Source organism: Spea bombifrons, chromosome 1 (assembly GCF_027358695.1).
Source record: "Spea bombifrons isolate aSpeBom1 chromosome 1, aSpeBom1.2.pri, whole genome shotgun sequence".
Lineage (NCBI taxonomy): Eukaryota > Metazoa > Chordata > Amphibia > Anura > Pelobatidae > Spea > Spea bombifrons.
Window position 1 is genome coordinate 15,915,705 of NC_071087.1, and position 122,601 is coordinate 16,038,305.

At 39.9% G+C, this 122,601-nt stretch overlaps 7 protein-coding genes across 8 annotated transcripts in view; 5 read left to right on the forward strand and 2 right to left on the reverse strand.

Annotated features, from left to right (window-relative positions):
* LDB2 (LIM domain binding 2) overlaps window positions 1–9,865 on the reverse strand; it is a 119,200-nt gene extending 109,335 nt beyond the window's left edge. For both annotated transcript variants that reach the window (XM_053458302.1, XM_053458301.1), the window contains exon 1: window positions 9,513–9,865. In XM_053458302.1, the coding sequence (XP_053314277.1) occupies window positions 9,513–9,644 (132 nt within the window). In that variant the 5' untranslated portion in view covers window positions 9,645–9,865. The remainder of the gene's footprint in view (window positions 1–9,512) is intronic.
* Window positions 9,866–69,061: 59,196 nt separating this feature from the next.
* Window positions 69,062–77,908, reverse strand: QDPR (quinoid dihydropteridine reductase). The gene is made up of 7 exons (XM_053458306.1): window positions 77,748–77,908; window positions 77,168–77,260; window positions 76,183–76,279; window positions 72,271–72,411; window positions 70,953–71,061; window positions 70,497–70,580; window positions 69,062–69,457 (listed from the first exon to the last, which is right to left on the reverse strand). Exons 1-7 carry the CDS (start codon window positions 77,835–77,837, stop codon window positions 69,352–69,354), a joined length of 720 nt encoding a protein of 239 aa, XP_053314281.1. The 5' UTR covers window positions 77,838–77,908; the 3' UTR covers window positions 69,062–69,351.
* A 10,906-nt stretch (window positions 77,909–88,814) lies between these two features.
* On the forward strand, window positions 88,815–92,060 carry CLRN2 (clarin 2). The gene is made up of 3 exons (XM_053458309.1): window positions 88,815–89,067; window positions 90,896–91,075; window positions 91,781–92,060. Exons 1-3 carry the CDS (start codon window positions 88,815–88,817, stop codon window positions 92,044–92,046), a joined length of 699 nt encoding a protein of 232 aa, XP_053314284.1. The 3' UTR covers window positions 92,047–92,060.
* A 7,136-nt stretch (window positions 92,061–99,196) lies between these two features.
* On the forward strand, window positions 99,197–110,754 carry LAP3 (leucine aminopeptidase 3). Its single transcript, XM_053458312.1, has 13 exons — window positions 99,197–99,355; window positions 100,314–100,429; window positions 100,757–100,811; window positions 101,124–101,229; window positions 102,411–102,570; window positions 102,737–102,901; window positions 105,705–105,863; window positions 106,627–106,751; window positions 107,569–107,657; window positions 108,687–108,789; window positions 109,031–109,110; window positions 109,485–109,597; window positions 110,467–110,754. Exons 1-13 carry the CDS (start codon window positions 99,260–99,262, stop codon window positions 110,660–110,662), a joined length of 1,563 nt encoding a protein of 520 aa, XP_053314287.1. The 5' UTR covers window positions 99,197–99,259; the 3' UTR covers window positions 110,663–110,754.
* Window positions 110,755–111,652: 898 nt separating this feature from the next.
* Window positions 111,653–114,184, forward strand: MED28 (mediator complex subunit 28). Its single transcript, XM_053468435.1, has 4 exons — window positions 111,653–111,873; window positions 112,579–112,645; window positions 113,086–113,198; window positions 113,848–114,184. The coding sequence occupies exons 1-4, from the start codon at window positions 111,721–111,723 to the stop codon at window positions 114,043–114,045; spliced, it is 531 nt and encodes a 176-aa protein (XP_053324410.1). The 5' UTR covers window positions 111,653–111,720; the 3' UTR covers window positions 114,046–114,184.
* A 2,129-nt stretch (window positions 114,185–116,313) lies between these two features.
* LOC128477093 (mediator of RNA polymerase II transcription subunit 28-like) lies at window positions 116,314–118,221 on the forward strand. The gene is made up of 4 exons (XM_053458053.1): window positions 116,314–116,428; window positions 117,129–117,170; window positions 117,600–117,712; window positions 117,885–118,221. The coding sequence occupies exons 1-4, from the start codon at window positions 116,314–116,316 to the stop codon at window positions 118,080–118,082; spliced, it is 468 nt and encodes a 155-aa protein (XP_053314028.1). The 3' UTR covers window positions 118,083–118,221.
* A 1,336-nt stretch (window positions 118,222–119,557) lies between these two features.
* Window positions 119,558–121,461, forward strand: LOC128477248 (mediator of RNA polymerase II transcription subunit 28-like). Its single transcript, XM_053458064.1, has 4 exons — window positions 119,558–119,672; window positions 120,371–120,412; window positions 120,840–120,952; window positions 121,125–121,461. Exons 1-4 carry the CDS (start codon window positions 119,558–119,560, stop codon window positions 121,320–121,322), a joined length of 468 nt encoding a protein of 155 aa, XP_053314039.1. The 3' UTR covers window positions 121,323–121,461.
* Window positions 121,462–122,601: the final 1,140 nt, after the last annotated feature.

Sequence of the window (122,601 nt, forward strand, 5' to 3'; positions counted from 1 at the left end):
TATATATATATATATATATATATATATATACACATATATAATGTGTGTGTGTGTGCAAAGCCATGAGTAATCAGTACATTTAATTGCTATGTTTAAGGTTGTGGACCCATGGATTGATCACAAGATCAAGATTCAGTGCAGATGTGACTCGAGTGGAGCACATATGCTCGCTACTGGGAAATTTCTGTAAGACTACTAACAGATGACATAAAAGCAACTTGTGCAGTCTGTCTGGTCTGACAAGGAATAAAGCTACTGTGTAAGAAAGTGTCTAGATTTTTTTGTTGTCTAAAACCAGATAAATTTGCATCAGATGCCAGTAATGAGGCTTATGTTATAGAAACAGAACAAAAATATCCATTAATATTGCATACAATTAAAAAACAAATTATGTTTTGCGGAACACATTTTCAAGAACACAGAACCCCCAATATTTTATACCCTAGATAAGCATAAATTATGTCAGAAGAAAAATACATGTAATTTAATTCAATGAATTCCAAGCAGAGTTTATGTTCATGAAATAACAATTTTTCTTCTTTAAAAAAATCACTCATTACCATTATTTACTTTGTGCTTTAATAATTTACACCAAGGAACTTAGACTCTGTATTTCTATTGTTATTTTCAAAACTAAAAATTAATTTAAAATTAAATTTTCTTTACAAGAATTGTTAGTGCTTCAACTATTTAAAAAAAGGAAATGTATCATATCTATAGCTAAAGTCACTTGAAAGACAACAGGAGCAGTTTTACATTAAAAAAATTGACTTATGTCTGTCGAAGAATATCTATACTTTTTTCTTCTTTTTCTTTTTTTTGTCTTTTCTAAAATAAATATAAACACACAAAAAAAAATTAATATATATTTAACCCTTTGCAAATTCTTGAAGTACAGGTAATCGTTTCCTTAATTCATACTTTTGGGTTTTACATTAATAATAACAATGTATCCGGTTATAAAGAGAGACCATATTCATTCCATTGAAGGTATAGCCAACATCATATAATGCAATGCAGCAATACATTTTCTATATGTATCAATTGTGTATAAGTGTTTATTAATGTATAATTAACTCTCTATACACTGTTGATCTGCCTCCCCGCCGTCCGCCGGCTGCATTTGCCTGAAAAAGTAAAGTATGGCCTGTAAGACGGCCACAAGCTTTAATGTGCCGGGGCCACCTCATCATCCCTAATCTGGCCCTAAATAAACTTCTGCTATGTTTATAGCTCAGGAAAATACAGGTATTCCCCTTCCTAACTATGGCCTTGGCATTAGTACATGACACGGGTAAGGATATAATATGCATTTAATAGCGTCTTTTGATAAAGTGCAGATTAAATGCGGATTAATAAACTGGTATTGTACATACTGCATTTTAAGTGTCAACGTGAAATATTTTATTTCTTCCTCTTCACATAACAGTTATTTAGTCAATAAAATTAATAACATAACATTGCCAAGTACAGCAAGCACTCTGCATTGCAGTTAAATGGCAAAAATATCTTATTTTATTATATGCTTCCCCCTCCCCAGAAAGAATATATAGATTATTAAAACACTGCCTAATGGTGGGTGTTTTGAACATGTGGTTTATCATAAGGTAAAATTACTGAAAAGGTCACTGATTAAGCTCAAATTTCATTTTATTTTAGTTCGGAGAGTATGTTTCATTTACAAGTGCCCAAATGAAACACCCTAACGCAAAATCATAAAATAAAACTCCCAATAAAAGCCTATGGCTATACTTTGCTGGCCCATAGACTGACCAGCCGAAACACACACTAACTATACCTTCCTGCCCGACCCTTCTTCCAACCATGTCTTTATGGAATAGGGTTGGAATATAGCTGACTGATATTGAACCTTAATACACCCATAATAGCTTGTAGTTTGATTTCTGGTCATGCTACCATAAAACAGAATCACAAAATCCAGAAAGAATACTGATTATTTCAGTACTACCGTTTAGTTTATTTACATTATTTTTACTACAGAAGTGTGGGTGAATTACATGACAGGATAATTAAATGAGCCATTTTTTTCTTGAGACTGAGCAGGTGGCAGCACCCTCCTCCTCTTGCGTGAAATAGTAGATAAGACTTAACAAGGAAGGGGCTGCGTGGAGTTCAATGAAGCCGTACCCTTCTGCAGACATGCCGCATCCTGTGTTTGTTACGGTGTCATGCGATATTAAAAAAAAGAACAGTTGGAATACATAAGTTAAATAAAGTAAAAGGAGATGAATGAAAATCTGGGCTGAGTCAGATGAATAAGCTCACAAATACATGTACAAATCTAGATTGGTACTAGCTCCATTCACACCATTGGTGATGCAGACAGGTAGAGGGACCAACCTCAGGCTTGGCTATTAAAAATAGAAGTACAATGGGATTCAGAGGCCTTATAGCATTGGGCTTTGCTTTTTATGATATCATCGGTCAACATAGAACTACAGTTAGGAAGCTTAACGAGAGCATACTTACTGGCATAATGCGATTTGTGTTTAAATAAAGCTATATGGGTAATGTAGATATGAAAAACTGTATTGTTAAAGTAACCTAAACATTGTGTAATTTCCTAATTAATTCCCTCTAGACACATCTAGATACGGGTCATTTCATATGGATTGTAATGAGTATGGAGGACTTCCAATAAAATAACTTTACCTGCCGCTACTGCAAAAATGTCATTTGACCCTTCATCCACACACTTTCTATTGATTTCTCATTAAACTGCAAATCTTTTTTTCTAAATAGGTTTGTTGACAATCAGGGCTCACATCACCTAAAAGAGCTCCTGAACTTCTACATTCCACCGGATTTCCATCGGTCAACTACTTTTAACAGTGCAAGAAGTGCACCCGATGTGAGGTTCCTATATTCAGGAGTTTTCTGCCCCTTCAGTCAGAAGACCTAAAAATACTCCCTGTGACTCATAATTGTATTTATCAAGCATTTGTTTAATTATTTTCACAATGTAGGTCGCAAAAGGGGCAGCTGCTCCAGGCCCAGGCTTACCATGAGGGTCTATTGCACATACTTGGAGACTCTCCAGGTCACTAAGTGGAAACTCTGTGTCGCGGAAATGTGGCGTTGCGGCATGTGACACTCCACTAACACGTCTCCATTAAAAGTAGCGTGTCCCGCAACATCAGCGGGACCACTCACCAACATCAGCAAAACCTCCTACCCGCAACCTGCAAGGGGGGCTCCAGGGAGCCAGAAAGTTCCCAGGTGTGCTATGGCATATTGGAGAGCATCGGGATATAATATCATTTTCTGGTGCCTAGCAGTAGGTGACATGGAGGCCACAAAGGAAATGTTACTGGAGAGGTTTGTGGCTGCACAAAACTCCACTCACATACCTGGACTAAGGGGGCCACTATAGGAGTTTGCCCAAGGCCCCTTTATGTTTAAAGACAGCACTGCTGGGATATCTATCTTTACGCTTTATGAAGTGTTGACATTTGTTATTATTTAAAGCTAATAGTACTCCAGCTCTATGAGGACCCACTTAAGTCCTGACATCTAGATGACATGAAATCCTTCTATAGATAAGTCCTTTAGGTCTACCTCCTGTTAGAACGCAGTAATTACAAGAATTAAAACTTCACTAAATACAACACTGAGTCACAAAATCATGAAGAATGTATGTGGGATATTATAAAATATAACAATGTTTAGAGAAATACCATCCGTCATTCTATGATTTGTCCTTAAATAACCCCTACAGTAGGGGCTTTTCGTCTCTCTTGAGCGGAGAGTAAATTAATCACCATCTTGAAGTTTTTTGACAGATCAAGCTATGCTAAAGAAAGAATCACCTGTGTTCATTTACAGATGTGTGATGGAAAATTGACAAGGATAAATGCAGTTTAATTAGTTACTTAATCTGCTTTGTTAAAAAAAAAACTCCATACAGTAAATACAGTATTATTGTGACCATAGCTGCAAAATGTCCATATTTTCCATACTGCATGCAGCTACACATGCATCATACTTAAACTGGGCTCTGTATACTAGAGACACTGTGTTCAAAAGACAATGCGTACCATGAAGAATGCATGCTTTCATGTATGATCCCTGTAGGAATGCCCAACCAAACATCCCAATATTATTGTGCTCAAAGGCACCTTTGGTAGACAACACACTCAATGCACTATATCTAACCCTGTCCAATAGAACCAATATAAACTGCATAGAACCTCTAAACCAGGGGTTCTCAAACTGCGGCCCTCCAGCTGCTGCAGGACTACATCTCCCATACTCCTCAGCCAGCCCCTTAGCTGAAGGAGCATTATGGGAGATGTAGTCCTGCAGCAGCTGGAGGGCCGCAGTTTGAGAACCCCTGCTCTAAACGGAGATAAAATAGGATCCAGTCAATGTATTAATGATGCTTACATTTACTTTAGTCATCCTAGTGACATTTAGAATCATACAAGCGATGTGGGAAAACTAGCATTGTCTCATATCCTGCCCCAAAGTTCTCTCGTTTCTCCTTGTCAGTCCCTACAACGGCTTCCTGAACCAATCAGCAACTTAAAACTAAAGATACCTTAATGGGGAAGAATAATTATGCAGATGCAGGGAACAGGACATACCTATAGGGTATTTTTAAGAACTTAGAACAAACGAGATATTTTGTACAAGCCGAACGTAAAATGAATCACACTTGCATTATTTGACTGGCTCATATACCAATCTAATATTTTTAACTGGAGTACACCAAGCATATTGGTGGAAAAGCTCAAATAAGTTCAATGACAAACAAGAATAATGAATATACCGTACCTATGACACATTGAGAAAATTATATTTGGGTTTGCAATTTTTTTTGCTTCCTGAAAATGTAAACATAGTCAATAGGCACCAAAAATGTAAACGTTTTAATTTGTAATAAATGTTTCTCTTTTTTCTTCCAATTATTGAGACTTGAAAACACTAGTGAATATAATAGCAAGATTCTTAAGGAGGAAAATAACATTTTGGATTATCAGTCTTGAATTTTCCTCCTAAATACATTTTTTTAAAACAATGATATATATTTTTTTCTCTTCTGTACTTAATAACTGCCATCTTGCTCTCACGTGACTTGTGGAGCCGGGGCATCAGATATTTTTAATAATAATAGTAACTGTGAAGATAATTTTTCATGCTGTTTGCATAGCATGCTAAATCAACACATATAGAGCACAGGAAGTGTGTTAGCGTGCGCTGCTAGTGCTGACGGCACTGTTCCATTTCGATATTCACTGATGGATCATGGGAAATACGGGGATATTTGCATAAAATGCCATGGCTATGGCTTGAGCGGAGAAGTATGAGCTGAAAAATCACAGAAAACACAACACAAAAATAATAACACAAGTGAGATATTTTTCCATGCTGGATTCAATCGCTGGTTTATCTTAGAAGTGTCAGTTCCTTCTTTAAAATTAGTCTAGGAAATAGTTTTTTTTTTGTCTTCCTTGAAAACCTTATCCGAGATAAGACACACTATTGAGGCATTAAAACCTGGCCTCATTTCTCTGTATAAGTGTTAAATTTGTTCTTGCTAGCTTTTTTTTTTTTTTTGCTTGCCCACTCTGTTCTCCTGTTAGTCGTTGCCAAGGTAATGGAGAAAGAGTGAGTAGCGGTTTAGTTATGATGATCCATGGAGGTGAGAGGGACATCTCTCTCCAGTACAGGGGGTGAGATTTTTATTATGTTTTCCTGGATTTATAAATCTATGTTGAATATAGAAGCCAGAAAAAACAGGGAACATATTTTATTTTGGGAGCCAGGAACTGCTGCTTCTTTAGGAGTCATTCAGAGATGGAACAACAATTTGAGCTTCAGAGGTTATGTTTTAGTAGCTTTTTTACCTGGTTTCCAAAGTGTGTTCAACCCTAATTATCAAGAACTGGGAAGATAACAAGTGAATTAATTAAATGGACCTCAAGTGCAGCTGTGATTGAAAAATGACAAGGTGTCACTTTGTAGGGGGTAGCATTTCACCTATACATTGTGCTAGCCGATTAGGAAGGACAAAGAAAAGGCAGTATATTAATACAAGATTTCCTGGCTGCACAAACTCAAATATGTATTTTGGATTTTCTAGGATATTAGAACTGCCTCTTACTTTTCTCTTCTTCTTCTTGGTGAATTTATGAAGTCAAAGAATAGTTTAGGAATGACATTTGTGTAAAATCTGGGCTTTCAGGTTACAGATTAAATTTACTGAAAAATATTTACTAAAATGAACCCTATTGGTAAATATTAAAATTAATTATTTACATTTTGGCTTTACTTATCTTGGTAAGTATTAATATTACTGTTAAAGTAATAAAATATATAATCCAGACTATATATTATTTAACCTGCATGAAAAAAGACCTCTGTTTTAAGTTAAAATGTAGATTTCCAGTACATTAATTTCTAAAAACAAGTAAACATAACAATGAAAAGATGGAGAGAGTCTAATACAATTGTAATTAACTAATTGGTGATGACCTTCAGCATTTATGGGTAAAAGTGCCTTCTCACTGTGGACAAGGTCGAGAAATGGAGAACCGTAATTTGACTCTTGTATATTTAATTTGTGCAGTGACCCACAGACTAAGAAGATTGTTTATGCCACATGATCCTCTGGTGATCCACGTGGAGAGCCAACGCCAACCCTTACAAATGATAGATTTTAAATCTATGGTGGATTCAGTGAGGTCAATGGCATAGGGTGCTCGGGTCAACAAATTATAGCTCCCAACACTTTATATTTAGAAGAAAACACTTTATAGTTAGAAGAACATTATATAAATGATAATGTCAGGCAGATACATACGCTGGATGCATCAGTCGAAATATCAGTTTTATAAAGTCCTTGTTGCTAACTTGTTTCCGGAAAAAATGTAAACATGGTCTTATACATTTAGCTAAAATGTTCTTTATGTACTAGACTTCTTAAGATATAGACTACAGAGGATGATTTTTCTGACACATGATTTCAGCAATCTAGTTCTAATCTTAAAAATTCCGTGACAGTCATCTTGTACATGAAAAGAACGCCTATGTTTAGTCCTGATGGTTAGACTGCATGGAGCACTATTTGCAGTCCCAAGGAATAGTTGATGAATATGTAGGAAGCTACCGGGTAAAATATCTCTGCCATAATGCATGCGGTTTATAGGGGAATATTTTTTATTTTTTGGTAGGGGGAAAACATACACATAAACTTTGCCGTAAATTGGAACCACAAATCCCTCGACTGTTGCTAATTATTGGATAGATAATATCACAACATCTCTATGATCTCAAATGATATCCCAACTATGTCTAATCTAGTTCTTTTTACTCTGACTTTGCAACTTATATATAATATAGATATAACTTCAGAATATTAATTATTATTATTCAACAACGTGAAAGTAGCCAATCATGACACCTGCCCCTCACATATTAGTATCATATGGCAGAAGCATTCCCTTTCAGTAGGTTAAATTAACGTTATGATAATTATATATATAGCTCTTGAACAAATAATATAGTGTTCTAAAATAGAACAAAACTTTGTTTCCCTCTTAACACATTTTTGTTGATTATACTATTTGAAACATCATATTTTGTGTATATAAGTATAATACTTTTGTTGCCAACAGTAATTTTTTTCCAATTTCATGTTTCAAATAAACTATTTGATGTGAAATATAATATTTAAGTTAGCAGATGATTTCCCTTTTCTGTCGAAATAATCAAAATGTTTATAATAGTAAAATATTAACAGAAATGGCTCCTAAAAGCTGAGTTGTACCTCTCAAATCTATCTTGTATTTTATTTTATTTCTAAAATATGTTTTTTGTTAAAATATTGCAAACAAGCTTACTATTACATTACACTTATTGCCAGCAAATTCATTGGTGCTATTAAAATAGGGGCACAATATACAAAATGAATAATACTGATATATGTTGACAGAAGGAGACGAGGGCCCTGATCTTGTTAGCTTACTGCCCGTTATTAATCATGTATTATCAATGGCATAATTGTTTCTTTTCCATTAACTTGGAGATATTGAAATTGCAGATTTTTGGAAGGGTTGCCACTAAGTCCAAATAAGTTATGCTGCTTTCAAAACATCTTAAGATGTATTTTTCCATAAGTGCTGGGTATTAAAGTAACTATTAAACTAAAAAAAAAAAATTACAATGAAAGTATCAATTTCTAGTGTACAAAACAATCCGGTGATGACTATGACAGTGAACCATAGTGTGTTTGTGCCTACTAAATATCTAAACTTTTTATACCATCTGTCACGTAATTTCACATTTGTTTTCACATTTTTTCACACTTGTGATTCCACAACAGTATCACAAGTTGGCTTAGGCCAACAATATCTTATCACCATGTTCTCTATAGACAGGTTTGGCTATTATTAATGATAGCTAACCAGTCAACAGCATTCGATTGTTTCATTGGCTGGATTGAGAATCTAAAAAAAACCCTTAAATACTTCTTGTAACAATTCCAAAAAAAAAAAAAAAACTCGGAAGTCAAATTCAAGCAACTGCAAGCTTATAAAAAAATCTCGGACTGTTGATCATATGTAGGTGCAGCTTCAGTGTATCTTTCCATCTATTATAGTAGGAGGTTTTTTATAAATATTCATTAATGCCAATTTAAAATATCACTACCCCCCAGATCTCAGTATCTTTACCTTTAAACTTATAATAAAAACCCGTTGTTTAATGAACAATATGGGGGACGTTCACTTTGACACTGGTGGAAGGAGATTCCACACATGGGAACTGTTGCCATTATACAGTTGTGTACATTACATGAACCAAAATTGTGGAGATACAGGTGCTTGTGAGATCTTCTTTGAACCAGTTTGCATACTTTTTATGACTCTAAAGTAAGTTTTATCAGCACTCCCAACGCCGTCCGTACCTTTTAGAGTTTCTCATGGCATCAGAAACCTATTGTCTTCTGAAACGGATTTTACTTTTTGTCACGAATGCAAAAGTAACGTTAAAGTCCGCCTTGGTAACTTTGTCAATGGGCTTGTTAAAGACATGTTTACAAGGATTAATAATTACCCATCGCTTTGATTGCACAGGAAAAGATTTACGTTACACACATGAATCTTTAATGATTGCTATGAAAACAAAAAACACGTTTCCGCTCAAATACATAAATTGTTTAAAAAAAAATTCACAACATCCAAAAATAACAAAGTGTATTGAATATACGGTAAGTTATGGTTCACAGAGTAAAACATAGTACATACTATTGCTATAATAACCGACCCTCTACTATTAGCTTAACCCCTTCAGTGATATCGTGATGTGCAGCCTATTGCAAAGCTATGTGCTGCCCACTTCTCCTGTACTCAAGGGGTTAATCTAAGAGGATACAGACTGAGCTCTATTAGTTAAAGAACATACATCGCTTCATATTCGTTATATTGCCCCGGCAAAGCTAAAGGCTATCCCAGTGTCCGTTTAGTAGGTTAAGGCTCCAAAGGACTTACCTCTGAACGCGACTGCAGCCTCTTGTTCATCTCATATATTCGATACTCTGGTTGTATCATGTATGGAGTATGTCTCCTATAAAAAGGGCCAAAAGGAGAGGAATAAAAAGGGTCATGGGGTGTGCTGGACATCTTTGCGCCCGCTTCCAGAGGATCAAGCTGTACTGGGTGAAATCAACATCCATACAGAGCACATGGGCTGTGCGTTCTTCCCAGCATTAACTAGCAGCATGCAAACACGGATCACACTGCCTGGGAACTGCTATTGGAGCCCTCTATAGCAAGACACTGAGAAAGAGAGAGAGCGAGAGAGAGAGAGCGAGAGAGAGAGCACCAGAGCGAGAGAGGCTGAATAGCTTCAGGCAACACTGCTTGTTTTTAAAGAAGCAGTATGCGAAGGGGTCATTTCCTGTCCACACAGTGGGCTGCTTTCACAACGTTTCTCCTGGAGTGACAGACCTCAGGCTTTAGTTTTAATTTTAACAACCCAGAATTGCATATGAAACATTGTATTCAACGCATCTTTTTGATACGTTTCATTCTATATTTAATACGTAGAAATAGATGAATTCCATCTGCTTCAATACTAGATTGAATTGAGAATTTTGAAATCATCTATTTACATTACTTCGGAAATAATAATAAAAAAAGAATTGTGCTTCTGCGTGTTGTTTTTTTAAGTTTACGATGATTGTTTCGGTTAGGCGTGACAAATGGATGCATTTGTATGTGTTTTTGTTTGTGTGCTGGTAGAGTTCAGAATGAGCGCTTGTTTTGAATAAAGATGTATAATTAGGGAATAAAATACTAAGAGATCATTCATAAATTTATAAAGAAGTATTATTTTATGGCACGCGCGCCGAGTAGCTGCGGAATGTTAGGGGCAAACGAGTTTGAAAATGTCTGGGTTCGGAATAGGTAAAAGGAGCATAGGCAAAATAGATGTACCTTATGTGTTGTCAGCGTGTGTTACTTCATGAGTACACATGATAAGTATATAATATGTTTGTACATTGATTGTACGTGTTATAATCGAAGTATACTCTGGTTCTGTACACAGCAGGGGTCTTCAACAGGCAGCTCACCAACTACCTTGGGCTACTACCACCCTGGTGCATTCCTTGTCTGGTGGAAGGGTGGGTTGTATATATCTATTTTAACACAAGTAAATCCCAGAAATAAATAAATGAATACAACAATTCAAATAAAATAATAATAATCGCAACATAATATTATTTTCAATAAAAGTTTCATTTTAGCTCTCTTTTTTGTGTTAAAGGACCAGAGAGCCCTGTTATAGACACCGGTCACTGGCCTTCTGTCCGTCTTCTTCTTTTAAATGATTAAGCGTTTTTCCACTCTAAAGATTATTTATGAGAACTCTGGGATTGGGATGAAAGTAAGTAGAAGCCCATACCTCCCAGCATTTTAAATGTGCACAAGGTTAAGTTATAGGCGTTCTGACCATGGACAGGGCATAATCGAGGCAATTTTTAATGAGAAATATCGTTGATTTAGATCATATACCTATTGCTGTGACTTTTATGCCTATAGAAGACTGTGGCATACTCCTATTCCTCTATCATACCGAGCTTCGATAAAATAGGGACATCAGGAGAAGAAATAGATAGAGTGACTTGGGCCTCAAGCAATGCCACTAAGGATTCTTACATGGAATCGGGTTTTAGATGGGAGGAATAATGTGTATTGTGAACTCTCAAGCAGACACATCTGATTGAAGAGGGAAGAGGGGAAGACTGCACTGAAAATAGGGTATTAATTATTGAGTTATCTCACTTGTTTATTTGTTGGTTGTTAGGCCTTTTAACTCTGGTTGATGAGAAGAGTGATAACGTAAGCATTGTAAATTGATTAGATCATGACTCTTGGTACTTTAAAACTAAATACCCCCAAAAGTATTACATTATGTGACATAAAACCCACAAGCTATTGGTAGTTTTAATAAAAGAAATGACTTAAGCTAAGAACAGTGACTCCAACAGTTCCTCTTCAGGAGCTCACTACTTCTGGTACTTCAACTTTGGGACCTTGTTCAATAAAACAGCCATTATTTAAAGTGTCTGAAAGTGGTCTGCAAACCAGACATTCTTTGGTATACAATGCCTGGAGAGTATCCAAGAGAAGTGTGAAAGAAAATAACTATAATTAATGGACAGAAACTGATTTTGTGAGCACTTGATCACAGTTTATCTATAAGTTTGAAGCAAAACGCCTACCTGCTATAATGAATGGGAACAAAAACTCTTTTTTATTACTCTCAGAGAAAAGTAGTTTATCCTTGGAAGTCTTATATTAATATGATGGGTTAAACTAAATAACAATTCTAAATGTATGAGAAATATATACAAAAAGTGAACACAAAAAATGGTACAAATAGTTTTATTAAGTTGTATACTAGTACAGGATAATTGTAACAGCAATTTACATTTCTAAAAATGTATTCCCGCATGTTGCGTAATTTACATTTCATAGGAACGTGCTTAGGACTCAAGGTGATAGTGGGGTGCGAGTCTAGCTGGTTTTCCTCTCCCAGATAAAATAACACAAAATGAAAACTTATAGACTGCACTACAATGTAATATGACAAGTTCAATCAAGTATTATAAAGCTCATTCAAAAAGTGTATTCAAAACAAGTATTGTATATTTTATCCAAAAAGTGTAATCAAAAGATAATTCATCAGAAAATAATATGAATTATTTTGTATCACTCAAAACCATTGCAATAATATGGTTTAGGTGATATAAATGAATTGATATTGCATATTTTAAAGCAGATCTGTTACTTTTCACAAATTCTTTCATTTATTCCTTAATAATATTAATGTAATATTTTATGAGTGAAGTCTATAGGTTGGTATAGATAGTTATAGTACTTTAAGTTCTGGATATGCGTTTTAATTTTTTCTCACCAGATGTTAAGTTGCTGATTGTTGTTGATTGGTTCAGGTAGCCTTTGTTAGGATGGGAGAGAGAAAAGAGTTCACTAATTGTTCTGCTGATTCCACTTTTTATTATAAATCACAGGTTACCTTAATTAAAATAGTATTTGAAATGTTTAACTAAATATTTCTAATATGTCTGCTTCTTTAACACGGTCTGTTATTCGTGACGCTCAATGTGGCCCCCTAACAATATATTTATTAAATTATTTTGTATACTATTATGAAAAAAACAGTCATTTGGGGGGAAATATTAATACAAGCATTACAAAAATTTCAAATTAAAGACTAGATTAAAATAAAATTGCCTTAGAGAAGCTGATATTGCAGCTCTTAATTGCTTATGCGACTACACATAACACTCTGAATGTTGGATAAAAGATAAAATATATTACAAATGTCTTTAGACCGAGAATAGATTGGGAGAGATACCTGACAGTCTCACATTTGCAACCCTTTACCGTGTTACTGTCCCTTTAGGTGTTCTAATATAGCCTGAAAACACGTGGCCCCCGGTATCACTGGGGCAGACTGTAATAGTACTCTCTGCGTTTTTTCACATTGGCGGGGGGAAATCTTCCTGGCAATGAGCCGGAGGTCAGATTGCTGACAGCCTGGACTCGGTTCTGACAGCAGGAGTCGGCATTACTGGCACCAAGCTGAGAGCCAATGTATCTACTACTTGTTGCAAGCCCTGTTTAACCGGCAGAATGCTCAGAACAGAAGTATGGGAATTCCTTTCCTGGGATGCTAGCTGTGACACAGAGGCAAGGTCACTCACTAATCTCCCTTTCAATGATCGCATTTGATCAAAATAATAATAATAATAAAAAAAATCATTTTTAGAGGACCCTACTGCTGTCACTGTGACATCATAAGGGTATTAGTTAGAAAGAGATCAATGGGTCCACAAAGATCCCAAGGGATCCCAAGGTATATATTAATATGTATTTTTCTATATATTAATATGTATATTGTACTGCAATCCAAAAAAAAAGAAAAAAAATATCAAAAAGTCCCCACCAAAACAAAGATTATTAAACAAAAATAGTGTGTGTGTGTAGGGTGGTCTTTCCTCTCTTCAGAATATAAAAAACTGTACATGTGGGGTATTCCTGTAGTTTGGGAATGCTACTTCACATACTTTTTATACAGTGGCACCTATCCCATGGAGGAAATCCTAAGTATAATTGTGAAAAATGTTGGACTTTTTCAACTTTTGGACTGTTTTGGTGATAGTAAATAGTTACTAACTACATTGTACTTATGATTAAGGTTTCAAACAAAAGCCCTTCTTGATCCCAAAACAAAAAAAGCAAGACAATGTATAATTTGGAGGGTACGTTTAACACAAATGAGTAGAATCATGTTTGAACCAACAATAAAAATAAAAATGACAGAAAAGCAGGATACTCACTAAGGAGCTAAAAGGATTCTGCAATAATTATGTGTATGGTTGAATGCCGCCTAGAGACGTGTTATAAACACTTCTTTTGTTTGTATCGCGCCTATGAGTTGTACCTGACTGTTAGACAAACACGATATAATGTGGACCCTTTTACCAAAAAAATATACTGTTTCATTTCTGTTTATGGCTCTGTTTATCGATGTGTTATACAAGGGGTCTGATAATATGCGAAATATCTCTATAGATAGAGATACTTTTGGCTAAATCTCAATGTACATCAATGTACAGAGAAGGTTTAACCCCTTAATGACAAATCCTGTACATGTACGGGCTCAAAATGCATTGTTTTCAATGGGTTTAGGGACCGTCCATTGTCCTTAAGGGGTTAAATAAATTGCCTTAGCATTGTGCAAGATGTAAAGATATTTAGAGTGGGAATTCATAAAGAAAAAACTAAAAGTTATAAGTTTATGACAATCCATGTTACCAAAAATTATTATACATAGTATATATATATAGTATATAGTATATATAAAATGTAAATAGGACATAATCCTTTTAATATAAAGCTTATACTATATATGGCTTTATAATAAGCATAGGGGACCCTTGTGTGCATAAATCCAACTACAAATGTATTAAAAATATATACCCATCTTGGTATTAATCAAAGTAATTAATATCTGCAAAACATGGATATCTGTTACTGAAATGTATTTAGGAATTTATTTACAGGGTTCTTACTTTTGGTCAGCAGTTATGATATTTTGTTGTTTTGAAGAACAACAGAAGAAATAATGAGAGAAATGGAAAGAGAGGGACGGGAAGAAAGGTCTGACACCATTCCCCTTTATTTAAATTGGACCTGTCACTTAAAAAATGCTCATGGGAGGCTTCACTTTACATTGTATATCCAATTTTATCTATATATTGTGCTAACAAACAGTATGTAGGAAAGAGTTAATTTTCTCTTATTAATGCAACTTGGCACATACTGTGCGATGCCTTCGTTGGTCAACATTTGATGAATTTCTTCTACTGAAGCTCTACTGTGTCATGCTTTGCAAAATGAGTCCTTTTATTTTTTAATAACCTGTACATATTGTTGTAACATTTCAAAACTATAAAACAGGATCGCGCTCAAATTCATGTCATGATTAAGTCATCTTTCAACTCTTGTTACATCCAACAAGCTGTGATAAATTTAGACACTGCACACAACCACTTTTTATGATTTTTAAAATAATATTTGATTGGGTGATCTATGAAATACATTTGCATTGCCATTCCTCTAATGTATATTGATGTCTTGTATATTGCAGTGAAAGTTAACAATAGCATTAGAAAGGCTGCAATTTACAAAATGAACAACATTAAAATGGACAATATATAATTTAATGTTAAGGCATACTGGTTCAGAAGGTGAAGAGGTCCCTGTTCTTCCAAGTTTGTAATCTATTAGGACCATTGGAATAAAATTTACTTTTAGGTCGACTGGATAACAATCTAAATACACTGGCTAATAATGGAGATAAGTTACTTGCCAATCCTATTGACACAATTACTTTCTAGCTGATCAGCTAATATAATTGCACCAATTACATTGTTGTTGTTTCTCTTATTCTGATTACAATTCCTATATTCTTTATTCATAATTTAATAAAAGTTGCGTGTTTTTTTTGTCTTTATCACATTATTTTTTCTCTTTGGCTGCACCACCGAGTACATCTTTATTATTAATTATTTGAGAGATACCCTCAATTTAAATTTGCTCAGATATTGGTCTTCTACAGGTGCGTTAATTTAATCATTGAACTGAAATGTTACCTAAAGTAACTTTTAATAAAGAAATCTCCTAAAATGTTCAACATGTAACATGTTTTTTCGTCCACTTGCTGGAACGTACTCCTGATTTATCATTTTGTGTTCCTTGGCCGTCACACTCACTTTTGAGGACACATGAAAATTTGTTGTCACTACTGGTCATGTAAAAGGTTAAGGGCTGCCTACAAGGGGCTTTTGCATTCACGTTGTTGGTTGCTTTGATCTGCTTTTTCCTGCATTCTGCCAGCACATGACTTCTACAGCTTCTCCAACTCCATCAGCCAACAAATTCACAGCAGATGTCAGCTGTGGTAGGTTAACACTCATAACCCTCGTTTGATTACTAATGAGCTTAAACTCATTTATCTGCTCCTGATTTTGCTGTTTACTTTTAAGATGTCTTTTCCATATTTAGTTAATGTTAACCCTGCGTTACATTTATTTTTTTTAACTCTTTTGTCTTAGAAGACCTTTTTTGCCAACAATATACAATATAGTGCTTATATCATCTGTAGATTTCAATTCTATCCAAATATTTATTTTGTTTATGTATCAGGAGAATCCTTTTAAATTCCCTTGTATTCGTGGTATGATCTGTCTCGACATAGCAAGGTAAAAATCCCCACAGTAGGTATGGATTCTCACATGAAATGCATTCTGCAGAGCTGAGGTAGTCCTGCGGCACACCTGTGCTGCAAATGTGAACATTGAAACAAACATGGTACACATTTGTGCATAAGAAAATTGACAGTATAACAGACTGCTGATTCACTAGCTGACCAGATGCCCCTCTTAATTAGAGTAACATGTGGAAAAGAGACGGGCCAAGGTCAAGTGGCACCTCGGGCAAGAATATCCTCTAGCGCCCGCTCCTATTTTTACATAGATGGCAATATTCTAAGGCCTAGCAGGAATAAGCAGTGAAGAAGCTATACAGTAGGGTGCAGAACGATAATTCCTTATGCAGGGGCAGCTAAGTCAGGTAGACAGTGGTACATCACACCCAGGCACAGAATATAATTGCTCTGCACCCTACCCTGTACAATTTAAATTAAGTGCTCTGCTCCCTGCATGTCATTCTACGCACTACCTTCCTGGATCATGCATCCTAACACTATATACAAACACCCACTCAGTCTAACACCGTCGGATACCGCATATTCTAACTCTATACATTGACACTCAGATACTCAAATTCACTCTACCACTGTACATGGACACTCCACCCAGTCTAACAATGCATACTGACACCCTCACATACACTCACTCCAACACCGTACACCAACACCTAACACAGTCTAACATTGTACACTGACACCGTCATACACACTCTCTCTAATAATAATGCATATACTGCTACCCCAAAACTGTACACTGACACTAACATACATACACTCATTGTAGCACTGTACACCGACAACTGTTGTAACACTCCCCTTATGCACACACACCTGACACTTACACATTTGTTTTAACCCTGTACACTGACATCCACATACTCATTTTAACCAGGCATAGGCGCGGACATGGTCCATGGTGGACATTTCCACAGCTGCAGGATGCTGTAATTTTATAACATTTAAAACAATACTAAATAGTGCCTCTCGGTTAAACAAGTGTCAGAGTGAATAATTCTACTCCCTAGGCTCAAAATAGCAACAGTAATGGATAGACTGTCAAGATATACACATATTCACTGCATTTACAAATAACTGCCCATACACACACATACCCATACACAAATACATACAGACTCACTCTCTATTAAGGATGAAATGGGTGAATCATATATAGCCAACTCCCTAATTTACCATAGACCTTGGCTTGAAAGCCTGGTGATTTAGTCTTAGTTTTGTAACACTGTATTTGGGTCAGGACCTTTTAATGTTCACATGACATGGCAGGTGAGCTTATTTGCTTTGCCAGTACTAAAGCCTTATGTTTGTTTAAGGTATACATTTTCAGGGGTTAGGTGCTGCTAATTTGTCCTAACATGGAACATGCATCATCCGGATTGTAATAACTGAAGGGCACTTTACATGTTGAAGCTACTACACACACAAAAAAATGCTGGACTCAATCAATACATTAGGAAAAGTCACACACCTCTCTAGTGAAACCAGGTTAACAAAGGTAAAATGTGTTGCAGGTAATGGTGGTTAGGAAAAGAATTGTTATTTAAGAAAGACCTTACTTATCCTTTACAGACATATTTGTTTATTTCATTTTTATCTTTTACTTCTTAAGCATATTTGGAATGGTTTGGGTAGCAGATTAACCATGTAACTAATAAATACATTGCTTTATTTCTGCATATATAATTTGCTTATACAAATAAAAGAAATCTTTTATAGGTTGTATGAGAAAGCAAATGTCCATACAACGAAATGACCAAGGATATGCATTTAATAAACACACATATATTATAATATATATATATATATATATATATATATATATATATTTAATTTGATAACCACATTTCATACATGTATAAAGAACTGTAAGATTTAGAATTTGAGTGGGGTGTCCATTTAGGTTTCTTTGAGCTTCAAGAATGCTGTAATGAAAAAAATAATTTCAATTGAAACATTCCTAAATATATTTACTTTGTGGTGCAATGTTACATGAAGAAAATTATATTTGTTATAAATACTAATTCTCACTTTATTTTGGGACTTCTGACATGCCTCTTTTGACCATGGAAATGTTATCGTAGGCCTGGCTGACAGAACACACAAGAAACAGGCTGTTGCATAAATTGCAATTCTGGAAGAGAGGCATCAGTCTCATAAATAATGCATATCCCCTCATCCCTAGTTACCTGGATAAACCATTTGTGAATTTGCAACACTGAAAAATATCTGCAGTTTATGAATACATTCTGTGTTAAAAAAATCTAGTTTGGTAGAAGGCTAAAAAAATCACCCTGAATGTACTGCTGAAATATTAATTTTAATGTTATTTACATCAATGTCCATGAATTTTGATATGGGTGAGCTCACATCTTGACTTACCATTGGGTATCTCTCTCTCCACTGCAGAAAGCAGTAAAATGTATATGTTTTTATTCATGTCCCCTTAAACAGTACGTCTAACTGGCGTTAGAAAACAATATGTTAAGAATGATAAAACCATGTAAGTTAAGCAATCATAGCTAAAATTAACTGACCTCTAGAAAACATCATTAACAGCTTCTTACAAGTTTTATTTTGTAACAGACCACATGTTTTATGTTTCTGGCTGTCAAACCATTTCAACCATTCAAAAAGAGCAGTCTTGGTCTTCAGATATTCTCAATAATCAGTATCTCTATTTTAGAGCTGGAACTTTTGTTCCTGTCAGGAGAAACCGAAGAGAAGCAATAATGATGGTACTTGAGGACCAGCCCTGGGAAAATCCTTTACAAAGACATTGGGGTCTATTCACTAAGCTGCACAAGAGTTGATGAAGAAATGTGAGTTTGCCACAGCAAGCCCATCCAATCAGGAGAAAAATCCAACATGTGAATTCACTAAAGCCGGCTTGCATTTCTGCCTGTAAGAAATTACTCGCAGACATATACTTGATTGGAGAGGAGTTTAGTTGTTGAAATAGACAGTAATAAACAGTAGCAAATAAATCCTTTGGAGAAGCACATCCTGTGGCTCTATGGTATGGAGAGAGTAGTGATTGTAAACATATACAGTAAATAAACTCAAAAGCCCTACCATCCTACCTCTAAGTCTCGTTTGGTGGATGAGGTGTATTGAACCCTGATGTAGTGCAGGCAAAGGGGCACCCAGGGGGATGCATCCTGAGGAAAAAGCATTTCACCCCCTTTGGTTAATAGGGGATTTTTTTTTTTTAATTCATTTACTTTTTAAATGATCTTTTAATGTATGTGGTTTTGAGCTTTTCAAACGAGGACATGCAAGTTTTTATTGAACAATTTACAATATACAAAACATAGTTGCAGATGCTCTCATGCGCTTGCAAAGAGGGGGTGGCAATTTGCTGCTCGAAGACATGTTCTTTTGGCATAGATAAGTGGAGACAGAGAAGCGTTTCTGCATCTTTCTTTCTCCATGAAACTGCATTCTTCTGTCTTCTTCTGCTTCCTGTGTGAACCTTGCCTCCCGGCACAATTACCCAAAAGGGAGAAGACACCAGGACAGCCTCTTCTCTGTTCCACCAATTCGGGGAAAAAGGTGTGCTTGGAAGCTCCTCTCCTTTGCAAAAGTGCACCAGGAGGCAAGGTTCTCAGAGAAACAGAAGAAAACAGAAGACATGGAGAGAATCGGACAAAGAAAGAAGAACAAGAAGAGGCAATAGAAGAAGCAGAGCAGTGGAAAGGAGACAGGGTCACGTACACAGTCAACGAAGAAGGTAGGAAGACATTAAGAGAGCGTGCATGAGAATGAGAGAGCACTAAGGGAGAAATTGAGAGCGTGAGTGAGAGTGTGATGGCACAGACAATCTAAGGGCACTGACAAGCTGAGGACAAATATGGCATAGACACACTGTTTGGGGGATAACAATGGCACAGACAGGCTCTTTTGGGACAAAGGTGGCACTGACAAGCTGTTTGGAGACAAAGATGTCACTGACAAGCTGTTTGGGGTCTAAGATGGCACTGGAATCCCATTACAAACTGCAATCATGTTATTTTTTTCAGAATGCACTTTCAATAACCTCTTATTTGCTCTTAAGTCACATCTGAAAATCATGTCTATTCCCATGAAACCGTTGCAGGAAACTAGCTCCTCCTCCTCCAGCCCCCTGTAATTGGTTGTTCTGAATTATTGGGATCACAATCTTGGCAGACAACACAACAGCTTGGCCCCTTACAACTGTAATAGTTATGCTTTAATCATGATATAGCATAATGGGTGTGGAAGTGGTTTGGTGGGTGTGGTTTTGGTGGGGGGCAGCATTTTATCCTTGGACCCAAGCAGCACAATGTCTTGGGCTGGCCCTGCGTGAGCATGTATAAGTGAAACAGTATGTTTGTGGATGTGAGGTCAGCGTGTGCTTGTGTGCATACACTTCAGAAACTGCTGCCATTCTATAAACAAAATATAATTATAATATAAGAATATGCATATGTTAGGTAGAATAGCATGAGTGCCTACATATCCGGTGCTGTGAAACAAAAAGAGTGCAAAGCAAGACTATGGGAAACTGTTTGCTGAAGCCACACCATTCTGGAATTTTAAATATAAACTGTGGTTTTAAATAAGAGAGAGATAAATAGATATATATATTAGATGATTTATATTAGGCAAATGTGAGAATAAATATTGTTATTAATCTTAAGAAAATCATTACATGGGCAGTCTCCATGTTCAGAAGTACTTAGTTAAACATACATATTCTTGGAAGTGCAAGATGTAAAATTTTCAAAAATTGCCTTAGGTGAATTGCACAGCGGAGCTGCCGCAACTTAACATATGCTTTACCCTCCCTCCTTCTCCTGATCTCATGGGTCTCGTTGACTAGCTTTAATTCCCCTCCTTTTCTCCACAGCTGTCGAGCTCTGTAGTTAGTGATCTTGTGGTGGTGATATTATTATGGCTTCCCAGTCTCCCTATTCCCATTTGTTCCCAGAATACCTGATTTTATTTGAGTTTGCTCCATCCCAATAGCATTTTTTTTTATTTTCTGATTTTACATCTCGGCGTTTACAAAATAGAGGTTTCAGCCAGCACAAGAATTAGGGATTGACATAAAACACACATATATATATATTACTTTGTTACATGGGCGCAATATTTTTCAGGGCTCTTTTATTAAAACACATTAGTGCATTTGTAATACATATATTTATTTTAAAAGACACACTATATTAAGATGGCACTGACAAACTGTTTGAGGACAAAAATGGCACTGGCAAGCTATTTGGGGGCTAAGATGGCACTGAGGTCTAATTACAATTTGTAGTTGTTTTTCCCCAGGAGGCTCCTCCAGTCCCCCTCTAACGTGGTGGCATAGTGGTCCTTTAAGGAAAATGGAGGGAGACTTTGCCTCCCTGTGTGGGCCCCCTAGGAGAATTGGGCCCCTTACAACTGTAACAGTTGGGGCAGCAACCTTGGATCCAAGCAGCACACTGTCTTGAGCCCTCATCTATTGTTTCTGTACGTCCAAATTGCTGTGTGATGCCCTACTTGGAATGTCCTATTTTACCATTGTACAGCGCTGCAGAGGATGATGTCACTGTATAAATCAATTATTAATTATATGTTCTGACGTTGGAGATAAAGTCTGCTGCAGAAGGCTAAGGGAAGGAGTTTGGGGTCAGGTAGTGGAGAATATGGGCTGGGGCAATTCAGGAAAAGGCTGTGATGTAGGATATGTGGCTGTGCCATAAACCCACGTCTAAGCTCCTAACTGCAGAGCATCTCTGCTATCGCTGGTGCCCATAAGAAAATATCAGAGACATAAGGGCTTGTCTCTGCAAATACCCCTGCTGCAGCATTTGCCCCATTGTTAATCTGCCTCGCTCATTTATAGTGTCCTGAAATTTCAGAATTAAAAACTGACAGCAGAAATATTGAATCCATTTAATTGGATGGCAATCTCATATTTTTTGTAATGTAAGTTTGTAAACATATTCTAACATGTTAATTTTCATGGTAAAAAGGGCATTATGGGGTATAACGTTTGATATTTCTTAATATTCCTTTTTAAATAATTAAAAACAAAATGTCTTTCACACCTAATTTTTTTACAATTTAAAAATGTCAGTCATTTTGTAGTTTAATATTGTTGCTCGTTTTATTTTTGCTTGAAAACTGACAAATATCTAAGCCATGACTCCCTACATGGCACACTACGCCATTATTATTCCCCTCAACAGGCAAGGCAAGAGGCATGGAGAGGCAGGGTCAAACCTGGCAGTGGTTGAGGTGGGAGGCTTTGCACTTCCTGCTTACCTGCATTGCCCCTCACAATGGTAGTGTCGCAAGGAGGCAAATTGGGAGCTGGTTTTACCGGTCAGATGAGATCTCCTGATCTCCCCAACCCTCTCATGCCCCCCAAAAGCGGGACTGTGGGCAGCTATTTGGGGCAGCAGGAGAGTACCCGAAAAACCTGTGATAAACGAGACACTTGGGAGGTATGCTGTACCCAGGCACCATGTTTTTAATTGTAACCACTTGATTTTGACTGTTCTCAGCCTGGTTCCTGCCCATTTTGCCTATGCCGTACATATCCCTGTGTCTTTCCTGCCACGTAACGAGAGGGGTGCCTGTGGTATTATGATTTGGAATGTATATCTGACCCAAACATTACATACATTCCATCTAGTTTTTTTTCCCCTGTGGTGCATGTTTCCCAACCTGTTTATTGTGTAGTATACAAAATAAAAATCATAACACATATTCACAATAAATGCCAAACAAACTTAATAAAGTAAAATTGTGGCATTTTTATACTTAGAGGGGACAGAAAATTTCACAACAAAGTAGGCTTTTTAAATCTTAAAATGAAAGAAACAGATCCCTTGGCTATTACCTACATCATGGTTTACATTGAATTGGTAAACAGTAATAATTCTGGATAATTCTCTCTCTCTCGCTCTCAGATATTTATATATATATATATATATAGAGAGAGAGAGAGAGAGAGAGAGAGGGTGCCTGGCGGATCAGGGGAATTTCATTTTAGTTATGAGAGACTAATAATATTAAGTGATATTAAGAAATCATACGTAAAAACAATATGTAAAATAAATAAATTCATTATAAATTATTATTATGAATTATTAATAAATTAATTTAATTAAATGAATGAATTAGTAAAATCAATAAATGAAGATTGCAAAGCTTATTAAAATGAATTAAACGTAATAAAATAAAAACGTAATTCCTATGTCTTGATCATGTTGCGATGTCTGGATTTGCTTTATATACATACAATGCAAAGGTACAGTAGCATTATGAGTCATTGTGTTGTATTCTAACATGTTTTTCTTTCTTTTTTTTCATTTATATTAACAGGAACAATTTTCAACCTTTATAGTTGCTTTTCAACTTCCAGACAGCTAATGTATCAGTAAAAATGTACAAAAGATCCTTTTTTAAGACATTTCTATAAGATTTATTCTTGTGTCTTGCGTGCTGCAGATCGTGATCTTAAATTCTATGATTAATGCTATTGGACCAACAAAGACATATTTATTTGTTTTTTTGATGGTTATGTTTAGGATATACGTTCACAATTTGGAGTACAATAACAGCTTATTTTTATTTAAAAACAAAATTGCAAAAAAAACTAAAAGAACAAAAAGTATCCCAAATTCTAGAATTGAACACCAGTGCAAAAACCGTTACTCAAATACATTTGAATGTGTGTTATAAAGACTTATCGAGGCAGTTTGTCTTCATTTTATCTTAGATTGTAGGGTCACGAGCGGGACCCTCAAAAGCCCACCATTGCTGCCAGTAACTTTGTATAAAGGATTCTCAACTCCTGTACGCGTTACTGTATATTTATAATATGTGTTAACTGCCTTATTTAAATTTTGCTGCATAATTTGTTGGCGTTTAATAAATAAAAGGTTATAATAATAATTTTAAGCAAATTAATTAATCATAACTTTTATCATTTTCCAACTAAACTGAAATATGAATATCTTGCTAAAAGACTATAGTACTTGGCTAAAAATAAAGTTTCTCACTCAAATGTTAACATTATATTCAAACACGAAAACATATTCTATGTTGAGTGCTGCCTTAAATAATAATGTTATTTAAGGGTTTAACCCAAAATGATGAAGGACGTTTTGTTGTTGATTTACTGGTAATTGGCGGAACATCTGGTTTCTGAGGCTCCAGATGTCGTCACTGTTGTGGAGGATCACCCTCTGGAAATCCTGGTAAGTTTTATACATTTCAAGACTCCCCAATCGCATTCGAACAGGTTGAATGGGGGTCTGTAGTGATCTCCACTTATTATCGAAAAAGACTGTTTCCATAGTAACCTCATAGAAAATTGTTTGGTTCTGATTTGCTTCTTATTACATCGTTTAGGCTAGTAAATAATTTTATGGGTGGAAAAATTATAAATAGTATATGTAAATATAGTTGATGCACATAGCATTAGAAATAAAGTAAAAATAATAAGATAATGTCACGTATATAGCGCAAAATGCATTTTTCGCGAAGTCCAGCATGTATTTTAAAACCGTCACAACCTCGTTGCCCGTTCAGTGATCTCCTTTACTTTATTTCTGTATTTCAGACCCTAACTTAACTCTTGCATACAATTTGGCCGTTGGAGCTAGGCTTACGCTATGCTTCTGTCTTCTCTTTTGGAACCTCACATTAGTTCTCGAGTCCCAGCAGTCACAGAGTACTTAGAACTTCAACGTCTGGGGAAGGGGCTGTTGTTGTAGTCCTGGTGGCCACTGAGGGTCTCAGCCAAGAGGGAAATGGGCCTGTTGCTGATGAAGGTTAATTTTCCGTGTCCCAACAGTAGGTGAGGAAATGGGAGTGAACTAAAGGACAATGCTGGCCCTGCCACAGGCTGCTGTCTGCTTCCATGAGGTTAATTTACAAAAATAACTATTACGCTGATTGACGCTCAAGAGCCACAAGGTATAGGTAGTTTTAATAAATTCATTTATTTATATACAGTATATTCCTGTCTCAAGGAACGTCGAAATGTAAATATATTCCTAACAATTATTTCATGATATGCTATTTGTTTAAATTGTAAATTCTGAATCTTGCCGGAGCATATAATTTTATAAACAATATAAAAAAATCAATCTGGTAGGCTTGTACTTTTGGAAATCGAGTTAACATAAAATAATTTAGCATCCTGTGAAACTTTCTGTTTCTTAACAAGTGCTCTGCAGACAGAGCTCTCAAGCACAATCCATAGTAATCTACCCCTCACCACCTTCACGCATCTAATTAGGCTTTCTTGGCACGTTCAGTGCTAAGCACAATAACTCAACAAGAGAGCATTTAGGCTTAAAGGATTCAAGGATTGAAATCCTCAGCTGGGTGCCACTATGGCGCAATATGTCACAGCTTGTACAAGAACCAGTTACCCTGTTACCAAAATAAAATATATGCTATCTAGCTCTGAGAGGAAATTTTATTAACTATAGTGTTACCTATCCTGAGTCGTTTCTTTTTTTCACTATCATTTATTTTTATGTGTGTAAACTATTTCTGTAAATTTTTACGTGTGCAATAGTTTGACTCTTTTTTGTAGCTTTTATATGACATGTTGCATTAAAAACGTGTGTTAGATATAGGCCATTAGTGTTGAATTGGCCAAGGCAGTCCTGACAAACAGACGTAAGTCAAATTATCGGGACTGCCGGCAGATTGCATGCCTGGTCGCTGAATGAGGTATGATATTATGTGCCGATGCACATGTATGTGTAAACTGGGGCTTATTCATACTTATTTATATGATTGTTCGTTAATCTTTTTTTCCCCATGGCCTAGCGCAATAATATCACATACCTAGGAAGGCTGGCAACTTTGGCTCATGGGGCGAGTAATATACTGGCACCTAAACACATTTGGCAGACAACATGCGCAGTGTGCGCACCGCTCAGTACTAACCCTAGTGGTTCCACTGGGGACAGGGCTAGCCCCTAGAGTGGCTTTTGAGAGGTAATGTCAGTGAGTATCAGGGTCAAGCAGGCAATGTTAGGAAGAACAGACATCAACATAACACGTTACCTCATATTGATAATTTGACCACTGTGGCTTTCTAGATCCAATAGACCTCATATTGATCTAATAATTTTACAATGTATCCACCGCGAGGTGGGAAAAACACTTTGTCTATTCCATGAAAAGAGAAAAAGCGCACATCACTTGTTTTCCCACTAGGGAGGTTTCAACTATTTATAAAACATCAGTCCCTTAAAGCGTGGTTTGAGTTCCCTGGTAGTACGGCCTACGTATTGTACTGCACGTTAGTTGTGATGACATAAATAACATTGTAGGTGGCACAATTCATATACATTTTCATCGGAAAGGTATTTCCATCAGAGGTAGATGACATTTACAGATCTTGTGGCCACAGGGATACATGCCAACTGTATGGAGCCAGGTGCGCCTATTGGTCTCATCATCAACAAAGAAAAGGGGGGGTAACAGATTAATCAGCATCATATTGCCTCCTACATAAGGCTAAAGGTCAGACCTTTGACACAGTGTCTATATGTTAGTTTCTAACATAAGTCTTAACAATAAAAATAAAACTTGCTAGCTTTTAAAATAAGATGTTAAAAATATCAGATCAATGCTGGTCACATTACAACTGTATGATTAAATGTGTGAGCACATAATCAATTTCTTAAAAAAAAATAATATTTAGAAAGCATGGTAGGCAGAAAAGATGACACCCCAAAATACCAAGAATCCCCCTCCCACACGTGATGTGTCATTCATTCAAGAAAAGGATTCAGTATTAAATTGTTGGGTTTTGCAGGGCATTTTGACTTAACACTGAGTGACAGAAGAGTAATTCTTAACACTGCTACAATATACACAGTATACCCATGGCATATAAAATGTTGCAAAACCTTGTGGCTCACAAATAGTACATTTGGTATTTTTTTAAATAAAATGATAATACTCACAGTTCACACAGACATTAAGGATGTTATAGATACATTTTGCATGCCAGTATTCTCATGTAGGTCCGTTGAATAACCTTTACATTTTAGGTAAAACTTGGACTAGCTCAAGGGTTAAAGCTGAACTGAACCCTGTGGTCATCATCCCATAGCTTGGAATACTTTTAAGGACACAAAAATACACACAAATACAGTCAGGGCTGGACTGAGGATGGCTATGAGGCCCTAGTACTTTATGGCTAGTGACCTTCAAATGGCATAAGTGCGAAGTCCAGTTGGAAAGGCCTAAAATAGGTATATCTGGTACTCCTCAAAACAATTTAACAAAACAGCAGTACTCACCCGCCTGCCCTCTGCCTCTCCCGAAAAATATAACTGCCGCTGGAGAGAATTGCCAACTGCACCTTCTCTCTGGAGTCTTCTCAGCCGCTGGGGAGATGACAGGGTGGCGGGGGGCCCTTCAATCAAGGGTTGGGGATCCGAGCCAGCTGCCCAGCAATTCTGAGGACCACAGGTGGCAACCACAGTCTCATCCACCTGTATGGGATACGTGTCCCCAAGTGCTGGTTTCGTACCATCCTCTAGTGGAGGGACGTCTGATGTGGGAGGGCAGAGGCCAGCTGCACTCTGACCTGGAGAAATCTCTTTTATAGGGTTTGCGGGCACCTCCAGTGCTGGTAGAGAGGGGCCGTCCTGCCTCTCTGCTGTTGCCAGTATTTCGGCTGGGGTGGTCTGAGCGAGCACTGCGGGAGCGTCATGGTCAGACTCAGGAACAAGGGGGAGGGGTGGGCAGAGAACAGCAGCACTCTGCCCTGTTGCCAGCGCTTCTGCTGGGGAGCGGGGATCTGGGCCAACTGCCAAACATTCCGGGGACCCAGGTGTGGAAACCGCAGCCCCATCAACTACCACAGTCTCTGGGGCTGCCTGACTGGACCCTACAAGGTTGCTGTGGTCAGGCTCGGGAAACAGGGAAAGGAGCAGGCAGATGCCAGCGGCACTCTGCCCCGATGGCAGCTCTTCTGCTGGGTGGGTGCTTGTGGAGACCGCAGTGCCAGCTACTACACCCACAAAACCTTCTTCCTTTTGCTGGGAAGGGAAGCCAATTGCAAGCCCTCCCGGACCAACATCCTCAGATGTAAAATCAATTAAATCCACAGTCTCTGGATCTGGTTGTGGTGTACAATCACATAGTTCCGCTATCGGATCTGAGTTAGCTGTCCAGTAACCCTGTGACTCAGTCCCATCCACCCCTTCTGGGTCAACATCCTCAGGTGACCACGCAGTAAAATCAATGAAATCCATGGTCACTGGGGCATACTGTTGCACATGGTCAAATAACTCTTGATATGCCTGTTCCAGTTCCCATTCTTGTGTGACCAAATAATCCAGGTCAGCCCACAGTTTAGGCACGTATGGGATATCCTCCTCCCTTCGCTCCTGGATGTCTTCCTCCCGACACTCCGATGCACTACCGAAGTCGGGATCCTTTTCTATAATTTCCAATAATAATCCTGGGCCGCCGAAGCCATAGCCCTCTGTGGGACCTTTATCCTCCAGCCCCAGGCACATCTGTGCTGCGTACCACCGCAGAGCCCGATATCCATCGTCCAACCTCAGCTCTGTCTGGACCAGCACCTCCAGCTCAGCCACCCATTCCTCTTTGGGCTGCTTCCCCAAGAACGGCATCCGCAACTTCCGCTGGAGCCAAAACCTTTCCTCAAAGGTTGGGAGGCTTTTCCCCTTGTACTTAATTTCCAAGTGGAGAACCTCTCTCCAGAGCTTCAGGCGTTTACAATTCCTCTTGATCAGCTCTGCGTAGCTGACTTCCATTCTCTTTCCTGGAGATAGATCCCGGTGCAAAGGACGTGTCCCTCAGACTAGGAGGCAATCCCGCCGCTTGCCACCAATGTAACGGGTTCACCAAGAGAGCTGTAGTAACTCCCAGAGATCACCCACATGTATCCTCCTGTTGTCCCCGGAATCACTTCCAGCACCAGCCAGCATGCGCACCTTGGAACCCTGCTATGTGTACCCAATAAGTAGACACACAACTACCTTGAAGTGAGTACAGCAGGAATGAACAGTTTATTGTAGTAAAGCATAGACTGATATAGCCACAGAACTTCATTAACATAAATTAACAGATACATGTATTCAACCCAACCTTTAATCCCCAATCAGCAATCCTATTGATGGGATTAATTAAACAATGGAGTTCCTGCCTGTTTGGCAGCCAGGCTGGAGCCATCTCTGAGTACCTTGGGCCCCTGTATGACAGGTCATTCTGTCACAAGGTACTCATTAGATTTGTGCATTTGGATTCATATGAAAATGGGGGAGCTTCTGGGGACATCTTCTCCCCAATCCCCCATTCAGAGGGAGAGGACATCATGGGAAGCTCCACCATTTTGGCAGAACTTTACACAGGGTTATCTTAGTGCAAAATGGTGAAGATTCCGGTGACGCCCTCTACCCCGACCCCGGGAGGTTTTGTCCACAGAGATGTGGATGAAGAAAGAAGAGAGAAAAGAGAAGAACAAGAAGATGTGAGACACTGAAGCGGAAATAGCCTGCAGAGAAGGTAGGAGGACATTCAGAGAGTGAGAGCAGGAGTGAAAGAGCCCACAAATTTCGGATCAAAATTAGCTTTTTGCTTTGTTTTCGTCCATTTTGTGGGCGTCTGGGAGATTTGTACGAATTTAGGAAAACAGCAAATATTTGTTAAATTTGTCCAAATGCACAAGTCTAAACAGTATCTATTCTAGGCTTACCCAACAAAGGATCCAAATTTTTTCAGCACTCACATCTGCTCTAACTAAATGGTTATGAATAGCTTTACCTTGCTTACAAGTCATATCTGATTGCAAAAAGAATACCTGTTTATCAAGTTTAACATCTCTTTAAATATGCCCATATTTACTGAAAATCCATTTTATGTAGGGACTCTGTGCCATACTCTAAGACAAAAGTATGTCTTCTTTTTTTTCTTTTCTTTTTTTTATTATTCTTTAACAGAGATCAAACTACCCTGATCAATTGTTTCCACTTTGTTTAATTCAGTCTGAAACATAGTTGTGGGATATCGTCTCTGTTTAAACTGTCATAACACCCAGCCTCTGTTTACAAAGTGCAGGATTAGAAACAATCCTCTTTACGCTCATATATTGACTCCTAGGTAAAGCTCTGAAAAGAGTTGGTGGATGTGCACTAGAATAATGTAAGAGATTATTCTTCTCTGTTGTTTTTTTTACGTACACATCCATGAGTAATGTATTCCCCTCCTGATAGACAGTAGTATCCAAAATAATCAATCCTCAAACCAAATCCACAAACAATACCATTTTTTTGGAAATAACGCTACTAATGATAGACAGTGGCAGACAAAAACATCAATTTATACAAATTGGCATATTATCCGTTAATATAAAATATGTTTGCTACACAATCAAAGTAAGTGAAATAATCAAAAATCTTTCAATGGTTCCCCAATACGTTTTTTAAAGTAACGATAATTTCGGATTCCCTCTAAATGTCTAATAGACATATACAAACTGGCAACATCTAATGTGCACTTTAGATCATCTGTATTTAAAAGGAATTATTAAACAAGGAACAAAAAAAACGTTATCAATTATAGACTGCTGTACAGCTTCAAGTAATGTATCCACAATCAAACTCTTAAACTCACATGTATGATCTTTAACTAGTACAATTTATATATACCTTGGTTTTATCTAATTGGCTATATATTTCCCTCGATAATCCAACCTATTCATTCCAACCTCTGTTCCTCTTTTGTCTGAAGGTTTACACACAATTTTATTGTTATTCCTCAATGTATCCAGTATAACCCTCTTAACAAAGCAAGAATTCAGTGCATACTAAGTGAATGTCATTAAAAAAAACCCACCTATCTACGACATAAATATTGGGGATTCCGTCACACAATATGGCCATATATTGCTTAGCCCGCCACTACATCAAAGTACGCCAAGTTTGGAGAGCCCTATGCAAATTTTCATGCTTTCGTTGCTTACCAAGGTACTGAATCAGTGGGACTTCATTGCATTTTCACCCAAATAGACTCTTCCTTGTCTACCAAATGTTTCTAAAGGATGATCTTGCCTTTATTTGTTAATGCATATTATAGATTCATAGATAGAATTGATATTACAGGACTCTGCGCCGGCCGCAGCTTAAACCTCTTCAAGTGTAAGTGTGCCATGTACGAGGGTCATTCCTCCTAATGGCCCACTAAGCTGCAGCCAAATAGGAAGTCTGATAGCCGTCTCTATCAGGGATGCCGACCCCCAAACCTTAGCCTAGAGCAAAATATGTCACTAGCAGGTGGTAAAGATTCCTGAACAAGGAATTAGTCTGTGTGGAACTAGAAACGGTACAGAAGGCATAGCTGGACCAAGTGACATTTCAAATTAATTTTGAGCTACCAAGTAAATATGTTCCTTCCAACATGTATTTTTATCATTAGACCTGACAGTTCAGAGCATGTGATGCATTGGCACTTTTGACGATGGACTTCTAGCACACCAATGTCAGACACAGGCTCCCCAGTGACACCACCCACAGATTCAGCCCACCAGGTTGATGACCTGAGCTAGTAGCCCAAATCCATCCATCCCATCTTCATTCGGATGGTTCCCCGGTAACGGCAGTAGCACACATACCAAAGTCACTCTTGCCACCTGCAACAAAAAAAGAGAAAGGGACGAGAAATCAGCGACACGTGTGCTAGAAAAAGAGGAGGGGACACAGGAGAGGAATCACTAATAAAACCTCCTAACTCAGCTACCAACCATCCCCCTCCTGATCTCCCTCCACCACAACATCCTTGCCAAAATGAATCGTGACTCACCAAAAAGAACACCCTGCCAAGCCTTTGTACCCATTAGGTACCAGCCTGACCTGACCGAACAGTAAAAGTAACTAAAACCAAATCATTTTCATTAAAGCCTCCACCTACCCTTACTAAACATACATTGCATACGCAGCCCGTGTAAGTAACAGTACACAAGGTATTGCAGTGTAGGCATACATAAGGGCTTAAATATCAAAAACAAAGAAATAAACCCTAGGTAGTTTATACACATGCTCACAAGTATTATTCCCTGTTTGGACTGCTACATAGGGTTGTCACCTTTTCCCAAGCCATTTCCTTGACGATCTTTGAAAGGTTGCTCCCAGGGGCATGGTCAGGGATCTGGTCACGGTGTGGCTTCATAATTAAGAGCAAAGATTATTTCATATTGTTTTCATCAGAGAGAAATGAGACAGAATCAAAGAAATGAACGATGCGTGAAAGGTAAGAGGGAGAAAATAGAAAAAATGAGTTAAAAAGAAAAGGAAATGAAAGAGAAACAACTAAAGAGAAAGAAAGGGGAGAAGAACAAGAGAAAAGCAGGAGATGAGAAGAAGAAGGAATTAGAGGAGATGGAAGAGAGACAAGAAAGAAAAAGAGAGACAGAATAGAAAAAAATAGGGAGACAGACCTGCACACCAACACTCATTCTAACACAAATACTCATACCCAGATGCTGCACCTCAGACATGCACCCAGACACTGACAGTCACACATGCACCCATATGCTCTGAGTGTATGTATCCCTTATGTAGCAAGGGTTAAACCAGAAAAGGGCCACCTAAACAAGTAACTAGTGAGGGATACAAACACTAAATACAAGCTTAAAGCAATTTAGGAAATAAATCGACGTGTAAATCTAAACAAGTGCCCCCCTCCTCTTTTTTTCACCTGGAGCCATCTGTGATCAGTTTTGTGTCAAAGTGTATCTCCCCCAGCCAGAGGAGTAGAATTGAAGCAAAGTGTTGACATTTGCACTCACAGCATGCTTGCATGAACGGCTGTCACTGTCTCTCTGCTGTGATCAAAGTGCAGGCAGGGTCTACAGAATGGGAAGCCGTGCATTACAGGGCGAGAATTCTCATTCTGTTGACCCACGAGACTTAAAACTTGCTCTGCTCTTGTATTCTGATCAGAGCTCTGACAGAGCGAGTCGTGAACCCAGACTTAAATTTCTTGTCCCATAATCACAGTAGGGAATTCAATGAGGCATACTGACAAGCACCTTGTAAGAGTAAATATTAACACCTTGCTTCTCAGCTTTCTCTGCCAGACACAACACAAATAGCTACTTAAGCTGACTCCTCTGTATACAGCTGTGCTTACATCAAGCAAAAAGAAAATAACCAAATGCAGTGCTTCTCGACAGCCTCTGATACAGACCTGATTTTATAATTATATCTATATAATTTGTTGATGCAGTTACCCACATATGAGACAGCCACGCCTGATGGATGACTTATTGACGACCGAAAGTACTCAGGTGGGTCTGAATTCCTTTAGTGGAGAAGACCACATCTTAATTCATTTTTCCCTATGAGACAATTAAAATGCACCACTCATCCTTTCTTAAAATAAAAAAAAAACATACATGTGGGAAGACATTTTTCTAGCATATGAAGCATATGACGCAGTAGGTGAATTGATTCAGAAATATAAGAAATCGAACATAAAGAAGGACAATTTATTGTGTAGTATGTTTAAAGTAGCGTTGGAGAGACTAACCAGGGTCTCTGATGGCCTTCCACATGCTATGGTCAGGAAGACAGGGAAGCAGATCCCTGTTTTTGATTATAATATAATATAATATTATTATTATATAATATAATATATTTAATATATAATATATAAGTGAGATCAGATTGAAAAATATAGGAAAGAGAATGACCCTCTATTCAAAAGATAAATAAAATTATTTTAAAATAAAAACGTAAATATAAATATACCCAGTCATATTTAATGACACCCTTTAATTACAAGATCTAATGATGGTGCTCTGCTAATAGTGCAAAATAGTGTAAAAATACAAAAAAGTACTAAACAGACAATGTACTCCACCCAGTAGAAATATTTTTTTATAAAGTCTCTCGAGTATGAGGAGTGCTATGCAATGTATATGGGAGCATTTCAGCTTTAATCTCCGCCAAAACAGTACAGGACCTATGCAAGTGGGGTATTATTTTACTTGAGGGATGTCGATGAATATAAATTAGGTACTTTGTCAGCAGCTGCATGAAATATCCTAAGAAATTGCAAAGGGTGTGCATAATTACCGCATAATTTACGAAAAGTGTTAAAATGGTAAAAGTGGTAAAATGGCTTCATGAAAAGGGATAGAATTACACTTTTTGGGTGGTTTTGCCATTTGTGAGCCTTCCACATGAGGCATTGTATTGGAATGCTGAAAATAAATGCTTATATCCTCTAGTGTCAAATAGCCTCTGTGTCCTTAAACGGGACATATTTTGGATAAACAAAAAGATCAAACTGTAAGTAGTTTTGATCAATTCATTTAGTGATGCGTGACGTGAATTAGTAAATAAGATAGTATGGTAAAAGTCCAGTGTGGTGAAAGATTAAGCTTGTGGATGCAATAATGGTGCTTATTCCATGAACAATGGTGAATTTAATGGTGAAAACAGATCAGCAGAATCTGTTCAAACGCCAAAGGCTCCATCATCCCTCCCTAGCAGTAACTATATGCAAATCTGGTAAAGACTGGCAAACCAAAGAGTGATAGATTGCAAGCTCTAGAGATCATTTAGGTCTCTTCTTTGAGCTTGTTAAATATTATAAATATTATACGTATTATATGGTATAATGTGCCTGGAAACTAGAGCTAGATCGTTTCTAAAGCTTGCAATCTATTACACTTCAGTTTGCCAATACAGGTATCATCTTTACCAAGTTCGTTTTTTTTCCGTCAACAGCTAACACGGTACAACTCTATATTTTTTTACATGATCACTAAATAATAGACAAATATGCAAGTTGCCTACATTGACCTGTTTTTTGTGCAGGTGATGATGAAGATGTGCAGGGAAACCTCCATCCTTCTCCCATCCATTGTGAATATAGAGAGATAACAATGTAGTGTGTAGGGTACGTGTTTGTCTTCGCACAACATTTTGTCATTCAGCACATAGGCTTTGCCCAGTTAATAGCAAACTGGTAACTAAACCTGCTATTACGATTTTAGGAACGAAGCTTTATGGGAAATAAACCATCACATAGCTCCAGGTAGTAAACCTCAAACTTTTCTTTAATTTAGATCTGTCCTCTGTTTTTTGTATTTATAATTAGCCCCTGCATTACAAGAGTTTTCCCACCCTAATGACAGGACCTGTTTTTTTTTAATATTAACAACTTGTTTGTGTAACCATCATTTCGTTTATGTTTTTAAGAGGCCAAAACGCTTCCTTATATATTACCCTATTTTGGAGTAGTTTTTTATTTAATATTTTTAGCGGGGGGGGGACAAGGTGTTTGAGCCATTTATTATTATTATTATTCTTTTATTTTGCTCAATAGAGATCCTTTTGATGTTTTTATAGACCTTAGGGATCTCTCTTTTATCTAGACTAGACCCCTAATGGTAACATCACTGAGCTCCATACATTTTTTTTCAGTTTTTTTATTATTATTATTTTTTTAAATATATTATTATTATAGGATTGTTGTCTTTGGGAGAGAGGTGGTTTGATAATGTGTAGGGTTGCACATTAGCCTTTGAGTGTTTAACGTAGCATGAGGCAATTTGATGTGTAAGGAAAGATGGGTAATTGTTAGAGGGAAGAGGGAGAGTATTTAAAGATGGCTGGCACATAATTGTAATGACAAGCAGATAGACCTAAGCCAGACTTAATATCATGTTGTGTTTTGTAAGCCATAGACCTTTTTTTTATTACATATACATAATTATTTTTCAAGTTACCCTGGACAAGTTATATTTCACAGTCAAAATATATCATGTACCTTTAATACAGAACTACCAAATCTAATTATTTTCACTTATGTCCGACACACAGCGTGTGTATTTTAACTATGATTATGTGCTGCTTACACACAAAACAGGCTGGGAAAGAAGGTTATATGTCCCCCGTGACAACCCGTTTTTTTTTCTGTAATATGAATTTTTTAAATAATTTCCCATAAAGTTTATGATTTTAAATGATCCACTCCTCTTATAACTTTTGCGATTCATAGTGGTGTTGCGATTACTGTGATTTTTCACACAGTCACACAGGAAGTTAGTGGCACTGTTCAAATTACCCTCTGTTTATCATTTAAAATTATACATTTTGTATAGTAATTATAACTAATTAATTTGTAATTTCAGAACCACGGCCAACTGGTTTTAAGCACAAATCACATATACTAATTATACTAATTAAATCATTTTATATTTTGTTTCCATGTAAGAAAGTTAAATAACGTGTCAGTAAATAAAGTTAGTTCTAAAAACAATATGTAAAATTTGGTTTTTTTTAAGAAAAACAAAAGTTTTTTGTTGCTTGCCGCTAAGAATGCAGAATATGTAATAATATAGTCATGTTAAAAAGAGTAAAAATAGAGGATTAACATTAAACTATTTTACTGGTATGCATATAATATGCAAACTATATATTACTATTATGCATCAGAAAATGAATTGTGTTATATATATTAATAAATTCACACATACTGATTAATAAAACAAAAACATTTTACGTAGTTTAAATTAATATGATATTTTAGCATTTTTTAAAATGATTTATTCGTTCTAAAGTTTGGTAACCAATTTTTTTTTCAGTTTGGATAAATTTGACTTATCACATTTTTTGTGTCATCGAGTCTGTCGATGTGAAGAATTGGAACCAATTAAGAGTAAAATCAATTAAAAAACAGAGGCGCATGCTCCATGACAAGCATATAAAGATAAAAGGAATCACTGACCACTTTCTATGTTTTGTTGTAGGATGTATTAAGTGAGATGGTGGCAATCTTGATGCAAATACATTTACAAACCCTGACTAGTTCATGGGAGGCAGCCATCGGTTACTGTTTCTCAGGGAAGCATTGTGAGAAAGGAAGGACAGTGGAAGCCAACATAGTTTGCTCAACTGATCACTGAAACAAGTGTGGTCTTGACGTACCCTTTAATAACACTATCAAGAGAAGCTGCTCTCTGCGTGGGAATTATATCTAAATCATATGGTCAGATTATTTCACTTTGTTTCAATATAGAATTTCCATTGATGCCCTAATCATCATGATCCTTAATGTCTTCGTTCTGTTCTTATGGCTCACTAGGGAAGCTTTCAGAGTTTTGGGATACGCTCTATTTAAAAACATATAGCTGCACTTTGCTTTTGGGTTTTAAAATTCTTTTATGTATAAAAAAAGTCAGTGTATTCCATGAAAGGCATACTTCATAACTACCGTTTGCGCACAGTATAATAATGCATATTTGAACAAAATGTAAAGGAAGTAAACATTATACATTTGGAAGGAAAAAAATAGATTAAGTATAAAACCTGTAAAAAACTACAGCCTAAAATTAAACCCCATAAGAGTTATGTGATTTTCTGCTTGGAGGCCATTAGGGTATATCCGCACATCTACAATTTGGTCGTATTATATGTGGTTTTACAGTAGAAAGCAAATTGCAGCATGTTCCATTGACCTTTCTGTCAATATAGTGGGGGGTTATTATATTTGCTAGCCTGGAACAAATCACCATGTAACATCAGCAGTTTCTCATTAATTTCAGCTATGTGATCAAGATTTAAGAAAATTGCTGGTTCTAGGGTTTCTAGAGCCCAAGGCGAACTACGTCTCCAGCATCCACTCCTTGCTTGCGCTTGCAACTTAAGAGGTGACATCGCGACGGCATCCCCACAAACTCGGTTGTGCCTACATCAGTAGCGTACCTAGCGGGGGGCGGGGGGGGCGGTCCGCACCGGGTGCCGCTCATCAGGGGGGTGCCAACTTGCCGGCACCCGGCACCCCTCCAGAGACGGACAGTAATGTCCGCCGCTGAAGGAGCAGGCTCGCAAGAGAGCGGTATCGGAGGTCTTTAACAGACCTCCGGCTCCCTTGAGTGATTTTAAGCCGGTTCCCTTGAACCGGCTTAAAATCACTCAAAGGAGCCGGAGGTCTGTTAAAGACCTCCGATACTGCTCCCTTGCGATCCACGCGGCAACTGCTGCTCTGCAGAGGGCACTGTGGGCGCGGCTTCAGTGCCGCCGGGATCTGACAACAAACCCCGGCGGCACTGAAGCCGCGCCCACAGTGCCCTATGACCCGGAAGAAGACAGAAGAAGAGGAGCGAAGAGGAAGACTGCTGTAAAAAGAAAAGACTGCTGTAAGAAGAAAAGAAGTAGAAAAGAAGGTAGGAAATCATTCATTAAGACTGAGTGAGAGTGGATTGGTATGTGTGGAATCTGGATTGGTATATGTGTGGATTGGTATATGTGTGGATTGGTATATGTGTGGATTGGTATATGTGTGGATTAGTATGTGTGGAATCTGTGGATTGGTATGTGTGGAATCCGTGGATTGGTATATGTGTGGATTGGTATATGTGTGGATTGGTATGTGTGGAATCTGTGGATTGGTATGTGTGGAATCTGTGGATTGGTATATGTGTGGATTGGTATATGTGTGGATTGGTATGTGTGGAATCTGTGGATTGGTATGTGTGGAATCTGTGGATTGGTATATGTGTGGATTAGTATGTGTGGAATCTGTGGATTGGTATGTGTGGAATCTGTGGATTGGTATGTGTGGATTGGTATGTGTGGAATCTGTGAATTGGTATGTGTGGTATGTGTGGAATCTGTGGATTGGTATGTGTGGAATCTGTGGATTGGTATGTGTGGAATCTGTGGATTGGTAAGTGTTGATTGGTAAATGTGTGAGAGTGATGGGTGTTATGCTGTACCATTTCCAATGTCTTTTTCATTATAATTATGCTCTAAAGTACATCATAACTCCCATCACTCTATACTGTTCCGTACAGTGGCAGAGATGGGAGACAGAGGCCTTGCACCCCCACCGCAGGGTGCTGGTCAGGTTCTATGTGGGCAATGTGGACGCTGGCTTTGGGGTGTGCAATCTGTGATCTATGCCTGTAATTTAGGGTGTTTTATCTATAACTTTAATGCTGAGTTTTTATGTGAATTCCAATTGATCTGTACCTGCAAAGCTGGGTTTGTGTGTTAATGTGTTGGTCTATATCTGCTATGCTATGTTTCTATACATTATTTATGTTTACCAGCAAATACAGGATTTGTATGTCTTATTCAGTTGATCAATACCTGGGGTGCTGTTTCCATGTGTTGTTTATTTGATCTATACCTTCAGTGCTGAGTGATTTCCAGTTGATCTATACCTGCAATGCTGGGTTTGTGTGTTCTGTTGATTTATACCTGCAATGCTATGTTTCCATACATTATTTATGTATACCTGTAAATACAGGATATTTAACACGTGCTGTTTCCATGTGTTGTTTATTTGATCTATACCTGAACTACAGGGAGTAATTAAAAGAGAGTTGTGGTTTAGTGACGTAGGGGACAAATGGACTTTGGGGATGATTACGGGGAGAGGACCTCCCAATGTCACGGTGCAGTCAGAAGAAGGGAAGGCTGTACTGACTCTCACAGTCTTCCCCTGATCTGCAGTTGAGGGCAGTACAGCATAATCCATATCACTATACATCGATCTAGACATTTACAATAATGCAGCATAACCCCTACCACTATATACTAAGCCAGACACTGAAGTGGTAGGCCTACACCACATCAATGGCTTTGTATATAGTGATATGGGTTATGCTGCATTATTGTAAATGTCAGGCTCAATGTATAGTGATATGGATTACGCTGCCCCACCGTCAATGTGTGCTCACTATAAAGTGATAGGTGTTATCCTGTATCACCGGCAATGTGGGCCTCAGTATAAAATAACAGTTATGTTGTACCACCGTCAGCGCGTGCCTCAGTATATAATGGAAACAGTTATGTTGTACTACTGTCAGCGCGTGTCTCAGTATATAATGATAGCAGTTGTGCTGCACAACTGTCAATGTCTGCCTCAGTGTATAATGATAGTTATGTTGTACTACTATAAGTGTCTAGCTCAGTATATAAAGATAGCGGTTATGCTGTACCACCATCAATATCTGGCTCAGTTATAGTGATAGGTGTTATGCTGTTCCACTGTAGTATCTGGCTCAGTGTATAGTGATAGGAGTTATGCTGTTTCACTGTAATGTTTGCCTCAATATATAATGAAATTACTTAAGCTGCACCACCGTGAATGTCTGTCTCAGTATAGAGTGACAGGCATTATGCTGTACCACCGTCACTGCCTGGCTCAGTATATAGTGATAGGTGTCATGCTATACCACAGTCAATGTCTGGTTCATATGGTATATATAATCATGAGTCGACATGGCAACACCACTATATATGCAAATGCTTAAATGAAAAGAGAACAATGTTATGGTGACTCCTGATTATAATATCAGAATTTTTTTTAGTTTATAGTGTCTTTAGCTGCTTAGCCAGTACTTAATTTGTAATGTTTGTCACTCATTTGCTAGGTCTTCTTAGAAACTTGTTGTGTTTGTTGTTTTTTTGGGGGGGGGGGTTATTAAAGAAAGCACTATTATATGTTCAGTAAATGTTATTTAAACATATTTATTTTACTTATAAGTTATTAATTTATTTTTTCAGATTTCTTGTTGTTTACAGTTGACATACAGTTTACAAATTAGTGCAATAAATATTCTTGCCAACATAATTTTGTAGATGTCTTTACATTTGGGGGGGGGGTGCCACTTACAGGATCCGCCCCGGGTGCCAAATACTCTAGGTACGCCCCTGGCCTACATGATATGTGTCAATAACGCGCTCAGCATAGTAACATTGTTACATATAGTTACATAGTATGTAAGGTTGGAAAAAGTCCATCAAGTTCAACCCTTCTACCTAACCTCCCTACTCTTGATCCAAAAGAAGGCAAAAAAAACCCTAATTAAACCACTTCAAAGGGGAAAAAATCCTTCTTGACCCCAAAAGATCAAGAACATCTAAAATATTAATTCTATCTATAGCCCTTTATATTTCAATATCTTTGAAAGTTAAGCAATTTTTATGTGTGTTTAGCACAATGCTAAACGCAAAGACCTGTTCAATGTGTAGATGAAATTTTGTATTAAAAATACCTTAAAAACTGTAGATTTTTTTTATTTTATTATTACTGGTTGTTGAGGCTTTTGTTGAAAGGGTCTGGTTCTTTGCAAAAAAAAAAACAAGAATAAGCTATAACGCTGTATGTTTGCATTCCAGAATGTGTTGCTGATGCCAAAGTTCTGCTTTACTTATAGTCATTCACACTTAATACCTCGTCGTCGTCAGGTAGTAGGTTGGGAGAGACTTATCCTGGTGCTCCACAGAGAGGACGGCGGCTGGGGGAGCTGTGCTGAGTCAGGCCTAGGGCAGCGCCCAGGGTAAAAAATTAGATCCCAACATATTATAAAAAATAGTAGTAAAAACTGAACCTGTGCTCCAACTCCAGCTTTATCAATGGACGAGACCACAGTGATAGGGACTGCAATCAAGCTAAACTTAATTTTGAGTGGCTGGACAGGCAATATGTTGTATACATTTTCTGCTAACCCTTACTTATATTTCTGTTCTGTTTAAACATTGCACATAAGGACAGCCAAGCAAAGTGGATGCGTCATTCAGCTATAGAAACAGAGAATTAGACGGCAGATAAGAACCTTTCGGTCCATCTTGTCTGCCCATTTCTCCTTACGTAGAGGCCTTCTGGGTCATCTCTTTTCAGGAGAGCCTTATGCCAATCCACAGCATGCTTAACTTCCCTCACCGTATTAACATCTACCACTTCAGCTTGAAGGCTGTTCCATTCATCAACCACCTTCTAGGTAAATCCCAGGTAATCTTGGCTTTGTTTTTCACTGATATAATCATAGTACACCATCACACACTTGTATTTTTTTTTTTGCGTAGAAATCTCATATCTAAAGTAAGTAAATTGAGTGACGCGGTTTAGGATCCATAATAACACTAATAACTAAGCAGCTGATAATGTACTGTATATGTAATGACTTGTATGCTGTCTATATAAAAGTAATTATATATGAATAAAAGGTGTGTTGACCTCACAGCCTCGCAAAGGGGAGACAGCAGGAGGGACGAATAGGCATTGAATCGCTCTACACAATTTTGGACACCTACAGTCCCATTAATGATGGCCACATTAGCTAGTTATGCTAATAACTTAATAAACTTCAGATATCTATACTTGAGTGTTGCAAAGTCCAATTAAACATACCTACATAAGAATGCATTAAAGATATTTTACAATTACAATTCAAAAATATAACTTACAAAGCAGAATTTAGCATGTTTTATGAAAAAAAAATATCTGTATGTAAAATTTTACTTGGCAGAATCATACAATTACTGATAAAAACTTGGGTACGTTCCAGAAACGGGGAGTTGGTGTTGGGTCCATTAAATGTAATTGCATTCCGCATTGAGAATGGTGGGAACGTTCGACCATTTAATTCCAGAAACAAAATACTTCGAATTGGCAAAAAAAGAAAAGGGAGAAATTTGACCTGGAGACAGATTTGTTTTATAACAATTCACCCAACAAACAACACAATGTAGCCTTAAATGACTAAAGCTTTTTCCTTTAACATCATTATAATATGTCTGATGGGTAACGTTTCTCATGTTTAATACGAGAGTCCATATGGATATCTTAAATTGGAAATGGTCCTGTTTGGAGCCATGTAGTCCGTCCAAATGAAGTTTAAAACAGGATATGCCCGTTCATGTTTAATGTTAGAGGGGAACCTAGCTTGGCAATGTGGAATAAATTCCATAAAACGCCTTTTTTCACTCTTTGTAGTAGTCCACATGAGGAACATGTGCTTACAATTATGATTACTGCAGGGAATTCAAGACTTTTTTTTTTAGTGATGAATCGAAAAGGGGCCTGAATAGGGGAACCTCAAAAAAAAATACATAAAATAAGAAAAAAAAATGTTGGAATGGGAAAACCATTTAGGGATAATGGAAAAAACTTGGTTGTAAAAGTAGGAACTGGTTATGTTCTCTCTGGCTACACCAATTTCATCATTCTTAGTCGAGCAAGAAATATTGTACGAGAAATCCGCCCTAAAAATACTAAACTCTAGCTCTGTGCAGTGTTTGCCATCAGCTCTGAAAATGTAAATTAGTTTAATGTGTAATATTTGTCTAGAGGGTACTTTTTTGCATGAGAAAATGTACATAAACCTTCAGAAGAATTCCTATTGGCATAATAACGAACCTAGCTCTCTGTAAAAAGCCTGATTCGGTTTTATAGGTAATTAATTGACACATTCGAGAGCGTACTAATTGTTTTCTATGTAAAAAGGTATCTGATGAAGGTTTAAGGTTATGCGCAGGAATGTAAATCTGTGCTTTTTAACTGAGAAATATTTAATGTGTTTTACGTATGGATTTAAATTATAGATCTGCTCAGGGGTCAAAAAGCTGTCTGGAAGGATTAAAAAGAATCCTGCTCTCCAGACTATTCCCTTTTGCCCAGCCACCCCCTCGCCAGATCTTTTTCCCCTCAATCCCTTCCTCTTGACTTCACACCTAACCCTACCCCCTCTTTTTTTATTAACCATTTCTGTACCTTAACTTTGTTTCCGTTTTCCCATTAAACCTTTCAATCTATTCATCTTTACTTTACCTAGTTTCTGCCTTTCTTCAAATAATCTTTATCTTTGTCCAGCACTTCTTTCCAGCCCTCTTTACCCTTGCCCTATTTTATACATATATAACATTTGTAGCCCAATTCCTGTCTTGCCTTTCTTTAGGAAGATCTTCTCAGATCCATCTGGGGTGGCTTAGATCTGCACAACAACCCTCTGTCAGGGTCTTCCCGAATTGTCCTGAGAAGACTATTGTTGCTAATGATGATGTAATGGGTATGAAGAAAACTGGAAACCTGAAGTGGAGACTGGACCAGAAGCAGGACCACAGAACAGGAACCAGCAGAAGCGGAGTCCAAGGCTAAGCTGGGTCAACCTGATGCTCCCACTTACCAACCCATTGTATCCTAACTGGGACTAGTGTCGCCCCTTCCCACAGCTATACATCTTCCCTGATTCCTATACGGAGCAGGAGAGGGAGAGCTCTGGACAGCTAGCCCTGGGAGGTTTGGGTGCTTAGGATAGCCAACTCTGAGATTGATTAAAATAACTAATCTACATTAACTTGAACAGATCTCCAGTGTTCCTCTGGTTCATCTAATGGGTAATAGGGAACTGGTATACTATAGTTATAATTCCAAAAGAAAATTACCTCATTAAAATTAAGCTAGGTAAATGATTTTAGCGCTCTATGTGCATATACTAAAGAGCATACTAAATATATTCATGCACTTCATGCATATTTATTTACGTTCATGGACATATATTCTTTAGTACAGATACCACATTGCAAAAATGTGTAATTCCATAGGACTCGATATGACCATATTTTTAATGTCACCCTGGTGTAGAGAAAACTACACAAGTAGATACATAATCGGGCAAAATGTAAACTGATGTATGCGTAAACGAGTTATACCCGAGCGAGGAGTCATTAGAGGAAAAGGTACTTTAGTGTTTTAGCACAGAGGGGGTAATGGAATCCAAGAGAGTCTATTGGTTTACTAAGAGAGGAGTTGCAGGCAGAGAAGAGAAATGGACCCAGATCCCAGAGTCTTGAGCTACCCCAACAGAGATTGTCAGGGAAGATGAACGAGTACCAGAGCAAAAGGTTGCTTGCAGCAAGCAAATTCAGTTTATAGTTACACATCTCAAGTAGTCAGAGTACATAAAAGCCATTTAATAATTACCAGTAACATAGATTCAGGGCACAAAATTAACCCCTTAAAAGGAGTCATAAGATAATACTAAAGAGGTTCAAATATGCATCAGTGCCACAGGAGGGACTCATCTGAGTGGGAAACATGGCAGGGATTAATATATTATAGAAGATACCGACTTGCCAATTCTCGTGTGTAACTTCCATAGCAAATCTGAGGAAACATGAACGGCATGGAAGTCTAGATATTTCATCTACTCACTTGTAAAGAGTTCACTATGGTAGACTAAACATTTGCTATATTACCTATTAACAGTTATATTTACTCTAACTCTAATAACACATTCCAATTATGATGTCCTATTAACCCTTAGTTGACCGCTAGTTAACAAAACAGGCAAAATAACTTTGCGTTTATTCCAAAACTGTGTTTATCTCTAAGAATAGTTCTGTAAAAACTGCAATGCAATCAGATAAATTAGGATGACAATATGCATTTACATGTGACACTTTGGAAATAAATACAGTATTAAACATCTCTAAACAGAGAACTTATATTTAAATCTTGCAGCAAACATATAACTGTGCAATTCAAGTGTACAATGCATTGGAAAATAGACTTACAGGCAAATGTGCATACCTGGGAACTTGTGAGCTACTCGGAGCGGCCAGGACGTCAATGGGAGGTTCCGTTTACATCAGTGGGCGGTCCCACTGACATTGGGGGCGTTCCCGATTATGTCAGTGGGCATTCCCATCACCGTCACTGGACATTCACCAACATCAGTGGGTGTCCTTGCTGACATTGAGGGAATCACCCCCATTTAAAGGGGAAATGGGCAGGGAGTAGGGCATGTCAGGACCACGCTCCTGTGACCCATAGGATTCTGGGGTTGACCCAGAGAACAATGCTAAGTGAAGTAAAGCTTTATGTTGTTCAATAAAAAAAACTATTAACAAAGGCAGGACTCGTGTCATTCCTATGAGGAACCAAACTGCAATTGCACCAAACAACCACCAGGTGTGCTAGCACAACAATCATATACCGTATTTGCTCGATTATAAGACGAGGTTTTTTCCAGAGCAAATGCTCTGAAAAATACCCCTCGTCTTATAATCGGGGTCGTCTTCTAATCAGACCCCAAAAAAATGGCTGGGGCCATGCTGCTTACCGGTCGCGAGCAGCGTCTCTTCCGTTAGAAGCAGGAGGACAGGAAGCTTGTAGCTTCCTCACAGAACTCTATCTCCCCCTCCCTCCTCTGGGGGCGGGGCCAGAGAAGTTGCTGGTACAGCCGGTCCCCTGCAGAAGTCTTCGAGTGAGAGATCTGCAGTTCAGGTAAGGGGGTGGGGGAGGGTTTTTGGGTAAGTATGTGTGATTAATGTGTGAAGTATGTGTGATTAATGGAATGAATGAGTATTTAAATGTTTGTGAATGTGTGTTTGTGTGTGATAGCATGGATGTGTAAGGGGGGTGGGGGTTGTAGCATGGCATAGGGAGGCTGTAATCCCACTACTATCATCCCCAGGTTCCAGCATGTACTGGCTGCCTTGGCTTGATAGGAGTGTGATTGCTGTTAGCAGCAATCAAACTCCTATCAAGCCAAGGCAGCCAGTACATGCTGGGTTAAAAGGCATATCATGGGGCTGAGTGGCATATAGGGGGTTAAAATGCATTTCTGGACCTCCAGAAATGCATTTTAACCCCCTATATGCCACTCAGCCCCATGATATGCATATATACCTCCAGAAATGCATTTTAACCCCCTATATGCCACTCAGCCCCATGATATGCCTTTTAACCCCCTATATGCCAGAGTGGCATATAGGGGTATAAGGCATATCATGGGGCAGAGTGGCAAATAGGGGGGGTATAAAGCATTTCTGGGGGCAGAGTGGCATAACTGGGGGGGGGGCAGGTTGGCAAATAAAAGGAAATTTAAAAAATATATTTACATGAATTAATATTTACTGGTAAAACTTTTTTTCCTATAGGGTCGTCTTATATTCAGGCTTTTTGTTTTTTTCCTAAATTAATATTTTGATTTTGGGGGGTCGTCTTATAATCGGGGTCGTCTTATAATCGAGCAAATACGGTAATAGCACACCAATAATCATCTTAAACCATCCTTTATGGCCTGTATTCCTTACTCAATAATGTTTTCACTCTGAATGTGTAAAGATCTAAGACTGTGTTTAATAGTGTGTAGTAGGTATGAATTATGTCTCTTTAAAACTGTAAAATACTTCATTGTCTGTTATGCAGCTTGCATACTATCGCAAATAATGTTCAAAATTCTTCATTTGATATTACACTATATGTAGCATATCAGAAATTTGCATAATGTTTCTCTTTTTTTCTCAATTTATCAGATGTGTTGGTATGATGTTTTTGTTGGCACATATTATGTGTGCCCACACCAATACTTCGATATTCAGTACTTCGATTATTTAGTGTTGGTTCAGGATAAACTGAGAATTAATGACTGAGGTTTCATATCCTGCAGCGCTAGGTCCTTTGCACGAAATTAAGCACATCGATACCATATCACCACACGATTGACTGTGTTGGGGACGTCAGTTATGGTATCATTCAGGTTCGTGCGGGTCACTTAATCCCACATATAATCCTTGGGAGGAACTGCAGTGGGTGGGAGTCATAGGAGGCAGTGAAGAATTTACTGTAGGTCCCTCTTATAAACTCTTGGATAAGTGTTTTACATCAGAGAATCTTTAAAAATGAATTCCATACCATACACCTCTAATATGCTTCAAATAACTCTTCACTTGTAGATGGTGATTTAGCAGCAACAAAACCATTGAATTTTGCTAAGAGCTCTAGCTCCAGATCTTTTTTAAACCTATGAAGGCATCAAACATCAAATACCTCAAAGTCTTGGTACGCACAGTCGAGTTAATAACATATAATAACTGTAATATTAATACCAGATAACAAGTTTTATCCTTTTAGTTTGACTGTTTTTCCGTGTGACATTTTTTACATTTTCAGCTTGCAAATATTTAAACAACAAACCCTCCTTTTATAAGGGAAGAAATAGAAACTACAATAAAAACAAAGAAAAGACCTATAATTCTGGAAATAAAATCTTTGTAAAAAACCTTGAAAACAAAACTTTTTGTATTTGACTAATATTTTTTGCTTTTATATTATACCTTTCATTAGTAAGTTTAACTATTATTATTAAACTTTATTCAGCTTTCACATCTTTCCTCTGCTCCTTCTCTACAGCCTCATCTGTGTCAATGATATCTTTTTCTTAAATGCTTTCACTGTGCAAACTGGAAAAAAAAATATATTTACTGTCATGCATTGGATTATTTTGTGGTCTCCCGATCTTTAGCAGTGGATGTAGTAGATACATTTCTAAATAGCCCTTCCAAGTCATGTTTGTATTCAGAGTGCATGGCTGTTGACTGGTGCTGAATTGTAATGCGGCGTAATTACGGCTGTCCTCTCCAGTTAAAAAGGCTGATCTGATAATCAGGACCATAGCCATGCAGCAGCCGTACGCTAATTAAGTAGGGATTTTCTGACATTCCTTTTCATATTTATGCAAATATCAGAGAAAAAGGGAAATCTTTTTCTGTGATTAAAAATAGCATGTAAGCTGAGGAAGCCAAAATGTTGGGGAACTTAGTGGGAGAGGCTCTAAAATTGGATTCGGAATATCTGTAACAGGTGATAGCCACAGGTTATCTAGCAGCTAAAGTAATGGACAACTAAGCTGCAGTTTGTACCCAGAAAAAAAAATCTCATTGACCGATTCAAAAAACGTATGTTCAGCTAAGATGTATGTTCTGTGTTCAGCTAAACAGCCCATATGCCCCCTAAGGGTTCCGCTAGTAGGTATTCTTATGGCAGACTTAGGTTCACCTTAGAGAGTAACTGAAGTGCTAATGTTCTGGAGGCTTCTCCATGTAGGAGAGCTTTCGCCCCAGTGCAATAGGAGACAAAAGGGTCTAGCAGATCCCTTGCCTCTACCACAATGTGACCTTTGTTTAGGGCCATCAACAGGATAAGGGAACCACATCGAGTAGATATGGTCCTCAGCACTTGGATGCAAGTCCTGACACTTTCCAACAGTGCACACTTAAGGAACATGCATAAAATAAGATAAAACATGTTTGCAAGAATGCAATAAATATATATATATATATATATATACTCAAAACAATAAAAAATATAATATTACCTCAATCACCTTTTAGTTTAAGAGGTGCTTTGAGAGTGTTAGCATGCTAGGGCACGCAACTTCAGTCAAATCTTGTCAGTCTCAGAATATAGACCCTAACGACTTCCACATAAGGTATTAAACATTTCTCAAAACACTGATTTCCGCAGCAAATAATTCTGATGAAGATTTTTTTATGGGTTAGTGATGCAAATATGCAGGGCTCAAAAAATGAAATAAATAAAATGAAGTATTAACACAATATGCATAGTATGATTTTGTGTGGGTAGAGTTACATTAGGACCATTATGTCCATACTTTGGCCCTCACTGGGTTTGAACCTGATTCGGGGGGGGGGGATTGCCGCTTCCTGAGTCTCCTATCTCGGGGCAGATCAGGGCCGGACTGGTAACGATGAGGCAGCCCTGGCACTTTAAGGTCAGCAGCTGCATAGCAGAGGCCATGATACATTATATTTTTACGGTGACACAGTGTGCGGCCGGGCACATCCAGGTGGTTGCCGCTCACTATAGCACCTGATCTGTTGGAGGGGCAGATCAGGTGAGTGTTTGCTTGGTATGCCTTATGGCCCCAGATTTATTCATGTTGTCCTATATATTTCTTAAAAGGTGGAAATAATTCAAACATTTGAATCTAGATGTAGGCGTAATAACGGGTCAGTGGTCACTGCATGAAAACATCAAGTCATTTATTGAAGGAAGAACATTTAGAGGCACCATGGATTCACTGGCAATTTAATTTACTATTTTTGATACTGACGTAACTTTACGAAACAGATCATGCATAATTTTGGATGCAATTTATAAAAATAAATGTGTATTAGTATTTTTTGCTTTAAGTATATATTGTGTTATGAAATCCAGGCTGTCGCTCTCTTTTGCCAGATTATGGCAGTTTGTAAAACTTGTTAAAAAAAAGAGTTCAGTGTATTTTGATATTGTTGATTGTTACCAGTAGGGGGATGGTGGTTTAGAGAGAGACGAAAGTCATAATCACTGTCACATGTGACCTAAGATACAAGGTCATACGTCTGATTACCATTACCATTTCTACCTCTCCCGAATATATTATCATGACCCTAACTGAATCCCTCTAACCTGTCATGTGAATCAAATGTCACTTACATACGCCATTATGACTGTGTCTGGATTCTATTAAAAAAAATCCCTTCCGGAATCAAAGTAATAGTTTCTTCTGTTCTAATTTTTTTTTTTGCGTGACCCAATATGTTTTGCTTATACTTTATTTAACTATTTTTCATCTAATAAACATTAAAGTCACTATGGAGGAGCATCCTATATTGATGTGTTTTTCTTACCATTCCTTTATCATTCATATTTCATTTTAAGCAATATGCGATTAGGTGTACACATAAAATTAGCAATTCTCCCTTCTACAAAAAAACAATGTAAAAGACAGATAATGTATTATTTGAATCTACAGTACATGAAGGTATCGTTATTAGGTTTCTATAATCCTATGTGGTCTGGTATGGCCAATGCTTGTGATTTTGCATGATAGTTTGAAGGCATTCTGTTCTGATCTATTCAAAAGGGTTTAATCAAAAGGTGATACCTTTTTTGGGTTAACATAGAAAGAAAATGATAGTCATCTGTTTATAGCATCTCAGAGGTCTATTTTTCAAATGGAATAAAAGTGCCAGGGCCACACCGTCATTGCCAGTCTGGCCCTGGCACTTCAGGCCAGCCGCTGGCCAACGGGAGGATCTGCGTGGCCACACGCTGAGTTTTTTCATGTTCATGTAGCATGTGGACAGGCATATCCAGCCACATTTGCCAGCTGGCTAGTCGAGGTCTGAATAAATATAAATATATATATATATATAATTCAATATAAATCAAAAATATTTTTATATGAGCAATTATGTATTTTGAAGATCGCTAGTGTATGAGACCTTCGTGGTTCAATAACTCTTAGGAAAGCAATTAACAAAAGCTGCCTAATGTTAGGCATTAAATAGTCTGCAATATACTGAAGGAGTTTATAGTTTAAGCAAAATAAAACAACCATATGCCAACATGAACATTCCTAAGACTAGGACATGCACACAAAGACACACAGTATGTCACTTTTCATCTCATTCCTTGTATGTTTAGAGTGGGAGAAAAGTGAAAAATGCCAGTGGAGGGCTTTAGACCCACCATAGGAAAACAGCACTAATATAAAAAACTAATTATGTAAATTTTTTAAATGCGAAAGTGACATTTTGAGCTGTAGATAAAATGAGAAAACAATATAAATTTAACAATGTAACATTTGCGTCTGGATTTCCTAAGAAATTATATGCAAAGAAAAATTTTTAGCTCCACAATCAAACGGCCCTGCAAATCTCTAATTTTTGGTCGAATGGAATGTGGATCAAAATATGAATTTTAATCTGATTTTGATTCAAATTTACCAATCAAAAGATCTCTCTAAAAAAAAAAAAAAATAAGACAATATTTAAGATGTTTACATGTTTTTTTTAGTTGAAGAATAATAATGGTGGTATCATGCCCTGTGTCTTTATCAACACTTCAGAACAATTATTTGTATAATGAGGAAGATTAGTAATACCATAACTATAGAATAATAAATGATCCTCACCCATTAATCCCCTTATATATGAAAAATAGGGTGTAGTGGGACAACCCTGGCGATACCTGCCCCCTTCCTCGTAGAAAGACGACTACAGGATGGGTGGCCGCTCCAGAGTAAAGGTGCTCATCTGGGGAAAACCGTACCACCAGGCACAACACGACACCAGTCAGGATGCAAGAACCCTTTTATTGGGAATGGGCGTAGTTTATAACGGCACTTTACCCGGGGAGGGGAAATTGACACAGGAAATAGGAAATGATTAACATAATTAATACTTAACACAATGGCAAGGGATAACGCAGACAACATCAGCACCAGACTAAGCTCTTCACACATTCAACAATGACAGACATTCAACAGAGGTGAAGGGATTAGGGAAGAAACACTTAAACGTAGACTAGACGGTGAGTCATTTTTAATACACATAGAAAAGGAAACAAGAGATGAAAATACAAAATATTCCAATTGAAACCCAGAAAGTCAAATAATGAGAAAAACAATTCATGTATTATCAATCAAAAATTAATTACTTTAACATTATTATTTAGGCATTGTTTTATGTGTATATATACACACACATTTATATATATTGAAGGATCGGGGATCGCTGCCATATTGCCCCAAGTTAAAGTTAGGGATAAATGATAGAGCTTTCAGTGACATCCTCTCCCCCGATTGGAGTATCTGGGGGATCTTCTCTTTCCTCCTTTTGTTGGTTTTGCACAGTGAAACCATTTAAGAAAAACATATAGTTGACACAGATGAGGCTGTGGAGAAGGGACAGGGGAAAGATGTGAAAGTTAAAGTAACCGCAAGCGCGGCCATTTTGGCAGAATTTCCTGCTGCGCTATGTCAGCGAAGCTGCAGATGAAGATAGTACACAGCAGAGGGAAAATGCAGAGAGAACATGCATGAGTCTGTCTGGCCTTCCCAAAGCTCTGACACTTGATGTTTGTTGGTCCCCCTGTGAAGACTGCTGTAGAGTTCCTCCTGGACAGTAATGTCACTGGACTCTGCATTGTTAGTTTCCTTAAATGATGACCCATCATCTGGTCCATTGACAAGAAACGGACCACGGTTGATTACATTCTGATCATGTTGCATTTGAGGGCAATCCTTTTCTGAATCCTCAGCAATGCTTAACAAATCCACATCAAGTGACTGCATTTGGTCCAGGGAACGATCTGGTATGTTCAACAAATGTTTATCATTAAGTTTCAAAACCACACTGGTTGTTTTTCTTTTCTTTTCTGAGACTTTATGCAGCAGCAAAGCTTCATTTACCAAGTGTTAACCTGTCTATGTACCCAATGTGCAATATCTTAACTTCTTGTGTACTTTTGTCATAGTTCCTTTTCTTTTGTTCTTTCCTCCTTTTCTATCTAGGGCATAAGAAAGTTTCTGTTAGCGTTAAGTAGTCTCTTAATGATTTTGACTGCACTCAGCTAGTCAATTCCCTTGATGATAATTGGGACTTGATGTTTTGTGAAGAAATCCAAACTCTTCAGAAAAAGACTTGAAGTTCTCTAGGATAACTGGGGTACATTGTCTGTCCTTATAAGTATAGGGATGCCAAACCATCAAAATATAGCCCGTAATACACGCTTTGATGAGGTATTCTGGCAACCTCTGAGTAAGATGAGTTCAGCATTGCTAGGTATGGAGCTGGGGGCAGGGAAATATTCTAAATGTATAGAAATGATTCTGCTGAACTACATGCATTTAAAACATAGAAACATAGAGTTTGACGGCAGATAAAAACCATTCCCATCCCATGTTGGGAGGTGGTTCCATTTATCTAACACCCTCTCATCAGAGATCAGCAGATCTAAGCTTCTGACCCTCTTGTTTTAGACAATGACCTCTCGTTCTAATATCTATCCTCTTTTGAAATATATTTGGATGGGAAAAAGTACACATGAGAGCTGGAGTGTCTTTAAATGTCAATCAACACAAGGTAAAAGATGCCCTTTCTAAGCGGTTAGCATTATTATTATTATTATTTATTGTTTTATATAGCATCTGAATAAAGGAATGCATGAGCTGCAACAATATAGAATAGTTATCTGGAAAGTAGTCATTCTTGCTTAACAAATTTACTGGGTATTTAAAAATAAAATACCAAATTTACAGTATTTTAAGTAATTTTGTAAACCTGGAATTCTTCTTTAACTTCTATATTTTTGGATATATTTGGATTTTTTTGCATGAAATTTGAGGCATCTATACATACTGTTGATTAAACCAGTAAATGTAATAAGATGGGGAGAATTCCTGGCAATATATCTTGCTTTCTATGCCTTCCCTTTAGTGTTGTATTCAGCGTAACTATTTTAATATTATCTTAATTATCATCTTGTATTATTATCATGTAGGGAAATACGTTTGAGGTTTCCATAGCAACTTGAACTGTTAACCATTTAGCACTCAGAAAGAAGGCAGATAAAATACAAACCAATGTTTAAATATGTTCAGCCTTTTGACTTCACATGGACAACTCTAATAAACATAGCCTTGCAGATTTGATTGCACTAAAGACTCTTGTGATCAAATTAATTTTAAAGTAAATAGAACTTTTAGAATTTAGAAATTTAGACATTTCTAATATCTTCTGTCTTAACACCCAAAGGTACACAGGAGATTAGATTTTGGATTTTCGGCAGGAAAGTTTGGACTTTTATTTTCATTCTGGTTCTGACCACTGGCTTGTTGTCTTGGCTTGTCACCAGTATAATTGTGGCTACCAATTGGCCACCACTCCCTGGCTGATCCTGGCTTGCTCCTCAGTGTCTTTTAGGGATTGACATATTATTATAACCCTGCAGCCGGGTTCCATGGACAGTCTTTCCTTAACATATGTTGATCATCAGTCAAGAAATTGTTAATTTCTTTTTGGAGACCGTGGACCTTGTAAATAAAGATGGTCATTCGAAAAGCAGTCCTCTCATCATAGCAAGCAAAATTTGATTGGATCATATTTTATACATAATTCTCGGTGATCTTTCATGAAACTTCTATTTGTATAATTATCTGCTTTGCCACAAATCACACAATATTACTGATCTAGTGACATCTGTTCTACCAAAGCAACTACTGAGTAGGTCCACAACTTCAATAAATGCATACCTTACCTCACTACATTCTTATCGCACTTATCACTTATATTTTGTAGTGACCGGTATTGCAAATAATTGAAGGAAAAATTGTTATGTTTTTTTTTATGAAACAGCTATAACCAGTTTTATATTTCAGGCTGTGCTGCGTTGACTTTGTTGCATGGAGTGAGCACAGAAAGCTCTCTCCTGGGAACTGGTTCATGCAAGGCGTTATCCTGCTGAGAGAGTGGAAATTTACCCATTAGGCATTCTTCCTGCAGACACCAGAGGAACCTGATCGGAATTTTTAAACATGTTTTTTTTTTTTCTTCTTCTTCTTCTTCTGTATCCCCACAGATTTATTCCGTTAGAAAAAAATACACAATTATTATTTTTTTTACTGGACTAAATGTCTACTGGCAGAACATCTGATCATTTTAATCTGACACATTTACTTTGCTTTATGAACCAAAAAAAACTATGAATTGTTCATTTGTCCAGTGCTCAGAAGGTTAAATTGTATTGCTGATTGAATAAGGCAATGCACCAGAGAGAAATGTTATTTAAAACAGTGAAGTAGCACTAAAATGTATTCAAATTATCAGTAAATGTGTAAACACATTATATATGTTATTTTGTATACGTTAGAGAAGCAACTACATCTCCACAAATTCTACAGGACATCTGCGCTTGCGGTAGCCTCTGCCTCTCCAGCTGTTGTATTCTATGACTTCCATGATGACTTCTGGGTTGGCCATCTGGCCTGTTCCCTCTTCTGGGAGAGTGACTGCATGTGGGTTGTTGGGCTAGCCATGCGTGTGGCAGGGCTATCCACAGGTACAGTTAAATTAACTAGGAGTGGATGGAAAGTGGCCCGTTTTCCTTCTTAGGAGTAAAACGCAAGGTGCATGTAGTTGATTTTTGCTCTGACAGAGACCATACAATAAATATATTATTATCTATTATTGCCATTACAAAATGTAAGTATGCAGACTAAAACAAGTTTGTGATAGGACAGAGGCTGTCAGATGACACGTTTTAGAAGACCTATTAGGTGTTTAATAATAATAGTAAGTGGTGTCAGGGTAAATCTGCCCTCATGTGATAACCCACCCATTCTGTTCCCACCCCTCTCCTTACCATACCCATTTATTCCTGTTATTGCCCCTTCCCATTACAATCTCTGTCCACAGCAAACACACTGAATATTTCTGAAGCCTACTTAAATTTAAAGAGGCTGTAATGGCACGATTTCTTCTTCAGACATCTATGCCTTCTTTACTCATGAGACAGTGAACAGCCTCACAGGAGAAGTGGTAGAGGATAATACAGTGAGGGAATTTAAACATGCATTGGGTAAGCGTAGGTCTCATGAATCTAAGACCAAAGACTGAGGTTTGAGTCTCCACGTAAGGAAAAATGGGCAGAGTAGATGGGTTCCTAGGTTCTATGTTTCCTGGGATTGAACCCTGTAGCCTAATGTGCCATTAAGAGGCAAGCCCAGGCCAAGAAAGGCTTTTGAAATAAATAGATTTTTTATTTACAGCACAATTCCTACGTCTGCTCTCTTGCTTTAAACACACAAATTTTACATATTGTAATAGTATCCCAGGAATTGCATTGAACAGTAAAAATGTAGCCCCAAGAATATTGCATAATTCTTGGCCTAGAGTATGACAACCACAGAGAAGTTAAAAGTGTAATAATACACCATATTTTACCAGTATTGGGTCCATGAAACACAAAAAGACTGTGTGCTAAACTAAAAAAGTTAAAAATAAGTAATTAAATAAAATAACACAGTTATGCAGCAGCAGCAACAGCAACATCAAATTACATACACTGATGAACTATGTTGGACAGATACTACTACAAGTAATTAAAGGCACCGTCTCACGCCAAGCTTGCAGGCACAAGTTACATGACAGCATTGCAGACTGGGCCGAATCCAGAGCCTGACCTGGGGTTTGGTACTCACACACACCCAAACACTACTGCTTTCCCACACACCCATATCCATTCACTACCACACACACCCATACACTCAGACCATGGCATTCCACATTCCACCGTCTCCACAAAACTGTACTTTACAAACATTCCTATACATCAACCCTCCAGCTCTCCAAACAAACCTATTTTATTTCATGAATCTCCTCCCTTTCCAATAACCCTAAACTTCTCCATGTACTGCACAGTTAACACCTCTGCCCCTCCAGCACCTCCCTCACCTTCCAACTCCTCCACTCAAGCGCTTGCCACCTACTTTAAAAACAAAATTGACACCATGAGGGATAACATCCTTCCCCATGGTACCTCGACCTCCCTCCTCACTGCAACCCACCCTCAACTGAGGGTTCTCATCCTCCAACCTCACTACCTGCCCCCTCGACCCTGTACCCTCACATCTCCTATCATTCCTTTCTGATGTCCTTTAATTTCCCTCTTTTATCTGGTACATTCCCATCCTCATTTAAACATGCTATCATCTCTCCCATCCTAAATAAACCTTCCCTTGATCCCACATCCCCATCAAACTACTGTCCAGTTTCCCTTCTGCCCTTGGCATCCGCACTACCATTACAAATACCTGCCCATGCACACATACATGCACATTTACGCTTACCCTTACACACACATACTGGATTACTCTTTTCCTTGCAGCCACACGCTTACTTGCCCTAACACTTTCAAAATACAAACATACTTTCTCTCCCCTTTCTCATTACTCCTACCCATTTTCTTTTTTATCTTCTTTCTCATTACCTCTCCTATTCTGTGTCTATCTCAATCTCTCTTATTTTTAATTGTCTGTTCCCGTTATCACTCTCTCTCTCTTCTTTCTCTTTATCTCTCCTCCTCATTTTCTATCTAATTTCACTTTATCTTTCCCTTTTCTCAATATTATCTCTCCCCTTTCTCATCATCTCTTACCTTTATCCCACTCTTTCTTCCTTCTCAAGTCAAGTAGTGGGAGCACGATTATTTTTACCTGACAGTTACCAATTAGGGAAGAAACAGGAAGTCAGGACAATGACTCATGTATGTCTGCCAGTTCATGTTAAGTCTAGTTGCTCTGGACAATGAAATCTGAAAAGTATTTGTTGTATCTAATAGAAAACCTAATTGGTCAAAATTGTTGCCAATATTCAAACCACTGCTTTCCTGGTTTAATAATTTCTTCAGTTTGGTCAAGAAGTTTGTCCAATTGATTGGGCTAAGATAGCAGAGCTAGAGCCCATAAAAATGGTTACTATGTAGCAGACTGAAAAGATGATATTACACAAACGTTAGACTAGTTTCAGAGCAAATAGCACAATATTTTTGAAAACTTCTGTATAATCTAATAATTGCAATTAAAAATAGCGGGAGTTCACATTTAAAGGTACACTTTAGACATCACGTTCACTATAATGCATGTCATTAAACAGGGTCTTCTATTCCTTCTCTATCAGTATATCATAGTGTGTCTTAATGTCATTCTGTAGATTGCACATTTTTATATTATCGTTAAAATTAATTCACACTATGGTATCTGATGGTGCTTTGTGACTAATTATGATGTAATCCAACGAATCCTCTATATACATGGCATGTGCAAAGTCCTGACCTCAATCTGCCTCCATGGGTCTAACAAGACCCCCATGTATTATACATTCATGTTTGGTGAGGGTGTAGTAGACTTTTTTTCACACTAAATCGTAGTGTGTTGTCGTATCACAGTCCAATAACAATCAATTTGAATGGAGTTTTGTTTACTAAATATAGAAATGAAAAAAGTCAAAATAAGTGTCAATAAACATGGTTACATCTGTATCCACATACTCTTATAATAGAGATTGACAGATGGTTATGCGCCACTTATAGCCTGTGTACCCATTTTACGGCTCTGCAAAATATAATGGTGTTATATGAATCAATACATAATAATAATAATAGATATATTTCATGATTGCAAATGAAAGACTCTAACACACTCTCATTTTAATTAGTTATTGACATTTATTATCTCAGATATTGTTCACCTCTTTGCAAAAACCCTTTCATAGCATTGTACTCTATAGACAAAGTAAATGTCTTGCCATAGTTATTTCTAATGTCTGTAACTAACAAAATAGTTTGAAATGTAAACCTACCAGCCCTGAAATTCGTGCACACAAGAAAGATATTGCTGTGCAAAACAAATGCATCGACTGTTCCGTTGCTGGTTCTCCATGCAGAGAGAACGCTAGGTTAAAGACAAACATTTTACACTTAACTGAGTGTTTACTGGCTTGTCAGCTAGCGTCTGTGACCATTTCTTAAAATTCAGCTCCAAGGTATAAACTGCATGGCTTTAATATTTTTCAGAAAACTAGAAATATGATTATTGCGTATGTTTTCTATTTACAATATTTGCAGTTAACTACAAAAGAATTTCAATAACCAGTAGGAGCCCAAGCAATTAATTAATTTAGAAACTGCCAGAACATTCCCCAGCTTTGATCTCATGTCCATAGACTTCACTGTGATGTTTAAAAATGTTAAATTTACACATATATATATATATATATATATATATATATATATATATATATATCAATTATTAACCCTTTGTCAGTTGTCTAAAATGCCGTTTTTTGTCTATATTCTGTATATGGATATCTTAAGTCATACAGTAAGTATACAGCAAATAATCATTATGGGTTCTTAATAAAGAACCACACTCAGTATGAAACAGATTCATTTATTTGTTTGCAAGAAGCTCAGAATGCTGTTTTTATTGCGCAGACTGTTCGCCATAGTGCTCCAGTTATAAAGAAAAGGAGTTGGCAGTCACATGAATTAAAGTAGTGGTCCCTATGACTTAGATTGTATAGCTGTTAATGCAGTTTAGAAGTTTACTTCAAGTTTTACATTTTTAGATAATTGTACATATTACAGAAATCAGGCATTGCAAACCAAATGTTTAAATCGTTGCATTTTTTCATACTTTGCCTAGGCATTGTACAGAATGCCTAAACAGATTCAGTCAAAGGAAGAAAAACAAAGATTACTGAAATAAAAAAAGGTTTATTAAGCACCAAAATTTAAAGTTTTTTTGTTATTTGATGCAATATGCGGTAATATTTAAAGCAGTATGTTGGTAAAACCATAGAAATCTCAGTTTATTTTTCTTAATTGAAATCACAATCTGTGTATATGTGCACGTATAACCTATATAGCCCATGTCTATTAGCTGTTAATGTGATATATAGTGGCATTACACAGCTTGCCAATAAGCCATCAAGTTATTCCTATTTTTGTATATTGCGCATATTATATATTTTAGGACTATCATAAAAACAGAAAGATTTACTCCCTGCCCAGTGTATCCAGCCATTAAAAAATATTCCGAGTTTTATTTAAATCCAAAGGGACACGGCGAGACAGCCACCTGTTGGGAAGGCAAGCTGCTGTGCACGGGTTCAGAACAATATCACGGAATATGTTAAATCATGATTTGACACTTGAATGAGCACAGTAGCCATTTTCAAAGGGACGGATTTGTATGAAATTTTCAGAGGAAAATTCTTAACACATGACTTAAAGGTCCACAATGCCATTAATTGTGATGGAAATGGCTTTGGGGGCAGCCTCTTCTCTGTCCGTGATTTACTGCTGCCATCTTCAGGATAATCCAGAAAGAAAAGAAATCGAAGCTTTGGAAAACACTGTGCTAACGGGAATAGCTATAAATCCCAGGGCCGCTCGAGGTTTAATGGCACTAGCCAAACACACACATGTTACCCGGCAGCAATTATCACTTGTTGTAGCTTCTACACTTGCCTTTACACCTGTAAATAACTGTGGAGGCCGGCATCCTTAGCAAACCAAGGGATGTATGGAATGGAAAAAGGTTTATTATTGTCAAGCCTTTTCTCTACTGTGAGGAGTCGAAGCTGAGGATACAAGGAAACCGGCTAAAATAAAAAAGGAAAGGATGGGCCCAATTTTGAACATGAATTCCTCTGTTCCGCTTTCATTATTATTATTATTTATTGTTTTATAAAGCACCATGAGTTTTCGCAGCGCAATACAAAGGGTAGACATACTAATTAGTATATAACATAACAAGATGACATACAGAAGCAACAGGTGAGGAGGGTCCCGCTCGAATGAGCTTGTCCTGGTGGGTTCATTTCTAGAAGCTTTGAATTTTGGGCACACAAGAGTTTATCGCAGTGTTCTACAGCCCTAAAAATACACAGGGCCGGACTGGCGATGGCGAGGCATTTTAAGGCCAGCGACCATATTATAATTTAAGTGCGGCCAACGATTGGATGTAGAGCGAGATATATAGCCTCACTATACGTTTTTATGCTCACGACAGATTGTTCAGTATGCATATATAGAACATCAAATTAAATAAATAATATATACAAGATTTATTAGAGTGATTTAAATACCTTCCTTCCCTTTCTTTTTCTCTTAAGCTTTCTTTTCTTACTTCCTATTTTTTTCTTTTCTTAGGTTCAAACTACTTAGTATTCACATGACATCTACAAATATTTGAAGAGCCAGGAATATGGAAATTATGTATAGATTAAAAATTTACATGATTTCAAACTCATGGAAGATTCTAAACAACAAAATTAAAAACACAAGGTGAAAAAAAACACAAATTTTGTTTGCTTCTCAATCTCAGACACTAGTGGGGGTGACGTGGGTTTCCATCACATCAATTGTTACAAATTTAAAAAGTTGAATGCATTTTTACAAGGGCGAGTAAACATAAAATTCAAAACAGAAGATTTGTCTTTTTAAAGAGTTGCAGAATATTACTTTGCCAAGAAGATGCTTGAAAATACAGGGGCACCACAGTCACCACCTACCCCTAAACTAAATCCCAAGGGCATAAGCTATTCTAGATATTCCACTATATTTGTTCATCCAGAACACCTCCATTTTTAATGTTTTAATAGTGACATATTCTGGCCTAGACCAACTAGTTGTAGGCTTGGGGTGGTAGTTTAGGTACTTATTACCAGGCCATTAGCTGGGCATGGCCTCCATACCAACCTGACTTTGCACCGAATGTCCTTAAAATGAAGGTCATGTCACGCCAGCACTCCATCATAGAAGCCCCGGCGGAAGTGCCGAGCAGTAGCAGAGGTTGTCGGCCTGCATCGTGCAGACGTCCACCAGCTGCCAGAGAGGAGGATCCAGGTCTCCTGCAGCGCTGCGCGGGATCTGGATCTTGGTCTTATTGTCAGACCTCTATTTGAGGTCGGATTATAAGACGACATAGAATATAAGACTAGGAGTATTTGTTCTGGAAAAAGCCTTGTCTTATATTCGAGCAAATACAGTATTTAAAAACTTGTATAACCATCTAGTAAATCATCATTGGGTTAAATATTTAGGGAAACCGCATTGGCCTTGGCATTGCAATACTAGTCACCCTTGTGATAAAATGTTAAATCAATGGTATGCAATTGCCCTTATATTTGTTATTTGTTATTGTATCACCTTTCTAAGTCTACTAAAAATAAGTATTTTTACGTGTAGACATTCTTTTGAAATAAGAGTGTGTATGTGTGTGTGAGGTGTCTGTAAAGCATTTCCATTTTTCTCTAGTTATCAGGTACCTAGTGCTGGTGCAGAGATTTACATTTCTTAGCTTTTCAGAGATGGCAAGAAGAGTAAAGGGTATATTTCTGGTGTGGCAGCTATCCAACTTTCACTTTGGATGAAGGAACAAGTTAATGTTAACCCTGCTGATGCCCCAGTTGTTAGTGGTGATTTTACATATAGAACATTTTGTTACCTCATGCAAAATGTCTGCATATGAAGTCATTATTGACTCTTTAATACTAATAGCGTACATGAACACATACCCTGGTGGAATAAGCCAAAAGGAAAGTAACTTAAGTAACTGCAGTTTAATGTTGATAAATGTAAAATAGTGCACTTGGCACACAAAAAATCCCAAGGCAGAATATAGCACTGAGAGCAGTGTAATTATATATTTAATAATAATAATATAGATAGATAGATAGATAGATAGATAGATAGATAGATAGATAGATAGATAGATAGATATGCTATATAATATAGTAATAATTATTCCTCAGGGCTTAAAGGTAAGCAGACAATGAAATAACGCATAGGGAAAAAAGCAAGCATTGTGCTGGGATGTATAGCGAGAGGTATTAGTAGCTGGAAGAGGGCGGTGGTTCTGCCATTTTACAGATCTCTGGTCAGATCTCACCTAGAATATTGTGTAAGGTTCTGGAGAACCCATGTCCGGAAGTGCATTGACATTTTGTAGAGGCATAAAGCTATCGCGAATCTAAGAAATGTTCAAGAATTGATTATGATCTGAGTCTTACATCAGGAAAAATGGGCAGACAACCAAAAATGGTTCTTATCTGACGTCAAATTCAATAAATTGATATTATCAGTTGATACCTTTCTTGTATTAAAATACATACCCTTATTATACCAGAGAAGACTCATAGAGGCAATATGAATACAATTTATAAAGGTGTGAGGTTAGTCCTAAAATCCAAATTAAATGTGTTGTTCCACCTACCCTGCTAAATCTAATATTTTTTAGAACTAACATCAGCATGCTGCATACAAATGCTGTATGTTTATATGAGAAAAAAAGTCAACAAAAAATATACAAAAAATATATTTTCAATATAATTAGATGTGATAACTGTAAAACTGTTAGTAAATCCTCAGTGATGGAATTTTGTGTCAAGTGTCACGGAATCATATCTGCTGGCATTAATAAAATACATTAAAAAGCCGAGACTTGCTGCCCTCATTATTCCTAATCCTGTATATGAAATTAGAGTCGTGTCACCCCTTTTGCCTGCCTAACCTGATAGGATAATCATTGCACAGAAAAGCTTCATAAAAAGGTAGTAAGGTACCAATCCCAAAGTGACACAGAACACAGAATGTAATTGTATAAAGCCCGTTATCCTGATTCCAGAAATCCAAAAAAATACGTGAAGAGGTTAATGTATAAAAACTTATTAGTCGACAAAAGGAAATACATTGATAAAAAATCGCTTGTTATTATTCATAAATTATTTTGTATTTTGTTATGTAAAGCCCTGTACCGTTTTCCAAAATATGAAAATTTATAGGAAATGGTGATTTAACCCTTCCTATACTACAGAGTAGAAGGTTTTTTTTCTAGTTTCAGATAATTAAATAAATGAGCATTTCAATTTCTTCTTCTTGGTCACCATGTTCTCATTAATCCCCTTTAGATGAGGGTTACTACATTAATCCTCTGGACCGCATTATGCTTGTCTGGGGTTTTCATTCAGACATTTACTCTCTTTTTTAACATAAAGGTTATCTGTTATATAAATTTGGCACTTTGTAGATCAGAAACCATATGGCCAAAATGAGCCTAGTTTTTTTATTCCAGATAATTAATCTTAAAACCCTTATATTTATGGTTCCTTGGTATTCTTTTACTTACTGGTATTCTTGTGCCTAATGTACCTACCAGTGGATCTTTTCTGCCACCTCACTATATTACTAGCGTGGGACTTGGAACATTTAGAGCCCCAGAGACGCTGAATTATTATTATTGTATTATTTTTTCTTAAAAATCACCTATTATACTGGCCTTTTTTTAATTCTTTAAAACCCAAATTTGGCGCGTCTCTTAGTAATCAGGATTATTATTGTATATCTGAGCATATAAGGAACATACAGCATGGTAGCATGTGTATATATAAATGTCTATCCTGCAGGTGGTGGGCTTTAAACATATTCCATTCCTATATAAATCTAAATTAAGTCAAGGTGAGTCTTGGTTAGGGTGTGGTGGGAGGCACAATTTGCCTTACAATTTATCTAATATGCATATAGGTATACAGTATTAATATTAATATTACAAAAATCAGAAAAGCCAAACTTTGACATATATAATATAATATAAACACGTCCAGGCTCCTTTTAAACTCTTTTATTGAGTTTACCATTACCACTTCCTCTGGCAGAGAGTTCCATAGTCTCACCGCTCTTACTGTAAAGAACCCCCGTCTGTGCTGGTGTAGAAACCTTTTTTCTTCCCCATGTGCATAACCTTACATTTATCTGTGTTGAACCTCATCTGCCACATCCCAGCCCAAGCCTCCAACCTATGCAGATCCATTTGTAATCGTGCACTGTCCTCTATTGTGTTAACCACGTTACAGAGCTTAGTATCGTCTGCAAAGATTGATACTTTACTATACAATCCCTCTACAAGGTCATTAATAAATATATTAAAAAGAATAGGACCCAAAACTGACCCCTGTGGTACCCCACTAGTAACAGTAACAGTAAGAGAGTAAAACTCTCATTAGCAAATCAAGAGATGGCATGTTAATTTTATTTATTAGATACTTTGCTACACTTTCTTGTGTGATGCTTCTGTTAACGGGTGCAGAAATCCATCAGGTTTAGAAAGTTAGTTCTTAGTACCATTTTTACCATAAGTTGGTTTAATCAAAGGACCTCTTTTCCAATTGTAATGTGCCCACAAAAGGAGTACATCAGGACAAGTAGGGTTTTCTTTTAAAACCATAGAAACACACCAAAAATATAATTATAGTGCTGCATTTGCAATTTTGCTTAGAATGTCTTTTATGCAGTAGAGTAGGTGATACTGCTGAAATATGACAAAATTTGGGTTTATATTCTAGAGGGCCACATCCATCCCTACATTACTCAATAGTGTACTTGAAGTGTTTGAGAGTAGTGAAGGGCATTTTAAAACATCTTTACTAGCACTAGGACAACTGGGATGTTGTGGCAAATATTTTTCCATTTTCCAATGCAAAATGAATAGAGATTTTTTTACTTTCTTTGAAGAGGGAGAAACTTTGCTTCTCATTCTCTTCAAACTCCCCTTCACTGATCACACTGTGATCAGCCAGCATGTGGAGCAACCTGCATCCTCCTGTGTTATGCCCTCCAATTTACCGGTGCTTCTGAGTCCCCAGTGCTTAGTCCGGGCAGCGTGTAGAGCTCTACGCGATTCGCGTGGAGCTCTACATGCTGCCCGGACTAAGCACCTGGGGCTCAGATGCAGGGGACCTGGACCCTCCTGTGTTATGCGCCCCCCCAACTCAGAAGCACCGGTAAGTTTGGAGGAGGGAGAGTTAAATGGGGAGTGTAAGGCATTTCTGGAGGCAGAGTGCTCTGTGAAATGCCTTTTAACCCCTTTAATGCCACTCTGCCTCCTGAAATGCCTTAAACCTAAATGAATTAACAATTAACAAATGAATTAACATTTACTGGTAAAACTTTTTTCCTATAGGGTCGTCTTATATTCAGGCTTTTTCTTTTTTTCCTAAATTAATATTAAGATTTGGGGGTCGTCTTATAATCAGGGTCGTCTTATAATCGAGCAAATACGGTACTTTTAATTTTTAGATACAGTAAACAGGTCATCGTATGCATGATATATGTTATTATATATTGATATTAACTCATCCCTGTCCTGTCCAATTTAGTAACTGCTGCTGATCACAATCCTTCGGCTGTTATATGTTTTACTGCCCTAAGAGCAAAAGATATTTACCAAATCACTCAACCAAGGCCTCTGTTCCCAAGGCTGGAACAATGCCCTCGGGTGATCTAATCAAGAACCCAAAGCCTATATGAGCTTCCGTTTAAGATCACTTTTTACTAAACTGTTTTTACTCTTAAACCTGATAAAATACCAAGGTAAACTTTGACAAATAATGTCTACTTAGCAATGGTTTTCCAATGGCAATGGCTGTATTTCTGTGAACACTTCTGCGTTGGGCTATAGGTTTTGTGCAAGACGGGTTTGCAGTCAGATTTGTGTGGAATGCTGGAGACATCTAGTGGCTGAACACTTTTCATATTTATCTGGAGAGGACTTTCTCTTCAGGGTCAGTTCCAGAAGACCCAAGTGCCTTTACAACATGTAAACGCCAGATGGCAGACCATTTTGTTAAGTAAAAAACAAAAATTATATAAATAGAAAAAAACACCACTTTTGGTGTTTTCTAAAAGTAACCTTATGTTAGACATTTATAAACAGTTCTCCGTTTGTTCAGATGAAGGTTTGTCTTGGGCGATGTTTCAGGGATGTCAACGCCACCCTTTACAGTGACCCTTTCCAGTCCCAAAAATGAATGCTATTTGAACCACACCTGTATTGTTTTGTTTAAAATTTCTTTTAGAAACTTGCTATTTAGCTCATAGGTAACTGCCAATACCTACATTGCTTTTGTCATCTTAAAGGTGCTGTTCCACAGCAAAAAAAAAAAATACCAACCTTCCAAAGTCAGTGAGTTGAAACAATACATTTACCAACTTATTTATTGTATTAATTTACCTACATATATATATACACACACATATATATATATATATATATATATATTATATATTGAAAGTGAGAATGTTACAGAAACTATTCAGAATTCATAGTTAAATCAGGGACAAAAACCAAGGGCAAACTCACAGAAGAAAAAAAAACACAGCATAATGGGCAGCTATTCGGCAAGATAGAATATTTCATCACACCATTATTTACCTGTAGCTGACATAACACGAATGATGCAGACACCAATTGTTATTAGTGGCTGAGAAGCAAAAAGGTTTGAGATGGAAAATATCTCCACCTGATATGGTGTTTATTGACTAAACCATGAATTTAAAATAGAGCTGAAACGCTGATTAGTTTATACATCGTTAAGGGCAAACACAGACAAATTAAAGGCTGTCAGTAGTGATTTCACGTATTCTTCATACCAAGTTTAGCTAACCTAGAATATGGTTCTACGCCAATGTATCGCAGGGGTCAATACACATATTCCAGTGTAGACAGGGAAATGTTTTTTAGGTTATTTTGTTCTATGCTAAGCTTGGACATGTTCTTTTATCCAAAAAATAAAAAAATGCAAAATGACCACACCAGTGACATCCAATTGTAAACAAGGATAGGCAAATTATTTTTCATGTCGACAAGCTGATCTGTCTATAGATAAAACAGAACAAATTCTGGGGATACAGCTTTAAAAATACTCTGTAAAAAGAATAAAAACCACAAATGGTGCAATAACGTTTAAAAGGTTTAAAACAGCCCCCACTAGTTGTGCCACACTCACAAGATTGTAGTAGGAACTGCGCCTTAAAGATAGCCTGTATCTTAGGAATCCTGAAGATTTACTGGAACTTTTTAAAACCACCTCAAAGTTTTAAAAACCGGTCATCTGCTGGATACAAACGGATGATAGGCAGGCAGGGTATCTTCCAAAAGCTCTTTATTTAAAATAGTCCATTAAAAATGCTTAATGTTTTAAGAAACTAAGTCCTGTCTATAGATCAGTTGCCAGCAGGCAGGGATTTTTTTTTTTTTTTTTTTTTTTTTAAGGATGTGATCCTGGAAACCGTCAGATACACTAAGCTGGCAGTTCGATCTCTGTTCAAAGACTGGGGTCTAACTATTATGTTTCAGAAGATGATGCTGAAAGATAACTGACCTGATCAGCAATGCTGCACAGCAGCCATCGAGTGCTTGACCTCAAACATAATGGTTCCATGTACAAAACAGCTGTCCATGAGCGGTGATCTGGCTACTGCACCCCTTACCCAAGTTTTGTCTAAAGGCTGTCTTGTGCAGCGACAATTACTTTCAAGGGATCCATGTATAAAGGCAAAAGGTGATTATTGTTGCCCTTATTTGCATGCGCCTACCCAGAATCCCTTGTGGTTGTGGCAGCACCATGAGATTTCTGAGGGAAAAACAAGCCTTCTGGCTTGGCTGGTGTCTGTAGATGAGTGTTTAATAATACTTCTACTACCCCCTTAATTTTAAGTGGAAGGGCTTTCCATCACCTTTACCCACCATATCTTACGTGAATGTATTTTCTCATGAGCGATCAAACAATGCAAGATTGCTGTGGGCCCAGGAGGAGAACAGCATATCTCATATGTGGTTGAAACTCAAAGGTTAGACTTATTGGCTTAGTAAATACAGGGGAAAATATATGTTGTACTAGAGGGTTGATGAGCTTGAATAACTTTTGCACTATTTAAATACAAAAAAGAGTAACAAAATTCATCCAAATTCAACTAAACTTGTTGAAGTTTTTTTTATGAAGCAAATGAAATGCCTCACTTTAAGCAGATTTATTTAAAAACACGCATTTCAGTAAAAATATCGACATGTTTTTAACAAAATAATGTAATGTAAACAGTTCCATTGGATTACCTAGAATATGGTTTACAACAACATACATAACTGAATGCAGTGGTTTATAGGAATTACTTTGCAGAAAACTGGCAATTAACCGAGTTGCTAGAATATAGCCATTGCTGTATATATGTATATATATATATTGTACACGGGGTAATCTACAGACTTCACAGATTAGCTGGAATTAGTTCAGTCTTCCCTTTTTCGGTGATCACTTGAATAAGACTTCCGGACTTTGGCCTTTCATTCCCTGTGGTCCATTTGAAAAAGGTTCTGTGATAAGGAGATGAAGTGGGAAAGATAAATGGAAGAAAAATCAGTATTCTCAAGGAAAAAAAAAAAGGAAAAAAATAACTGGGGCACAGCTTTATCCAAAATGTTTTTGTACGCTGCAGCATTAAGATTTACTGGAACTAAGGCACCCAAAACCCAGAAAAACATCCCCAGACCATTATCCTTCCTCCACCAAACGTTACAGTATGCGCTATGCATTCCCATAGGTAGCATATTCCTGCCAAACCAGATTCATCCATGAGACTCCCAGATAGTGAAGTGCGATTCATCGTGGTGGGCTTTACAGCCGACACTCTGCATTGCCTTGACAAATCAATATTTATACAGGCGAATCACGCATTGGACGCGTCTCCGCTTGCTTGATTTTATAAATTTTATAAAGGAAAGAGTGTGTGTCTCAAACACCAAGACTCAATAAATTAGGAATATCCACATACTTTTGGTCACATAATGAACGAGCTGGTAGTAGAAATGAAAGGTTTCCCTAGATCTTAGAATTGTGATATTTGAAGAACCCTATGCACTAAACTCTCTAGTACCAGAAAACCTCGTACCATAACCAAGGATTCTTCTGTGTGGTGAAACTCATCTTGACACAAGTCTTAGAAAATGCTTTATGAAGCAGCTGTAGGGGCACATTTAGGGATGTCCATCTACAGCGCTAAAAGACTCCCCCAAAGAAAAAGATCAGGATAATATATACTGAATTGCTCTATGATTAATATGCTTGATCATGTGCTTTCAGGACTGAGTTGGACCAATGCCACCAGGGAGGGCTATAATTCAAGGGTCATTTATAATCTCACATCGTACCTGCTCAACACTTAATAAATAAAAAATATATAAATAAAAATAAAATTATACAATTAAAAAAAACAAAGCTATGTAATTTCTAATGAGGGTCAAAATTAAGCACGCCATAGTGATGTACACCAAGTTAAAGAGAAAAAAATACAACGAGTTGAACATAGTGTGCAGAGGAGCTCTGTCCGGCGATAAGGAAATGCCGTGTACTCACTCAGCGATAAAGTCTAATGGCGTCCAGGAACTGAAGTCTGCGTCTGGCATCGAAGATCTATTGGCCGGTGTATCCAAGGTAACACTACGGGAGGTAGAGATAAGCTTATTAAACTGTACCGCCGACACACGGAAGAGATACTTTGTATCATTCACTGCATAAAGTAAATAAACAGAGCTGCATTGGATATAAAGACAGCAGCCATTCTATCTGATTTAAGTCTAACCTGCGTTTCTCGGACACAATTAGATTTATTTATCAGAGATCTGGTGGGTCGTGTTTGTGTAAAAAACTATAATCCCCAAGGGTGACAATTAAATTAACACAGTTTTATAAAAAAAAAGTTAGGTAAAAAAAAAAAAGGGGGGGGGATTTTAAGCAATGTAGTGTTCTACTACATCTCTCATTACTCTCTTACCCTCCAAGGCAATCTCTCCTGACACTTGCAATACTTACGGTAATATAGCAACGGCAGAAGAATTAGCTGGCAAGCCGCTTTTATCTTCACCGAGGCTCTGACAAAGCTGATGCACGGTTGCTTTTGCCATACCATAACCCACCATTCCTAAATAAGATATATATATATTAGAACGCTACCACAATATGCGCAATAACAGATTTAACATTCTATCGGAACACACACACACACACACACACACACCATAACACCACCATCACAATAACGTAAAAATAACGATACTTGCTACTAAACATTGTACATGCGTTTCCGGCTTGGAGTACAGTATATCCCAGCATGGCCGGCCGTCTTCCCGCTAGCCGCTTAACAGTTTTTAAATCTTTATATCAGGTTTTATGAGTGCTTGATATTGCGACAACAAAACGAGCGTTACAGCTAAAGAAGCGTCCCATTAATATCAAGTCCACTTTTGGTGGCAGAGCCTAGAACTAGTAAGTCTAGTTCTACTACCACCCCTGGAACAGAAATTCAACATGCAGTTTAATTTAGTGTGTATTTATTTTTATTTTTTTTGGAGGGGAGTATTTTGGGAAAAAAGGTTTTGATGCAATACATCTTTATATAATTACTGTATTTTAATTAAATGAAATACGGAAGTATTGCACAATTTTTCTTTCACAAACAATCCCGTCTACAGAAATAATGAAGCGCAGATGTTTGTAGGGGGAGGCTCGGGATTGGAAACATCACAGGAGAGTTTTAAATCATTTAGGGGACAGAAAAAAAAATGTTCAAAGAACTTTGCAAAAAATAATAAAAATTGAACTTCTTCAATGCTTCCAGTCTTAAGATCAAAAGACGATGATTATTCGTAACAGTTTGCGTAAAACACCAGACAGACACGGAGCGTAAAGTTCTGTTTACTCATCTAATCGTTATGTAAAGACTACGACATTCAGAGGAAACCTTACTGGGACAGAAGCTACAGACCAGTTCGCTAGGGTGGCTTTATATCATAAACTCCGCTATCTTCTATATCTAAAAACCGTAAACTAGCGAATATTTACAAGAATGTACAAAAAAGTTACTTAAATATTGCAAAGAGACTGTGTGCTCTGGTGCGGTGTACTAATGGTTAAACCAAAAGGTTTGAACTAAAACGTTTCACTGGCACTTTAAAGACCAGTGATAAAGGACACATCTGCAGCGGGCATATTGCGACACAAATCTTGCACATCAATTGGGAAAGTCTCCCTATCAATTACAAATGTGACTATACACATATACACACACACACACACACAGGATATAGATACTTTTTCATTTATGCAGCTATACCGTTATGTCAATACTAACCTGGGGTGGCAGATAATGCGGCTTTTGCTCCAGATAAGGTCAGAAGGCCGCCATCTTTCAGGTGCTTTGTTGCTAGATGACTGGAAATGGCTGAAGTCCAGACGCTCTGCTTCCACATCTGATCACAGCTTTTATAGAATGCTGCGGGCCACAAACACAAGCATGAACCCTGAGCTCTAGTAAAACCGCGCTTCTACCATCACTGAACGTTTAAACCAACGCTCCGCGTTACAAGCCACGAAACCCATAAGATTAGGTCATTCATCGAGATTTGTGATAAGTACGTCCTACGGGGTAAAGAAGGTCCCAATAGTATGGAGGCTTCCGGTAACTACATCCATAACTTATTGACTGGACAGTGGATATCTGAACAAAGTTTCTGCAATTACAGTCTTTGCCGTATCTCCATGGAGCAACTGAGAGAAAGGACTCTCCACCTTTGGAGCCAAAGACTTCTGCTGTCATCATCAACAGAACAAGGCAATGGTCCCAAAAATACGAACAAAGAGGGGTCACACTTACTTATCCCTACTGGTTTTATACATACTAGTGATGGGAAGTTCGGATCATTAAAGTGAATCGGATCATTTCGATTCGTTCACTGAAATGATCCGATTCATGATCCGGATCTTCGGATCACTCAGTGTGTCTGCACGGAGTTACTGTTTTCCAGTAACTCCGTGCAGGCACACTAACGATTGGCCCCGCCCCTTTCATTATGAATCCTCCCCCCTGCCTCCAGTGATGTCAATGAAGGCAGAGAGTCGTTCAAAGATTCGGATCTTACAGGGATCCGAATCTTACAGTGATCCGGATCACTGTAAGATCCGGATCATTGTAAGATCCGGATCATTGTAAGATCCGGATCATTGTAAGATCCGGATCTTTGAACGACTCTCTGCCTTCATTGGCATTGTAATCATTCAGAGAATGTCACCATACTGTTATAAATAAATATATTAATAATCACTGCCCCCAGGATTTACATTCCCCTTTACCTGCAACTGCACCTTAAGCTAACTTTATTAAATTAATTAAATTAACTCTCACCATTAAATTAACCCTAAACACCCCATCAACCATGACTGCCCTAAAATTAACCCTTAACACCCCATCAACCATGACTGCCCCTAAAATTAACCCTTAACACCCTATTAACCATAACTGCCCCCAAATTAACCCTAAACACCCCATTAAGCATAACTGCCCCTAAATTAACCCTAAACACCCCGTTAAGCATAACTGCCCCCAAATTAACCCTAAACACCTCATTAAGCATAACTGCCCCTAAATTAACACTAAAGACCCCATTAAGCATAACTGCCCCTAAATTATCCTTAAACACCCCATTAAGCATAACTGCCCCCAAATTAACACTAAAGACCCCATCAACCATACCAATTTATTAGGTAATTTATCTGGAGTACATGCAATTAATTTAGGGGCAGTTATGGTTAATGGAGTATTAAGGGTTAATTTCAGGGGCCGTTGTGGTTAATGGGGTCTTTAGGGTTAATTTCAGGGGCCGTTATGGTTAATGGGATCTTTACGGTTAATTTCAGGGGCAGTTATGGTTGATGGGGTATAAGGGTTAATTTTATGCTGATGATTGAGGGTTAATTTAATTAATTTAATAAAGTTAACTGTAGGTGCAGTTATAGGTAAAGGGGGGCAAACTCAGGGGAATCTAAATCCTGGGGGCAGTGTGAACATTATTAATGTATTTATTTATAAAAGTATGGTATCAGTGATTTTCTCTGAATGATTCGAATCTCTGTAAGATTCGGATCCTTGTAAGATCCGGATCCCTGTAAGATTCGAATCATTCGACTCTTCGGTTCATTCGACTCTTCGGTTCATTCGACTCTTCGGTTCATTCGACTCTTCGGTTCATTCGACTCTTCGGTTCATTCGACTCTTCGGATCATTCGACTCTTTGAACGAATCTCTGACTCTATGAGTCATCGTTCCTGTGAGAATTAATGAGCTGTAACCTGACCCCAGAGTGCTCTGCAGATGACTCACAGCTCTAGGATCAGGTTACAGCTGCATGATGATTCACAGACTGAACCGCTACAAACGAATCGTTCAGTCTAGTGAACCGACTCATCCGGATCACTAAAAAGAACCGGATCAAATGAACGATTCGTTCATGATCCGGACATCACTAATACATACACACACACACACACACACATACCATTCTCCATCATCTATGTTTCAATTCTCTCCTGAAATTCAGCACTAGTTATAAGTTAAAATAACAAAAACGCAGTAAAATCAGGAAAAGCACGTGTCATTACGTTAGGGAGACTGGAAAGTCTAAATGGCTTATTAAGCAAAAATATAGAAATATCAACCACACAGACAGCTTTTATCTTCGATAGATTGCTGTAATGTTCTGTTAGCGGATGTGCCTTGTTTGCACCAGAAGACTGTTCCGATACAATGTGACGATGTGATAAGAGTCAACGGGGAGCGTGTGACAAAAGGGTAATGCGGGATTTTAGACAACTGGCACGTATCATAGCGTTACCAATGATTTGATTTTCAGGATATGCCGTTTTATCTACCGCAGCATATGAGTACAGATCGCAGAGAAATCTCCTCTTCAGAACAGATCGATAAATGGACTTGGTTTGTAGACTGCAAGCCGTTATCTCTCACCAATTAGTAATTATTAACCAGGGAAAATAGAACAGCAATCACAGAATACAGTTAGCTTATTTCTAATACCCGACCAAGACTAATCAAAGAGGATATAAAAGTAGACATGGATTAGGTCATAATAAAAAAAAAACCACAAAAAAAAAACACTGTCTTTAAAGCTCCCAAAAAGGGGTCTATTCCATAAGAAAAATAGAAAAAATATTTAACCCCTTAAGGACCAGGGCAATTTTCATGTTTTTGTTATGCCTTTCTTCAACTGCTATTCCCCTATTTCTCTATAAAAACACAGTTTATTTATATTTTATTTTTTTTTTTACAAGTCATTTAGGTTTTTGTTTTAAATTTAGTCATAGTTTTAAGGCATATATATAGTATCCACAGCTACTATAAATACAGAAATGAAAATACCAAAAATGTTAATAACTAGCCCTGATCTGGAAGCCGGTTATTGATTTATATAGCACAATCATATATGCTGTAGAATGTGATTGAGATTATATAATATCTAAACACAAAAAGGAAACTCAACTATTATGAAGCAAATGGGTGGGGGGGGGAATAATTTCATTGCAAACATAAGTCTACCAAAACATACTCTATTTCTCTGCTAGCGTGAGTGCGAATGGTGGGTTTTACACACAAAAAAAAATAAAATAAAAAAAAAAGATGCCCTTAAGACATCCAATTAAATCCAGACATGAAATGTGAAGCGGATGGTTTGCACATGGAGTTTATTTCCAGACACATATGGCAAGAAAAGCTGACTCACTATGAATTGTAGTTTGAATCGATCTTGTTTGTGTGTAAATGCACTGCCCCCCCCCCCACCTGATGCTACCGAACCACATGGACCTCTGGTTACGGAGTGAAACGTCCATTAACCGTCCTCACCGCCATCGGGGAGGGAGCAGTGTAATTCCTTTTATTGAGGCAGATCAGTCAATATACACTTCAAAAACATACAAAGGCACACGTAATACCTCAGGACAAGAAACTGATCAGTTAATGCCGACTCTCCACCTGGCCACTAATCCCCGCTTCCATGATTATTATTTAGTTATTGCTACTTACCACGCATACAATCAAAGGGTCTGATACAACTTCTATTAATGTACCAAGACAAGTCATCTTACAATGACACAGATTGACAAACACAACGTACAAGCAATGTGCTGCTTGGATCTGTTAAAACCTCTACCCCTTCATGATCTACCCATCCCATGAGGCTCCAGCCGAACTTACACTTTGCCTTTGCAGATCCTCCAGCCCATCCCCCGGCCACACACAGGATGGCATCGACCTTCTGGCTGCCCAGGAGTTGCTCAACCGCAGCCGAGACCTAAGAGATAAAAAGGAAATCCAGCGTTCATGTATAGCCAGCCCTGTATACATTTATTGTATAGACCGTCATGTGACACTTATAGTACCCAGCCGCTGTGATTAGGGTCACATACAGCTCTAATGATGAAGAATGTATATTAAAGCACTTTGGAACTCCTTAAAATGTAAAATAAAGGATAAGAATCATCACGAAAGACTAAGGGATCTCAACACGTCCGGCTAGTAGGAGAGAAGAGAGATACGATGGAAACATTTAACGGAAATAAAGAGATTTAACAAAGTACAGGAGGGAAGTTTATTTCAAACGAGGAGGAATCTTACAACAAGAGGTGATGATCGTAAACTACAGGCTCAGAGGATCTGATGATTACTTTACTGACAGGGTAGTAGATAAGTGGGACTGCTTCCCAGGGGAAGCAAGATCAATGCATATAATAAAGCCCCTGCACCACTAGTTGCCCCTCGCTGGGGAAACTACATACAGCACGACATTATTTCCAGCTGGGAAGGGGCAAATCGAATCGCTGCCCTAAAGTATAACGGCTCACAACCCACAACCCGCAACCCCAGCTTCTCATTACTCATTAAACCAATAACCAAAGTCAACATCATTTGATGCGCATGCACGCTGCAAGGCAAATAGCCGGGGGGTTGGGGGTGGAGCGTAATACACGTTTCATATTCGCTAACCCTTATTCTATCACATGTAGCGTACCTGTACTGACATTCAGTTTTGTCATCCTGTCCCTTTAAATGACCCACCTATAAGCAGCTCTGTGCCCCCCGCACATCTGCCCAACACCCTGACGCAGCATTCATTATACCAGCTTCTAGGTATTGTAACACGGCTCATTCCCACGCGCGTTAAATGGGAAATCACACTCACCTGATCCGCCTGTTCAGCGAATGAGTCTGAGGGCTTCACTACAACGTTTGCACTGGCGGCAGCATTTTCTGTGACATCTATGGAGGCCACCCACTGCGGAAAGGAAACAGGGAATGAAGCGCACACATTCCAGCTATCTACAGAGACCACGCCAGTGCCCGTCCCCGGTAAAACCGGTCAACATTACCCAGCTCAGTGCCCATCCCCAGTCAACATTACCCAGACCAGTGCCCATCCCCAGAGAAGCCAGTCAACATTACCCAGCTCAGTGCCCATCCCCAGTCCACATTACCCAGACAAGTGTCCATCCCCGGTACAACCGGCCAACATGTCCCAGGCCAGTGCCAGTGCCAGTGCCCATTAAATCCCCTCAAAGCTACCCAGGCCAGTTGCCAGTAAATCCAGTCAACACTAACCAGCTCAGTGGCCGTCCCCGGTAAACAGATCCCAGCTCAGTGCCCGTCCACGTGTCTCTTTATTATTACAATCACCTAAATAGAAGCTTAATGCAAACCTATAAAATAATGCTCCAAAACAGGACGTGGAAAGCATGCACCCGGGAACCTGCCCTGACCATTACCCAGTTCTTGGATCTGAAGAACTCCACACACTTGGACCCCAGGGCCCCTCTGCCCCCGTACACCAGCACCCTCTGAGCCTCCGCAGCCATGGTCTCCGTGTCACCGGGTTAAAGTGCTCGCTGATCGACGACTCGTGTCATTCAAGAAGCCAGTGCTGGCAGCCCGACTCCTCCTCCACTGACGTCATGATCAACAGACTTCAGAACGCCTGGCTCCCTCATGGTCCTCCTATTGGATACTGTGCTCCCAATGCTCGTTACCGATTGGTCTGCAGTAGTTTTACCCCCGCCCTGCCTTTCAGGGCTGTGGGCGTGCCTAGTTTGATTAGGCAGCTGCTGTCAGTGGTAGTGATGGGAAGTTCGGATCATTAAAGTGAATCGGATCATTTCGATTCGTTCACTGAAATGATCCGATTCATGATCCGGATCTTCGGATCACTCAGTGTGTCTGCACGGAGTTACTGTTTTCCAGTAACTCCGTGCAGGCACACTAACGATTGGCCCCGCCCCTTTCATTATGAATCCTCCCCCCTGCCTCCAGTGATGTCAATGAAGGCAGAGAGTCGTTCAAAGATTCGGATCTTACAGGGATCCGAATCTTACAGTGATCCGGATCACTGTAAGATCCGGATCATTGTAAGATCCGGATCATTGTAAGATCCGGATCATTGTAAGATCCGGATCTTTGAACGACTCTCTGCCTTCATTGGCATTGTAATCATTCAGAGAATGTCACCATACTGTTATAAATAAATATATTAATAATCACTGCCCCCAGGATTTACATTCCCCTTTACCTGCAACTGCACCTTAAGCTAACTTTATTAAATTAATTAAATTAACTCTCACCATTAAATTAACCCTAAACACCCCATCAACCATGACTGCCCTAAAATTAACCCTTAACACCCCATCAACCATGACTGCCCCTAAAATTAACCCTTAACACCCTATTAACCATAACTGCCCCCAAATTAACCCTAAACACCCCATTAAGCATAACTGCCCCTAAATTAACCCTAAACACCCCGTTAAGCATAACTGCCCCCAAATTAACCCTAAACACCTCATTAAGCATAACTGCCCCTAAATTAACACTAAAGACCCCATTAAGCATAACTGCCCCTAAATTATCCTTAAACACCCCATTAAGCATAACTGCCCCCAAATTAACACTAAAGACCCCATCAACCATACCAATTTATTAGGTAATTTATCTGGAGTACATGCAATTAATTTAGGGGCAGTTATGGTTAATGGAGTATTAAGGGTTAATTTCAGGGGCCGTTGTGGTTAATGGGGTCTTTAGGGTTAATTTCAGGGGCCGTTATGGTTAATGGGATCTTTACGGTTAATTTCAGGGGCAGTTATGGTTGATGGGGTATAAGGGTTAATTTTATGCTGATGATTGAGGGTTAATTTAATTAATTTAATAAAGTTAACTGTAGGTGCAGTTATAGGTAAAGGGGGGCAAACTCAGGGGAATCTAAATCCTGGGGGCAGTGTGAACATTATTAATGTATTTATTTATAAAAGTATGGTATCAGTGATTTTCTCTGAATGATTCGAATCTCTGTAAGATTCGGATCCTTGTAAGATCCGGATCCCTGTAAGATTCGAATCATTCGACTCTTCGGTTCATTCGACTCTTCGGTTCATTCGACTCTTCGGTTCATTCGACTCTTCGGTTCATTCGACTCTTCGGTTCATTCGACTCTTCGGATCATTCGACTCTTTGAACGAATCTCTGACTCTATGAGTCATCGTTCCTGTGAGAATTAATGAGCTGTAACCTGACCCCAGAGTGCTCTGCAGATGACTCACAGCTCTAGGATCAGGTTACAGCTGCATGATGATTCACAGACTGAACCGCTACAAACGAATCGTTCAGTCTAGTGAACCGACTCATCCGGATCACTAAAAAGAACCGGATCAAATGAACGATTCGTTCATGATCCGGACATCACTAGTCAGTGGCCGTGGATCTGACCGTCAGCGTAACCGCTTTATCGTTACAAATCCAATCGGTGATTATTAATCGGGTGGGAAGCAGCAGCGGCGACCGGCAGGAGACAGTAACCAGGGCCACAGAGAACCAATCAGCTCCCCAGTTGCTCAGTTTGTCACTGAGGGCCTGATGGCTCTAGAACTTTATTAGTGATAAAAACAAATAGCCGGTTGGACATGGAAAATAATAATTTACCAATACATACCCCGGACAGATTGTAAGCTCACAGGGCCAGAACTCTCTCCGGTGTCTTTGCCGGTATGTCTTAAAGGGGTACTCAGCCATCACAGCGCTTTAATGCATATGACAGCTGAGAGGTCCCTTTAAATTTAGGTAATGCCCCCCCCCTTGTAAGGAGACTGTAGATGTAAAAATTATACTCCAAGAAACATTATTTTAAGCACCCTGCAGAATTTCATAAAACAACCCTTTTTAAACGCTAGTGTGTATCCTCTATCGCTATATTTCACTATGAAATTTAACGTTAGTTGACGAGAGAATATTTTGATTTGTTGGTTGTTCAGCCTACTCTTTATGGTAAGGAAACACATAATTATATATAGTTATATAAAAGTGTTTATATATATATATATATATCAGACATATACACATTTTCTATGTGATATTAAATAATAAACATAACTGTCCTCATTACCCGATTATATAAGCAGCGTCCTCTATTAAAGCTCAAATCGTACACTTTAATTGCATCTCTTGATGTCAAACATCTGATTTCATTTATGTATTTCAGTTACTAGCATCCCCGCCGTTAGCAGTTTATGGTGCGTAGCAGCAGGAAAGAGCTACGAAGACGACTGGTTTAGTATCTTCTCTGTCTCTGTGTAGATAGCGCAGTAAATAAACTCCTAGCGACTGGATAGAAGGGGAGAGATCACCGACTGTTTGAAACAATTTGTCAGATGGTTGAGGTACAGAGTGTGTTCTACTGTAGGTAGTACAGAGTTCCATCTTATTGACACAAAACCTTCTATCTCTTTTCTCTCCCTCAAGTGAGGGCTGGCACCTCCTGGCCCGGGGGACAGGTACAGCTGAGACCCCCACACCATGTAACTAACACACATATTCACTATAACACATATACACGTATACCCTTACACTAAAACATACTCACTCCATCATACCCCACTCACACCTCACTACCTCACAAATCACATCCTTACCTTGAACCTCTGTATCGGTCTCAAATCTCTGGAAGACAAACACATATCCCTCAAGAATTTCCCTGTATTTAGCACCATCATCCCTTCAATCCTGACCAGTGTCCCAGTCCCTGCCGATGAAAAACATTCCCACAGCATGATGCTGCCACCACCATGCTTCACTGTGGTGTTGGATGGTGTTCTTGGGGTGATGAGAGGCGTTGGGTTTGCCCCGACATAGCGTTTTCCTTGATGGCCGAAAAGCTCAATTTTAGTCTCATCTGACCAGAACACCTACTTCCATATGTTGGGGGAGCCTCCTACATGCCTTTTTTCTTTAATCAATGGCTTTCTTTTTTGCCACTGTTCCGTAAAGCCCAGCTCTGTGGAGTGTATGGCTTAAGGTGGTCCCATAGACTGATACTCCAATCTAGGCTGTGGAGCTTTAAAGCTCCTTCAGTGGTCTCTGATGGGTGGCCCTGTCTTGGCAGGTTTGTTATGGTGCCATTGTCAGGTACTGTGAGGTTTGTAAGGAGGAGGAGGAGCCCAAAATGCAGTTGTGACAATATAGTCCATGGCAAATGGGGAAAGGCGAAAGTCACAGAGGCTGTCAAATAGGCAATCCGGGGTCAGTAGGCAGCCAGCATTCCAAAAGCAAGGTCAATAGGCAATTTGAGGTAAGTAGGCAGGCAGAAGAGAGAAAGGGGCAGTCTACCGCCGTCCCCACGCCCCTGTCCTCAGCACCACGCACGGAGGTGAGGAGTGAAGAACTGGACGACGGAGACAGCGACGAACGCCGTTGCAGAGGGGATCGATGCCCCGCTGTGCACCCGTGCCACCCCCGTCACGGGAGAGGAACGGGAACAGCCTGACAGCCATGTTCTTTCCATTTCTTAATAACAGATTTAATGGTGCTTTGTGGGATGTTCAAAGTTTGGGATTTTTTTTATATAATCCAACACTGATCTGTACTTCTCCACAACTTTGTGCCTGACCTGTTTGGAGCACTCCTTGGTCTTCGTGGTGCCGCTTGCTTGGTTTTTCCCGTTGCTGAGTGGAGTTGCAGAGTCCGGGGCCTTTCAGAACAGGTGTATATATACTGAGAACATGTGGCAGATAACTTGGATTGCACACAGGTGGACTTTATAGAACTAATTATATAACTTCTGAAGGTAATTGGTTGTACCGGATCTTATTTAGGGGATTTCATAGCTAAGGAGGTGAACGCATATACACATCGCTTTTCTGGTTTTTTTTTACTTTTTAGAATAAAAAAAGCTGTTTTTTTTCATTTCACTTCACAAATTTGGACTATTTTGTGTATGTTCCTTACATGAAATCTAAATAAAAACCCATTTTAATTCCAAATGCAACAAAATAGGAAAAATACCAAATGGGTGAACACCTTTGCAAGGCAATGTAAATATTCTTCATATACTGTCAGGACCCTGGTAAGCAGGTCGGGTAGGAGCCCAGTAGCAGGGGATACAAGGGGTTCTGTTTGCACCCCACGATGCATGACGGTAAGTGATGTGGTACGGACAGGCGAAATAACACACGGCACAACAGAATACGAGGAAAGGTACTGTATTGATGTAGGATATCACCAGCAAGTAAAGGCAGTAGTCTCTATGCAGGATGCCCACTGGCAGGGCTGACGGTTATGGAGGCCCACTGGGTGGGCTGACGGGTACGGAGGCCCACTGGGTGGGCTGACGGCAGGAAGCCCACTGGCAGGGCTGACGGGTACGGAGGCCCACTGGGTGGGCTGACGGGTACGGAGGCCCACTGGGTGGGCTGACGGCAGGAAGCCCACTGGCAGGGCTGCTGGGTACGGAGGCCCACTGGGTGGGCTGACGGGTACGGAGGCCCACTGGGTGGACTGGCGGCAGGAAGCCCACTGGCAGGGCTGACGGGTACGGAGGCCCACTGGGTGGGCTGATGGCAGGAAGCCCACTGGCAGGGCTGACTGGTAGCTCAGGTACAGGCAGGTAGCTCAGGAACAAGACACGGGTAGCTCACGGTACAGGGCCAAAGCAGAGCGGTCCATGCACTTCAATGCAAAGGCCCTGACTACAGGGCAGGGCAGGTTAATAAAGGCAGGGCTTCACTCAGGTGATCAGACTCAGCTGACCTGGTAATCTGATCCTGAGCACTCCAGAGGGAGGGGGAGGGTGGCCACTAGTGGAAGCAGCAGGACATTACAGCAAAATAAATCATCCATGGTCCGGGCTAGTAGGGTGGAACCCTGACATATCCCCACCGCTAGGAGCAACCTCTGGGTGCTCGTAGGACTGCATATGGCAGTAGTGTCACCGTCTGTGGCGGGACAACCTAGTTCTGGCACGTAGCGCTTCCTCAAACACATGCTGATCTTCACGGCGTATGACAGTTCCATTGGAAGCCACTACACGGTCTGGTGGCAGCGCCTCAGGTGTGCTGGCCTGGGTGTTCCGGACCTTAGCCACTGGTGGCACAGATGCGAACGTCACGGTAAGTACAGAAGTCGGACAAGGCAAGCATTTGCCAGGGGATAGGAATACCCCCTGTACACTGTATCCCTCTGAGTGGTGTTGACTAATACGGGGACTGGACTGTGTGGAGGCAGGAATGGAGGAACGCCTACCAGCCGTTTGATCACGAAGATGTTGCTCATAATATTTCAGCTCCTTTCTGTGCACAATTGTCCCATTGGTTGCTAGGACATAACCAGGAGCCCCAAGGGAGTGTCTTGCGGTTTGGAGTCTCCCGTTCTTACTCCGGTGAGTGATGGGAGTTGTGGTCCCAACCGCACCAACAGCCATGGTGTTCTCGTTCTCAGGTTTGTCCGCTATAGCAGCCTCAGAAGAAGCATCGTCCATGTCAGACCAGTCAGGGTCGTCAGACATGGTCTGGAGGTCATCTGACATGACTTCAGACGACGTAGGTAGTTCAGGTACCGGGAGTTGGTTAACCCTTGGATCGCCATTCTGGGGAAGCGACAGGGTGTGCTCCAGCTTTGCTGCATTCTCTTTACATGCAGGTTCCTGGGCACGGGGTTTGTCTGAATGGGTTGCAGATGGTTTGGCTGGTTTCAATTGACAATATGAAATCCTATGACCAGTCTCTCCACAATAATAGCATAGGTTATCTACTTGCCTTCTTTGTTTTTCCTCCTTGGTGAGTGGCTCACGCTTGTAGCTCTTCTTAGGAGCCTTCTTGCTTTTGGTCTCTGTCTTGGTATCACCATGGTCGGGTTTTAAAACAGTCCGTACAGATATACATATCCGGAGAAGACATTCCGCCAGCAATTCCAGTACTGCAGGTATCCCCGCGGACTCCTTGTATTGGCCTTTGCATTCTGTCAGGATGCTGGTAAGCAGGTCGGGTAGGAGCCCAGTAGCAGGGGATACAAGGGGTTCTGTTTGCACCCCACGATGCATGACGGTAAGTGATGTGGTACGGACAGGCGAAATAACACACGGCACAACAGAATACGAGGAAAGGTACTGTATTGATGTAGGATATCACCAGCAAGTAAAGGCAGTAGTCTCTATGCAGGATGCCCACTGGCAGGGCTGACGGTTATGGAGGCCCACTGGGTGGGCTGACGGGTACGGAGGCCCACTGGGTGGGCTGACGGCAGGAAGCCCACTGGCAGGGCTGACGGGTACGGAGGCCCACTGGGTGGGCTGGCGGCAGGAAGCCCACTGGCAGGGCTGCTGGGTACGGAGGCCCACTGGGTGGGCTGACGGCAGGAAGCCCACTGGCAGGGCTGACGGGTTCGGAGGCCCACTGGGTGGGCTGACGGGTACGGAGGCCCACTGGGTGGGCTGACGGGAGGAAGCCCACTGGCAGGGCTGACGGGTACGGAGGCCCACTGGGTGGGCTGGCGGCAGGAAGCCCACTGGCAGGGCTGCTGGGTACGGAGGCCCACTGGGTGGGCTGACGGCAGGAAGCCCACTGGCAGGGCTGACGGGTTCGGAGGCCCACTGGGTGGGCTGACGGGAGGAAGCCCACTGGCAGGGCTGACGGGTACGGAGGCCCACTGGGTGGGCTGATGGCAGGAAGCCCACTGGCAGGGCTGACTTGCACGGAGGCCCACTGGGTGGGCTGACAGCAGGAAGCCCACTGGCAGGGCTGACTGGTACGGAGGCCCACTGGGTGGGCTGACAGCAGGAAGCCCACTGGCAGGGCTGACTTGCACAGCGGCCCACTGGGTGGGCGGACGGCAGGAAGCCCACTGGCAGGGCTGACTTGTAGCTCAGGTACAGGCTGGTAGCTCAGGAACAAGACACGGGTAGCTCACGGTACAGGGCCAAAGCAGAGCAGTCCATGCACTTCAATGCAAAGGCCCTGACTACAGGGCAGGGCAGGTTAATAAAGGCAGGGCTTCACTCAGGTGATCAGACTCAGCTGACCTGGTAATCTGATCCTGAGCACTCCAGAGGGAGGGGGAGGGTGGCCACTAGTGGAAGCAGCAGGACATTACAGCAAAATAAATCATCCATGGTCCGGGCTAGTAGGGTGGAACCCTGACATATACCCACTATCAGACCTGGGAACGTTACAGGGTTGACCCAGAGTCTCTGGGTAAAGTGCTGCCTTCCCGGATCTCATGGTCACTGCTCTCTATCTCTGGGGAGAGAAGTGGCATGTAGCCATGACCAGTCCTGACCTACCCTTCCATACAATACCTCACGCTTTAGTAGCCCCACATACATGTCCAAGCCATGAAAAAAGTACATGTCCAGCGCCATGTGCAGTCACTTCTTTAGAAGAAGGAGCACTCAGGGTTGACTACTGTGGGAAGTTACTAGGCTTTGTTACATTGACCAGATTCCTACTATACCCGCAACCCCAGCAAGACCGCCCGCAAGTTTTTTGGCGGGACCCGCCTCCCAATGCAGTCCTCTAATGTGGGGTCACACATTAAGGCTGGCCATATTGAAGGGCAGCATGTTACCATAACGACCAACAGTCCTAGTTTTTAAACTTTCTTTGCACCGGTAATAGTACCAAATATACAGAAATGTATCAGAAATAGACAAGATACCAGAGTATATTTAGCATACCCCCAGGGGTACTACACCGGTATTAGGTTATAGTGGCTAATTCAAGGATCACTTGCTATGAATCTTGTCTCATTTAATTATATCCTATTCCAGCTGGTGTTTTTCTCACTGTTATATCACAAATAAAATCTGCTAGTGTAGCTGTGTTTTAAATGGCAATATTAATACCCCATGACAAATAATAGTTTTCATAAAGACTGCTACATCTTCTACTACAATTTACTATTGTTATCGCATTTCAGTTTTCCCTGGAAAAAATGTGTCCCTCCCCAATGCCTTACAGAAAATGTGGTCCTGCTAAAAAAAGAAATGTGGCATTTCCTCATAATGTCAGTGGGTACACGTTAGTTTGTTCCAGTGACTCCAGGGTTTTTTCCATCCCATGATTTTCTGAACTACTGGAGCGCATTACATAATCATCCTGTCTGAAATGGCGGATTGACCCTACAGTCGTGGGTCTCAGTTTCACCTTCTGCTTACGAAGCTTTGTTCTAACAATGCTGATTCCATAGGTCAGTGATCGTCTCATAGATCAGTAGTTATGTACTAGAGAAAGAAGAAGCCAACTTCCCGAGTCTGCTGCTGGTACAAATACATTTATAATATATCCCTGGCCTGGCCGTTGGCTGATCAGTGGTGGAATCCTTTTGATGATACCAGCAATGGGCCTTAATGGCACCTTTTTCTTTTTTGGAGCACTGTACTTTTTGTGTGTGTGGCCTTCTGGCTCCTACATCACCTCCAAGGCTTCAGTGGTCTCTCTCTGTGGAGGTATAAAATTCAGCCTTTCTTTGGCCTTGGTCAGGGAGGGAAGGGGCTACATATCCCTTCAAGGAAGAATAAGATTGGGAACAGGGTGTCCTCGGTGGTCTCAAAGACCACCAGCACCTTCGCAATCCTCACCGACACAGTTAAAACCTTTAGACCTTGGGATTATTAACCCATTTACAGCGCTGCAGAATATGATGGCACTATATCAAACAATAACTAATAATCCTAATAATAATCACACCAGGGTTGTATTATTACAGTAAATAGTCCATGTGTGTTTCCTTTATGGTTCTGCTCCATTTGCTTTAGTTTTGTAGTATTAAAGTATGAACTGTTGCTTTTAAGTAGTCAATACAACATGTTTTAACCCTTAAGGACAATGGGCGGTCCCTAAACCCATTGAAAACAATGTATTTTGAGCCCGTACATGTATGGGCTTTGTCATTAAGGGGTTAAAGTGTGTTTAAATCAACATTTAACAAAATAAACGTAATTTTAGCACATATCTGTATTAATGATTATGAATTTAATTTATAATAGGTGAATGTTATTTTTTTAAATTATTGATATATATTTTTATAATAATTATATAATTATATATTATATATGTTAATAAATTATATAGCACCATCATAGTCTGCAGCGCTGTATAATGGGATAGTATATTGCAGAGGTCTGCCCTGTAAATACTCTATTTATACATACCACCTGATCGAATGGTTGGTGTAGATTTGCCAAGTAGGAACAAGATACTCCATCGGCAAGGGCATGAAATAGCCAGAGTCTGCTCCCAGGCCAGTGGAAATAGATTACTCCAGACAAAATGTACTTTACAGAGTAATTGATAGGAAGTAACACAGCACACCTCAAATTACTTCTTTTTATTTTGAGAATGATAATTCACTTAATTTAATTGAAAATGCTATATCTGTTGCCTACAATAAGCAGCTCTTAAACAATTATTCCCATCTTGTCTCAAAACATAGAATTTGACAGCAGATAAGAACCCATCTAGTCTGCCTGTTTAGAATAGCCATATGCTTACACCATGCATGTTCCCTCACTGTCACGGTAACAAACACTCTAACTGGAACATCTAGGGCCTGGGGGACAACATAATAGTAATATGTAATGACCAATACATTTTGTTTTCCATCTACTTTGCTCAAAGTACAACCATTGTCAGGAGAGTTGGTTTCAACACCCTCACCTGTACTTTTACACTATGGAAAACTACACGCCTTTAAGATATGAGATATGGCGTCCATTAGAAGTAGGAGAATACAGAGGAGGCGGCTGAGGGCACTGCCCTAGGTCAGTCTCGTAGATGTTGGTAGGTGGCCTGCTCATGACAGTGCACGTTCTGGTGACCAGTGCCCTAAATGCAGAAAAAATTAAAAGTGGTAGGAGGAGAAGGGAGTGCCAGAGAAGACCCAGAGAAGCGCCACTTTATCTGGAGCCTCCAGGCAAAAACCAGAGAGTTCCCAGATATATAAATACGTCTCTTAAGAGAAATCTCTCTGACTTAACTAGGCATTACACATAGGGCCAGCCCCCATAATGTATAGTGAAGTCAAATAATTAAAACCATTACTCTCCTATCAACTCTACCTTTTAGTGAATAGACCTCCAACTTATTTATTATAGGTCCGACAAGGGGCACCTAATAAGATACGCCTTATTTATTTTTGAAAGGGAACTATTTTACATGACAGTCATGGCAATTTGTGCGTAATCTGTCAATGCCCTGCACTACTTCGCAATTGTTATTTGAGGATTTAAAACAGGAGACTTCTAGTGAAATACTAGTCGTGCAAACAGATAAAGTTACCGTCTCCCTAGGTACAAAGCAGTATCACTTTACCCTTCACTGAAGATCTCTATTGCAAGATGTTCTTTAACTCGCAGGCAGTGTTACTGGAATTCTTTAAACGTCTCTGTACATCTTGAAGCCAAACTAAGTCTGGATTAAATATGGAACTAGAGATGGATCTCACAGTAAAAGATCTCAAACACGGAAACAAGTATTTGTGTTGGTTGGCGGTGCTGGGGATGATTTCTTGAAGACCTTAGGATGCCTGGATGCTTTAAGAAAACTATATTTTCCTTGGCGTCTGCTTTTAGTTTGGTGTCTTTTGTGCTCATAATAGTTGCCATGGCAACTCAGAAATGGATGACAGGAAAAATACTTTGTCAAACAGGAGTTGATTTGGTCAATGCTACAGATCCAGAATTAGTCAAATTTATTGGAGATATTTACTATGGACTTTTCCAAGGAGGCAAAGTGCGACAGTGCGGGCTCGGAAAGAGACGGTTCAAATTCACAAGTGAGTAAATAATTATGTTATTTCCTAAAATGGAAGAGATTCATTTACATAGTTTTGATATGCTTTGTAAATTACGTCGACATGTTTTGCATGTAAATGAGTGCAACCTAATCAATGACAACAGTTCCGTAAAGTGAGTGGAAAAAACAACACAGATAGAGATCACGTTACACTTTTTTTAACCCCTTACATGTATGGGCTCAGAATGCATTGTTTTCAATGGGTTTAGGGACCGCCCATTGTCCTTAAGGGGTTAAAACCAAGGTATGGGTTAATATGAAAAGATGGTTGACTTTGAATTTAACCAGACCCGTGGAAAAATCTAATTCAGTAATAATTCCATTGTCAAGAATCTTTATTATCTATATAAGCTAATATTTCTGATCACTAAAGACACCATGTCACCTGAGTATTATTAGCCAATAATTATTATTGTGGCTTGCTGTCCTGCCGATCAGCTCCACTGTTCTGCTTTTGTGGGCAGTGGGGATTATGGGCCAGTTGGGAAGCCCCTCTGATCTCCCCAGACCAGCCCAGTGAGCCTCTGTGCTGTGCAGATCTCCATCACAGCTCCCCTTCAGCCTCTTACACTTACTCAAACACACATACACATGTATGCTAGCAAACACACACTCATCCTTGTACATACAAATGCTTTCACATACACATTCATGCTTTCCTATACTTACATTAACATGTATGCTCAAATACACTAATACATAGACATTCATGCACACATACACTTATACATAGACATCCACGCTCACATACATAAATACATACGTACATCTGTCCAGTTGCCAGCCCGTCCGCCAGTACTTAAGGAGGTACTCCTTATCCTTACCTCTTTTGCAGCTTGGTGTGCAAGCAGCCTCGGTTTCACCCCGGGGTCACGTGGCCCCGCTGTGTACCTGTCTCCCCAAAATTGTTTAGAGATATACATATACATATTCAATATATGAATGTAATGAATAAAATAAATCCACTGATATTTATGCATACATGTATTTTCTATATTCCCCTTCTATCCCTTTCAGTACCACAGTGCCAGATTAATACCTTTGGGGCCCCTAGCTGCACACACATACATACATACATACACACACACATACATACATACATACACACATACACAAACACAAATCGTCTTACCTCTTAGTGCCTCTTCTCTCCCCAAGTGATGAAAGCTGCTGAACTTGTACTGTGGGGTCAGGTAATGTGACCCCACTAAACACCTGCTTCCTCGCTTTCACCAGCTTGCACAATGAGCTACTGTTATTGCTGCAGTGTTGGTAAATTAGCAAATTATTAATTGGAACAATGCCAAGAGTTTAGGGCCCCTAGGCACTGCCTAGTGTACCTAATGGATAATCCTCCATTGCAACACCTGGTGGTTTAGCGTGCATGCTCCTTCTCTCTTGGACCATTCACAGCTATCCTGAGGGCCAGGATATGATGTCATATATATACTTCCAAACTAGCCCTGCTATAGTGGTGTCTGGAAGCGGTGCACCTGCTTCCGTGCATCTCTAGTCTCTACGTGCAGTAATAGTGTGTTTCAGAGCTGGTTGTCACATTCTGTCCTGCTGATCTCAAAAAAAGCTGAATATTAATTTAACTCTAAGACAATTTGCACAGTTGGACCAGGTCATATGGCACAATTGGTGAAGTCAACCAGAAAGTGTAGTAAAGTATTAATGATCAATTGGTAATATTTATTAAACAACGCAGTTATTAGAATTAGCAGTTTGGTGTAATATATGTAATTTTTATGAAAAAAGTTCATTACTATTTCTTTTTATCACACGTGTTGTGTTTTTATCTGCAGTCTTCCCGCACATGGTGAAAACATTGAACAGCACTCTTCACGTGGCCATTATACTGTTCCTCTTCTCAGCCATATCTTTTGCTCTGATCAGTTTTGGGTTCTGTGTTCACAATATATTGAAGGTTCCTTACCGCTCCATTAAGGGCCCTGCTGGAATATGCCTTTGGAATTTTATCGCAGGTAACAAGACAAAAAGACTCTATGCGATATCCTAATTTATATGATTTCGTGGGGCCAAACACCAGGCAATACATAATGACCAGTCAGGCCTAACCCTGCCATTTTAGCTGCCATTTTGAAATCCACTGCTATCAAGTACAGATTTGTTTTTGCTTTTTTTAACTTTATTTATTGCCTGGCTCCAAAGATGACTACCCCTATACCCCTATACCCCTATACCCCTCAGGTTCAATAATTAATTACCCTACAACCCACTGCACACAGGGCATGAAAAGGAGACGGCTATGGTCAGCTCCTCTGTCAATAGGGATTCAAGTAGCCCTTTTTTGTTATTACTTATTTCTAATATATATTTTTAAATAAATTATTGCAGGTAAAGGTTGTGGCTTTTTTTGACAAATTTTATGATTTACAAAATGTTTAAAAAGTTTGTTTGTAGAATATAAGTTATCACTTCTTCGTTATATCATTTGATTTATGACATGTTTACCAATGTATTAGAAAATGTATACATTTATCAGTAATTACACATTGCATTAATTGATAATTTTGCAGTTTCTGATAGATGCACCATAAATAGTCATGAACTTGACCTACACATTTTTAACCTGATTGCTAGCATGTGTATAGACCATCAACATATTTAGACTATTCTATTCTATCCCATTCACTGTAATTTCCGTATGTGCTTTATGTTTCCTGCAGGGATGTTTATTGTGTTTGCTGCAACAAGCTTCATTGCCGCAGTCCGACTCCATCAACTCACAGAGAGAATTGCAAACTTCCGAGAAAACGTTTTCAGAATTGTCATCTTAGAAGAAACATATGAAGACTCATTTTGGCTGTGTGTAGCAAGCGGAGCAACCCATGCAGCAAACATGTTATTAATGGCAGCAAGTGCAATACGCCTCCCTAAGTTTAAGACAAAGACAGAAGAAGCAAATGTGACCGCAGAGGACATCATGTATTGATCCCACGCGTGATGAACAAGCCACGAGCAGAGCGCTGAAGCAGTACAGAGCATGGATAGGCATGGATGCAGTGGCATTTCACCTTGGGTGCTGCGCCAGCTATCCCTTCCGTCCTTAATGTCATATTCTGTGCTGCGGGTTTTAGTGCCTACTATGGAGGCTATGCAGACTCCGCACGGTCTTCCATAGTGTGAATGGACCTTTTCGGGGGTCAGAGATCTCCTTTTTAACCAGCTTTCTGGCAACAGGGTACCAAGGGGCCTGATCGCCTGAATGCTGCCCCTGGATCTGCTGCTTTGGGACAGATTATGCCTCTGCATGGAGGCAAGGGTGTCTAGACACTAGTTCCAGAACATGTAGTAACTCCTTTCTTCGTATGTATTAATCACTTCTTAGACTTAAGAGTCTGGTTCCTTTGAAAAGAAACAACATTTCCACTTTTAATTAAGTATTTCCTTACACTGGATACAAAGAAACAGAATGTATTCCTTGGATTGAGAAATGTTTTATGCTGTCCGCATTTGTCTAAACAGCTCAAACAATGTTCTTTTGTAAAAACTTCCATCTTGATTTAATTCCAGCCGGCTTCAGTTTCTAACAATGAACAAGCGTGTTTTGATGTTTACATGGTTATTTTTTGTAATAAATTCACTATGCCTGAAAGAATGTACCAGAAAATATGATACTATAATAACGCAGATCTGCAAGGAATATTTGTGGAATTAAAATGTTGGACACTGGATATGCGTTGCAAGGAAAAGTTACATATGTGATATTTTGAAGAAAGCAGCACCAGTTGTATATTAAGAATGTGGTTTTAAACATTTTGTCTGTGGTTTTACCTTTCAATGAAATGGCGGTTTATACAAGTTATGTTCCCAAATTATTGCATTCTGACATGCAGAACACACAGAATTATCCAAAAGTACAAAGTGAAGAATTGTCTGTGATCTATGAAAATGAGCCAACTCTATGTTTACATCAAAACTCTAATGTTAACAAAGTCACAAATGAAATACACGTGAAAATGGGTCATGTGATTAATGCAGATAATGCCTCTTCAAAACCTTTGAGCAACAAAATAGAAAACATGATTATAACAACAATCTGGGATGTGATCTTTACTTTAAAGTGAATGTGGAGTTGGACAACCTGACGCAGGCTGCAGACGCATCTTTCAGCTGAGTTATTATGTCACTATGACTGCTTCCTTCAGAAAGAAGTCATTTCATTGTATCTGTCACTCAGTAGGTACAGATAAGGGAGAATGTATGTTATTTTGAGTGTAATTAGGTTACCTGAGGGGGTTCACAATCCTTCCCGCTGGTAACAAATCATCTGCCCGTAGCTTCTTTCCAATTTTAGACATCTTGCAAACAAAATAATATGAAAGGTTCTGTGTGTTTGTTCAGAAACAAAGACAACTTGGAGGGGTAACTCGCAAGGGAATATAAAATATTAACGAGTAGTTGTGAAGGTTACTTACTAATTACAGAGATATCGGATTCGCTTCTGGAATTAAAATAGTAGATACAATATTAAAAATGTTCCTTCTTGCGCTAGTTGGAACAAATAAAAAAACAGCATTTAGGCAAAGTTTTGACTTTGTTAGGTCTTTCCCAACCCTTGAGAAACGATACTTTTAATGGAAAATGGGTTGCTGAACACGGGCATCCTGTAAAACAGCAGAGCAGCACACATTTGTGTTTATTTTAAAAGTAGGTTTAATACTCCTGTGTACTGGGAACTAAAGATAATATATAATTTCATTCATTCTTCGTGGCTTACTTTCTACAAGGTGTTGGAAACATTCTTCAGAGATTTTGGTCCGTATGGACATGATGGGGTCACGCAGTTGCTGCAGATTTGTCAGCTGTACATTCATGATGCAAATCTCCCGTTCCACCACATCTGGGATCTGGGAGGCCATTGGAGTACAAAGTCACAAATGAAATACCGTATTGGCTCGAATATAGACCACACCCTTAAAGTTTGGTGCTATTTTAAAGAAAAAACTATTTTAATGAAAAAATACACATTAGTGGAATAGTAAAACGGTATTTTATCTAATGAACAGGAATACATGTATCTTAACATTCTTGGTATCTATTATACAGTTTGTCAGCATATGTTATATATATATATAAACAGAAAACCAATAGCCATTTTAAGGTTCCCCTCTTAATTCATAATGCACCTTACTTATAGATATGCCCCTCTGCCCCTTGGTATGCCACTCTGTGCCCCAGATATGCTTTATAACCCCACATATGCCACTTTGCCTCTAATATGCCTTATAACCCCATATATGCCACTCTGACCCTCCAGATATGCCTTATGCCCCCAAGAAATGCCCACCTGTCCCCCCCAGATATGCTTTATGCCCCCTAGAAGTGCCACTCTGCCCCCCTGATATGCCACTCGGGTCCTAGAAGTACCACCCCCCGACTTACCAATGCACCCCAGACTCCCTGGTGTCTCCCTGGCGCAATGCGCGCAGATAACCTCCCCTACCGGCATTTCCACCGTGGATTCTATGGGGGAGCACTGGAAGGTTATGTCATGCCAGTGCTCCACCATAGAAGCCCCGGAGAGGAGGCTCCAGGTCCCCTGAAGCGCTGCGGGTAAGCAGCAGGGCTAAATGAAAAAGAAACCCAACCCCCCCCCGGAACTGCATCCCTGCGCTAAAGCCCGAATATAGGCCGCACTCCCACTTTAAAGACCTAAAGTGGGGGGAAAAGTGCGGCCTATATTCGGGCCAATGCGGTACATGTGAAAATGGGTCATGTGATTAATACAAATAATAGCTGGAGATGATGTGAGCTTTGTGACATGATGGATTATCCTGCTGGAAGTAGCCATCAGATGTGTACACTGTAGTCATACCCTGCCACCTGAATGTCACAGCTGGAATTGAGACTCATCAAACCAGGTAACGTTCTTTCAGTCTTCAATTGTGCAATTTTGGTGAGCCTGTGTGAATTGTAGCCTCAGTTTCCTGTTCTTAGCTGACAGGAGTGGCACCCGGTATGGTCTTCTGCTGCTGTAGCCCATCTGCTTCAAGGTTGGACGTGTTGTGCGTTCAGAGATGTACCGTATTTATCGGCGTATAACACGCACTGGTGTATAACACGCACCCCCATTTTTGAACAAAAAAACTGAACCAAAAAAACTTCATCAGAATCACTGCTATCTGGGAAACCACACACACACACACACACACACACACACACACACACACACACACACACACACACACACACACACACACACACACACACACACACACACACACACACACACACACACACACACACACACACACACACACACACACACACACACACACACACACACACACACACACACCCCCTAACCCCCCTTCTCAGGATCTCCCCTCTCTCTCCCTAACCCCACCCCGGTCACTTACCTTCAACTCCTGTGTTGGAAGCGTGAGGAGTTTGTCTCGGGTGCCGGCGCTTCACTGCTGAGCGCCGGCACCCGAGACAAACGCCTCACGCTTCCAACACAGGAGTTGAAGCGCTGAGGCAGGCGGCGGCTGCTGCTGCTGCTGCTGCTGAGGCAGGCGGCGGCTGAGGCAGGCGGCAGGCGGCGGCGGCTGAGGCAGGCGGCGGCGGCTGAGGCAGGCGGCGGCGGCGGCGGCTGAGGCAGGCGGCAGGCGGCGGCGGCCGCCAGCAGAGGAGTCCTGGATTTCTGTCAGTCAGGGGGGCCCGAGAGTTGCCGAGCGGTCGTCTTCAGCAACCGCTCGGCACCCCTTGGGCCCCCCTGACTGGCAGAACTCCAGGGCCCGGTCGCAGTTGCGACCCCGGTAGTTCCGCCACTGGCTCTAGGATTTATCGGCGTATAACACGCAGGTAGGTTTTCAGCTACATATTTTAGTTAAAAAAGTGCGTGTTATACGCCGATAAATACGGTATTCTGCATACCTTGGTTGTAATGAGTGGTTATTTGAGTTACTGTTGCCTTTCTGTCATCTCCAACCAGTATGCCCATTCTCCTCTGACCTCAACAAGGTATTTCCGTCCACGCAACTGCCGCTCGCTGGATATTTTATCTTTTCGGACCATTCTCTGTAAACCCTAAAGATGGTTGTTAGTGAAAATCCCAGTAGATCAGCAGTTCCTGAAATACTCAGACCAGCGCGTCTGGCACCAACCACCATGTCACGTTCAAAGTCAATTAAATCCCTTCTTCCTCATTCTGATGCTCGGTTTGAACTTGAGCAAGTTGTCTTGACCACGGCTACGTGCCTAAATGCATTGAGTTGGTGCCATGTGATTGGCTTATTAGCTATTTGTGTTAATAAGCAATTGAACAGGTGTACCTAATAAAGTGGCCAGTGAGTGTATATAGCTGACAAAATCCAAAATATGGTGTTAAACGCTTATTGCAAGCATGCACCTACAATCCTCTGTTTTATTTATATAATGTTATACATATCCTATTCTGTGTTTCTGGGGTGAGGACTGTATACATACACAATGGTGCACATGCCATCAGTATTACATTGCATAACATAACATTTAGTTATACAGCACCAGTAGATTCTGTAGCACTGTTAGAATATCCCGGTACAAGTAGAGAAGAGAGAGCCACGCTATTTGTATGTGCCAGCTCTGAGATTTAGGCTAAAATCTTTTTGGTAAGATTTTGCTTCAACTATACATTTACTGGACATGTTCTGCTCTCTGTCGTAATATGTTCATTTTTACATTGCAGATTGACACAACCCCTCCACTGCCCTACAATGCAGACTTCGGAACTGATGTAAAGTACCTTGGGAGCATGGCACTTAGACAATGCTATACTTCCAACTTTGTTGTAACAGGAGTTTCCAGATGCTTTGTTCAAGGAGCTGAATACAGTGGTGCACACACTACTGTTTGGAGAAGCCTGGTCAGAAGTGGTCTTCATGGAAGTCAAAACACCACTTATGAATTATGCAATACCAACAAAGAGGCATCTGATTGGCCCCAAAATTATTCCGCACCTTGACAATGACCCCTAACATACAGCCATTAAGAACCATCTTCTGTGTAAAGAAGAACAAGGAGTCCTGGGCGTGATGGTATGGCCCACACAGAGCCCTGATCTCAACATCATCAAGTCTGCCTTGGATAACATTAAGAGAGAGAAGCCAGTGAGGCTGCCTAAATCTGCAAAAGAACTGTAGTTAGTTCTCCAAGACGTGTGGAACAACCTGCCGGCCAGGCTCCTTAAGTGCAGGTGTACCTAGAAGAATTGGTACTGTTTTGAAAGCAATGGGTGGTCGCACTAAATATTCAATTTGATGCAGATTTTCCTTCGAGTTCACCTGCTTTGCATTTTGTTCATTGATAAAAATAAACTAATAAAGTGTCTATTTTTTAAAGCTTTTTAAATGTACAGCACTTGTTTATTACAGCCTTAAACTGTAATAAATTATATAATATATATTATTGTATCTAATACGGTAAAATATACACACACATATATATATATATGAATTATACGTATTACCGTATTTGCTCGATTATAAGACGAGGTCAAATAGAGGTCTGATTAGGAGACTAAGATCCAGATCCCCCGCACCGCTGCAGGGGACCTGGATCCTCCTGTCTCACCCGACCCCCCCCCCCATCATACACACTTACCGGTGCTTCCTGCTGTGTTGCCGGGGCAGCGGGTTGACATCCACGCGATCCGCGTAGACAACGTCCGCTGCAGCCGGAAGGAGGTGTGGCTAGCAGCGGGGGTTGTCTGCGTCCGTCGCATAGAGCTTCCCCGACTGTCAGAGATCAGAGTTCCCCGCACCGGTGCCGCACAGGTGCGGGGAACTCTGATCTCTGACAGCCGGGGAAAGTATATGCGACGGACGCAAACAAACCCCCGCTGCTAGCCACACCTCCTTCTGGCTGCAGCAGAAGGCGACGTCAACCCGCTGCCCCGGCTGGAAGCACCGGTAAGAGAGGGGGGAGAGCGGGGGAAGGGGGGTGAGAGAGGGGGGGGAGAGAGAGAGAGTGTGTGTGTGTGTTAGTTAGTTAAATGGCGGTATAGGGTGTGTGTGTGTGTGTGTTAAATGGGGGCATAGGGCATTTCTGGAGTGGCGTTAAGGGGGCATTTAATAGAGCACTCTGCCTCCTGAAATGCCGTATACCTCCCTATATGCCACTCTGCCCCATAATATGCCTTTTAACCCCCTAAATGGCAGAGTGGCATATAGGGGTATAAGGCATTTCTGGAGGCAGAGTGCTCTATACAATGCATTTTAACTCCCTTAATGCCACTCTGCCTCCTGAAATGCCTTATACCTCCCTATATGCCACTCTGCCCCATAATATGCATTTTAACCCCCTAAATGCCAGAATGGGATATAGGGGTATAAGGCATTTCTGGAGGCAGAGTGGCACATAGGGGGTCAAAAGGCATACCATGGGGCACAGTGGCATATAGAGGGTTAAAAGGCATATCATGGGCCACAGTGCCATATTGGAGTGGCAAGCCTGGGGGCAGATGTGCGTAACTGGGGGACAGGTTGGAAAATACAAGAAATAAAAACAAAAAAAATATTTTTCTAAATCATAGCTTTTATTAAAAAAAATAGTTTACATGAATTAACATTTACTGGTAAAACTTTTTTCCTTTGGGGTCGTCTTATATTCAGGCTTTTTCTTTTTTTCCTAAGTTAATATTCAGATTTTGGGGGGTCGTCTTATAATCAGGGTCGTCTTATAATCGAGCAAATACGGTATTATACTGATAAAACTTGACATTTCTATTTTCTTTTATATTAGAAGCAGTGAGATTGCGTGTCACAGAGACAACCATCCATAAACATTATTTGTGCATTTACTGCAACATAGGGTGACCAGATGTCTGCTAACCGTGGATAGCTACAAAAAGTAATATACAATGCAGCTAGAATTTCACTATAACTAATTATATATATATATATATATATATATATATATATATATATATATATATATATATATATAACTATACAAACATAGAGGCGATATAGCTTTAAGGCAAACGAGTCACAAGAAAGCAGACAAGCGCCAGCAGCTAAATAACATCCAGGATGTCCCTTGCATACAGCAGCCAGCAGGGAGGATCGGGTCGCTGTGCGATGATGTCATCTGTCTGCGTCACTGGCTGCACATGTTAGAGGGCACAGTGTGCAGGAGAGTCAGCTGACAGACGATACAGAATGCTGCCTCTCAGGACTGTGCTGCGGAGAACTGCCTCCGGGAGCTGCTGCAGGGGCTTCTCTGTCTCCGCACGGGCTTATAACACCGGGAGAAAGGTACCCTCAGCATGCTGGGGCATTAACCCCTTCCTGTCTAATGCAGGTCTGGAAAGACCCTGGATTCTGATTAACAGAAAAATTGTTCAGGGCTGCGGATAGAGACAAAAATATAACTACCTGGCACCTGAGTGTATTCACATAATTTCATATTGGGGTTAATTCACTAAATGGAGAGCTGTGATACCAACTTCTATACATCCTATTCATTATGAAGGGCCAACACTGGAATGTTCTTCCAACAAGAAGGGCTTAGTTGACCCTGTATAATTCTATAGGTGATGAGACTTGGAAGAAACCTGCTGATTTAACTATACATTATACATGGCTGGCCAAGCTCTTGCTGCAGCAGAAGCTTACTAGCGTTGGATGATCACAATGTGAAGGAGTTAAACTGCAGCTCCTCTGCAGACTCTTCCTTTAATGAATAGGTTCTGTTGTGTCTGTCACCTTCGTTAAAGTTCTGGAACTTGATCAGAAAATAAAGGATTTTTTAATTTTTTTGCATTGCAATTTTTAGATGTAATCGCTGTGTTGCTATAGTCTGTGCTCCTTGCACCAAATTATATTTGTTTAGATAAATTCAGTCTTTCCTCTCAAGTATGTTTTATTTTACTGTAAATGTGCGTTTTCGTGGATAATTTTGTGCATAATAAATCTTACCGGATTTTCCAAGGCAACATTTTACTTGGAAAATACCCTCATACCCTTCCAAAAATGCTGACGGGTATGAGAGCAGCTTAGTTAAACGGACCGTGCCCTTCTCATACACTCACGGATCTGTCGGAATTTGTGTTCTTCGCCAGCAGCAAAATGGAACCTAACGTGTCTGAGCTGTTGGGTGCTAATGGTTCCTATAACCCGACGCTTTAATAAGTAAATTGACTAAAGCTTTTTCTTTATAAATACTTAACTAAAAATGTATTTTTCACTTGCTAAATGTATATTGTGCTTTCAGGGCCTCGTCTTGGGAGTGTACGACAAGGAAAAAGATGAGGGATCCGTTATTCTTACAAACGCAGGGGATGTGTTTGACAAAGTGGTTTCTGGGAAGCTCCGTGACCAACTAACAAGGTGATAGATTTCAAGAGATTTAAAGGGACCTCTAGCTATTGTATGCACAAAAGGGAGTATCCATTCAAATACAATGAATGCTCCATCAGTGTCATGTCCTGTAGGTTTAGGTTCTGTTTATTTGTATTGCCTACAGATAGCAACCTTGTGTGAAAAATAAACCTTTTTTATGTCTACCAAGCATCTTGCTATGTTATTATCATGGCACTTACAGCCCTGAGATTATTTTCAAAATATATTTTATTTTCCTAGACCATTGTTAGCGATTATTTATGATATGAATTTGGGAATTATTTTTGAAACGCTTCACCTTTTCGTTATTCTCAGATCCGGTCCAACGTTGAAGAAGGGAAAAACACGGATGTTTTACGGCTTGCATGAGGTATTATTTTTCTTTGTTATTTGACCTCCAGAAAAAGCATTGTGACCTCTAGGTCAAACGACCCTTTCACAGGGGTCGTCTAAGACCATCGGAAAACACATGTTTTACAATATATAATTACATAATTTTATGGTTGGGGGTCACCACAACATGAGGAACTGTATTAAAGGCTTGTGGCATTAGGATGTTTGAGAACCGCTGGGCTAGAGTTTCATCATCAGAGGTTTATTTTAAATATTAATATAAGAACGTTATTGCATTGAAAACACTGTATGTGTGATTGGTGTGATAATATTCTTTATCTTGCGACAGGATTTCCCCAGTGTTGTTGTGGTGGGACTTGGTAAAAAAACAGCCGGTGTTAACCATCAGGAAAACTGGAATGAAAGCAAGGAAAATATCAGAACCGCGGTGTCAGGTAACGGTTCTTTGGTCAAACTGTTTCAAATTAGTGTATGACGTGAAGGCTTATTTTTCCGAGTTTAAGGCTAGGTTTCCACTTGGGTTTTTGTCCGGCGTTTTTTTCTGGATGAAAAACGCCAGGAAAACTGCCAAGAAAACTGCCACTGCATTTACCTGCGTTTTGGCGTTTTTTCTGCAGTTTTTTCTGGCGTTTTAGCCTTTCTGTGGAAATTGCTTTTTTAGACCTTAGGCAGTTTTTCCAGCCTTTACAAGTTAGAAGTTTTACCCAGCTAAAAGGGATTAGGATAAATGGCAAGTATCTGCCCTCTCCTGATGTCATTTACTTGGTAGACCCTTTTGTCTCTTTTCTGTGGTTTGTAAGGCATGCTTTATTCCGAATGTCTGCTCCTCTGGGAAGATTGGCCCCAAATGATGGTGCAAATTGTTTGCTGTTGCTTTTGGCACGCAGGATCCAGTCGCGTATGTTTGTTTGTAATGGCATGTTTGTTCCAAATGGTGTAAAATTCAATATGAACCAGTCCAGGACTTTGTTTTGTGTGAAACTGTTTGTTTTCAGCCTATTTCTCGTAGGACACACAGATACTGGGTCCATCCTCTGCATTGTAACTGTGGAAAAAACCCCATAAAAAACGCCAAAGCAATAAACCCACATGGCTTTTTCATGGCGTTTTTTCTCTCCCATAGACTTCTATTGGAGAAAAAACGCCAAGATTTCTTGCAAAAAACGCCAGAGTGTCAACATGCTGCGATTTTGAAAAACTGCCACAGAGCCCAAAAAAGCAGAAAAACGCCAAAGAGGACTGAAAAAACGCCAAACAGAAAAACGCCAAGTGGAAATGGCATTTTGCGATTTCCTATTGAATTACAGCTAACATCTGGCTGCAGCCGTTTTTCACAAAAAAACGCCAGGTGGCGCTATTGGCGTTTTTATAGGCGTTTTTAGCAAAAAAAAAACAAATGGAAACCTAGCCTAACTGCGGCAAAACTGAGTCATAGATTTACAGAATGCATTTGAGGTTCAAACATGTTCACATTTCTTTTATAAGCTATCCACATTACGGTTAAACTCTGTGGCTGCTCATTTACTGTCTTGGGGGGGGCTAAAAATGGCTTTCCCCCTCTTATAGAGATTGGACTGTCGGTAAATTGAAATGTTATGTTTCTTTTCCTGGCCAGTGGGATGCAGACAGATGCAAGATCTGGAGGTTGAGCATGTGGAAGTGGACCCATGTGGAGATGAACAGGCTGCGGCCGAGGGAGCTGTTCTAGGGCTTTTTGAATATGATGAGCTGAAGAAGAAAAAGAAGACAGCGGTTGCTACCCAGCTGCATGGAAGGTAATATGAACAAACACAGAAGGCTCCGTTGTTGGACTTAGTAGCAACTCACTATGGTTTGGTACACAAGAGATATTACTGTTTTGCTCTTTTTTCAAAGCTAATGCTGTTACCAGCTGAAATCAATTCAATTCCGGGTGAAATATCTTACATTTAGTTTTTTCAGCCAAGACAGTGCAGCCTGGCAGAAAGGTGTGTTGTATGCAGAAGGCCAAAACTTGGCTCGTTACTTGATGGAAGCTCCGGCGAACTATATAACCCCTACAAGGTTTGCAGAGATTCTAGAGCAGAAGCTGGGAGCATTTGGAGACCGTATCAAGGTGTTCACCAGGTAAGACTGATTGCTGAGTGGATTGGGATTTCATATTTCAGTCTACATTCATTCAGCATTCTCTTGAATCATATTGTTTAACCCCTTCAGAACCGGGACATACCTGGTACTTCCTGGTTACTGGCCACCGGTAGACCGGGACGTACCAGGTACGTCTCCTCCAAAAAACGCCCCCCACATCCCCACGATCGCGGTGATCGTGGAGGCGCTGCTGCTGCTGTCTGCCCAGGAGTCCTGGGCAGACAGCACATCCTCTCTAAACCCGCCCCCAAGCCTACGATCACTCCCACGGAGTGATTTTGTAGGCAGAAACAGCGATTGCAGAAAAATCTGCAATCGCGGTTTCAGCTGCCACAGGCAGCTTCAGGGAAGGGGGGGGGTTGAATGGGTCCCCACACAAGTGTGGGGGCCTGATCCAACACCCCCTGCTGCCTGATCGCTAAATGATAGCGTCAGTGCAGCGTTAACCCCTTCAATGCCGCGATCGCGGCATTGAAGGGGTTAATTCCCGTTTTGTAGGGGGCTCTGCTGCTGGTGGTCTGTCTGGAAACCCAGGCAGACCAGCAACAGCAAAAACGAGCCCCCAGAAGTCCTCTGATCAGTCATGTAGGACTGATCAAAGAGACTCCTCCCCTACAATCTCCAGTCTGTTGGAGATTGTGTCCCAGCTGCCAGAGGCAGCTTCAGGGACAGGGAGACAGGGTTCTTTGGTCTCCACATGAGTGTGGAGACCAGCCCCCCCACCCCCACCCTTCCTCAGTTAACCCCTACCCCCCTCTTCCTCAATTAACCCCTTCAATGCTGCGATTGTGTATGACCCCCATCGCAGCATTGCAGGGGTTAATATTAGTCCCCACAACCTTGTGGAGACTAAATATCAGTCAATGCTGTGCTTCAATGGAGCATCAGCATTGAAAGAGTTAAAAAAAATGTAAAAAATAATAATAATAATAAAAAATAAAAAAATAAATTAATTTAAAAAAATTAATAAAATAATAATAATAAAAAAAACAGCACTGACCTGAAAGTCCAGGGTGCTTCCAGGTCAAATGCTGGGCTGATCAGATCGCTCCTGGCCAATAGGAGTGATCGGATCATTATGGCAGCCCACGGATGACCCTGCTCTACAAAGAGAGAGGGGTCATCTAGGGTAATTATGAAAAACACAAATTATTAATAAATGAAAAAATCATAATTATTACCTGATCACTTGTCGGTGACATTTTAAGTCGCTGATTATTGATCGGTCTCCCTGATTGATGTCAGCGGCATAAACCTGTCACTTACAAGTAATCTGATAAAAAAAAAAATATTTAAAAAAATGTACATGCACATGTTCCAGTTTTGCCCTTATAGCTTCCTCAAAAAATGCATGAACCATGCATGTGAGGCTTGTTGGACTCATTGGATGTTGGTGAACAAAATGTGGTGCTTTCTTCCACTGTTGCACTTATACTGTGCAAGAAATTCAGTGCAACATTGAAATGTGAAGTTTGGCAGACATCAGTGAAGAAATGGCTAGCTGAAAACTGTCAAAACTACCCTAGTTGAACACCTTGACTTGTCTACTGTTCATAAATATATAATTTTATGGGGCTTCCAAAATGTCCCAAATGGGATATGGGCCCAGGAAACCAATTTCTGAAAATTCCAAATGTGAAAACGAAAATGCGGATGTTCCAGTTTTGCCCTCATAGCTTCCTCAAAAAATGCATGAACCATGCATGTGAGGCCTTGTTGGAACCGGGGGATGTTGGTGAACACAATTTGGTGTTTTTTTTCTGCAGTTGCACATATTCTCTACAAAATATAATATAAAATCTAAAGCAACATTGCAACATATGCAAAAAAAACCAAAAAAATATAAAAATACCTCAAAATTTGGTAGCAATTGGTGACAAAATCCCTGTTTGAAAAGTGTCAAAATTACATGAATATAAATGACATGAATAATGAATATATTTGGGATATTTTTTTCCCATTGGTTCAATGTGTGTACAATTTGTATGTATACAAAACTGTAAAAAAATGCGTTTGTTTCATTTTCCCCCCACTTTTTCCAGTTTATTTCAAATAAAACAATGTACTACCCAGCTTAATATGGATTCAAATGAAAGCCCTACTTGTGCTGAAAAAAAACAATATATGATTTGTGTGGGTGCACTAATTGATAAGAGAGAAATTACAGTTGAAGAAAGACATGGCAAAAACACAAAAACGGCTCCGGTCCTTTAGCGACACCCTAGCTTAAAAATCCCGGTCCTGAAGGGGTTAACTAAGACAGACTTTTCAACAAAAAAATATGTTTGTAATTGGAGACTTAAGTTGCATGTTTTGCTCACATTTATTATTATTCAGCTTTTTTTTAATTTGCATTAAATCAGATCTTAGTCTTATATGCTGTACGTATCAACAACATAACATGAAATGTAAGGCTATAAGTTCCACGCGGAGAGTAACTTTTTATGTAGCATGATTGTGAGTTTCTCTGTGATAAGCACAGCATTTGAAGTCAGCCAGCAAAAGCTGCAAGCATTTGGAGACGGTATCAAGGTCACGACTTGTTCTGTTGCATCTCAAAGTTCACCATTCCATGTCTCTGTGAATTTCGATGAGCACACAACCCTTGAGTAACTCACAAGGAAAAGCAATCGGCAGTCAATGCATTTATGCTTTAGGATGACAAGAAACTCAACAAGTGCTCCAGTGTAAATGGTGTCCATGAAACTAATGAAAAGTTATGAGTGAATGGTGCTGTGATCAAGCAACTTGGTATGTAATTTCCATTTGCTCTTTCATCAAGATTGAAAGCCTGGATTGAGGAGCAGCAGATGGGGGCTTTCCTGAGTGTCGCCAAAGGGTCTGACGAGCCACCAGTATTCCTGGAAATACATTATCAAGGCAGCCCTGAATCCAGCGAGTCTCCTCTTGTGTTTGTTGGGAAAGGAGTCACATTTGACAGGTGCCAATTTACATATGTAATATATAGCTTTGTAGGTGTTGCAAAAATAATCATGCATGGTTTAAAACAATTAATAAAACCTGTTTTTTATATTATAAACTGGCCCGTCCTGCTCTTCTGACTCCACCTAGGGGATCCACAATATACAGTGTAAATCATTGCACTGTAACTGCAATAAGCTTCTTGGGGCTGTCGTTCCGTATTATATAATGTGCTATACTGTGGAGACTCCAGCTACGGGATGGTATATTCAGCCCAAGTTGCCCACAAAGCCCTGACCTTTAAACACAGTATGGTTGTTTATTTTGTTGTTTTTTTTCCTCTCTGATGCTGACAAAATTAGCTAAATAATTAAAGGGGTAATTGTGCCTAATTGTTTATGGACCCATGTGAACCTTTTGGGTACTTCTGATGGGTCCAGAGATTTACTTTTTAGGCTAATGGTATTTGATTGCAATAATCGGATACTAGGGGTACTTGGTTGCAAAACAGCTGAGAAAAGTAACGGAAGCATGAATTTCCACTACAAATCTCCTGTATTCTTCCCACAATAAAATATTTGATGCATTTTTAGTCCTCCACTAAATATGCAAGTTCATAAAATGATCTGGTTTGCTGCTTGGAGGGCACTGATCTCTATTTCTATGTCATGACCATTAATAAACATTTAATGACTGTTGTATTAACTCGGCACATCCCTTTGTGGCCCTCTTCCATACGTCACTGCTATAAGATAAAGCGGATTTTAAATGTTTTGTCATAGTGGTGGAATATCGCTGAAGCCTTCATCAGGAATGGACGCCATGAGAGCAGATATGGGTGGAGCTGCTACTGTATGTTCTGCCATCGTGACGGCTGCATCTCTTAAATTACCCTTAAACATCATTGGTAAGTAAAACCAATGTCATGCGGTTTAACATGTAATTGTAATTTGTATTTCAAATAATTCCTTTTTTTGGCTTATTGCCCGGAAATTGCATTTCGACCCCAAATTCTTTGTTTCCCAGAGTCCTAAAATATCTATATGTTCTCAGTAGCCTTGAATCTTGCATGATTTTGTGATAATTTAATCGTAGGTTGTGATGTCAGGTGCATTTGATACTGTCAAGAAAGAGCTAGATGCATTTTTTATTTAATTCGTTATGAAAATATAAAGCATACATATAATTATAAAGAAACAGTAAATACACATATTCACATATTAATAAGAAATGATGATTAAAAATCAAGATCAGGAATTAAGTTGGTTACTATTAGTTGTGTCCAGTGTTTTAATATATTTGGCTATGTTATATTTTTCTTGTCTTAAGTATCCCTTTTTCCATCTTACATTGATGTACAAGTTGGCTTTTAATGCCATTTCAAGAAGGAACCTCTGTGGATTTCTGTTATCTGACAATGGATATTTTAGTTGCAACCGTAGCATGAATAACGAAATGGGAGCTAGATCTTTTTTTATACTTACAGGTATTAAGAGACTTTTCGAGATATGGTTGACTCTAACTCCCAATTTTTGTTTCTTTCCGATGCTTTCCTGATTTTCTTGTTTTGGTCACCAAGCCTTAAGTTGTAGTCCTATTTATGTCGGCTACCGGATTACTCTCCTCCTTTTTTCCTCTGTTTAGTTAGATACACGTTACTTCTATCCATGTGACTGGTTCACTGTATCTACCATAATAATCATATGGTGTTTTTTTTCCGTAAGGCCTGGCTCCATTGTGTGAAAATATGCCAAATGGAAAAGCAAATAAACCTGGAGATGTTGTGAAAGCCAGGAATGGGAAAACTATCCAGGTAAAAAGTGCATGCTTGGTTAATGTAGACACCAAATGATCACAAATAAGCCTAGAAGATCAGTGTGATTAAAAAATATTTCTTCCTGTTCAAGAAAAAAAACAAATATCAAGAAAATAAATTTAAATAAAGACCTGTTTGAAGGGACCCCATATGTTATGATCATCAGGGGATCCCTCGAGTAATAGGAACGTTCATTGAGGTTTTGAAAGTCTTGCTGTCTGATGAAGAAATCCTCATAATAAATATATAACATTTTATAAGAAACCTGCATAGGATATGTTACTGTATTTGGGGAATATCACTGAACACAAATTTATTTTGGGGGGGCGGATTCTGTAGAATATGTAAAAATGGAGTTATATCACATAGTTTAGAGGAAACATACGCTTTATAGGGTTTATTTGGAACTGCTACAGTCCTTGCAAAATAGTAAATAGTAAAACGGCAATGACTTCTATTACTTGCCTGTAATTGCCAAGGGTAGAATAATATCCTTGGCATATGAGGCTCTCTCAAATACAAAACAAGTAAATTGTCATATATTGAGCTTTCGGGGAGTATGGATAAATTAAGATACATTTGAGGAGCCAAGCCTTTTCAGTTTACCACATTCCTAAAGCGTTAAAGAGTAGCGGCTGTTTTACGCCTTCTATATTACTATATTTTCAGACAACACTTATGTAGTAATTTGGAGGTCATGTTGTAAGTATGGCTCCCTTCACTGTCTGACAGAAAAACCATAGAGACGTCCTATCAGCAGCCATAAGGCAGGGTGTAAGTGTGATAAATTACGAGATGTTGGTGTCCCCTGCATATAAGAATTGTTAAAAGTAACGGCAGCCAGATCAGCAAAGGTAAAAGCAAATCTAATAACATAGCTTTCTTTTGGGGGTCATCAGTGAGCCGCTGTATCAGAAGAGTCTTCATTCCTCTATATATTTGTAGTCCTGTTATGTATGTCGGTGGATTTAGGTGTGTTGCGTGTAGATGATCTATAGCTGACATACGTCTGTTCTGCTCCCATAGGTTGATAATACCGATGCTGAGGGAAGGCTGCTGTTGGCTGACGCTCTCTGCTACGCTCACGATTTCAATCCACGTGCTATAGTAAACGCGGCTACGTTAACGGGTACATTCCTATATCTGGGTCATGTATTGGCTCCGGCAAAACCTGCCTTCTGTTTACAGGTGTTGATGTTTTCCATTAGATACATCTATAGGTTGATATATACTAGTTCAATATAACAGGCCTATGGATGCCCACCACAGTTCCTTGGCATCTGGACATTGGTGGTGAAGAATCTATCTATCTATCTATCTATCTATCTATCTATCTATCTATCTATCTATTTTTATCTTTTTTTTTATAGGTGCAATGGACGTAGCATTAGGTTCTGCAGCTACTGGTGTTTTTACAAATTCTTCCTGGCTTTGGACACATCTTCACGAGGTAAACTTGGTGTGAACATTTATTTAAGAGAGGGCAAACAAAAAAGGCTGAACGTATTTTAATTTTAAAGTTATATATAGCTCTGTCCAGATGTTGCCTAAACCCCCCCTTCCCTGTCCCCTGTAATACCCTATGTGTCAGTTTTGCTGGGTGAAATGCCATCCTGTTTGGTGTGTATGATTACCTATGATCAATTCTAGTTATAACTCTGTGGTGCCTTAAATGTAGTGTATTATGCAGTAAACTACACCCGGGAAAGAGTTACATTTACCTTGTTAATAGATAGTAGAAGAACTAAGGTGTTTGTGAAATGAATAATAGTTGGCATTTGTAAAAGTAAAAATATTGTGCGTATTTCATGTTTGGTTCCCTAGGCTAGCATTGTGACCGGAGACCGTGTTTGGAGAATGCCTCTGTTTGAACATTACAGTAAGCAGGTTACAGAGTCGGCACTTGCAGATCTTAATAACATTGGAAAATATAGCAGGTAATGCAGCCAGAATGAGACTGAGATTCCCAACCTGGGGTGCAAGATGTAATACCCGGGGGTCCTCACGAGTCTTCGCTCAGCCAGCTGCCATGTGATGTTACTTTTTGCAGGGGGTGCAAACATTAATCAAACTTTTCCTTGGGGTGTGGGGCATAGAAAAGGTTGGGAACTACAACTACAGCTTAAAATACGTCAAATGTATTCTCGTTCATATTGAGTTATAAACTTGGTATCACCTTGGGAGCCTCTGGATTTGCACTGGCCTAGCTACTTGTGCACATCCCACCCTACCGCTTATACCTTGGCTATACCCCTTCCCAGGAGTTATTGGGAAAGAGGCCATCTATCCTGGGATCAGACCTCCTCATGTTTTTGTATTATGTTTTAAGGGACACTCCAGCCGTCATCTCTACTTTAATGCATTTTATAACTAGGTGGTCCCTCCCTTGAAAACGTGTAGGGGGATTCTGCAGAATCCCTCCATTGGATTTACCGCTTTCCCCTCCTCCACGCCATTTGCACCGCAGGAGATGTGTTCAGCCGAATACATCTATGCATACATGATATGATCATGTCCGGTCAGCTCCTGTGCGAGATCAGAGAACACTGCAGACCCCTGTCCGCATGCGTAAAATGCATTCCTGTTGATAGAAATGGGAAGGCTTTCTTGCCACTGAATGAACATGGAGAAGGATGGCAGCTGCAGAGCTGCAGTTTCTACTGATCCCAGAGTAATTTAATACGCGCATTTGGTAGGGCTGTCAGGGACTCTAAAGCTTCACTTACTGATAATGATGCGTCTGTTACCGTGATATATTATATTGTTGTTCCTTTTCTCTAACAAGCTTCTCTGTAATCCTCTGCAGATCTGGTGGCGCGTGCACAGCTGCTGCTTTCCTGAAGGAGTTTGTTTCCGCCCCACACTGGGCTCATCTAGACATCGCTGGCGTGATGTCAAATAAAGATGAGGTTCCGTACCTGAGGAAGGGCATGTCTGGACGCCCCACAAGGACACTGACAGAGTTTGCTGCTCGTCTTAGCAGCGACAAGAATGCCTCCTAAGCAGACGCCATTCTAAAAATGTCATATTTGCTATTAATGTGCGTCAGCGCAAACATAAAGTTAAATAAAGGCACTTTGTTTTTTACTATCAACTTTTCGGTAGAAACATAGTAGATAAGAAAAAATCAACCTTATTAAATATTTAATATCCATTTAAATCGTGATGATATAGATTGTCTCTTTGTTAGGATATTAGAGGGGACGGACAGTCTAAAGTCTATATGAGAATGCGTATTAAAGCGCCACCTGTAACAGCTGCCGTCCGAGGTCTGACCGTTCTTGGCACCTGTTGGCTACTTAAAGCAGCCAATCAAGACTGGATGGAGGTGAGGGTATCACACGTGTGGAGGTGAGGGTATCACACGTGTGGAGGTGAGGGTATCACACAAGTGGATGTATGTGTAGCCGAACATATCTCCTGCACTGCAAATAACTGGGAGGTAAAGGAAGGGTTATATCTGCAGAATCCCCCCCCCCAGGTGTATTTCCATAAGAGATGCTAATTAAAGAAGTGCATGTGATGGTTGGGGTGTCCCTATCAACAGGTGTTATTGGCATACCTGGGAACTCAATGATGTATACATGAGTGCAAAATACATACACTGTAAACAGTACAGGCCATGCTTCTCATATGTGCTTCACAATTACATAGCATCAAGTGATCAATAAACTACAGTGGAATTATTTTTCATTGCGCCATAATCCGGCAACCTTCGTCACGTATATTTAGGAACCCTTCACTCAAAACAAGTACATTCATCATACATGACTGCTCTATACACCAGAGCAACGAGCGCTAACTCCCAGTGGCTCAAAAACCGCGCCAAGCGGTGTGTAATTACAGCTAATAAACCCGTTTATTCCTATGGAGCAGTTCTTAACATAACCGCACGTAGGTAGACCTAGTGTAGATCGGAAGAAGAAAGAAAAAAAAAAAAAAAAAGCTTCCGGTGGTTTGAAATCTTAATTTGCCAACATCAAAAATGGCGTCTCTAGAGTTCCGGTTATTCTTGCCGTTGGGGCTTTTCTGATCGTTTTGATTAGTAGCCGAAGCTGCTATGGCGTCTTCCCACAGCGGCATGTTCTCAGGCCAACCTCCGGGTCCGCCGCCTCCAATTCAACCCGGTGTGGCGGCAGGTCTCCTGTCAACTCCCCCCGGAGCCAAGAACCCTGGTAACACTCTGGTGGACGATCTGGAATCCTCGTTCGAGGTGAACAATCCTGGGCCGAGTGAGGGGTTATGCATCCTTTCCATGGGGACCAGTACGGGGATCACAGAAGGGAGTAGTGCTAGCGTGGACAGACGGATCGGCAGAGGCAGTCTGTTATGTAATGCATAGCATGGAATTACCTGGCTGTCCAACTGCATGTCTCAGTGTGCAGCAGGAAATATTCGTTGTATGTGAACTGTAAAGCACTTTATATATCAGAAGGGCCCCTGAGCAAGATTATTAAATCATGTATTACGCGGGGTATAGCTTTCCAGAGCGATAAACATTCCTCGTGGATTATTATCGTGCATTATCATTATTATTATTATTACATTATATTTAATTGCTGAATAATGTGCAAAGCACCCGGCATCAATGACTCCAAGCAGCCATGAAAATAAAGCTGAGATACAGAAGTAGTTTGGCGTGGGTGGGGAGCACAGGGTGTAGCGGTTCGGGTTGTAAAGGGAATATTAGAATCATCAGGGAAACCAGAAGAGGTACGGTACAGAACCTCTATATCGGGTTATTTCCCAAACACACGTCATCAGAAGCCAACCTGACCTTGCGGAACGTTTCCTTTCCGCGCCCCTCCAACAAGGATCACCAAACTTTGTTTTTTAACAAAAAGTTTTTTTTATTTAAAACTAACCCTTTAGTGATTTGTTTCATCTTAATATTAAGTGATTGGGACTTCTTTTCCAGGCATGTTTTGCTTCGCTTGTTAGCCAAGATTATGTGAACGGTACAGATCAGGAGGAGATTCGAACTGGTGAGAACTTTCCCTTTTAAATAAGATGTCCTGGTTATAATAATAATAATAATTATAATATAATAATTTATTAATAATAATATTAATAGTTTATATGGTGCCAACAGACAGCGCAACGCTGTACAACCAGTTACCAGAGTTACTGCCCCCATTCATTAGACTATTATTTTTATATACATTTAAATAATATTTAGTGTCCATTTATATTGTGGTTATATATATTTAATCTTCTTAGCTTGAGTTATGGGAATATTACGATTCTTAGTGCATGACGTTGAGTTGATATATACGTTGTTGCCGTTACTCGGCATTAATGTCTGTAGTTAATTCACATAAATCTATGCTTTTTCTGACTTCTCATTTCATCGCGTTGTCCAGGCGTGGATTAAGGAGCACGATACCCGATTCAATTATTCCTATGCCTTTATTTATTTTTATAGGGGTTGAGCAGTGCATCCAGAAGTTTCTAGATGTCGCCAGACAGACGGAATGCTTCTTCCTCCAGAAAAGACTACAACTTTCTGTCCAGAAGCCCGAGCAAGTTATTAAAGAGGTAAAACACGCTGAACCAGTTGGTGTATTTTTGCGGCCGCACATTATAGAACTTGGGTGTGTAAAGAGCGTGATGCGTTAGAATACCAAGAGAAATACACGCAAGGCACAACACACAGAACGACGAAGCGCCCATTACATTACTGGTTTCATCATATATTATGTCTGTAAATGGACCGTAACATTCCAGATGATCCCCAGTGCTATATGACAATATCTAATGCCAGGGACCCATGCGCGGTCTACTACTAGTCCAAGCAGCGGGGTACAATGAGTCCTTACTAGAGGATCGTGAGAGATGGGGAGGCTATTTAAGAGGTTGCGCAACCCTGACTTACGGAACAATAATTTACAGCGGTTTTCCCCCTCAGTATGCAAATAGCTGCCAAAATTGGATAATTTTATCATTAAAATAAGTGGCAAGTTTTTATTTAGTTTTTATTATTATTATTTGCATCCAGTAAAATGTTTGGCCAGAACATGTGAATTGGGAATTCTATCGTGGCATCCCTTTTGATCAGTTGGCAAAACGTGACAAAGTGAGAACTCACCAGCGTGTGGCCACACGACACTCCCGCACTATATTTATCTTTGTGGCTTCATTCTTTGTGGTCGATTTTTTTCTGACGGCCGTGTTCTTGTTCTGCCAGGATGTTTCTGAGCTGAGAAACGAGTTGCAGAGAAAAGAAGCCCTAATCCAGAAGCATCTGACAAAACTTCGGAGCTGGCAGCAGATTCTAGAAGAAATAAACGTTCAGCATAAAAAGTCTAGTGAAATGGCTCAAGGGCCGCTTGCCTACCTGGAACAGGCTTCTGCCAATATCCCTGCTCCCATGAAGCAGAAGTGACTGCGCGCTCTGCACTGGGCGAACTTGTTTATACCTTTTTCACAGAGAACAGAAGGATGCTGTTGGCACATAATTTATCAGGTTAACTGTTTTTGTTTATCAACACACACAATAATTAAAGTGTTTTTTCCATCTGGAAGTCCTGCTTTTAGCCCTTAGTGACTCGTTTCATCCGAAAGTCTTGCCTTTAACCCTTGGTGTGCTGTTCCACGTGTATCTAGTGAGCAATCAATTGCTCCATATCACGAAAGTGAGCATTTGGCTCTCGCTTTGTTGAATTTGAAGGTTGTGTATTATGGCGAGCACTATTGTGTAGTTTTTTTCTTCACTTTTATGTATACTTCAATGTAAGAGGAGCATCCCTCCCTGGAAACTTGGAAATATATTTTATTATTTTTATTGTTCTATCGGCCTCATATTGTGTAGTTTCTCCGTTTTGCTGCCAAAACAGCCCTGACCCCTCGAAGCATGGATTTCATTAGATCTCTGAAGGTGTGCTGTGGTATCTGGCAGATCCTTTAATTCCTCTAAGTTACAAGGTGGGGCCTCCATGGATCAGACATGTTTGTCCAGCACATCCCACAGTTGTTGGATTGGATCGAGGTCTGGAGAATTTGGAGGCCATGTCCGCACCTTGAACTCGTTGTGTTCGTAAAACCATTCCTGCAAGAGGCCAATGCCATCAGGGAATACCGTGTCCATGAAAGTGTCTACATAATCTGCAACAGTGCTTAGTTAGGTGGTATGTGTCAAAGTAACATCCATATGAATGGCAGGACCCAAGGATTGCCAGCAGAACATTGCCCAAAGCATCACACTGCCTCCGCCAGCTTGCCTTCCTCCCATAGTGGTGCCACGTGTTCTCAATGTAAGCAACGTGGCCCCACAGGCGATGAACTGCAATGCACTGTGTGTTCTGACACCTTTCTATCAGAACCAGCATTCACTTTTTCAGCAATTTGAGCTACACTAGCTCGTCTGTTGGATTTGATCACAGGGCCTTCGTACCCCCACATGTATCAATAAGTCTTGGCCACTCATGATGGGGTTTTTTTTTTGTTTGTTTTTCCCTTGCTTTTAACACATCAACTTTGAGAACATATTCACTTGCTTTATACCGTATTGGCCCGAATATAGGCCGCACTTTTTTCCCCCACTTTAAGTCTTTAAAGTGGGGGTGCGGCCTATATTCGGGGTCTAGCGCCCGACGCCCGGGACATGCAGTCCCGGGCGCCGGGCAGGCAGCGGGGTAAGGATACAGATCCCCCGCAGCGGTGCAGGGGACCTGCATCCTACTCTCTGATACGCTCAGACAGCCTCCCGTGCCAGCACTTCCCACGGGGGGGAGTACCGGCACGGGAGGTTGTCTAAGCGCATCGCACGGACGTTCACCGGCAGCGGCGATGCGCAGTTGCCGGTGAACGTGCGCACAATGCATTCTAACCCCCCCGACTTACCAGGGCAGACTCCCGGGTGTCTTGCAGGGCCGGCGGAAGACATCTACGCAATACGCGTATACAACTTCCGGTGCCGGCACTTCCGCTGAGTGCCGGTACCGGGAGTTGTATACACGATGTGCATAGATGTCCCCCTCCGGCCCCGTAAGACACCCGGGAGTCTGCTCTGGTAAGTCGGGGAGGGGGAGGACAGAGTGGCAGCATATCTCGAGGGGGGGGGGGGGACAGAGTGGTAGCGTATCTCGGGGAGGGAGGACAGTGGCAGCGTATCTCGGGGAGGGGGGGAGGACAGAGTGGCAGCATATCTCGGGTTGGGGGGGGAGGACAGAGTGGCAGGATGGTTTTTGGTGCTTTTTTTAAAGAAAAAAACTTTTTCTTTAAAAAAAGCACCAAACTTTTAGGGTGCGGCCTATATACGGGGGCGGCCTATATCCGAGCCAATACGGTATATCCTCTCACTGACAGGTGCCATGATAACAAGATTATCAGTGTTATTCACTTCTCCTGTCAGTGGTCATAATGTTATGGCTGATCAGTGTATTTTATATAGGAGCACTGACACGTATTCACTTTCTCTTTACGTGTATAGAATGTGCTCCCATTGATTTCACAAGAATCAACCAAAATACCTATCTATTTCCTTGTGATCTTTCATCTGCATAATAATATATTTAATAGACAATTATTGCATCAATATTACAAATACATAATTGAACAATCAATTTGCGTAGCAAATACACAAATGCCAGTGACCTGACGCATTTTGCCCTCAAGGGGCTTCTTGAGAGGATTTTTGAGCTGGCTTAATAATATGGACACAGTAACCTTTAAGGCCTGCTTTGCAGAGTATGAGCAATATAGTATAGCTGGATTCAGTATAGTGCAGCTGGATTTCATTCAGAACTGTGTATATCCCTCACCAGATTGTAGAGTCATCAAATTATTGTAACACCCAGCTAACTGGTCGCCCCCTCTCTCACCTCTCACCGATCTAATGCATCCTGAGCACTACTGCCAGACTAATTATTCTATCCCATCGCTCATCATCTACTGCCCCACTGTCATTCCATTGGCTCCCGCTGATTTTGTGACCCATTACCGCCCACTCCCGCAACATGTGTGTCCAATCCCGCCCGCTCCTGCAACATATGTGTCCAATACTGCCCACCCCCTTACCTGTACTGCAGGTACACTCCCGCAAGCCTGCCTTCATGTTGCTCCCTCACAGCGTCTCTTCTCTTGTTCCGCCCAGGAACGGAGCAGAGTCATGTGACATGATGTAAAATCATGTGACTCTGCTGGGTTCCTGGGCGGAACAAGAGAAGATACGCCGTGAGGAAGCAACGTGAAGGCAGCTTTTGCGGGATTACCGGGACCCGCAGGTACATTGTCTGACGGCCTGCTCCCGCTTGCAACTCCCGAAAAACCGCCAGCAAGTTTTCTTGGCTGTAAGTTTTTCCCCCCAATGCAGTTCTGTACCCTATACCCTCCAGAATTCAAACTTCTCTCCCCGACCTACAGTGCCCTCCACTGCTCCCCTTAACTTTACTCTCATATCCAAATACTCTCTTGGCCCCCCCTCTTCATTCCCATGATATGCGGCTGTCTTCTACTACTGATGTGTAGTAGATTATGTGAACGGTACAGATCAGGAGGAGATTCGAACTGGTGAGAACTTTCCCTTTTAAATAAGATGTCCTGGTTATCGCATTAAATATAATAATTTATTAATAATAATATTAATAGTTTATATGGTGCCAACAGACAGCGCAACGCTGTACAACCAGTTACCAGAGTTACTGCCCCCATTCATTAGACTATTATTTTTATATACATTTAAATAATATTTAGTGTCCATTTATATTGTGGTTTTATATATTTAATCTTCTTAGCTTGAGTTATGGGAATATTACGATTCTTAGTGCATGACGTTGAGTTGATATATATGTTGTTGCCGTTACTCGGCATTAATGTCTGTAGTTAATTCACATAAATCTATGCTTTTTCTGACTTCTCATTTCATCGTATTGCCCAGGCGTGGATTAAGCAGCGCGATACCCGATTCAATTATTCCTATGCCTTTATTTATTTTTATAGGGGTTGAGCAGTGCATCCAGAAGTTTCTAGATGTCGCCAGACAGACGGAATGCTTCTTCCTCCAGAAAAGACTACAGCTTTCTGTCCAGAAGCCCGAGCAAGTTATTAAAGAGGTAAAACACGCTGAACCAGTTGGTGTATTTTTGCGGCCGCACGGTATAGAACTTGGGCGTGTAAAGAGCGTGATGCGTTAGAATACCAAGAATACTCCCGCACTATATTTATCTTTGTGACTTCATTCTTCGTGGTCGATTTATTCTGACGGCCGTGTTCTTGTTCTGCCAGGATGTTTCTGAGCTGAGAAACGAGTTGCAGAGAAAAGAAGCCCTAATCCAGAAGCATCTGACAAAACTTCGGAGCTGGCAGCAGATTCTAGAAGAGATAAACGTTCAGCATAAAAAGTCTAGTGAAATGGCTCAAGGGCCGCTTGCCTACCTGGAACAGGCTTCTGCCAATATCCCTGCTCCCATGAAGCAGAAGTGACTGCGCGCTCTGCACTGGGCGAACTTGTTTATACCTTTTTCACAGAGAACAGAAGGATGCTGTTGGCACATAATTCATCAGGTTAACTGTTTTTGTTTATCAACACACACAATAATTAAAGTGTTTTTTCCATCTGGAAGTCCTGCTTTTAGCCCTTAGTGACTCGTTTCATCCGAAAGTCTTGCCTTTAACCCTTGGTGTGCTGTTCCACGTGTATCTAGTGAGCAATCAATTGCTCCATATCACGAAAGTGAGCATTTGGCTCTCGCTTTGTTGAATTTGAAGGTTGTGTATTATGGCGAGCACTATTGTGTAGTTTTTTTCTTCACTTTTATGTATACTTCAATGTAAGAGGAGCATCCCTCCCTGGAAACTTGGAAATATATTTTATTATTTTTATTGTTCTATCGGCCTCATATTGTGTAGTTTTGCTGCCAAAACAGCCCTGACCCCTCGAAGCATGGATTTCATTAGATCTCTGAAGGTGTGCTGTGGTATCTGGCAGATCCTTTAATTCCTCTAAGTTACAAGGTGGGGCCTCCATGGATCAGACATGTTTGTCCAGCACATCCCACAGTTGTTGGATTGGATCGAGGTCTGGAGAATTTGGAGGCCATGTCCGCACCTTGAACTCCTTGTGTTCCTAAAACCATTCCTGCAAGAGGCCAATGCCATCAGGGAATACCGTGTCCATGAAAGTGTCTACATAATCTGCAACAATGCTTAGTTAGGTGGTATGTGTCAAAGTAACATCCATATGAATGGCAGGACCCAAGGATTGCCAGCAGAACATTGCCCAAAGCATCACACTGCCTCCGCCAGCTTGCCTTCCTCCCATAGTGGTGCCACGTGTTCTCAATGTAAGCAACGTGGCCCCATAGGCGATGAACTGCAATGCACTGTGTGTTCTGACACCTTTCTATCAGAACCAGCATTCACTTTTTCAGCAATTTGAGCTACACTAGCTCGTCTGTTGGATTTGATCATAGGGCCTTCGTCCCCCCACATGTATCAATAAGTCTTGGCCACTCATGATGGTTTTTTTGTTTTTTTTTTGTTTGTTTTTTTTCTTGCTTTTAACACATCAACTTTGAGAACATATTCACTTGCTTCATATATCCTCTCACTGACAGGTGCCATGATAACAAGATTATCAGTGTTATTCACTTCTCCTGTCAGTGGTCATAATGTTATGGCTGATCAGTGTATTTTATATAGGAGCACTGACACGTATTCACTTTCTCTTTACGTGCATAGAATGTGCACCCATTGATTTCACAAGAATCAACCAAAATACCTATTTCCTTGTGATCTTTCATCTGCATAATAATATATTTAATAGACGATTATTGCATCAATATTAAAAATACATAATTGAACAATCAATTTGCGTAGCAAATACACAAATGCCAGTGACCTGATGCATTTTCCCCTCAAGGGGCTTCTTGAGAGGATTTTTGAGCTGGCTTAATAATATGGACACAGTAACGTTTAAGGCCTGCTTTGCAGAGTATGAGCAATATAGTATAGCTGGATTCAGTATAGTGCAGCTGGATTTCATTCAGAACTGTGTATATCCCTCACCAGATTGTAGAGTCATCAAATTATTGTAACACCCAGCTAACTGGTCGCCCCCTCTCTCACCTCTCACCGATCTAATGCATCCTGAGCACTACTGCCAGACTAATTATTCTATCCCATCGCTCATCATCTACTGCCCCACTGTCATTCCATTGGCTCCCGCTGATTTTGTGACCCATTACCGCCCACTCCCGCAACATGTGTGTCCAATCCCGCCCGCTCCTGCAACATATGTGTCCAATACTGCCCACCCCCTTACCTGAACTGCAGGTACACTCCCGCAAGCCTGCCTTCATGTTGCTCCCTCACAGCGTCTCTTCTCTTGTTCCGCCCAGGAACGGAGCAGAGTCATGTGACATGACGTAAAATCATGTGACTCTGCTGGGTTCCTGGGCGGAACAAGAGAAGATACGCCGTGAGGAAGCAACGTGAAGGCAGCTTTTGCGGGATTACCGGGACCCGCAGGTACATTGTCTGACGGCCTGCTCCCGCTTGCAACTCCCGAAAAACCGCCCGCAAGTTTTCTTGGCTGTAAGTTTTTCCCCCCAATGCAGTTCTGTACCCTATACCCTCCAGAATTCAAACTTCTCTCCCCGACCTACAGTGCCCTCCACTGCTCCCCTTAACTTTACTCTCATATCCAAATACTCTCTTGGCCCCCTCTTCATTCCCATGATATGCGGCTGTCTTCTACTGCTGATGTGTAGTAGATTATGTGAACGGTACAGATCAGGAGGAGATTCGAACTGGTGAGAACTTTCCCTTTTAAATAAGATGTCCTGGTTATCGCATTAAATATAATAATTTATTAATAATAATATTAATAGTTTATATGGTGCCAACAGACAGCGCAACGCTGTACAACCAGTTACCAGAGTTACTGCCCCCATTCATTAGACTATTATTTTTATATACATTTAAATAATATTTAGTGTCCATTTATATTGTGGTTTTATATATTTAATCTTCTTAGCTTGAGTTATGGGAATATTACGATTCTTAGTGCATGACGTTGAGTTGATATACGTTGTTGCCGTTACTCGGCATTAATGTCTGTAGTTAATTCACATAAATCTATGCTTTTTCTGACTTCTCATTTCATCGTATTGCCCAGGCGTGGATTAAGCAGCGCGATACCCGATTCAATTATTCCTATGCCTTTATTTATTTTTATAGGGGTTGAGCAGTGCATCCAGAAGTTTCTAGATGTCGCCAGACAGACGGAATGCTTCTTCCTCCAGAAAAGACTACAGCTTTCTGTCCAGAAGCCCGAGCAAGTTATTAAAGAGGTAAAACACGCTGAACCAGTTGGTGTATTTTTGCGGCCGCACGGTATAGAACTTGGGCGTGTAAAGAGCGTGATGCGTTAGAATACCAAGAATACTCCCGCACTATATTTATCTTTGTGACTTCATTCTTCGTGGTCGATTTATTCTGACGGCCGTGTTCTTGTTCTGCCAGGATGTTTCTGAGCTGAGAAACGAGTTGCAGAGAAAAGAAGCCCTAATCCAGAAGCATCTGACAAAACTTCGGAGCTGGCAGCAGATTCTAGAAGAGATAAACGTTCAGCATAAAAAGTCTAGTGAAATGGCTCAAGGGCCGCTTGCCTACCTGGAACAGGCTTCTGCCAATATCCCTGCTCCCATGAAGCAGAAGTGACTGCGCGCTCTGCACTGGGCGAACTTGTTTATACCTTTTTCACAGAGAACAGAAGGATGCTGTTGGCACATAATTCATCAGGTTAACTGTTTTTGTTTATCAACACACACAATAATTAAAGTGTTTTTTCCATCTGGAAGTCCTGCTTTTAGCCCTTAGTGACTCGTTTCATCCGAAAGTCTTGCCTTTAACCCTTGGTGTGCTGTTCCACGTGTATCTAGTGAGCAATCAATTGCTCCATATCACGAAAGTGAGCATTTGGCTCTCGCTTTGTTGAATTTGAAGGTTGTGTATTACGGCGAGCACTATTGTGTAGTTTTTTTCTTCACTTTTATGTATACTTCAATGTAAGAGGAGCATCCCTCCATGGACACTTGGAAATATATTTTATTATTTTTATTGTTCTATCGGCCTCATATTGTGTAGTTTCTCCGTTTTGCTGCCAAAACAGCCCTGACCCCTCGAAGCATGGATTTCATTAGATCTCTGAAGGTGTGCTGTGGTATCTGGCAGATCCTTTAATTCCTCTAAATTGCAAGGTGGGGCCTCCATGGATCAGACATGTTTGTCCAGCACATCCCACAGTTGTTGGATTGGATCGAGGTCTGGAGAATTTGGAGGCCATGTCCGCACCTTGAACTCCTTGTGTTCCTAAAACCATTCCTGCAAGAGGCCAATGCCATCAGGGAATACCGTGTCCATGAAAGTGTCTACATAATCTGCAACAATGCTTAGTTAGGTGGTATGTGTCAAAGTAACATCCATATGAATGGCAGAACCCAAGGATTGCCAGCAGAACATTGCCCAAAGCATCACACTGCCTCCGCCAGCTTGCCTTCCTCCCATAGTGGTGCCACGTGTTCTCAATGTAAGCAACGTGGCCCCATAGGCGATGAACTGCAATGCACTGTGTTCTGACACCTTTCTATCAGAACCAGCATTCACTTTTTCAGCAATTTGAGCTACACTAGCTCGTCTGTTGGATTTGATCATAGGGCCTTCGTCCCCCCACATGTATCAATAAGTCTTGGCCACTCATGATGGGGTTTTTTTTTTTGTTTGTTTTTCCCTTGCTTTTAACACATCAACTTTGAGAACATATTCACTTGCTTTATATATCCTCTCACTGACAGGTGCCATGATAACAAGATTATCAGTGTTATTCACTTCTCCTGTCAGTGGTCATAATGTTATGGCTGATCAGTGTATTTTATATAGGAGCACTGACACGTATTCACTTTCTCTTTACGTGTATAGAATGTGCTCCCATTGATTTCAC

Coding starts and splice junctions, on each gene's coding strand:
- QDPR (XM_053458306.1), bottom strand. CDS start 77,837: ATGGCTGCGGAGGCTCAGAGGGTGCTGGTGTACGGGGGCAGAGGGGCC. Junction 77,261..77,747: donor TCTTCAGATCCAAGAACTGG/GTAATGGTCAGG, acceptor TCCTTTCCGCAG/TGGGTGGCCTCCATAGATGT. Junction 70,581..70,952: donor TCTGCCGTTGCTATATTACC/GTAAGTATTGCA, acceptor TACCTCCCGTAG/TGTTACCTTGGATACACCGG.
- LAP3 (XM_053458312.1), top strand. CDS start 99,260: ATGCTGCCTCTCAGGACTGTGCTGCGGAGAACTGCCTCCGGGAGCTGC. Junction 100,430..100,756: donor CTCCGTGACCAACTAACAAG/GTGATAGATTTC, acceptor CGTTATTCTCAG/ATCCGGTCCAACGTTGAAGA. Junction 100,812..101,123: donor TGTTTTACGGCTTGCATGAG/GTATTATTTTTC, acceptor ATCTTGCGACAG/GATTTCCCCAGTGTTGTTGT.
- LOC128477093 (XM_053458053.1), top strand. CDS start 116,314: ATGGACACAGTAACCTTTAAGGCCTGCTTTGCAGAGTATGAGCAATAT. Junction 117,171..117,599: donor TCAGGAGGAGATTCGAACTG/GTGAGAACTTTC, acceptor TTATTTTTATAG/GGGTTGAGCAGTGCATCCAG. Junction 117,713..117,884: donor CCGAGCAAGTTATTAAAGAG/GTAAAACACGCT, acceptor TTGTTCTGCCAG/GATGTTTCTGAGCTGAGAAA.
- CLRN2 (XM_053458309.1), top strand. CDS start 88,815: ATGCCTGGATGCTTTAAGAAAACTATATTTTCCTTGGCGTCTGCTTTT. Junction 89,068..90,895: donor GAGACGGTTCAAATTCACAA/GTGAGTAAATAA, acceptor TTTTATCTGCAG/TCTTCCCGCACATGGTGAAA. Junction 91,076..91,780: donor CCTTTGGAATTTTATCGCAG/GTAACAAGACAA, acceptor TGTTTCCTGCAG/GGATGTTTATTGTGTTTGCT.
- LOC128477248 (XM_053458064.1), top strand. CDS start 119,558: ATGGACACAGTAACGTTTAAGGCCTGCTTTGCAGAGTATGAGCAATAT. Junction 120,413..120,839: donor TCAGGAGGAGATTCGAACTG/GTGAGAACTTTC, acceptor TTATTTTTATAG/GGGTTGAGCAGTGCATCCAG. Junction 120,953..121,124: donor CCGAGCAAGTTATTAAAGAG/GTAAAACACGCT, acceptor TTGTTCTGCCAG/GATGTTTCTGAGCTGAGAAA.
- MED28 (XM_053468435.1), top strand. CDS start 111,721: ATGGCGTCTTCCCACAGCGGCATGTTCTCAGGCCAACCTCCGGGTCCG. Junction 112,646..113,085: donor TCAGGAGGAGATTCGAACTG/GTGAGAACTTTC, acceptor TTATTTTTATAG/GGGTTGAGCAGTGCATCCAG. Junction 113,199..113,847: donor CCGAGCAAGTTATTAAAGAG/GTAAAACACGCT, acceptor TTGTTCTGCCAG/GATGTTTCTGAGCTGAGAAA.